The sequence below is a fragment of the Aotus nancymaae genome, unplaced genomic scaffold (genome assembly GCF_030222135.1).
Source record: "Aotus nancymaae isolate 86718 unplaced genomic scaffold, 86718_ANA_hifiasm-v0.15.2.pri h1tg000049l, whole genome shotgun sequence".
Lineage (NCBI taxonomy): Eukaryota > Metazoa > Chordata > Mammalia > Primates > Aotidae > Aotus > Aotus nancymaae.
The window spans coordinates 26,715,484-26,850,723 of NW_026988463.1; the positions used below are offsets into that span (position 1 = coordinate 26,715,484).

Here is a 135,240-nt window from a genome sequence, read left to right on the forward strand (position 1 = left end):
ATATGGTAGAGTTTGAATGCACAGACAGCAGAAATCAATCACAAAAGTGCTATGGGAAGGATGAAGTTGGGAAAATCCTAAGACCCTAAGGTAGATCATCAGTAATGGTAGCTATGACTATTATTGTCAGCATTAACTTTAGGGGATTCTAGTTAAAAAAATCACTTTTGGGGTTGGGCACGGTGGCTCATGCCTATAATCCCAGCACTTTGGGAGGCCGAGGCAGGAGGATCACTTCAGGACAGGAGTTTGAAACCAGCCTTGGCGTCATAGCGAGACCTTGTCTCTACAGCAAATTAAAAAAATTAGCCCAGGAGGTCAAGGTTGCAGTGATTGCACCACTGCACTTCAGCCTGCGTGACACAGCGAGACCCTGTCTCAAAAAAGATAAAACTCAGGGTGATTCCGAAATTTTAAAATGTACTACTCTACCTGTGAGATGGCCTTTGAGGAAGGGGAAGGTGGAAGAGAATCAGTTGTTTGCAAAACAGATAGACAATCCCATAGTGAGTTTCTCAGTTCTCTGCAAGGAGTCGGGAGTCTTGCGTCATAGAAGCCTGACAGGGCTGATTCTATAATCAACCTCTTTCCCGGGGTGGGAAAGAGGTCAGTGATTTCTCTAGTTCTCAGGGGGATCCCCCCAAAATGGGGAACCAGACATTGCATGCAACCAGAAGAAAAAGAAAGGGTTTAGGAAAGGGGATGGAGACAGAAGAGGAAGATTCTGGGCGGGATCCTTTCGTATCCAAAAATTCTGCAATTCCAAGAATTGCCTTCATTCTCGGAATAGCCACTTAAAGGCCTCCCAGGCAGAGGCTGTGCCAGGTGAAGGCGAGGCCAGGAAAGGCCAGTCAGAGGCCAGGAGTGAGAGGCAGTGTGTGAGGCCTCCTCCTGGCCCGTGTCAAAGGACCCAGCACGGGGAGTGGCCATTCCAGGGATACCGTGTTTCCCAGCCTCCCTTTTCTCTTTTGACAGAGGAGAGGCCAGTCTCATCATTTGACAGGTGAGGAAACCCAGGCTCAGAGGAGTAATTGACCAGAAATTGAGAGTCTAGGATTCCTCATTGTTAATACATGGTTTTTCCCAGGCATGTAGCAAATGGGAAAAAATCCAGGCTTTAAAATTCAGACAGACCTGAGTTCACAATTCCAGTCCCTACAGGTTGTGGTTGTGTGACTTTGGGCAAATTACTTAACCTCTCTGAACCTCAGTTTTCCGGTCTGAAAAAAGAGGATCATTAATAATATGTCCTATTGGGTTGTTGTAAGGATTAAATGGAGCAAATCCTACAAAACACCTGTCACAGAATAGGAGCTCCAAACACAGGAGAGCTGTTGCTAGGATTTTCTGAAGCCGACACACCAGCTCTGTGCTGGGCTGAAGGCCAACTGCCTGGGATTGCTCCTGCCACTTGCTCCCTGGGTTCTAGAGCTGACGGTGTCCCTAGGCCTGGTTCCAGTCATATCAGGATTCCATTTACCCCTCTTGGCAGCCCAGGCCTTCAGCTGGGTTCTGGTAACTCAGTAGGCGTCCAATAAGCATTGATTGAGTTAATAAGTAATTTGTATGGAAAGAGAGAGTCGGAGGCAAAATCTGAAGGATTTCTAAGATGACTGTAAGATTCTGGGCCCAGTCTCCAGCGTGATTCCAGAGGAGGGGTCGGCCTGGGGTAGAGGTCAGGAGATGGGTGGAGGATTGCAATTCAAGGACAACTTTGTTTTTTGTTTTTTGTGGGTTTTTCTTCAGACAGGTCTTACTCTGATGCCCAGGCTGGAGTGCAGTGGTATGATCATGGCTCACTACAGCCACCACCTCCCAGGCTCAAGAGATCCTCTCACCTCAGTCTCCCAAGTAGGTGAGACCACAGGCACAAGCCACCACACCTGGCTAATTTAAATTTTTTTTATTTTTTTAGATAGAGTCTTGCTCTGTTGCCAGGCACCAGACTGGAGTGCAGTGGCACGATCTCGGCTCACTGCAACCTCTGCCTCCCGGGTTCAAGCAATTCTCCTGCCTCAGCCTCCCGAGTAGCTGGGACTACAGGCATTCACCACCACGCCCAGCTAATTTTTGTATTTTAGTAGAGAAAGGGTTTCACCATGTTGGCCAGGATGGTCTTGATCTCTTGACCTCGTGATCCGCATGCCTCGGCCTCCCAAAGTGCTGGGATTACAGACGTGAGCGACCGTGCCTGGCCTAATTTTTAATTTTTTATTGAGAGAGGGTCTTGCTATGTTGCCAGGCTGGCCTGGAACTCCTGGGCTCAAGGGATCCTCCCACCTTGGCCTCCCAAAGTGCTGGGATTGCAGGCATGAGCTTCTGCACCCAACCAATCAGGGAGGATTTTGAAGAAAAGGAGACACCTGAGCTGAGCCTCATGCGATGGGGTTGGGGGAGGAATTAAAGTCACCTCAGACAGAAAGGACCGGAAAAACAGAAGCTTGTTTAAGGGCAGGTATGAAAGACAGATTTCAGCCCACACAAAGGATCTGCCCTGAGATAGAATTAGGCAACCTTTGCCAGGCATGGTGGCAGGACTGTAATCCTAGCACTTTAGGAGGCTGAGGCAGGTGGATCACCTGAGGTCAGGAGTTCAAGACCAGCCTGGCCAACATGGTGAAACCCTGTCTCCACTAAAAACACAAAAATTAGCTAGGTGTGGTAGCGCATGCCTGTAATCCCAGCTTCTTGGGAGGCTGAAGCAGGAGAATGAACCCTGAAGGCAGAGGTTGCAGTGAGTTGAGATTGCACCACTGCACTCCAGCTTGGGCGAGAGAGTGAGACTCTGTCTCAAAAAAAAAAAAAAAAAAAAAGAGTCAGGCAACCTTGAAAGGTAGCCAGTTCCCCATCCGTAGTGGTATTCAAACAAGCAGAGGTGATCCCACTGTTAAGTGGGGGTAGAGTTGGGCCAGATATCCTTAAATGTCCTTCCCGGTCATGGATTCATGCTATTGCTGTGATTAGGCTGGACTCAAGGGAAGGGGATGGATACAGGTCCCCAAGGCTTCAAGCTGGTTGTAGTCTGATGTGCATCTGTTCCTGCTCTATCAGGTACCTTGGTCCTCTGTGGATGTCCTTGGGTCCCCAAGAACCACTGACTCCAAGTTCTGCAGTGTGGGGCTTGTATGAAAGGGACAGGAGAAAAGAAAACAGGCTCTGCCCAGGCCCCAATCTCAGAGTTTTCTCCCCCCACATCTGCCGATTCTGCATGTGGGCAATGTTTCCAGCTAGCTTCTTGCCCAGGTTTGGCTTCCACGTGGCTAAGCAGCTAAATGCTAATTTCCCAACTTCTCTTGTAGTTGGGTGTGGCCGTGTAACCACATTCCAAACAGATGCGATACGTTCTACTTTTAGGTTATGCCCTCAAATTAAAGAGGTGTCGGCTGGGCGCAGTGGCTCATGCCTATAATCATGTCAGCACTTTGAGAGGCTGAGGCGGGCGGATCACCTGAGGTCGGGAGTTTGAGACCAGCCTGACCAACATGGAGAAACCCTGTCTCTACTGAAAATACAAAATGCTGGGCATAGTGGTGGATGCCTGTAATTCCAGCTACTTGGGAGGCTGAGGCAGGAGAATCGCTTGAACCTGGGAAGTGGAGGTTGCAGTGAGCCGAGATTGCAATGTTGCACTCCAGCCTGGGCAACAAGAGCAAAATTCTGTCTCAAAAAAAAAAAACAAAAAAACCTGAAGATGTGTGGCCTCCTCTGTCTCTTCCACACTCTCTTTCCACAGGCTGAGATGCAGATTCGATGGCAGGTACTGAAGCAGCTATTTTAGGCCTCAAAGTGGAAGCCATGTTTTGAATGTGGCAAAACAATGCGTAAAAGTAGCTGGAATCCTTAATACAATGGAGCTGCCATTTGAACCAGGAGGACTTGGGGCTGAGTAAGAGAGGAATAACTTTCTATCTTGTTTTGTCTGATTCTTCAGAACAGCAACCCAAACCTGTATCTCAATCAATACTTTATCTCAGCTCCAAGCATACTTCTTGTTTGCCCCATATTCTTCAACTCTGGTCCTGAGACATAGCACTGGATAAGAATCTCCCTCCCCCATCCCACCTCCCAGAACTACAAGAGAAGCTGAAAACAGTAAGAGCCTTGAATATGAGCCCCGAGTGAGCTAGGGCAAATCCCTTAATAGTTCCCTCCCTCCCTCCCTCCCTGCCTCTGTCCCTCCCTCCCTTCCTTCTTGCTCTCTTTTCTTCCTTCCTTCCTTCCTTCCTTCCCTCCCTCCCTCCCTCCCTCCTTCCTTCCCTCCTTCCTTCCTTCCTTTCTTCTCTCTCTCTCTTTTTCAAGACATGTTTTCACTCTGTTGCTCATGCTGGAGTATAGTGGCACCATGAGGGGTCACTGCACCCACCAGCTCCTGGGTTCAAGGGATCCTCTCACTTCAGCCTCTGAGCTGCTAGGACTCCAGGCGTGAGCCACCACGCTTCGCTAATTTTTAAATTTTTTGTAGAAACAGGGTCTTGCTATGTTGCCCAGGCTGGTTTTGAATTCCTGGCCTCAAGCAATCCTCCCTCCTTGGCCTCCCAAAGGCTGGGAGGCTGAGGGGGACAGTTTGAGACCAGCCTGGACAACATGGTGAAACCCCGTTTCTACTAAAAATACGAAAATTAGCTGGGCGTGGTGGTGCTCACCTGTAGTCCCACCTACTCAGGGGGCTGAGGCACAAGAATCGCTTGAACCCAGGAGGCAGAGGTTGCAGTAAGCCAAGATGGCACCACTACACTTTAGCCTGGGCAACAGAGCGAGACTCTCTCTCTAAAAAAAAAAACTGATAGAGATGGGGTCTCACTATGATGCCCAAGCTGGTTTCGAACCTCCCACCTCAGCCTCCTAAAGTGCTGTGATTACAGGCATGAGCCACTGCTCCTGGCCTTTAATATTTTAAATCTCAGTTTTCTCCATCTTTTAGATGGCATCCATAAGTAGCATTCCCTTCAAAAGGTGGTTTTCTGTTTATTATTATGATGATTATTTCTTTCTCTCTAGAGTGTTCAGCAGGATATTATTATTATTATTATTTTGAGGCAGAGTTCACTCTTGTTGCCCAGGCTGGAGTGCAATGGCATGATCCCAGATCACCACAACCTCCACCTCCAGGGTTCAAGTAATTCTCCTGCCTCAGCCTCCCGAGTAGCTGGGATTACAGGCATGCACCAACACGTCCAGCTAATTTTGTATTTTTAGTAGAGACAGGGTTTCTCCATGTTGGTCAGGCTGATCTCAAACTCCCGACCTCAGAGGATCCGCCCTCCTTGGCCTCCCAAAGTGCTGGGATTACAGGCGTGAGCCACCGTGCCCGGCCTCAAAAAGTGTTTTTTTTTTGTTTTGTTTTAATTATTATTTTTTTCTTTTTTCTTTTTTTTTCCAGATTGAAAAAGATGGTTTTCTATGAACAGCACATAATCAACAAAAACAGATAGGTGCTGGGGAGAGCCATGTTTCATGGGCAGTATCGCAAAAAAGCAGAAGAAATTCTTTCCCATTATGTAGGAGCCCACAGAAATGTATGCGCTAAAAGATGTGCACGCGTAAACAAACCAAAAACCACACCCACAGCACAGGCTCCTCCAGAAGCAGGAACACTCCCTGCCCCAGATACATGCACCAAATACAAACACACATCCAAGAGGCTCTCCCGCGTTCGTGCATGTGCAGGCACAGGCAGGCATGCACGTGCCCGAGCAAAACACACACCCAAGCTGTGGCTGCTGTGCTCATCTATTTATTGTTGCTGCCACCCTGGAGGAGCCCCCGTTTCTTCTGTAGCTTTCTTTTTTGGGGGGTATCTTCCTGGCTCTGCCCCTCCATTCCCTGCCTCTCACTACCCTTCTTGCACTTTTGCTGGGGTTGGAGGTGCTTTCCTGGTAGCCCCTCAGAGACTCAGTCAGCGGGGTAAGTCCTAGGAGTGGGGTGTGTGGCAAGCCGGCCTGGATCCTGTCCCGGGTCCTCCTTCCTCCACAGTCCCGTCTCCGTTGCTGGGTGTAGTGTCCGTGGTCTGGCCTCATCTGGGGGGTGAGGAAAAGCAGGTGGTGAAAGGGACAGAGACCTGGGTTCTAATGCTGCCTCTTCCACTCAACGTGTGACTCCAGGGAAGGACCACCCTCTTTGGCCTTGGTTTCTGTCTCTGTAAATCAAATTTCCCTTCAATTGGAAAGGTTCTGTGTTCCCCTTTTGCTCTGGCCGCTAGGAAACTCACAGCTAAACGTATGTCTCATTTTATTCTGCATTGAGACAACAGTTGTCTGATCCCTCCTTCGCACCCAACTGCACACATTCTGGCCTGTCCATGGCAGAGGCACCGCCTTGGGCTCTCTGGGTCCCCGGACTCCTTACCTCTAGCTCTGTCTCAGCGCCGTGCCCCTCGCTTCTTCCTCTCTGAATTCTGCAGCTTGGTCACCAGCTTCCTCTCGTGCCCTCCAGGGCTTGGGCGGTTGGTGTTGGCAGCAGCTTCTCTCTTGGAGCGACCTTTCCGGCCTCCGCCTCCTGTCACCAAGGCAGGAGTCAGAGGAGAAATGGGCAGAGGCAGGATGAGAGGCCTCGGAGGAGAGGCAGGGATCCAGGGTTGCGGGGATGGAGCGAGCAGGGGGAAGCCTGTTGCTTCCCCTCTGTGAAATGTGGGACGTTGCTTCCCCAGACGGATGTGTGTGAGGTCCCGGGCTGAGTAAGACAGCACTCCGGGGATGAAGGACTAGAGAGGGGTGACCTGAGGATCAAAGGAACAGCTTGGCTAGAAAAGGGTGAGTGGGCTGGGCATGGTGGCTCACTCCTGTAATCTCAGCGTTTTGGGAGGCCAAGGCAGGAGAATTGCTTGAGCCTGGGAGTTCGAGATCAGCCTGGGCAACACAGTGAGACCCCATCTCCCCACTACAGGTGGTGCACAGCTGAAGTTCCAGGTACTTGGGAGATTGAAGCAGGAGGATCACATGAGTCCAGGAGTTTGAGGCTGCAGTGAGTTGTGATCACACCACTGCACTCCAGCCTGGGTGACAGAGTGACACTCTCAAAAAAAAGAAAGAGTGAGGAGATAGAGTGAGGAGAGAGAGAAAGAAGAAAGAAACAAAGAGGAAGAGAGGAAGGGGAAAGGGAGGTGGGAAGTCCATGGAGGGGTCCCGATTTCGGGAGAGGAGGAAGGACCGTGGAGATGGCCAAGTGGGCCTTACCCAGGTAGGAATGGGCCAGGCTGTAGAGGTCAGATTCATCCAGGCTGGGGTCCTCATCCTCTGGGGCTGGGGGCTGCTGGGGGGCGCTGGCTGCTGGCGGGAAGCTGGCCATCGTGCCTGGCTTGTCCTCCCTGCCTCTCTTCTCCTAATGCTTTGTCTGTCTCTGCTTTCCTGGGCCCGTGCCTCTCCACTCCCAGTCCACTCCCTCAGCTTATAAGGCTGTGTCTCCTCCTCAGGCCACAGTCTGGCTCCAGCCCATCAGGCCCTGTCTGATGCAATCTGGCCCCTTTCCAGAATCCAGCCAGTAAACACAGTCACGAGAGGGGAAGAGCTGGTCCCTGAGTCCAGCTCCACTCTGCCTCCTGCCTCCCAGGCTCGCCCAGCTGGATATTTTCCATAGAGGAGGTCCCGCCCCTCGGCGGGGAGCAGGGAAGAGGCAGGATCTGGGCTTAAACACTCCTTGGGATCGTGGCGTCATCTGATCGAGGGCTTCACCTGGGCCTGGGGTGATGCCTACACAGCTAACCCCAGCACCAGAATTCTTGCTGAGACACAAGAAGTGAGGAAGGATGGGGAGCACACCCTGTGCCGGGGCAAGCTGGCAGCTTCCATCCAGTCACACTCAACATCTTTTTTTCTTCTTCTTCTTCTTCTTTTTTTTTTTTTTTTTTTTTTTTTGAGACGAAGTCTGTTACCCAGACTGGAGTGCAGTGGTGCAATTTCGGCTCACTGCAACCTCCTCCTCCTGGGTTCAAGCGATTCTCCTGCATCAGCCTCCCGAGTAGCTGGGATTACAGGCACCTGCCACCACACCTGGCCAATTTTTGTATTTTTAGTAGAGATGGGGTATGTTGGCCAGGCTGGTCTCAAACTTCTGAGACCTCAAGTGATACACACACCTCGGCCTCCCAAAGTTCTGGGATTACAGGCGTGAGCCACACCCTCCCCTTTTTTTTTCTGAGAAACGTCTTGGAAAACCCCTTAATATCCTGAAACAGGGTCCCCAGTAATGTAATCTTCCTCACCTCAGAGGAGGGTGGCAGACAGTTGGAGAGTTCAGGGTCTGGAGCCAGATGCCCTCAATTCAAACCCCTGACCCACCACTTTCCATGTGATATTGGGTGAGTCCCTTCACCTCTCTGTGCCTTGGTTTCCAATTCTGTAAAACAAGAATGATAATAATTGTATCTTCTTCCTAGAGTTGGGGAGAGAGTCAAATGAGATAATGTTTGAAAGACACTTGCCACAGTGCCTGGTGACAGAGCGAGACCCTGTCTCAAAACAAATTATAATAAAATAATACGTATTTCAAAATATGGATATACTGAGACAGAAGACATAATGAGGCCGAGCGTGGTGGCTCATGCCTGTAGTCCGAGCACCAGCACTTTGGGAGGCCGAGGCAAATCCCTTCTCTACTAAAAATACAAAAATTAGCCAGGTGTGGTGGCAAGTGCCTGTAATCCCAGCTACTCGGGAGGCTGAGGTAGGAGAATCGCTTGAACTCAGGAGGCGGAGGCTGCAGTGAGCCAAGATTGAGCCACTGCACTCCAGCCTCAGTGACAGAACGAGACTGTGTCTCAAAACAAAAATAAAAACACAAGAAGCTGAACTTCTGCTTGTGTTTCTCCCTTGCCTGAGCCAGAATTGAATTTAGCCTTTGTTTTCCCAGATTTGGGTGATGGGTGAGTTCCTTAATACCCAGGAAATGAAAGTGAAGACAGGATATTGAATGAAAACAGAGTTGGGGTAATAATAACAGACCAGGTGATAAGAGAAAGAGGAAAATAATCTCAAATTAAGCAAAGATTGGCCTAGCACGGTAGCTCATGCCTGTGATTCCAGGGCTCTGGGAGGGTAAGGTGGGAGGATTGCTTGAGGCAGGAGTTTAAGACCAGCTTTGGCAATAGAGCAAGACCCTGGTGTTTTTTTTTTTTTTTTTTTTTTTTGAGATGGAGTCTCCCTCTGTCATACAGGCTAGAGTGCAGTGGTGTGATCTTGGCTTACTGCAACCTCCACCTCCCGGGATCAAGCGATTCTCCTGCCTCAGCCTCCCGAGTGGCATGCACCACCACACCAGCTAATTTTTGTATTTTTAGTAGAGACAGGGTTTCATCATCTTGGCCAGGTTGGTCTCGATCTTCTGACCTTGTGATCTGCCCGCCTCGGTCTCCAAAAGTGCTGGGATTACAGGCATGAGCCACTGTGCCCAGCCCGAAAGACCCTGTCTTAAAAAAAAAAAAAAATAGGGCCCAGCATGGCGGGTCGAGCCTATAATCCCAGCACTTTGGGAGGCTGAGATGGGCGGATCACCTGAGGTCAGGAGTTTGGTACCAGCCTGGTCAACATGGAGAAACCCCATCTCTACTAAAAGTACAAAATTAGCCAGGTGTGGTGGTGTGTGTCTATAATCCCAGCTACTCGGGAGACTGAGGCAGTGATTCTCCTAATCACTTAAACCCAGGAGGCAGAGGTTGCAGTGAGCTGAGATTGCACCATTGCGCTCCAGCCTGGGCAACAAGAGCAAAACTCCGTCTCAAAAAAAAAATTAAGAGGCCAGGTGTGGTCACTCATGCCTGTCATGCCAGTACTTTGGGAGGCCAAGGCAGGAGGATGGCCTCAACCCAGGAGGTCAAGGGTGCAGTGAGCCATGATCACACCCCACTGCATTTCAGCTTGGGCAACAGTGCGAGACGCATCTCTAAAATACATAAATACATAAATAAAAATGTATATTTAAAAAAAGCCAGGCTCAGTGGCTCATGCCCATAATCCCAGCACTTTGGGAGGCCAAGGCGGGTGGATCACCTGAGGTCAAGAATTCACAACCAGCCTGGCCAAAATGGTGAAACCCCATCTACTAAAAATACAAAAAATTAGCCGGGTGTGGGGGCGGGTGCCTGTAATCCCAGCTACCCAGGAGGCCGAGGCAGGAGAATCGCCTCAGCAGGGGAGGTGGAGGTTGTAGTGAGCCGAGATTGCAACACTGCCCTCCAGCCTTGGCGACAGAGCAAGGGTCCGTCTCAAAAATAAAAATAAAAAAAGAAGCCGGGCACTGTGGCTCACACCTGTAATCCCAGCACTTTGGGAGGCTGAGGTGGGCAGATCACCTGAGGTCAGGAATTCGAGACCAGCCTGACCACTATGGTGAAACCCCACCTTTTAAAAAAATATAATAATAAATAAATAATAAAGAAAGAAAGAAAGAAAAGGAAAAAGAAAGAGGGTGAGAGCACCCCATGTGTGGAAGGGCTCAGCCCAGAGTCAGGAGCTTGGCACATTGTTGTCTCCCCATTCTCCAAAGAAAGAAAATGAAGGCTCAATGAGTGCCTTGCTGGAGGTCATGCCACTAGTGAGTAGTGAAGGATTTCTCCCCGTGGCCTGTCCAGCTGATCCCAATCCCAGGGCTCATTCTAAGCACAGCTGGCCAAACACTGGCAAAGACTTGGCCACTCTGTGTGTGGGAGCACTTATCAACGATTCCTCCCTCCCTCCTCCTCCCTCCCTCCCTCTTTCCCTCTTCCCTCCTCTCTTCCTCCCTCTCTCCCTCCTCCCTCCTCACTCCTCCCTCCCTTCCCAAACAGTTATTAGTGCCTACTTTGGCCCAGGCCGAGTGTTGAGAACACAATCGCCTGCACTTTCTGGAAGGTCTGTGCAATGGAGGGGCTGGGTTTTCGGCAGGTCAGGTCAGTACACATCCTGTCCACAGCACCACCCACACACCACTACTTCTCCTTTATCCCATTGCCCTGATTTTATTTTACTTTCTTCATAGCATTCCCTAACCAAAAGTGTGTTTGTTTTTTGTTGTTTTTGGTTTTTTGAGACAGGGTCTCAGTCTGTCACCCAGGCTGGAGTGCAGTGGCGCAATCTCGGCTCACTGCAACCTCCACCTCCTGGGTTCAAGTGATTCTCCTGCCTCAGCCTCCTGAGTAGCTGGGATTACAGGCGCATGACACCAGGCTCAGCTAATTTTTATATTTTTAGTAGAGACAGGGTTTCACCACGCTAGCCAGGCTGGTCTCGAACTCCTGACCTCAAGTGATCTGCTCACCTCCTCGGCCTCCCAAAGTGCTGGGGTTACAGGCATGAGCCACTCAACCCAGCATCTTTTTTATTTGTTTACTTCTTCATTATTTGTCCCCATTGGCATGCAACCATTGGTTTAGTTTAGTTAATGGTTAAAGGAGTAGGCTCTGGAACTGGACTTCCTGAGTCTAAAGCTTCGCTCTAGCCGATGGTTAGCTGTGTGCCCTTAGACAAGCTTAGTCTGCATGTTTGTTTACTCATCTGTAAAATGGGGTTAATAATTGGTACCTAGGGGTCTGGGCATGGTGGCTCATGTCTGTAATCCCAGCACCTTGGGAAGCTGAGGCAGGCAGATCATGAGGTCAGAAGTTTGAGACCAGCCTGGCCAGCATGATGAAACCCTAAAAATTTTTTTTTAAATTAAAAAAAAAAAAATTAGCCGGGCATGGTGGCAGGTGCCTGTAATCCCAGCTACTCAGGAGGTTGAGGCAGGAGAATTGCTTGAATCCAGCAAGTTGAGGTTGCAGTGAGCCAAGATTGTACCACTGCACTCCAGCCTGGGTGACAAAGCAAGACTCCATCTCAAAAATAAATAAATAAATAAATAAATAAATAAATAAATAAATAAATAAAATGATACCTTGGCTGGGTAAGGTGAGGCACGCCTGCAATTCCACTGTTTTGGAGAGGCTGAGCTGGGAGGATCACTTGAGGCCAGGAGTTTGAGGCTGCAGCGAGCTATGATCATACCACTGCACTCTAAAAAGAAAAAGAGCCAGCACGGTGACTCACGCCTGTAATCCCAGCACTTTGGGAGGCTGAGAAGGGCAGATCACCTGAGGTCAGGAGTTTGAGACCAGCCTGGCCAACATGGTGAAACCCCATCTCATATAGGAAAAAAAAAAAAAAGAAAAAGGAAAGAACGCTGGGCTCAGTGGCTCACACCTGTAAGCCCAGCACTTTGGGAGGCTGAGAAGGGCAGATCACCTGAGGTCAGGAGTTTGAGACCAGCCTGGCCAACATGGTGAAACCCCATCTCATATAGGAAAAAAAAAAAAAAGAAAAAGGAAAGAACGCTGGGCTCAGTGGCTCACACCTGTAAGCCCAGCACTTTGGGAGGCCAAGGAGGGCAGCTTTCCTGAGCTCAGGAGTTTGAGACCAGCCTGGACAACACGGTGAAACCCCATCTCTACTAAAATACAAAAAATCAGCTGGGCGTGGCGGTGTGCGATTGTAGTCCCAGCTACCCAAAAGGCTGAGGCAAGAGAATTGATTGAACTTGGGAGGCGGAAGTTTCAGTGAGCCGAGATTGTGTCACTGCACCAGCCTGGGTGACAAAGTGAGACTTCTTCTCCAAAAAAGAAGAAAAAGAAAAGAAAAGAAGGCTGGGTCTGGGCTTGGTGGCTCACGCCTGTAATCCCAGGGAGATGCAATCGTCAGGTTGTGGAAAAGACATTTTTGGGGAGTTAGCTACTTGTGGGGTCCTTCACGTTGGTAGAGTCAGTCGCTTCACTGGCACGCAGGACCTAAAGAAATTTCTCAAAAGGAGCATTTAATGTTTCATAATGTTCAAGTTGCTATCTCTCGTGCAGTTAAGGGGAACTGTGATCTTGTAACCAGATCTACGTGATTCTAGGACAGCAGGCACCGGACGACGAAGAGGAAGCAGGTAGGGGGCAGCTGACCTCATGATCAGCGCTGGCTGTGCTGCAAGCCTGGCATGTTTCCATTTTTCCTCTCTGTTCTCTGATCAGTTGTGTAAGGTTTACAGGGACGGTTTCATTTTCCCATCCTCAAGCCTCCTGGTGCCTGTAAAATCCACCACAAGGAAGTTTATTTTCTTCCTGCTCAGGGTTATACCTTCATGGCATTGCTGAGCACACCTATGACAAGCCAGCACGATCAGCCTGGAGTAAACGCAGCAAAGGGCTGGGAGCTCCCAGGAGGGCACCTAACCTCGCTGGAGATAGGGAGATGAGGGCATGTGCTTCCTGAAGGAGGTGAAGCTTGTGTTTTAATTCTTTCATTTTTTAAATTTTTATTTATTTTTAATTTTTTTTTTTTTGAGATGGAGTTTCGCTCTGTTGTCCAGGCTGGAGTGCCATGATCTCGGGCTCACTGCAACCTCTGTGTCCCAGGTTCAAGCAATTCTCCTGTCTCAGTCTCCCGAGTAGCTGGGATCACAGACGCACACCACTGCGCCCAGATAATTTTTGTATTTTTAGTAGAGATAGGGTTTTACCATGTTGGCCTGGCTGATTTCGATCTCCTGACCTCAGTTGATCCGCCTGCCTTGGCCTCCCAAAGTGCTAGGATTATAGGTGTGAGCTACTGCACTCAGCCTATTTATTTTTGAGACAGGTTCTCACTGTTGCCCAGGCTGAGTGCAGTGGAGCAGTCTTGTTCACTGCAGCCTAGACCTCTAGGGCTCAAGGGATCCTGCCGCCTCAGCCTCCCAAGTAGCTGGGACTTTAGGCCTGCACCACCATGCCCAATTAATTTTATTTTTTGTAGAGGCAAGGTTTCCCTATGTTGCCGAGACTGATCCCAAACTTCTGGCCTAAAGTGATCCTCTCACCTTGGCCTCCCAAATTGCTGGGATTACAGGCGTAAGCCACCACACCAGGCCTGGTGGTAAAGTTTGAACAAGAATGACTGTGGGCCAAGTGCAAAGGCTCACACCTGTAATTCCAGCACTTTGGGAGGCGGAGGCAGAAGGATTGCTTGAGCCCAGGGATTTAAAACAAACCTGGGCAACAGAGCGAGATCTCATCTTTACAAAAATATCCAAAAATTAGCCAGGTGTGGTGGTGCGTGCCTGTAGCTCCAAGTACCCAGGAGGCTGAGGCAGGAGGATGACTTGAGCCCAGGAGGCTGAGGCTACAGTGAGCCGTGATCAAACCACTGCACTCCAGCCTGGGCAACAGAGCAAGACTTCGTCTCTGTTGGATAGCCTGTGGGATGTGGGAAGTCACTAGCTCAAAGAAACGGAAGCTTCCCAGGCTGAAGGCAAGATGTGTAATGAAGGTGGATGCAAGAAGTGTAACTGAGGTGAAACAAAATATATCCATATGATCTCACAACCCCATTCCAGATAAAATGTCAAATCTGGCAGCTGCATTTGGAATTTTTCTTGGCTGTGTGCTATCATCAGTTTAAATATCAACAGATGCTCTTTTTTTTTTCCCCTCCATCCCCTACACTCCTCTTTTTTTTTTTTTTTAAATGGAGTTTCACTCTTGTCGTCCAGGCTGGAGTGCAATGGCACAGTCTCAGCTCACTGCAACCTCCGCCTCCTGGGTTCAAGCGATTCTCCTGCCTCAGTCTCCCCAGTAGCTGGGATTACAGGCAGATGCCACGACGCCTAGATATTTTTTTTATTTTTAGTAGAGACAGGGTTTCACCATGTTGGTCACACTGGTTTTGAACTCCTGACCTCAGGTGATCCACCTTGGCCTCCCAAAGTGCTGGGATTACAGGCTTGATCCCTAGCGCCCGGCAGGATGCTGTCTTTAATTGGTGGTGTGACAACATTGATAAGATTTTGAAACGGTCATATCCCCCTGATATTGCAGTTCCACTGCAGGAGTCTCTCCTACAGAAATCTTCCCAGAGGTGAGTAAAGAGGCAGGTACTTGGGAGGCCGAGGCAGGTGGATCACGAGGTCAAGAGATTGAGACCATCCTGGTTAACGTGGTGAAACCCCGTCTCTACTAAAAATACAAAAAATTAGCTGGGCATGGTGGCGCGTGCCTGTAATCCCAGCTACTCAGGAAGCTGAGGCGGGAGAATTGCCTGAACCCAGGAGGCCGAGGTTGCGGCGAACCGAGATCGCTCCATTGCACTCCAGCCTGGGTAACAAGAGCGAAACTCCATCTCAAAAAAAAAAAAAAAAAAAGAGGCAGGTACAAGGCAGTTCACTTGTTTGTTGTCGTGACAAACAGAAACCCAGCCTGGGCAACATAGTGAGATCCCATCTCTACAAAACAAAACAAAAAGACTGGCATGGTGGTATGTAGTCCCAGCTACTCAGGAGGATGACGCAGGAGGATCCTTGAGCTATGATGGTGCCACTGCACTCCAGCCTGGGCGACAGAGCAAGACCCTGTCTCTTTAAAAACAAAAATAAAAAATGGAAAACAATCTAAATGTCCATCAGTAGGCGACTGATCAGTTTCCTTCTGTGAAATACTCTGTAGCCATTCCATAGTGTTAGAGATAATCTGTATCTCTATCTCTGATGAGAAAGATGTTCATAATACATTGTTAATGAAAGACACAGGTTGGAAAACATTATCTACACTACATTCTATTTTTACATTAAATGTATAGATAATATGAGTAATACACGGTTTTCAGCATAATAGAGATGTGACACTTTTCTCCTGATAACTAAAATAGTCAGCCAGATAAAACATAGTGGTAGAAAAATCTAGAATAAGGCCAGTTGTGGTGGCTCATGCCTGTAATGCCAACACTTTGGGAGGCTGAGGCGGGTGGATCACCTGAGGTCAGGAGTTCGAGACCAGCCTGACCAACACGGTGAAACCCCATCTCTACTAAAAATTAAAAAATTAGCCAGGCATGGTGGTGCATGTCTGTCATCTCAGCTACTCGGGAGGCTGAAGCAGGAGAATTGCTTGAGCTCAGGAGGTGGAGGATGCAGTCAGCCAAAATTGCACCATTGCACTCCAGCCTGGGCAACGAGAGCAAAACTTCATCTCAAAAAAAAAAAAAAAGAAAGAAAAATCTAGAATAATAAATGATATTACTGGATGTCTCCTGAGAGGTCAGCAAACCCAACCCTATTTAACACAAGATGAAAGTAAAGACCAGAAAGCCATGCATTCTCCAGTCTATAAATGTTTAGGATACTAACCATGTGCCAGGCACTTGCTCAGTGCTGGGGCTATAAAAGTAAACATGGGGCCAGGCACTGTGGCTCACACCTGTAATCCTAGCATTTTGGGAGGCTGAGGCAGGTGGATCACCTCTGCTGAACTCCACTGGCCACCTCTGCTTGAACTCCGCTGGTCAGGAGTTCAAGACCAGCCTGGCCAACACGGCGAAACCCTGTCTTTACTAAAAATATGAAAAGTTAGCCGAGTGTGTTAGCAGACATGTGTAATCCCAACTATTCCAGAGGCTGAGGCAGAAGAATCACTTGAACCCAGGAGGCGGAGGTTGCAATGAGCCGAGATGGTGCCATTGCACTCCAGCCTGGGCAACAAGAACACAACTCCATCTCAAAAAAATAAAATAAAATAAACATGGGCCAGGCGCAGTGTCTCTTACCTGTAATCTCAGAATTTGGGAGGCCGAAGGGGGAGGATTGCTTGAGGCCAGGAGTTTGAGACCAGCCTAGGCAACAAAGCAAGACTTTGTCTCAACAAAAAATAAGAAATAAATTATTAATAGCCGGGTGCAGTGATACGCTCCTATAGTTCCAGCTACTCTGGAGGCTAAGGTGGGAAGATGGCCTGAGCCCAGGAATTTGAGGCTACAGTGAGCCATGATTGCACCACTGCACTCCAGCCTGGGCATCAGAGTAAGACTCTATCTCTAAAAAATAAAAATAAAGTGCCGGGCACGGTGGCTCACGCCTGTAATCCCAGCACTTTGGGAGGCTGAGGAGGGTGGATCACAAGGTCAGGAGATAGAGACCATCTTGGCTAACACGGTGAAACCTTGTCTCTACTAAAAATACAAAAAAATTAGCCAGGCATGGTGGCACACACCTGTAATCCCAGCTACTCGGGAGGCTGAGGCAGGAGCATCGCTTGAACGCAGGAGGCGGAGGTTGCAGAGAGCCAAGATCGTGTCATTGCCCTCCAGCCTGGGCGATAGAGCAAGATGCCTTCTCAAACAAAACAAAACAAAACAAACGCCGGGCCCGGTGGCTCAAGCCTGTAATCCCAGCACTTTGGGAGGCCGAGGCGGGTGGATCACGAGGTCAAGAGATCAAGACCATCCTGGTCAACACGGTGAAACCCCGTCTCTACTAAAAATACAAAAATTAGCTGGGCACGGTGGCGCGTGCCTGTAATCCCAGCTACTCAGGAGGCTGAGGCAGGAGAATTGCTTGAACCCAGGAGGCGGAGGTTGCGGTGAGCCGAGATCGTGCCATTGCACTCCAGCCTGGGTAACAAGAGCGAAACTCCGTCTCAAAAAAAAACAAACAACAACAACAAAAAACAAAACAAAACAAAAAAAAAAACAAACAAAAAGAATAAAAATAAAGTAAACGAAACACAGTACCTATTCTCAAGGAGTTCACAGGAGAGCAGATGATAGTGTCCCACAGGCAGGACATTACCATGCAGCTTAATGAGTAATAACAAAAACACGTTCAGCTGCAATGAGAACCTAATCCAGGCAAGACCCTGTCTCAAAAACAAAACAAAACCCTGAGGTATCCATATTAGCCATTGATTCAGTTCATATCACTAGATATTCTCCATTCTTTTATAGACAGTTTGATTGATTAGTTAAGATCATACTTACAAAAAACCCCACAAAAATGACTACCTTCCTAAACTTATGATATTTAAGGTCCAGTGAAAATTCTCAAGTCTCAAATCTGTTTCCAGCCGGGGCCACTGACGTCTGATGTACAATGCCGTCACTTCTGGGTTTTCAGGGTCACCAGGGCCAGTCCTGGTCACCTTCTCCACTGGGCTGTCTGGCCCACGTCCCACGGGGTCAACGTGGAGAGGTCTTTAACGGCCAGGGGTATGTCGAAAAAACAGGGAGGGCAACATCGCACTGTAATTTTCGGTGAAGGCTTTTTGGTTAGGATACCAATTCAGGTTTCATCTGCTCTGGCTGACTTTCTGCCTGAGTGCCCCTGGATGGAGGCGCGCTCATCGTGCCCCCTGGTGGCTACCGGACTTCAAAGGGGGAGTTCTGCTGAAGGTCAAAAGGATCCCAGGGCTTGGTCAGGGGGACCTTGGAGCTCTGCTTGGCGGTTTGTCCAGCCTGCAGCACCAGTCCATCGTTTTAGCGAAGATGTATTCAAACAGTCTCTTGTAAGTCAAATGAGCCTTCCTGGCGTCCTGCCCCGCACGCGCTGGCTGGACTGGTGGGTGGAAACCTGGGCCGGCTCAGCTGGGGAACGTTGCGGTTGTAGCCCGGATGCCTCGCGACCAATGTGTTGTGCCCACCCCATCCACCCCTGAGCCACATACACCGTCCCCTACCCTCCCAACCTCGCGCCACGGGGCGGTGCCCCCGTACCCCATTTCCGAGCCCATGCGGAGGGAAGTGAGCCCAGACACCATTGTTGCCCCCAGCAACGGCGTGTCTATGCTCCTATTTGTGTAAGAAAAATTCTTTTTTTTTTCTTTGAAAGAGGGTCGTGCTCTCCCAGGCTGGATGGAGTGCAGTGACGCGATCTTGTCACTGCCTCCATCTCCCGGGTTCAAGCAATTCTCCTACCTCGGCCTCCCAAGTACTGAGTATCTGGGATACAGGCGTTCGCCGCCACCACCCCTAGCTCTATTTTTTTGTATTTTTAGTAGAGATGGGGTTTCACGGCCGGGCGCGGTGGCTCACGCCTGTAATCCCAGCACTTTGGGAGGCGGGTGGATCACGAGGTCAAGAGATTGAGACCATAGTGGTCAACATGGTGAAACCCTGTCTCTACTAAAAATACGAAAAAATTAACTGGGCGTGGTGGCGCACGCCTGTAGTCCCAGCTACTTGGGAGGCTGAGGCAGGAAAATTGCCTGAACCCAGGAGGCGGAGGTTGCAGTGAGCCGAGATCACGCCATTGCACTCCAGCCTGGGTAACAAGAGCGAAACCCCATCTCAAAAAAAAAGAAAAAAAAAAAAAAGAGATGGGGTTTCACTATGTTGGCCAGGCTGGTCTCGAACTCCCGACCTCAGGTGACCCACCCACCTCGGCCTCCCAAAGTGCTGAGATTACAGGCATGAGCCACCTTGCCTGGCCAGAAAAATTATTTTCATTATTGAAAACAAAAGTGGGTGGGGGGAATTGACATGTGAACCAAACTCTCCATAGTGCTTATATCCTAGACTGGGGTTCTGGAGAATTTTTACTTTCTCCATTATAGACTCTAGATCTCTGTAGTGTTGGGCTTTTGCACAATGTACAGCTATTTTATGATCAGAAAAAAGGCAACATTTAAGAGTTAATGTATTTCATCGCCTTTCTCCCCTTGGATTGCATGCACACTATACCACCTTCTGGTCGTGATATGCAGCAGGGACAAAAACCATTAAATCGTGAATAGTTACAATTTCCTCCTTGTGAGAGCTCTGTGTGTGTGTGTGTGTGTGTGTGGAGACAGGGTCTCACTCCGTCGCCCAGGTTGGAGTGCAGTGCAGTGGCGCAATCACAGTTCACTGCAGCCTCAACCTCTTGGGCTCAAGTGATCCTCCTGCCCCACCTCCCTGCACCCCCACCATACCTGGCTGATATTTTTGTTTTCTTTGAGACAGAGTCTTGCCCTGTCACCCTGGCTGGAATGCAGTGGTGCAATCTCAGTTCACTGTAACCTCCGCCTCTCGGGTTCAAGCAATCCTCCCACCTCAGCCTCCCTAGTAGCTGGGACTACAGGTGAGCAACACCATGCCCGGCTAATTTTTTTTTTTTTTTTTTTAGGCTGGAGTATGGTGGCGCCATCTCAACTCACTTTGACCTCCGCCTCCTGGTTTCAAGTGATTCTCCTGCCTCAGCCTCATCAAATAGCTGGGATCACAGGCGTGCGCCACCACGCCCAGCTAATTTTTGTATTTTTAGTAGAGACAGGGTTTCACCATGTTGGCCAGGCTGGTCTCAAACTCCTGACTTCAGGTGATCCACCTGCCTTGGTCTCCCAAAGTGCTGGGATTACAGGTATGAGCCACCCCACCTAGCCTGAGTTTTAAATTTTTTTTGTAGAGATGAAATCTCACTCTGTTACCCAGACTGGTCTTGAACTTCTGGGCTCAAGCAATCCTCCTGCCTCAATCTTCCTAGTAGCTGGGACTACAGGTGCATGCCACCATGCCTGGCTAATTAAAAAAAAATTCTTTTTGGCTGGGCGTCGTGGCTCACGCTTGTAATCCAAGCACTTTGGAGGCCAAGGCGGGCAGATCACCTGAGGTTGGGAGTTCAAGACCAGCCTGACCAACACAGTGAAACCCCATCTTTAAAAAAAAAAAAATTTTTTTTTTTTTTTGTGGAGACATAGTCTTGCTATGTTTCCCAGGCTGGAGTACAGTGGCACGATCATAGCTCACTGTAGCCTTGAACTGCTGGCCTCAGGTGATCCTCTTCCCTGAGCCTCCCAAAGCAGTGGGATTGTAGGCATGTGCCACTCTGGCCAGAATGGATGAGGGGAGATCATTTAAGAGGGCATTGCTTAGTTTCATTAGTGGGCACACATCCCAGAGTAATCTTCACATAGCCCACAAGGGAATCAGCATGAAGTTGTTCACTGTGGCATTGTTTGTGGTAGCCAGTAGGCAACTTACAGGCCCATCATAAGTAAAATGTGGGTGCCCACTTTGAAATATTGCATGGTTGCTGTAAGTCATAGGTGATGTGTGCACATGACGACAGGTCTTGAAAGCACAGGGCTGAGGCCGGGCATGGTGGCTCACGCCTGTAATCCCAGCACTTTGGGAGGCTGAGGTAGGTGGATCACCTGAGATCAGGAGTTTGAGACCAGCCTGGCAACATGGTGAAAACCTGTCTCCACTAAAAATACAAAAAATTAGCCTGGCATGGTGGCATGCACCTGTAATCTCAGCTACTTGGGAGGCTGAGGCAGGAGAAATTCTTGAACCCAGAAAGCAGAGGTTGGCATGAGCCGAGATTGCGTCATTGCACTCCAGCTTGGGAGACAAGAGTGAGAATCCATCTCAGAGAAAAAAAAAAAAAAAGAGGCCGGGTGCGGTGGCTCACGCCTGTAATCCCAGCACTTTGGAGGCTGAGGTGGGTGGATCGCAAGGTCAAGAGATCGAGACCATCCTGGTCGACATGGTGAAACTCCGTCTCTACTAAAAATACAAAAAATTAGCTGGGCATGGTGGCGCGTGCCTGTAATCCCAGCTACTCAGGAGGCTGAGGCAGGAGAATTGCCTGAACCCAGGAGGCGGAGGTTGCGGTGAGCCAAGATCGCGCCATTGCACTCCAGCCTGGGTAACAACAGCGAAACTCCGTCTAAAAAAAAAAAGCAAGCACAAGGCTGAGTAGAAAAACAAATACAATGAGGTTGATAGCACAATACCATTAAATTGAAAATACACATACACACTAAACAACTCATGTTTTACTAGGACATTCCCATACATTTGGCCAAGGCAGGAGGAGAGGAGGAAAGGGTTAAAAGGGCATAAATATACAAAACAATGCTGGGCGAGGTGACTCACACCTGAAATTCCAGCACCTTGGGAGGCCAAGGTGGGAGGATCACTTGAGGTCAGGAGTTTAAGACCAACCTGGCCAACATGGTGAAACCCCATATCTACTAAAAATTCAAAAATTAGCCAGGCCTGGTGGTGCTTGCCTGTAATCCTAGCTACTCAGGAGGCTGAGGCACAAGAATTGCTTGAACCCGGGAGGCAGAGGTAGCAGTAAGCTGAAATCGCACCACTGTACTCCAGCCTGAGTGACAGCGTGAGACTCTGTCTCAAAAAATTTTAAAAATGATAAATAAATAGGGAGGCCATGCAGAGCCCAATGACGAAGCACGTCATTAAGTAGAAATAAATAATTCAACCTTGGCAACAGCAATTAAAAAACAGAAAGCCGGCCGGGCGTGATGGCTCACCCCTGTAATCCCAGCACTTTGGGAGGCTGAGGTGGGCAGATCACCTGAGGTCAGGAGTTCGAAACCAGTCTGGCCAACGTGGCAAAACCCCATCTCTACTAAAAATACAAAAATTAGCTGGGTGCGGTGGTGGACGCCTGTAATCCCAGCTACTCAGGAGACTGAGGCAGGAGAATAACTTGAACCCAGGAGGCAGAGGTTGCAGTGAAGCGAGATGGCGCTATTGCACTCCAGCCTGGGGAACAAGAGCAAGACTTTGTCTCTCTCTCTCTCTCTCACACACACACAGACACACACACACACACACACAGCCACCAGAAAGCCTTGGCTGGGCGTGGTGGCTCACGCCTGTAATCTCAGCACTTTGGGAGGCCAAGGCAGGCGGATCATGAGGTCAAGAGACAGAGACCATCCTAGCCGGTCTCGTGCCACTGCACTCCAACCTGTTTGACAGAACGAGACTGGGTCTCAAAACATAATAAAAACAAAAACCCAGAAAGCCTTTGCAGTTGTTTAGGCAAGGTGTCTCTCTCTTGGCCTAGGGTGGATATGGTGGAGATGAAAACTAGATGGATTGTGTTATATGAATGAATATGCGTCAAAGATTTTGAACAGTGCCTGGTGCATAGCAAGTATCCAGTAAATGTGTTTCTATATTGCAGACGTGTGGTGGACTGAATGAGGGAGGAAGGGAAAGGGTGATGTCAGGCATAACCCCCAGGTGCTGGCTCTGGACACTGTATGAGTAGGAGGTGAGAAATGAAAACTGAGTCTGAGCAAGATGGAGCTCAGAGCAGATGGGGCTTAGAGCAGTAAAAAAAAAAAAAAAGAAAACTGAGTCTAGATCATTCTTTTGAGAAATGAGGATGTGAGGAAGACACAGCAATTCCTTACATGTGGACATCACTCTAAAACACATTGTAAAAAATTAATAAATACGTGTTTATTGTAGAAAAATCAGATATTAACATAAATTTTTAAAACAGGGCAGAGTGAAAAAAATTTAAAAAACAATCGTGAGCCCGAAATCTCTCCTGATCGGTGACTAGAGTTGTTTTATTTATTTATTTTTTTTTTTGAGACGGAGTCTTGCTCTATCCCTAGGCTGGAGTGAACCTCCGCCTCCCGGGTTGAAGCAATTTTCCTGCCTCAGCCTCCCGAGTAGCTGGGACTACAGGCATGCACCAACATGCCCAGCTAATTTTTGTACTTTTTTTTAGTAGAGATGGGGTTTCACCATGTTGACCGGGATGGTCTCAATCTCCTGACCTCGTGATCCACCTGCCTCGGCCTCCCAGAGTGTTGGGATTACAGGTGTGAGCCAATGTGCCTGGTTGGAGTTTCGCTCTTTGTTGCCCAGGCTGGAGTCCAGTGGTGTGATCTTGGCTCACTGCAACTTCTGCCTCCTGGGTTCAAGCAAATCCCCTGGCTCAGCCTCCCGAGTAGCTGGGACTACAGGCGCCCACCACTGCACCCAGCTAATTTTTGTATTTTTAGTAGGGACGGGGTTTCACCATGCTGGCGGGGCTAATCTCGAATTCCTGACCTCAGGTGATCTGCCCACCTCACCCTCCCAAAGTGCTGGGATTACAGGTGTGAGCCACCATGCCCGGCATAGGGTTAATTTTTTTAAAATTTATTTTATTTTTTGAGACAGAGTCTTGCTCTGTCACCCAGACTGGAGTGCAGTGCCACAATATTGTGTCACTGCAACCTCAGCCTCCCAGTTCGGGTGATTCTCCTGCCTCAGCCTCCTGAGTAGCTGGGATTATAGGTATGCACCACTACACCTGGCTAATTTTTGTTTTTTGTGGTTTTTTTTTTTGAGACAGAATCTTGCCCTGTCGCCCAGGTTGAAGTTCAGTGGCAGGATGTCGGCTCACTGCAAACTTCGCCTCCTGGGTTCAAGCAATTCTTCTCCTTCAGCCTCCCGAGTAGTTGGACTACAGGCAAGCGCCACCATGCCCAGCTAATTTTTGTATTTTTAGTGAAGACAGGGTTTCACCATATTGGCCAGGCTGGTCTCCAACTGCTGGCCTTGTGATCTACCCGCTTCGGCCTCCCAAAGTGCTGGGATTACAGGCGTGAGCCGCTGCAGCCGGCCTACGCCTGATATTTAACAATCAGGAGAAAGAGCTCCTGAGATCTTTACAAATGCAAAAATTGTGAAATCCCTCAAAGCCTAACTTTCATAAAATGCAGTAAGTCGAACTGAAGCTGGGTGGATGGACATGTTATTCACTGACCTAGAACACACAGAAAGAAATGCCAAGTGTGATGGAAGAAAATGACGCATTAATTTTGGGGTTAAAATAGTTCCAGTGCTAACGCCTGAGATTCTCTAATAAACAGAAAAATACTGACGGGGCTGAGTCCAGTGGCTCACGCCTGTAATCCCAGCACTTTGGGAGGTGAGGCAGGAGGATCACTTGAGCCCAGGAACTCAAGAACAGCCTAGGCAACATAGCAAGACCCTCATCTCTACAAAAAATTTTTTAAAAATTAGCAGAATGTGCTGGTGTGCGCTTGTAGTCCTAGCTACTCAGGAGCCCTGGTGGCACCACTGCACTCCAACCTGGACAACAGAGCGAGACCCTGTCTCAAAGAGAAAAAAAGAAAAAAACATGCTGATGTCCAGGCACTGTGCTAGGTCCTAAGAATACCCAGGTGAACAAAAGATGATCCCAATCTCATAGGACTTGCAAGTCCGTCAAATAATCAACAAATAAATATATAATTACAGACTTTTGAAGCGTTAAGAAATTCTATGAGCCGGGCGCGGTGGCTCACGCCTGTAATCCCAGCACTTTGGGAGGCCGAGGCGGGTGGATCACGAGGTCAAGAGATTGAGACCATCCCGGTCAACATGGTGAAACCCCGTCTCTACTAAAAATACAAAAAAGTAGCTGGGCATGGTGGTGCGTGCCTGTAATCCCAGCTACTCAGGAGGCTGAGGCAGGAGATTTGCCTGAACCCAGGAGGCGGAGGTTGCGGTGAGCCGAGATCGCGCCATTGCACTCCAGCCTGGGTAACAAGAGCGAAACTCCGTCTCAAAAAAAAAAAAAAAAAGAAAGAAATTGTATGATACTATGATGGCCTTCGATAGATACCATTAAGGCTACACGTCCATTGCACTTCCATATCCTTAATACTTTTCTAAGAAGACTCCCTAAAATTTCGATTTCTTAGAGATCTACTTGTTTTTAATTAATTTTTTAACAACAGATTTTATTTTTTAGGGCAGTTTTAGGTTCGCAGCAAAATTTAGCAGAAATACAGTTTCCATATTACCATATTTCCTGCGCCCACCGTCCTCCAGCAAGCAACAATCTGCTCGCTTTCAAGCTGTTTTTGTTTTATATTTTTGCATTTTGTTTAAAACAGAGTCTGGAGGAATGGGAGAAAACGCTGAAAACGCACCTGCACTCTGGTTGGTTGAATTAGGGTTCCGCCAAGAGCCAGGAGAGGTATGTCAAGTAAAAACTACATTTCCCAAGGGGCAGAGCGTCACGTCACAGAGGAACGACTGCGCATGCGTACAGGGTCCTCGCGCGACTACGCTCATAAAAGGAAAAAAAAGCGTATGCGGTTCTCGATGTGCCGCGAATCTTCGAACGGAGGTCCGTGACCATCCGCAGACTCCGAAAAAGCGTTCGACGGACGCGCCTGCTCCCCACGTCGGTTTCCAGCCCGACGAGCTTGGTCCGAGACTCGGTAGGTGGGGACGGGCCGTGACCTGAGCCCTCCGGGGAAGCGCGGCAGCGAAGGGCTGAATCCTCCGTTTGCGCTGTGATTCCCGGCCTCCCTGAGGCGGCGCTCGAGGGGCGGTGCGCACGCTCTCTGGGTGGGAGGGGCGGGCCCTGCGCCCGGCCGTTCGAGGTCTGCGCGTGCGCGCTTCCATCCCGGGTGAGGGTGGGAAACTGCGGCACGCCGGGCTTGACAGGGACCCGGCCCCCAGGTGGCATACTCGGCCCCGGGTCGCGAAGATGCGGACAGAGGCTGGGCCTCGAACTCCAGCACTTATTATTTGCACAAAAAAATCTTTTTTTGTGTTCTTAAAGATGCACAGCTCGTCATTTGCTCAGGCTGGTCTCTAACTCGTGGGCTCAGCCTCCTGCCTCGCCCTCCCAAAGTGTGGGGAGTATAGGCGTGAGTCCCCGCGCCCGGACAAAAAAATGCCCGTCTTAAGAACAGCAAAACAACCTCCTTCACTCTCCCTATCTTCCAGTTACCTTCTCAGCTCGGGTTTGCAGCCAGAGGCCTCAGTCTGCCTTCACTAGTGGCTTTCCTCCTCCAAGTCTTGAACCCTTGAGCCTATAGTCAGGCTTTGGTCTCCACCACTCCACTATAACAGTTCCTTGTCGCCGGGAGCGGTGGCTCACGCCTGTAATCCCAGCACTTTGGGAGGCTGAGGTGGGTGGATCACCTGAGGTCAGGAGTTTGAGTCCAGCCGGGCAAAACCCCATTTCTACTAAAAATACAAAAATTAGCCGGGCATGGTGGTGTGTGCCTATAATCCCAGCTACTTGGGAGGCTGAGGCACGAGAATCGCTTGAAGCCGAGAGGTGGAGGTTGCGGTGAGCTAAGATGGTGCCATTGCATTCCAGCCTGGGTGACAGACTCCGTTTAAAAACAAAAACAAAAACAGCTCTTTGTCAGAGCCACTGGTGATCTATAGGTGGCCAAATTCATTATTAAGTTAGGTCTCAGTCCTGTAGCAGCATTTGATGCTGTTGATCACTGCCCCTTCTTGAAATGCTGTCTTCATTTGGCTTGCTGAACATTCTCTTCCTTTGCCTCTGGCTTCTCGCCTGCTGATTCTTCCCTAGGCATTATCAATCTCACTTTTTTTTTTCCTTAGAGACAGGTTCTCTATTGCTCAGACTGGAGAGCAGTGGTGGTGTCACAGCTCACTGCAGCCTCTTGCAGCCTTGAACTTCTGGGTTTAAGCAGTCCTCCTAACCAAAGCCTCCCCAAATGCTGGAATTACAGGTGTGAGCCACCACAGCCGGTCCCAGTTTCACATTTTAAATGTAAATACTGGCCAGGTGCGGTGGCACATGCCTGTAATCCTAGCACTTTGGGAGGCTGAGGCGGGCAGATTGCCTGAGGTCAGGGGTTTGAGACCAACCTGGTCAACGTGGTGAAATCCAGTCTCTTCTAAAAATACAATAACAGCAAAAATTTGCCGGGCATGGTGGTGTGTGCCTGTAATCCCAGCTACTCGGGAGGCTGAGGCACAAGAATCGCTTGAACTCAGGAGGTGGAGGCTATAGTGAGCCAAAATTGTGCCACTGCACTCCAGTCTGGGTGACAGAGCAAGACCCTGTCTCAAAAGAGTCCTAGAGGTGGAAGAAAATCCACGTATAAGTGGACCTGCACAATTAAAACCTATATTGTTCAAGGGTCAACTGTATAGATGTATTGAACTGTATAGATGTATTGAGATTTATTATGATGGATTGGGTCATACAATTATAGAGGCTGAAAAGTCCCAAGATTTGCCATCTGCAAGCTGGAAGCCCAGGAAAGCAAACCCTCTGGAACTCACAGACACACTGAGAAGTGTTACCACCAGCTATCTGGGCATCCTCTAGCCCAATCAGGTTGACACATAAAGTTAACCATCACATTTCCCTAACGTTTTTCAGTTGCCCCAATCATCATTTTACTGGTGATACTTTGACAAGTGTTATAATAATAGCTAATGGTGGATTGGCAGTTTACAAGAGACCAAAAGCTTCCACTTCCATGATCTTTTACTATTGAATATGGTGAATTCGTAACAAAACTTGGAATTCAGAGGAGGAGCATAGGTTTTAGAATTTGCAGCCTTGTAGCCCCAGCTCAACTATTTTTCCTGAGTTCCCTGCATAACCTATCTGAACTGCAGTTTCCCCACTTTACTTACCATTCTGATATCTATTTTTTTTTTTGTTTTTTGTTTTTTGTTTTTTTTAACACTGCTCCTTCTGTACTGATACCTATTTTATAGGATTGCTGTAAGGTTTACATGAGAAACACTGGCATAAGTTGCAATACAGAGGCATGGAGGAAAAAAATCGTCGTCTTAATGTCCCTTTAACTAATTGATGAATATAGATTCTATTTATTTGTTTTTGAGATGGAGTTTTGCTCTTGTTGCCCAGGCTGGAGTGCAGTGGCACAATCTTGGCTCACTGCAACCTCCGCCTCCTGGGTTCAAACAATTCTCCTGCCTCAGCCTCCTGAGTAGCTGGGATTACAAGCATGCATCACCATGCTTGGCTAATTTTTGTATTTTCAGTAGAGATGGGGTTTCACCATATTGGCCAGGCTGGTCTCGAACTCCTGACTTCAAGCAATCTGCCCACCTCGTCCTCCCAAAGAGCTGGGATTACAGGTGTGAGTCACCATGCCTGGCCTCTATTTATTTATATATTTTTAGAAACAAAGTCTTACTCTGTCACTCAGGCTGGAGTGTAGTGGTGCAGTAATAGCTCACTGTATTCTCAAACTCCTGGGCTCAAGCGATCCTCCTGTCACAACCTCCTGAGTAGCTAGGACTATACATGTGCACCACCATGCCGGGCTAATTATTTTATTTTGTTTTTGTAGAGACAGGGCCTCCCTATGTTGCCCAGGCTAGTCCCAAACTCCTGACCTCAAGTGGTCCTCCCATTTTGGCCACCCAAAGTGCTGGGATTATAGGCATGAACTACTGTACCCAGTTTGCAGATTCTCATTGCCAGTTACTGGTTTGAGAGTGTGAGATCTGAGCGTAGGGTATTAGGTTCCTCTTTCCCTTTGAGCCAGAACCTTAATCCTCTGTAGGATTAATCTTAGAGTGGCTTACGTATAGGATATTTGGATTTGTTTGAGGCCTTGGATGCTATTATAGTAAAAGGGCCAGCAATTTTAGGTGGGGTATTAGTGGTTAACATATGCTTCTACCCTGCAGCCTTTGTCCCTCAGTTTGAGCTCTCTCTCCTGATCATCCTTAATTAAAGTTCTTCTTATTAATCAAGCTACTCAGTTGTAGCAGATAACAGAAAGCTAACCCCGACTAGCCTAAGCATGACAGGGGTGTTTGTTGACTCTGTGATATTGTCAATATATATCTGGTCTGTGTCCCAGTTTGGAATGCTTATGGAGCTTCCTGGAGGATGGTCTGCCCAGGGAGGACATGAAAGCTCCTCGCTTCTTCCTGTGTGCTTTGCCTTGTGTGCCTCTTCCTTCATTTGTATCCACTGTAACGTCTTTTATAATAAACCGGTAAACCTAAGTGTTTCCCTGAGTGCTGAGAGCTGCTCCTGTAAATTCATGGAACCCAAGGAGGGAGTCGTGGAAACCCTGATCTATAAAAGTCAGTTGGTCAGAAGCATAATTAAAGTAACCAGGGCTTGTGACTGGCATCGAGAGTTGGGGGGACATGCTTGTGGAACTGAGCCCCCAGCCTGTGGGGTTTGACACCCTGTCTGGGTGGATAGTGTTGAAAATAAACTGAATTAGAGGATATCCAGCATATATCCACTCTAGACTCGATGGATTGTTGTTGGGGAGAAATCCCTACACATTTGGCCACAGAAATCTTAGATGTTGATTGATTGCACATTGTGACAGCAGAGGAGAAACCATTTGTTTTTTTTCTCACAGACTCCAGCTGAAGAGGCTTGGAGTAAACCAGCTTCAGATGGGACTCTATCCAGAAGCCTAAATTATGTCACCAGTATTTTTTTTTTTTTTTTTTTTTTTGTAGAGACAGAGTCTTGAACTCCCGGCCTCAAGAGATCCTCTTGTCTCAGCCTCCTGAAAGCTGGGACTGCAGGAGCCCACCACCACACCTGGGTACTTTTTATTTTTGGTAGAGATAGAGCCTTGCTGTGGTGACCAGGCTGGTCTCAAACTCCTGGGCTCAAGCAGTCCTCTGTCCTCAGCCTCCCAAGGTGTTGGGATTACAGGCATGAGACACTGTGACCCGCCTGTTTATTGGTTTTGTTAAATGCCTCGAGAGGTGTTAAAAAGCCCATCATGGAAAGAAGATAGCCCCAGAGGAGGGTTTCCAAATTCTTCATGTAAAATTCTTCCCCAAATGCTCAAATGTCCATCAACAGGTGAATGGATTAAAAAACTGAAATCTATCCATACAATGGAAAGTTATTTAACCATAAAAAGGAATGAAGTAGGCCAGGCACGGTGGCTCATACCTGTAATCACAGCACTTTGTGAGGCTGAGGTGGGCGGATCACGAAGTCAGGAGTTCGAGACCAGTGTAACCAACATGGAGAAACCCATGTCTACTAAAAATAGAAAAATTAGCTGGGCGTGGTGATGTGTGCCTGTAATCCCAGCCACTCGGGAGGCTGGGGCAGGAGGATCGACTGAGCTGAGGAAGTCAAGGCTGCAGTGAGCTGTGATTGTACCACTTCTCTCCAGCCTGGGCTATAGGGGTGAGACCCTGTCTCAGATAGATAGATACACAGAAACATAGATAAATACATTGATAGGATATTGTATGTCATTCGAATTATTTCCATTAAGCTGTTTTTGTTGTTTTTTTGTCACCCAGACTGGAGTGCAGTGATGCGATCTTGGTTCACTTCAACCTCCACCTCCCAGATTCAAACGATTCTCATGCCTCAGCCTGCCAAGTAGCTGGGATTACAGGTGTGTACCACCATGCCCGCTAATCTTTGTATTTTTTTAAAAAAGAGACAGTGTTTCACCATGTTGGCCAGGCTGGTCTCAAACTCCTGGCCTCAAGTGATTCACCCTCCCAAAGTGCTGGGATTATAGATGTGAGCCACTGCACCCTGCCCATTAAGCTGTTATTTTAAAAAGTCTGCCTAAACCTCTGAACTAGACAAACATGGGGCACATTCCAAGCAACTTAGTTAAGTTTAAAAGATCAGTACAGATTTCCGCTCCCTCAGGGAAACTAGATTTGGAGTTTGAGTTCAGCTGTGATTAACTGCTTGCTAACAAAACACCAAACTCTCACGAACATAACAGAATCCAAAGCCTATAACATTTCATCCATAATGTCCATGATACAATCCAAAATTATTAGACACAAAAAATGGGCCGGGTGTGGTTGCTCAGGCCTGTAATCCCAGTACAGCACTTTGAGAGGCAGAGGCAGGTGGATCACTTGAGAAAGGAGTTTGAGACCAGCCTGGCCAATGTAGCAAAACCCTGTCTCTACTAAAAATACAAAAAAATTAGCCAGCCTTGGTGGTACACGGGAGGCTCAGGAGGCTGAGGCTCGACAATTATGTGAACCCAGGTAGCAGAGGTTGCAGTGAGCTGAGATGGCACCACCACTCCAGTCTGGGCAACAGAGCAAGACTCTGTCTCAAAAAAAAAAAAAAAAAAAGGGAAGAAAAAGACATTTTAAAAATATATTTTTTAAAAAAACAGGAAAATATAACTTGTATTCACAAAAAAAGGCAATAAATGAAGATCAACCCCAAGAGGCCCAGGTGCTGGTACCAACTGACAAGAATTCTAAAGGAGAATCAAAATAATTAATCAGTTAAAATAAAGAAAAAAAAATTTTTAAATTTAAAGCAATTATTAAAACTTTGTCAGGCCCTGTGGTGGCTCACACCTTGTAATCCCAGCAATTTGGGAGGCTGAATTGGGAGGATCGCTTGAGCCTAGGAGTTCAAGACCAACCTGGGCAACATAGTGAGACCTCGTCTCTACAAAAAGTTTAAAAATTAGCTGGAGGCCAGGCATGGTGGCTCACGCCTGTAATCCCAGCACTTTGGGAGGTCAAAGCAGGCAGATCACTTGATGTCAGGAGTTGAGAGACCAGCGTAGCCAACATGGTGAAACCCCGTCTCTACTAAAAATACAAAAATTAGCTGGGGGTGGTAGCTGGCACCTGTAATTCCAGCTACTCGGGACGCTGAGGCAGGAGAATTGCTGCACCTGGGAGGTGAGATTGCAGTGAGCCGAGATCACGCCCACTGCACTCCAGCCTGGGCAACAGAGCAAGACTCTGTCTCAACAATGAAAAATGAAAATTAGCTTGGCCTGGTGGCATGTGCCTGTAGTCCCAGTTACTCGGGACGCTGAACTGAAAGAATTACTTGAGTCTGGGAGTCAAGGCTAGAGTGAACTGTGATTGCACCACTGCTCTCCAGCCCAGGAGACAGAAACGAGACTGTCTCTAAAAAATAATAAAAGAATAGTACTCCTCGGCCGGGCACGGTGGCTCAAGCCTGTAATCCCAGCACTTTGGGAGGCCGAGGCGGGTGGATCACGAGGTCAAGAGATCGAGACCATCCTGGTCAACATGGTGAAACCCCGTCTCTACTAAAAATACAAAAAATTAGTTGGGCATGGTGGCGCGTGCCTGTAATCCCAGCTACTCAGGAGGCTGAGGCAGGATAATTGCCTGAACCCAGGAGGCGGAGGTTGCGGTGAGCCGAGATCGCGCCATTACACTCCAGCCTGGGTAACAAGAGCGAAACTCCGTCTCAAAAAAAAAAAAAGAATAGTACCCCTAAACTGATTATTACCAAAGTGCCATCAAAAGAGAACTGGCTAAACTAGTGTGTTGTTCATGTGATAGCGTGCTCCTCAGCAATGAAAAGGAGCAAAACAGCTGGGTGCAGTGGTTCAGGCCTAGCACTGGGAGGCTGAGGCAGGCGGATCATGAGGTCAGGAGTTCGAGACCAGCCAGGCCAATATAGTGAAACCCCGCCTCTACTAAGAATACAAAAATTAGTTGGGCATGGTGGTGGGCGCCTGTAATCCCAACTACTTGGGAGGCTGAGGTACGATAATTACTTGAACCTGGGAGGCAGAGGTTGCAGTGAGCCAAGATTGTGCCATTGCACTCCAGTCTCGGCGACAGAGCGAGACTTTGTCTCAAAAAAAAAAAAAAGGAAAGGAACAAACCACTTGTGGGTAACCCCCCATATAGGCACTGAGGAATGAGAGCCAAGCAGAACCCTGGCACAGTTAGGGCTTGAGGAATATCTCACTTTATAGTGTTACTACTCAGCTATTTCCTTTTATATAATCCTTTATACAATTATATATTAGTTTATAGAATTAGGGCTTGAAGAATCCCTTTATATAATCCTCTATATATAATCATATAATAGTTGATAGTATGAGTGATGAGTGCCTAAAGAATATTTCCCTACATATATATATATATAATTATATCTTAGTTCATAATCGGAGGAATGCCTAGAGTGGACACAGTACAGAGCATGAATTAAGGAATAAGCAGCTTATAATCGGAGGGGTGCCTAGAGCAGACACAGTGCAGAGCATGATTTAAGGGAAAAACAGTTACACCAGGACAAGAATCCATGGCCCAGGCGGCAGCATTCAGTATCGTAAAGATACCCAATGTATGGCAGGCTTGGGGCAAGAGCCACTCCTGATAAAGGAGTTGTAGGACCTTGCTCCAGTTCTTGTGGAGGGCTGCCCTCAGACCGGCAATCCACCTTGGTGACTGTGAACTTTATCAGCTCTTGCTGCTATGTTGCTCAAAAAGCATCTTCCCATAGAACTCTTTGGAAGCTGCCAGAAGGTGGCGGTAACCTTGACAGCTCTGTCACTGCTATGTGACTTAAAGCATCCTCCTATAAATCTTAGAAGTAGTTTGCCCATAGATAGAAGTATTGCACACTGTACCCTATTCACTGTACACGGCCCACCTTCAAGCCTCGGTGACCTAATGGGGGTGGACCCCTTACTGCACATGGCCCTTAACTTCATGGGAACGGGCCCCTTGCTGCGCACTGTCCACCTCCTGGCCTAGGTGACCTAATGGGGGTGGACCCCATGTTTTATTGCTCACAACCCTATCACTATCCTTAAAAATGATTTCACTCACTGCCCTGCCCCCTAACCTATACACAATAAATACTCATGCTTCTGGACATTCGGGGCCTCACCTGACTCCGCTTATAGGTGGCGTGGCCCCCTGAGCCCAGCTGCATTTTCCTTGTACTTTTGTGTCCTGTCTCTTTATTTCTCAGATCCTGAGCCTCAGCACAGCATAAGGCTCACCCCACGACCCTGTGGGCCCTCAGCCCTACACTACTGATACAATATAGATGAATTTCAAAAACATGTTGGGTGAGAGAATCCTGGCCCCAAAGAATACATATTGCGTGATTACATTTATATGAAGTTCTTGAACAGGCATAAGTAAACTATAGTGTGAAATGTCAGCACAGTGTGTGTATCTCTGTGTGTAGAGATAAAGGTGTGACCTTCTAAGTCAGTGGGAAAACAAGCATGCTAGGAGCCAAAGAGTTTAGGGTGCTGGGCGTTGCCTTAGCATTCCTAAGAATGCTTGAAAGCTTGCAGGAATTGCTGAGTCTCTTGGGGTTTGAGACAGTTTTGTTTACATGATGAAATTGTGATAAGATTAGCTGGCACTCTTGGACTCTGATAAAACCGGCAACTTGGCCTGGAAGCGCAGTGTCCTCCCATCTGGCCTTCTAATTAGTTATGGTTCCAGCCCCCAGGGCCGCATTCCCACTTGCTTTGCACCAGCAGGCTTGGCATTTGTTCTCAGAGAGTCGCAGAAACCTTTGCTTCTGCTTAGAACACGTTTCCTGGGGAAGTTTAGGTTTATAACTGACCAGATCCAGAGATAGCAGTACTTTGTTGTAAAATCATAAGAAGAGCTTGTTCTCTCAGACAAGCCACTGCCCAGTAGGCCAATCTCAAACAAAAGAGCCCCTAAATAGTGTGGTCTTTGGCCCGGCCATCATTGAGGGTTTATTCCCAGGTTTGGCAAGCGTCAGCATTTCTTTTGCTTGTGCGATTGGCTTTCATAATCAATGTAACAGCAGACCCCTGGCCTCCAGATGAGAAGGGCCACGATCATTCACTAAGTGCATGCTCTGGGCCAGCCACTGCCTAGGACCTTTCTTAGGTATTTGATCATCAAGTAAGTGCTCTTGTTTTGATTTTATTGAGACCTAGAAAGGTTAAGTAATTAATCCAAGGCGAGTGTGAGGCTTTATGAGAACTTAACAGTTGTTCTCTCCCTTCCCCCTTCTCGGACTGTTCCTAAAACATGAAGATCAGTTCCTTTCCCTGATGGCTGTATGGCAGGTGGTGTACGTCGTTTCTTTGTAGGGCTTTTACTTGTATTGGTGCTGGACGTGCTGTTCACCTCTTCCAGTGTTTTCCTGAGTAGGGTCTGACAGACGGGTGGCCAAGCCCTCCTGGATTTCAGGCTTTATTTGGGGCACCAAGATGCAAAGATAATCCACTAAGACTTAGTTCTTGGCCACATGTCATGGCTCATGCCTGTCATCCCAGCACTTTAGGAGGCTGAGGCAGGAGGATTGCTTGTGCCCAGGAGTTTGAAGTCATCTTGGGCAACAAGGCAAGACCCCATCTCTACAAAAAAAAATTTAAAAATTAGCTGGGTGTGATGGTACATGGCTATAATCTCAGCTACGTGGGAGGGTGAGGTGGGAGGATCACTTGAGCCTGGGAGGTGGAGGCTACAATGAGCCGAGATTGTGCCACTGCATTCCAGCTTGGATGACAGTGAGACCCTGTCTCAAAAAAAAAAAAAAAAAAAACCAACTTAGTTATTCTACGTAAGGGGCTGGAAGTCTGAGAAGTAGACTCTTCCACACATAGAAAGCAGTTTTAAAAGGGCGTGTGTGCTCTGATTGTGGTTATTTAACATTTACAGAGGTGGATACAAAATGAAAATCACTTGAGGTTGTTGGGATTTGCTTTAAAACATGCTTTCATGTTGTACTTTTCTTTTTTCAAGACGGAGTTTTGCTCTTGTTGCCCTGGCTGGAGTGCAATGGCGTGATCTCAGCTCACTGCAGCTTCCACCTCTGGAGTTCAAGCGATTCTCCTGCCTCAGCCTCTTAATTAGCTGGGATTACAGGCATGCACAACCACGCCCAGCTAATTTTGTATTTTTAGTAGAGGCAGAGTTTCTCCATGTTGGTCAGGCTGGTCTCGAACTCTTAACCTCAAGTGATCCACCCTCCTCAGCCTCCCAAAGTACTGGGATTACAGGTGTGAGCCACTGTGCCCAGCTAATGTTGTACTTTTCTTTTACTTTAATTAGAGAAAAAAGGCAGATAGTTGGAAACAGAGGGGTGACCAGAGTGCTCTGGGGAGGCAGAGGTACTATAATAACTGTTGGTAGCCAGGGAGGCCCCAAATTAGAGAGGGCATTTGCATAGTAAGAGTGTGTTGCCATTTGCCAGCTATGTGCCGGGGGAAGGGGCGTCAAGGCAGTGGGCACAGTTGGATGGTCTGCTTTGAGAGTTCATGGCCAATGGGATCCAGGGACAGCAATAGCTTATTATAAAATGAGGTGATTCTGCCAGGCAAGGCACTACCCAGTAGGCACAGTGATCTTTCAGACCATATGGTCAGCTCTGTCTCTGAAAATTTCAATCTCAGTTTCACGAGTGAGTGAGAATGTGTGTGTGTGTGTGTGTGTGTGTGTGTGTGTGTGTGTCTTTGCAAAAGCTTTTATCAGCTACACACCGTTTTTTCTTGTTATATGCTCATGGGATATCTTTGAAGGAATACCCAAGAAAGAACTAGTTGCCCATAGAGATAGGAGATTTCACTATATTGCTAGGGTAGTCTGAGTTTTTTTACTAAGTGCATATATTGTTTACTCAAACTTTTGTGTGTGTACGTGTTTCTAGAGAGAAACAGTTTTATTAACTACCACGTGAGACAGTGATGGGTGATGAGGGGCTAAACTAAAACAATGACAAGTGTGGCAGGAGAGAGGGGGCTGGGTTTCCAGCTTGGGAAACCAGCTGTGCCCTGATGCCGTTAAGCAGCATCTAGAAGGCAGCGCCCGCAGGACAGAAGTGTGAGTGTCTGCGGGGCATCTCGGTGGGGCTATTCAGGAGGCAGTTGGAAGTCTGAGTTGGGAGCCTTGGAAAGAGGTCAGGGTTGATGGCACCAATTTGGAAGTTTAGCCTGAAGCTGATGAGAATGCTTAGGGAGTGTGCAGAGAATGAGAAGAGGATCCCAGAGCGATCTTCCACTGGGGTAGAGGAGGAGGCAGCAAGAAACCAGAATGGTGGTTAGAGGCTGGGGAGCATGGAGCCTGGTGTGTTCGTCAGCATTCTCCAGAGGGACAGAACCAATAGCATATATATACACACACATAGGAGTTTATTAGGGAGAATTGCCTCACACAATTACAAGGTGAAATCCCCCGATAGTCCATCGGCAAGCTGGGGAAAGAGAGAAGCTGGTAGCAGGGTTCCGTCCAAGTCCGCCAGCCTTAAAGCCAGGGAAACCGACAGTGCAGTCCAAGGCCAAAGGCCTGAGAGCCCCTGGGAGGTGCAAGCCTCAGAGTCTAAAGGCCAAAGAACCTGGAGTCTGATGTCCAAGGGCAGGAGATAAGAAGTTATGTGGGGCTGGGTGTGGCAGCTCACACCTGTAATTCCAACACTTTTCAAGGCTGAGGCGGGCGAATCACTTTGGGCTCAGGATTTTAAGACCAGCCTGGGCAACATGGTGAAACCTTGTCTCTACAAAAAATACAAAAACTACCTGGGCGTGATGGTGCACACCTGTAATCTCAGCTACTCAGGAGGCTGAGCCTGGAGAGACAATTGCTTGAACCCAGGAAGCAGAGGTTGCAGTGAACTAAGATTGCACCACTGCATACTAGCCTCGGCAACAGAGTGAGACCCCATCTCAATAAAAAGAGAGAGAGAGTGATGGGGCAAGGTGAGGAGGAAAGGAAATTACATGGTGTGTAGTCAGAGCAGAGCAGTTCAGTGTCAGTATTGATGGAACATAAAATGTGGGATAAAGAGTAATAACAGGTGTTGGGGATAGTGACAGATGGAAGCCGCCTCTTCATGGAGACCTTGTGTCCCGTGTTAAAGGCATGATGTATCCTAGAGGCAGAGGGTTGAAAGCCTGTGGTAGGGCAATGATAGGGTAACACATGTCTTTTAGTTGGATGGTTCTAGGGAGGGGTAGAGGCCAGATGTGTTGGCGATTAAAATATAGGCATAAAGGCATTTGTCCAGGAAGCTGCTGTGTATATTACAGTGAAACGAACCTGTTATGTCCTGAACCAGTGAGTGAAGGATAAAGAGGAATGGATAGAGTCCAGAAATATTGAGGCAGTAAATTAATAATGAGAGTGTTGATTGATTGGACATGGAAATTGAGGGAAAAAGGGGAGTTGAAGATAACTCAGTTCCCAGCATAGGTAGCTGAATGAGTTTTGAAAACAACAGAGAAGGGGCATGCTACCACCGAGGATTTTTGAGAGGAGGGGTGGGTAGGGAGGTGATGACTTTGCCTTTGGACAGATTGATTTTTTTTTTTTTTTTTTTTTTGAGACAGAGTTTTGTTCTTGTTGCCCCGGCTGGAGAGCAATGGCACAATCTTGGCTCACTGCAACCTCCGCCTGCTGGGTTCAAGTGATTCTCCTGCCTCAGCCTCCCGAGTTGCTGGAATTACAGGAGCCTGCAACGACGCCTGGCTGATTTTGTATTTTTAGTAGAGATGGAGTTTCCTCCATGTTGGTCAGGCTGGTCTTGAACTCCCGACCTCAGGTGATCAAAGTGCTGGGAATACAGGTATGAGCCACCATAACCGGGCCAATTTTTAAACCATTATATTGGTGTAATACTCATACCATACAGTTTGCCCATTTAAAGTTCGTTGGCTTTTTTTTTTTTCCCCCAAGATGGAGTTTTTGCTCTTGTTGCCCAGGCTGGAGTACAGTGGCATGATCTTGGCTCACTGCAACCTCTGTCTCCCGGGTTCAAGCAATTCTCCTGCCTCAGCCTCCCAAGTAGCTGGGATTACAGGTGTGCACCACCACGCCTGGATAATTTTTTTGTATTTTTACCAGAGATGGGGTTTCACCATGTTGGCCAGGTCTGGAACTCCTGACCTTGTGATCCGTCCACCTCAGCCTCCCAAAATGTTGGGATTACAGGTGTGACCCATTGCGCCTGGCCACTTCATTGGCTTTTAAAGTATGTTCAATTATAAAGTCATTGCCATAATCCAATTTTAGAATATTTTCTGGACGCAGTAATTTTTTATATTTTTTTAAGGCTTCAACTTCTGTATGATTTTTAAAATATTATTTTTATTATGGAAATTTCTAGCCATACAGAAGTAGGACTGTATAAGGAATATCTGTGTTGAACATAGTAATATGGGGTCTCCTCTGGGTAGAGATGTTCAACCCATGAGTATCTTAGTTCATTTGGATTGCTGTAGCAAAATACCTTAGTCTGGATATTTATAAACAACGGAAACGTATTGCTCACAGTTCTGGAAGTGTCATCCTTGAAACACAGAGCAAGCCCTCACCAGATGCTGAATCTGCTGGCACCATGATCGTGGACTTCCTAGCCTCTAGAGCAGTGCATTTCTGTTGTTTATACATTATCTAGTCTAAAGTATTTTGTTATAGCAGTCAAATGAATTAATACAAATTGGTACCAGAAGTGGGGTGCTGCTATAACAAATACCTGAAGATGTGGAAGTGGCTTTGGAACTAGGTAGCGGGTAGGGGCTTTAAGAGTTTTGATGTTCATACTAGAAAAAGTCTACATTGTCAAGAACAGCATTAAGCACAGATCTGGTTAGGGCACAGGAGGAGAGCTGTGGAGAAAGCCTCAATCTTCTTCTCAGAGATACCCTAAGAGGGCATGCCCAGAATGTTGGTAGAAATATGGATGGCAAAGGCCATCCTGATGAGGTCTCAGATAGAAATGAGGAACATGTTAATGGAAACTGGGGAAAAAGTGATCTTTGTTATAAAGTGGCAAAGAACTTGGCTGATTTGGGTTTGTGTCTGTTGACCTAAAGGGTCAAGCCTAGGCAAAATTAATGTAGAGTTTATTTTGGCCAAGGTTGAGGACTGCAACCTGGGACACACTCAAAGGTTGCCTTGGGAGTGCTCTGTTTGGCCTTTGTGACAAGCAGATTTTTAAAGACAAAAGGGAATGAGGAGTGGGCTCTTACGTAGTTGTTTGACGGGCTGGGCGTGGTGGCTTATACCTGTAACCCCATCACTTTGGGAGGCTGAGGCAAGTGAATCACCTGAGATCAGGTTCGAGACCAGCCTGACCAACATGGTGAAACCCCATCTCTAATAAAAATGCAAAAATTAGCCATGCGTGGTAGCGGGCGCCTCTAAACTCAGCTCCTCAGGAGGCTGAGGCAGGAGAATCGCTTGAACCCAGGAGGTGGAGGTTGCAGTGAGCCGAGATTGTGCTATTTAAGCCTGGGCAACAAGAGCGAAACTCCATCTCAAAAAAAAAAAAAAAAAGTCATTTGACAGGAATTCTCACTGGTTTACAGAGATAACATGAATTAGTGACTGGTTATACACTGTTGAACTATAGGATATGAGAAATTATGGAAAATGCCAATGAATGGCATTTTATGGCTACTTTAGAGTTAGTCAGTCTAGAGCTCACATAGCAAGTGACTTCGTGAGTTAATTATTTAGCTTAAGTGAGCAGTGAGACATGACTACTGTTGCATTTCAGTGCTTCTTTGGGCCTGACAATTAAGGGGGGTGCTCACATTCTTCAGATTAAAAGTTTCTTTTATTTCTCATGTCCTAGTGTTTTGTGGGAGAACTTAAGAGTGATGAAATCAGATATTTGGTGGATGAAGTCTCTAAGCAAAGTGGTGAGGGGGCAGCATGGTTTCTCTTGATGGCTCATAGTAAAATGTAAGAAGAAAGAAACAAATAAAGAAAACCAAAAGGGAAACAGAACTTAAGCATTTGGAAGATTTCAGCATGGCCATGTTGTAAAGAATGAAAAAGTAGGCTGGGCACAATGGCTTACACCTGTAATCCTAGCATTTTGGGAGATCGAGGCAGGCGGATCATTTGAGCTCAGGAGTTCAAGACCAGCCTGGACAACATGGTGCAACCCCGTCTCTACAAAACATTAGCCGGGCATGGTGGCATATGCTTGTGGTCCCAGCTTCTCAGGAGGCGGAGGTGGGAGGATCACTTGAACCTGGGAGATTGAGGCTGCAGTGAGCTGAAATTGCACCAGTGTACTCTAGCCTGGGTGACAGAGTGAGACCCTGTCTCAAAAAAAAGAAAAGGAATAAATGTATTCAGAGAGAATATGAGGGGTGTGGCCAAGCCATCCTTTGATAAGGAGACTAGTATGGATGTGGAAGCCAGGCACTACTCATGTAGACAATGGAAGGACGACCCCCGAAGGCATGTGGGGGCTGTCACCCCCATTACAGACGAGAGCGCAACTGCTCTACTCAGAAACCCACTAAAAATAAGGAAAATAATGATGGAAGGAATCAATGACTCTCCACCTCTAACTTTGAGAACGGGATAGAAAAATGATCCTCAGGCTCCACTCTCAGGAATGGGGTTAGCGCCCTTATGAAAGAGGTCTGAGAGACGTGTGTTGCCCCTTCTGCCATGTTGAGAACTCAGTGAGAAGGTACCATCTTTGAGGCAGAGAGCGACACCGGATATACTGGGGCCTTGATCTTGTATTTCCCAGCCTCCAGAACTGTGAGCAATACATTTCTGTTGTTGGCCAGGTGCCATGGCTCACACTTATAATCTCAGCACTTTGGGAGGCTGAGAAGGGCGGATCACAAGGTCAAGAGATTGAGACCATCCTGGCCAAGATGGTGAAACCCCGTCTCTATTAAAAATACAAAAATTAGTCGGACATGGTGGCATGTGCCTGTAGTCCCAGCTACTCAGGAGGCTGAGGCAGGAGAATCGCTTGAACCAAGAGGCGGAGGTTGTAGTAGGCCAAGATCACACCACTGCATTCCAGCCTAGCAGCAGAGCGAGACTCTGTCTCATAAATAAACAAAATAAAATTATTTTAAATATAAAATTAGCCAGGTGTGGTGGCACACACCTGTGATCCCAGCTACTTGGAAGGCTGAAGCAGGAGAATCGCTTGAACCGGTAGGCAGAGGTTGCAGTGAGCCAAGATCCCGCCATTGCACTCCAGCCTGGACAACGAGAGTGAAACTTCATCTAAAAAAAAAAAGTAAATAAATAAATTTCTGTTGTTTGTAAATTTCCAAGTCTGTGGTATTTTGTTATAGCAGCCTGAACTAAGACAATGACGATAGAAAATTCTGAATCTTTGAGAAGCCCTCTGGGCTGGGGATCGATTTGGAAGTCGGTACCATGTAGTTCATAGTTGATGCGGTAGTTTGCAGAAGTCAAGGAAAGCCTATACTTTAAGAAAAAGGTTTGGAAGAGTCAATGTAAGGAAATTCAAAGTGGCCCTAACTGTGGAGTTGGGAGTCAGAGAAGAAGGGAGCTAGGGTGAGAAGTAGTCAAAATTAGAAAAGTTTCTTCTAAGCCCCTGACGCTACTGAGTGGTGATTGATTATTGATGACAGCAGAGATTTCCGTTCTTGCCCGAATTGCTGCTAGTGTGTTGGGGAAGAAAGATACACCAACAGCAGCTGACTAGAATGTCAGTTTCTTCTTTTTTTATTTTTATTTTTTGAGACAGAGTTTCGCTTTTGTCGCCCAGGCTGGAGCACGGTGGCGTGATCTCGGCTCACGGTAACCTCCGCCTCTAGGGTTCAAACAATTCCCCTGCCTCAGCCGCCCAAGTAGCTGGGATTACAGGCAACCATCATCACGCCTGGCTAATTTTTGTTTTTTTGGGGTTTTTTTGGGGGGTGGGGATGGAGTCTCACTCTTTCACCTAGGCTGAAGTGCAATGGCGTGGTCTAGGCTCACTGCAACCTCCGCCTCCTGGGTTCAAGCAATTCTCATGCCTCAGGCTCCCGAGTAGCTGGGATTACAGGCATGCACCACAGGTCTGGCTAATTTTCGCATTTTTAGTAGAGATGGGGTTTCATCGTATTGGTCAGGCTAGTCTTGAACTCCTGACCTCAGGTGATCCACCCACCTTGGCTTCCCAAAGTGCTGAGATTACAGGCATGAGCCACCGCGCCCAGCCTTATTTTTGTATTCTTATTAGAGTCAGGGTTTCACCATGTTGACCAGGCTCGTCTCTAACTCCTGACCTCAGGTGATCCACCTGCCTCAGCCTCCCAAAGTGCTGGGATTACAAGCGTGAGGCACTGCGCCCAGTAGAAGGCTAGTTTCTAAATGTATGTTGCAGAGTCCGTGTCGGTTCCAGGAAGAGTCAAGCAAGAGAAAAGTGTGGCTTCTTTAGGACTAGTAGGTAAGTGCAGCCTTGAGCCAGAAGGGAAAGGGCTTTGCAGGTAGTAGCGGGCAGGCAGCAAGTTCACGTATCTGAGATAGTATCGAGGGGACAGGCCAGAAGGAATGTCAGCTGAGCTGGAGAGACATCGCTGGGTATGATCCAGCGCTACAGCCTCTCTCTCACTGTGCCTGCCTCCTCTCACACAGCCCCCTCTTCTGTCCTGTCTTCTCAGCATGAAAATCCCCCAGCCACATCATGCTCACGTTCCTTCATGTCACTTTCCTCCATTCAGCACCCCCGACACCCTCCACCACTTGATGTCCTCCCAACCCTACTCCCAGACACAGTAACCTACATTTACTTTCTACACCCCCTTCTGTGTGTTACCTTCTGTCTCTTCCACCGAAAGTGTTTTCCCCAAGGTCCTCAGTGACTTCCTCAGCTTCGGGAGACCCCTCGGAGTCCTCTTCTGTGGCATTTGGTGCTGCTAATCATCCCTTCTGTGACTTTTCTTTGGTGGACATACAGATTGGGAGATGGCACCACACAGCGGGGAAGTGGGGGTGAGGACCTGGGGTGTGTGGGAGGTGGCCAGGCTCCAGCCTGGAGGGGGAGCTGGAGGCGAGTGGCCCTCGAACTGCGAGGAGGGAGGCCCTGAAACCAGAGGAGATTGGGACGTCAAGAGGCTGCGTCAGAAGAAGCAGAGAAGGCACTCACGCTTCCCCTGCAGAGGCTGTTGGCTCTCTTGATGAGAGGCTGGTGAGGACAGAGCTCGAGAAGTGGGTTGGAAAGTGAAGTGGGGACAAGGAAGCAGCAGCGCATCCCTGCACAATTTAGGGAAGAAGTTCTGCCGGAAAGAGAAACAGAGGTGGGGGACCTTTGGAGGGGTTCGGAAGCTCTTGTGTTTTTTCAAGATGCGCTCTCCTAAAGTAAGCTTGTTCACTGGTAGAGGAGAAAGGATGATCCGACAGTCAGAGGGGAGATGGGGTTCAGAACACAAATGAGTGACCATTTTTTGCCCCCTTAGGGCGAAGGCAGAGATGACAGGCATTGCTTTACAGAGCTTGTAGTTTTGATGGTGGGAATAAAGTCTCTGGCTTCCCTTGCGAGTGAACTAGGAATCTCAGATATCAGCTAATAGGACCCAGGCCTGGGTCTAAGGGCAGCAGCAAGGAGGAGGAGCGGGAAGGTTTGAAGTATGCTAAGGGGAGGCTGCCGTGTGACCTGGCCGCGTGGTTGCAGCGCCTCTCGCTGTCTGTGACAGGACCATGTAAAGTAAAACCCCCTGTCCAGTGGTGGGGCTGTTAATGGGGCTCAGGTGCAGGCATGTGGAAGGCGGGCCACTGATTTTGTTATGAGTGGAAGGTATCTGGGTTACCAGCAGCAGATCTGAACGAGTTTGCAGCAGCCACACTTCTTGCCTGTTAATAATTTGACTGAGTGGCACAAGGCAGAAAAAGAGGCCGAGGCAAGTTTCAGATCAGGAGTGGAAGTTCATTAAGAAGCTTTGGAACAGGAAAGAAAGGAGACCCAAGTGGGCACTGAGGTCCAGTGCGGTGTTTAACCTTGATTGTAGGCCATCCTAGGACATTCTAGGGTCAAAGCTGGCCCCTTGCCCGTGATTCTTCCCTTAGGGTGAGCTGCCTGCATGCACAGTGCACTCCTTACCCTTGGGAGGTGAGCACGCATAGTGTGTGTAGGAAGTTGTACGGGTGCCCTTCTAAGGCTTTCTTCCCTGTTCTGGTGATGTGCCCCCGGGAGGTCATGCGCTGCCATTTGGTCTCTTAATGTGCATGCCCAGGAAGTGGCATCTCCCTGGTGTCTGCATTCATTGAACACTTTAGTGCATCAGGTGTGGACCATCAGGAAATGGCCTCTCTCTGGTACCGGCTGCCAATTTATCACTTTTAGAGAGGCAATGTGATAATTGCCAAACCATCACCCAACTTTCCTAGTGGGTAGGGGAGAGCCCTCTCCTGCCCCGCTCATGCCTGTCTAACTCCCTTATAACAGTTTCAGCCAAGATTCCTGCTTTGGCAGGAGAGAATAACCCTTTCTGTGCCAATCGACACCTTCCTTATCTCTCTACTGAGCTTGAATCTTCTGTCCACACCTTCGCTTTCTTTGTTCTGGCTCACTGGGGTTCTTTCCCTTTTCCTCACTTAGCAGATAATCTCTAGCCTCATCAGTTCCCAAGACTTTAGCAACAACCTTCGTGCTGATCATTCTCAGATTTATCCACTCCCAATCTTTGATCTAAACTCCAGTTTTATTCTTTTGTGTGGTTTTAGCTAATGCAGCTAGGGAGGCTAAAGCAACATCATCCTGGATGCTAATGCATCGTGTTGACTTCTGATTAATTCCAGTTCTGGGAAGGACTCCCAAGGTTTCCAGTTTGTCTCTTGTTCCTTGTGGTCAATAGATCTTTACCGTAAATCCTGCCTGGGGTCATACAGCCTTGATGTTATCGTACTTCAGTTGTCCGGTGTGTCCCTTCCGAACCACCCCTTCCCTATGGTATACAGGCCCTGAGGGTAGTGGCACCAGGATCCACCATCTGCTCTCACCGCCACGTCGAGACACAGATGTAGCTTCTGTTCCTAGGTCTCTAAATGTTTCTAAGGGAATATGTTCTTCTCTAGATGACAGTGCGTTATGTAAAGCTGTGGTGGTATAAGTGTCGTACATGTGAGACAACATAGATCGATATCACAAGCAACCAAAAGAAAAAGAAATTGGACTTGATAAAAATTAAAACCATTTGCTTCTAAGGACACAACTCAATAATAAGACAACTGGCCGGACGCGGTAGCTCACACCTATAATCCCGGCACTTTGGGAGGCCGAGGTGGGCAGATCACCTGAGGTCAGGAGTTTGAGACCAGCCTGGCCAACATGGTGAAGCCCTATCTCTACTAAAAAAAAAAAAAAATACAAAGAAAACATGCCCATACAAAAACTTGCACATGACGCTCATAGCAGCATGATTCATAATAGCCAAAAAAATGGACATAACCTGATGTCCGTCAGTTCATGAATTGATATATAAAATGTGTTATAGCAAAACAATGGAATATTAGTTGGTAATAAAAAGCAAGTGTAGGCCTGGCATGGTGGCTCATGCCTGTAATCCCAGCACTTTGGGAGGCCAAGATGGGTGGATCACCCAAGGTCAGGAGTTCAAGACCAGCCTGGCTAACATGGCAAAACGCGGTCTCTACTGAAAATACAAAAATTAGCCGGGCGGCGCACACGTGTAGTCCCAGCTACTCAGGAGGTTGAGACAGGAGAAGGACTTGAAGCCGAGAGCCAGAGGTGGCCGTGAGCTGAGATCGTGCCACTGCACTCCAGCCTGGGCGACAGACCGAGACTCCGTCTCATTAAAAAAAAATAAAGTGCAGACTATGCAAATTGAAAGAGACAGAAAGTAAATAATATTTGCCTGGGGATGGGGTGGCCATGTACCATGTATTTAAAGTGTGCAACTCATTGGTTTTTAGTATATTCAGAATTGTGCAACCATCGGCACAATTTTAGAACATTTTCATCACCTGGCCAAAAAAAAAAAAACAAAACCATACCCATTAACTGTCACTGTCTTTTCCCCTAACCCTTCCCACCCAGCTTCCAATGGATTTGGCTATTCTGGATATTTCATGTAAATGGAAACATACAATATGTGGTTCCATGACTGCAGCTTCTTTCACTTAGCATAATGTTTTCAACGTTCATTCATGTCATAGCATGTCTCACTACTTCTTTTCTTTTTATTAGCAAGTAATATTCCACTCTGGATATCACACTTTATGCATTCATACAGTTTCTCTACATCCTTCCCAACTCTTGTCTCTTTTTTATTGTAGGTGTGAAGTGGTGTCTTCGGTGGTTTTGACTTGCATTTCCCAATGGCTAAGGATACGGAGCATCTTGTCATGTGCTTGGTGGTCATTTGTATGTCTTTTTTGGAGAACTGTGCATTCAGATCATTTTTGTATGTGGGCTGAGGTAGGGAACCAGATGCGTTCTTTTACATGTGGATATTCAGTTGTCCCAGTAATATTTGTCGAAAAGATTATTCTTTTCCCACTAATTCGTCTTGACCCCCTTGTTGAAAATTATTCGGCCATTTTTGGTCTCTCAGTTCTGTTCCATTGAACTAGATGTCTGTCTTTATGCCAGTACCACGCCATCTTGATTACTGTAGCCTTTTTTTTTTTAAGTCAAAACATTTACAAAGTGGAAGTGGGGCCTCGCTGTGTTGCCCAGGCTTGTCTGGACCTCTGGCTGCAAGCGATCCTTCTGCCTCAGCCTCCCAAAGTGCTGGGATTAGACACATGAGCCTCTGGGCCTGGCCACAATTGATTTTTGTTTATTGATCTTGTATCCTGCAACTTTGCAATTAGATCTAACCTTGTTCTTAGTGCTAATAGTTGTTTAGTGGATTCCTTAGGGTTTTCTGTATACAAGGTCATGTCACTTGCAAATAGAAATAGCTGTACTTCTTCCTTTCCAATCTGGATGCCTTTTAGTTCATCTTACTGCCTCATCGCCTTGGCTAGTGCCTCCAGGACAGTGTTGACTAGAAATGACAAGCACCTGTGCTCGTCTTTCCTGACTTAGGAGAAAGCTTTTAGTCTTTCACCTTTAAGCCTGATGTTAGTTGTGTGTTTTTCATAGATGCCCTTCATCAAGTTGAGGAAGTTCCCCTCTATTCCTAGTTTGCATGTTATTATACTTTCAGCAGCAGAGCCTATAAGAAGATACAAATAAATACATGGGGAGAGGTTCACAGTTTGTTAAGTGAGGGGAAGAGTTTACTCCAGTGTGAATCTGATCTCTGTGGGTAGGAGGATGTGTTAGTTGAACAGTTTTTTTTTTTTTTTGAGATGGAGTCATGCTCTGTCACCCAGGCTGGAGTACAGTGACATGATCTCGGCTCACTGCAACCTCCGCCTCCCGGGTTCAAGCAATTCTCCTCAGCCTCAGCCTCCCAAGTAGCTGGGACTACGCGCCACCACGCCCAGCTAATTTTTGTATTTTTAGTAGAGACGGGGTTTCACCATGTTGGCCAGGATGGTCTCGATCTCTTGACCTCGTGACCCACCCACCTTGGCCTCCCAAAGTGCTGGGATTACAGGCATGTGTCTCTCCCAGCTGGTTAGGTGGATGCCAGCAGTACTTGGGATCCCTTGGCTTTCAGCAGTCCAAGTCCCATCTCTGCCTCTGTCCCCACCTGGCTGTGTGTCTGGATTAAGGGCACACCCTATTCTATGACCTTATCTTAGTGACATCTTAAATACTTCTGTAAAGATCCTAATTCCCAGCGAGGTTACATTCCAGGTACCTCGGTTAGGACTACAGTGTATCTTATTATTATTATTATTGTTTAAAGAGTTAGGGTGTCACTCTGTCATGCAGGCTGGAGTGCAATAGCTCACTGCAGCCTCAACCTCCTAGGCCCTAGTGATCCACTCACCTCAGCTTCTCAGATAGCTGGGACTACAGGTCCCACCTTGCTGGGCTACGTTTTTAATTTTTTTTTTTTTTTTTTTTTTTTTTGTAAATACGGGATCTCACTATGTTGCCCAGGGTGGTCTTGAACTCCTGGCCCCAAGCAGTCTGCCCGCCTTGGCCTCCCAAAGTTCTGGGATTACAGGTGTGAGCCTCCCAGCCAAATGTATCTTTTGAGAGGGCACAGTTCAGCCCACAGCAGCCACTAACAGAGTTCTCTTCTGTCCTCACTCCCCCACCAGGCACCCCTGTAGACAATGGCCCTCGTGTCTGCCGATTCCCGAATTGCAGAACTTCTTACAGAACTCCATCAGCTGATCAAGCAAACCCAGGTAAAAAGTCACCACCCTCCACTCTCAGATGGGAAAACAGGCTTTGATGCACTGAGCTGTGAAGTGGGGTGGCATTTGTGTTCAGAGAGATTGGACACGCAGGAACCAAGATGATGTCATAAAGATGAGAGGAGGGGAATTTGGGGTATGGCTGCAATTCCTCTTGGATTTTCTCCATATACAGGATTTCATGATTGATTTTAACAGCTATCCTGAGATAGAGTTCACATGCCATACGATGCATCCATTTAAAATGTATAATCCAGTGGTTTTTCGCAACTCACAGAGCTGTGCAATCATTACCATGATCAATTTCAGAACATTTTTAGCACCCAACAAAAATGCCCCATATCTTTTCCTTCCACCCCATTAATCCAGGCAAACAAAAACACATTTTTTTTTTCAGACAGAATCTCACTGTGTCATCCAGGCTGGAGTGCAGTGGCACGATCTTGGCTCACTGCACCCTCTGCCTCCTGGGTTTAAGCGATTCTCCTGCATCAGCCTCCCGAGTAGCTGGGCTTACAGGCACACACCACCATGTCCAGCTAATTGTTTTTGTGTTTTTAGTAGAGACGGGGTTTTACCATGTTGGCTATCTCTACTAAAAATACAAAAATTAGCCGGGTATGGTGGCTGGTGCCTGTAATCCCAGCCACTCAGGAGGCTGAGACAGGAGAATGACTTGAACCTGGGAGACAGAGGTTGCAGTGAGCCAAGATCGTACCTGGGCAACAAGAGTGAAACTCTGTCTCAAAGATCTAGCCTGGGCGACAAGAGTGAAACTCTGTCTCAAAAAATGAATGAATAGGCAGCGCAGATCACGGCGCCGAGGGCGGGGGGCTGGCGTAGTGGCGCCGGGAGTTGCAGGCTCGTGCGGGCCGTGAGTGTGCGCTTTTGAGAGCCGCGGTGGAAGGTGCTCGGCCGCCCCCCCGCCGGCATGAGCTACGACCGCGCCATCACCGTCTTCTCGCCCGACGGCCACCTCTTCCAAGTGGAGTACGCGCAGGAGGCCGTCAAAAAGGGTTCGACCGCGGTTGGTGTTCGAGGAAGAGACATTGTTGTTCTTGGTGTGGAGAAGAAGTCAGTGGCCAAACTGCAGGATGAAAGAACAGTGCGGAAGATCTGCGCTTTGGATGACAATGTCTGCATGGCCTTTGCAGGCCTCACCGCCGATGCGAGGATAGTCATCAATAGGGCCCGGGTGGAGTGCCAGAGCCACCGGCTGACCGTGGAGGACCCGGTCACTGTGGAGTACATCACCCGCTACATCGCCAGTCTGAAGCAGCGTTACACACAGAGCAATGAGCGCAGGCCGTTTGGCATCTCTGCCCTCATTGTGGGTTTCGACTTTGATGGCACTCCTAGACTCTATCAGACTGACCCCTCGGGCACATACCATGCCTGGAAGGCCAATGCCATAGGCAGAGGCGCCAAGTCAGTGCGTGAGTTCCTGGAGAAGAACTATACTGATGAAGCCATTGAAACAGACGATCTGACCATTAAGCTGGTGATCAAGGCACTCCTGGAAGTGGTTCAGTCAGGTGGCAAAAACATTGAACTTGCTGTCATGAGGCGAGATCAACCCCTCAGGATTTTAAATCCTGAAGAAATTGAGAAATATGTTGCTGAAATTGAAAAAGAAAAAGAAGAAAACGAAAAGAAGAAACAAAAGAAAGCATCGTGATGAATAAAATGTCTTTGCTTGTAATAATTTTTAAATTCAAATCAATCATGGATGAGTCTCAATGATGTGTTCCATTCCATTTATTCACACTGAGTGTCCTGCAATAAACTTCTGTATTTAAAAAAAAAAAAATGAATGAATAAATAAATGAAAAAAAAGATACTGGCAGATTATGCGTTCCATTCAGTCATCCACAGTTAGACCTGTTTATCATCATCCCGTATAACCAGGGTATCCCTCAGACGACTGCCGCTGGGTTCCCAGACTCCCATCTCACCTGTCAACTTCTGAAAGCAGGCATGGTCCTGCCAGATGCATGGCTTCGCCCTTTCTGGCATCCATGTAACTGATCTAAGAGATGGCATTCTCTTACTCTGAGCCTCTCTTGAGGTCTGAATACAATACTGTATTTCCCTCATTGCATAACCCATTTAATTTGTTCTGTTAAGTTGGCTACTATTTCTCCTCTCCATTTGTGATTGGTTTTCACCCAAACTTTTCCACCTTTGGAAGGGATGTTAGCGCCAGGTGCGGTGGTGTGTGCCTGTAGTCCCAGCTACTCGGGAGGCTGAGGTGGGAGGATCGCTTGAGCCCAGGAGTTCTGGGCTGTACTGCTTAATGCCCATTGGGTGTCTGCACTAAGTTTGGCATCAATATGATGACCTCCCGGGAGTGGGGGGCCACCAGGTTGCCTAAGGAGAGGTGAACTGGTCCAGGTTGGAAACGGAGCAGGTCAAAACTCCCGTGCAAATCAGTAGTGGGATCGTGCCTGTGAATAGCCATTGCACTGCAGCCTGGGCAACTGAGCAAGACCCCGTCTCTTTAAAAAAAAAAAAAAAAAAGGAAGGGACGTTAGCTTGGGCCACTGTGCTGGTCCAGATTGCAGCGGTAGCAGTACTAGTCTAGCAAGTGTCCCCCCAACCCCAGTCCATTCCTGTTCATATAGGGTGGGATCACATGGGTACACACTATCAGCTGTCTCGAGCACTAGGCAGCCATGTTCACTGTTAACCCTATTTTGCAGGTTGAGGTAAAGGCACAACCCACCTGTTAGGCACTTAAAAATTCTCACATAAAGGCTACAAAGCATAGTCATAATTTTTTGCTTAGGAACCATCCTGATTTCAAGCATCTGCAGTTGCAGCTCTGGTCCCAAGACCACTGATACGGTAGGAATTGCAGCAGCGTTCTTCCCTACCTTTTCTTCCCCACATCAATTGATCATACCTGTATATGTCAGTTTCTGGACTCTGGAACCTGTTCTATTTATGTATATGCCAGTACCACACCATCGTGATTACTGTAGCTTTGCAGTAAATTTTGAAAATGGGAAGTGTGAGTTCTCCAACTTTTTTTTTTTTTTCTCAAGATTGCTTGGGTATAATCTGGGTCCCTTGAATTTCCATATGAATTTTAGAATGAAGTTGTCAATTTCTGCAAAGAAGTCAACTAGAATTTTCATGGGGATTGCACTGACTGTATAGATTGATTTGTCTCTTTGATAAAGGACTATCATTAAAGATATCACTTAAGATGAAACTTTAATGCCTTTTTTTTTTTTTTGAGACAGTCTTGCTTTGTCGCCAGGCGCCAGACTGGAGTGCAGTGGCGCAATCTTGGCTCACTGCAACCTCCACCTCCCAGGTTCAAGCAATTCTCCTGCCTCAACTTCCCGAGTAGCTGGGACTACAGGCGCATACCACCACGCCCAGCTAATTTTTGTATTTTTAGTAGAGATGGGGTTTCACCATGTTGGCCAGGATGGTCTTGAACTCCTAACCTGAAAGTGATTTGCCCACTTTGGCCTATCAAAGTGCTGAGATTATATGCATGAGCCACTGCACCGGGCCCTTTAATGCCTTTTGTAATGCTTTTGCATTAGTCAAAGGAGAAAATCATCTTGAACTTCTACTGGGATTTAGGAAATAAGGGTCATGTTTTGGGATGGGGCCTCTGGCCTGGCTCGTAGGGTGCCGCGGCAGCAGGGAGGGCCTCCGTCATGTCCTGCTGCTCTCCTCCTTACAGGAAGAGCGTTCACGGAGCGAACACAACTTAGTGAACATCCAGAAGACCCACGAGCGGATGCAGACAGAGAACAAGAGTGAGTAGCTGGGCTCAGGAGAGAAAGGGGATGACATGGGGGCGGGGTGGGTGGGTGTGGCCAAGGCTGGGAATTAGGTGGATATTGTATTCAAAGTGGGTTTGCATGTATCTGCATATTCAGAAATGCACTGCTCCTGAGGCAGGAGGGACAGCTTTCCCTTATTCTGGGTGACCTGAAGAACTAAAATCCCTCCACTCTGAGGACTGGAAAGGCAGTGCAATGAGACTGTGTCCAGGGAAAGTTCCCCTTAGAGCGTATAAGCACCCTAGTTTGCTGGTGTTTTCTAGAACAGAGCTTCCTTCCCAAGCGGCTTCTCCATGTGCCCTGAGGCCCCTTAGGAGGTCAGATCCTGGGGCTGGGGCCTTCCTACTCTGGATAACTCTGAGAATTGTGGTTTCCTGTGTCTTAACAAATGTTTTCTGTGTGTGTCATGATGGGGAGAGGGTAAGACAGTCCTCTCGCAGATGTAGTGATGGCATTTGTACCATATGGAAATGTGGACTCTTGGAGCCTGGGGTATCCGCCTCGGGAGCACTCCTGAGCCAGCAGAGCTCTGACTGTGGCCACAGCCTCTCTATGCCTCCGCAAGTGTGATTCCGGTGCACGGAAGCAGTGCTACACTACTGCGCCTACCCTGGCCCTGCCTCCTTATTCCTCTATTTCCTCTGCAGTTTCTCCCTATTACCGGACAAAGCTGCGTGGCCTCTATACAACCGCCAAGGCCGATGCAGAGGCTGAGTGCAAGTGAGTGCACCCACCCCACCGCTGCTTCCTCCTCACCTGGGCACTGGGCTGCAGGTGCATTTGGACCAAGCCCCCAGCCGGCTTTCCTCCCATGGATAAGCCGATTCATACTCCCAGCCTCTCCCTTAGGTCCCGCCTTCCCTGGAGCCGACTGCTAGGCCCACTCTTTTTGTTACCTCTGCTGCCAACGCCTTTACAGAAGGCAGCAAGGCGTGAGTCAGCGCTGCCATTTACTGGTTCTGTGACCTTGGCAGTCACTTTGGCTGAGACTCAGTCATTAAAATAGGGATATCAGGGGCTAGGTATCTCAAATCTGTAATCACAGCATTACAGAGGTGATTGGGAGGCCGAGGTTAGAGGATCACTTGAGTCCAGGTGTTCAAGACCAGCCTGGGCAACAAAGTGAGACTTTGTCTCTACAAAAAATTTTAAAATTAGCTGAGCATAGTGGCATTTGTCTGTAAGATTGGCTGGAAGGTCAACTCAGATGACCTGAAGGTTTTATGGTTCTAAGATGGAGAAGTTTCACTTCCAGAAAACTGCTGCTTTTAAAATGATCTTAAGGCCAGGCGCAGTGACTCATGCCTGCAATCTTGAGGTGGGCAGATCACCTGAGGTCGGGGGTTCAAGACCGGCCTGGCCGACATGGCTAAACCACGTCTCTACTAAAAATACAAAAATTAGCCAGGTGTGGTGGCACATGCCTGTAATCCCAGCCACTCGGGAGGCTGAGGCAGGAGAACTGCTTGAACCCAGGAGTTGGAGGTTGCAGTGAGCCAAGATCGTGCCACTGCACTCCACCTGGGCGACAGAGCAAGACTCCATCTCAAAAAATAAAAATAAAAAATAAAATGATCTAAAAACATTGTGTTCTTGAATCTCTATAGTGCAACGGCTGTAACTTTAGGAACTTGAACATTACATTCCTCTCCTTGGAGAACACAGTGGTTCTCAAGTCTACCTGTACCAGAGGCTCTGTTTATTTGGGGTGGAGCTCCAACACTGGTATTAGCTGTCTGACATTTCCTCACTAGTAGGATTCAGGGTTTACACTTTTGGCACAGAAGAAATGTCCTTGGTGAGTTATATTAGACAGCAGAAGATACCACCTTTTCCGCTGGTTAAAGTGGTCTTTTCCATGTTTCTCCTGTATCAGATTGCTGCTATTTTCCCTTGTGTGATTGATGGATTGATTAAGACAGTGTCTCACTCTGTTGTCCAGGCTGGAGTGGAGTGGCATGATCATGGCTCACTGCAGCCTCAAACTCCTGGGCTCAAGTGATCCTCCTGCCTCAACCCCCTGAGTAGCTGGGATTACAGGCAAAACACACCACGCCCAGCTAATTTTTTTGTTTTTTGTAGAGATAGAGTTTCGCCATGTTGGCCAGGCTTGGTCTCCAACTCCTGATCTCAAGTGATCCACCTGCCTCCACCTCCCAAAGTGCTGGGATTACAGGCATAAGCCACCGCACCCAGGCCTGCTATGGAAATATTCTTTGGGAATCTGAGATTTAGGAGAAAGAAGCCTGCCTCCAGCAAAGCTCTGTGTTTGCTGCTTCTGCTGGGTTCCTTGAGTTCCTGCCACCCTGGAACCCCCATAAACTAACTTCACAGAAGGCTTCCTGGGGCTGTAAGGCCATGCAGGGGTGCATCCTTTCAGAAAGGAAGAGTTCCTTCCACCCAGCCCTGCTCTGAGTCAGCACCTCTCCCCAGAGTCTCCCCTCCTTTTTCGTGACCCTCGGGCAGACCTGAGGCCCTTGTCCTCCTCATCTCAGGAGGTTGGGGAGAGGCTGCCAGAACAGGGCAGCCCTTCTGCAGGTTTGCCGAAGGCCACTCGCCTGTATCCCTTCCTCTCTGGGACCCTGCGTTCTGTTAGTTTTTGGCCAGCTGCTTCCTATAGTCTTGTTTTTTACGCTTTTAAGACTAAAAAACACATACTGAAGATTTCTAGTTTTCTTTTTGTTTGTTTGTTTTTGAGATGGAGTTTTGTTCTTGTTGCCCAGACTGGAGTGCAATGACGCGATCTCAGCTCACTGCAACCTCTGCCTCCTGGGTTCAAGGGATTCTCCTGCCTCAGCCTCCAGAGTAGGTGGAATTATAGGTGCCTGCCAGCACACCCTGCTAATTTTTGTATTTTTAGTAGAGATGGGGTTTTGCCATGTTGCTCAGGCTGGTCTTGAACTCCTTACTTGAGGTGATCACCCACCTCGGCCTCCCAAAGTGCTGGGATTACAGTCATGAGCCACCGCGCCTGGCTGGATTTCTAGCGTTCACCAGTGGGGTTGATCCAAATAACCCAGCCCTCCTTGACCAGAACAGGAAGCTGCATACACCTGTATTTGACCTGTGCAGGAGGCTCCTGGGGGGACCGCTAGAGACCTGGACTAGCCAGGGCCATGTAGCGAGACCCAAAACAGAAAAAAATGGAAAAGAAGTCTATGCTACGTGCTTCAATCAAACCCTCTTTCTCCCTTCTCCCTGCCCTCAGCATCCTTCGGAAAGCTCTGGACAAGATTGCGGAAATCAAGTCTCTATTGGAGGAGAGGCGGATTGGTGAGTGGGAGAGGACGTGCTGGGAGGTCCTTGGCTAGGAGGAGGGAGGCCCTTCAGGCAGCGGTCACCCTCCCGTGGAGGCCTGCAGCCACCACCTGCTAGGATCCTTCCATGGAGGCTCTGGCAGACTGGCTCTGCCCCTGAGAAGGGACAGGAGATCATTCTTAGTGCTCAGAGGCAGGGGTTTCCCAGTTCTCCCTCAGCAGCCAGAGGTCATCCTGTGCTCGCCCCTCGTCTCCTGCCCCTTCTGCGGCCTAGGCCAGTGGCCTGCTCCTTCCTGCCACAGCCCATGCCCATCTCTTGCCCTGGCTGGTTTCTGCAGAACCACACACTGTGTCTTAAAGCCTGCCTTCCAGACCCCTTCAGCCTGCATTTCTTTGGCCCTCCTACTGTTATGCCCTCCCAGCAAACCCACGGTGGGCAGACTCTTGGCACGTCAGTGTCCCCATGTGGCCATCCTGGTTCTGTGTGAAGTTGAGGTGTGCAGCCGTGTCTGAAGAAGTCCAAGATGCACACTTAATATATTTTTTTAACTTTCTGTTGAGTTACAGCATATATTAATAGAAGAAAAGTACACATAAGTGCAGAGTTCCATGAAATATTCACTAACTGAACACTCCTGTAACCACCATTCAGATCAGCAGACAGCCTGCCCAGCAGCTCAGAACCCCACATTCTTCTTGGTTTCTCCCACTGGGTGCCTGCTGTGCTGCCATCTCACCCATCTGTAGTTGAGCGCAGCAGTCCCTATGAGTATTGACACCTGGCTGATGGAGTGAGAGTCCTGCTGCGCCCTCGGGCTCACTCAGGAGCTGGGGCTCCCAGTGACTTCTCCAACAGCTGTGTGTAGGGCACTAGAGGGGGTTAAAGCCAGCACCTGTCCCTGTGACCTCAGGACTTCCTTCCTTCCCACAGCGGCCAAGATCGCGGGTCTCTACAATGACTCGGAGCCGCCCCGGAAGACCATGCGCAGAGGGGTGCTGATGACCCTGCTGCAGCAGTCGGCCATGACCCTGCCCCTGTGGATCGGGAAGCCTGGTGACAAGTGAGGCAGCAGCTGTGAGGGAGGGGCTGGTGCCCAGGGGCTAGGGCTGATCCTTTGTTCCACTCACAGGCCCCCACCCCTCTGTGGGGCCATCCCTGCCTCAGGAGACTACGTGGCCAGACCTGGAGACAAGGTGGCTGCCCGGGTGAAGGCTGTGGATGGGGACGAGCAGTGGATCCTGGCCGAGGTGGTCAGTTACAGCCACGCCACCAACAAGTGAGTGACACCAGACCCAGGGCCGCTCACTTGTCCCAGTACCTGCCTGGGCTGCCCCTACCCTCCTCACTCCCCGACAGGGACCACGACCCTGGCTGCATCCAGCGTTTTCTTCCTTTTGTCCACAGGTATGAGGTAGATGACATCGATGAAGAAGGCAAAGAGTGAGTGTCCAGGCCAGGGCAGGGCACAGAGCCTCGGGGGCAGCATAACAGCCGGGAAGGAGCTTCCCCACCTGGCCACAGGTTGACACTAGTCTCTCTACCCCCAGGAGACACACCCTGAGCCGGCGCCGGGTCATCCCGCTGCCCCAGTGGAAGGCCAACCCTGAGACAGACCCCGAGGCCTTGTTCCAGAAGGAGCAGCTCGTGCTGGCCCTGTATCCCCAGACCACCTGCTTCTACCGCGCCCTGATCCACGCGCCCCCACAGCGGGTAAAGCAACCTCCAGTGGAGAGGCCATGAGTGATGTCAGAATCAGGCTGATCAGACAGGCTGGGGGTCCTATCCCTGCTCCCTCCCCACTGTCTTCATCTCACAGCCCCCAAGCTGACAGGACCCACCAGCTGCCCTCCCTCTTCCACTCCAGCCCCAAAGGCGACTGTCCCCTTGCCAGCTCTGGCAGCCTTGGCAAGCCCCGAATCAGTGGCTTCCCTTCAGCAACCCCAGGAGAAGCAGCTGCGAGATGGGAAGCTCCCGCCCTGAGCCCCAGTCTCCTGCGCCCTCGTGCTCCTGGTAACATGGGACACAAGCCACCTGAGGCCAGGATCCCTGCCTGCCACCCTCTGGGTTTCCTTCAGTCCTCTGAACAGAGTCCCCAAAAGGCAGCAGACTCTCCAGCTATGGCCTCACTGGGAAGGGAGTGAGTTTCCTTCCTCTCCCCGCCTGTTCCCTGCCCTGGGCCTCCCGCCACTGAGAAAAGAGCTCTGTAGCAGCAGGGACTGGGCTGAGACTTCTTGACCCCAGAGTGAACAATGACAAAATTGGCTGAGAGTCCAGGGCCCAGAGGCTCCTGTGGTCTAGGCTGGGGGGAGGGGTCCTGGCCTGGGGGTCTCTGAGCAGCCCCTCCTGTCTGCCTGCCCCACAGCCCCAGGATGACTACTCGGTCCTGTTTGAAGACACCTCCTATGCAGACGGCTATTCCCCTCCCCTCAATGTGGCCCAGAGGTACGTGGTGGCTTGTAAGGAGCCCAAGAAAAAGTGAAGCTGTCCAGTGTACTCGCCATCCCCCGACGACACAGGGCAGGGCAGCAGAGGATGTGCTGGGATTAAACAGACATTCCCCTCCACGCGTGTCCTGGGTTTTACTTCTCCAGACCCTCTCCCCTCTCCAAACAGGGCAGCTGAGGAGCTGGAGCGGGGCGGTGGCCGTACCTGGCCCAGTGGGCGATCACTCTTTCAGCTCAGAGTTTTTTTTCCAACACAGGCTCTGCATTGAACACAAATCACGCTTTATTCCTGAGCCCCGTGGTCAGGCTTGACTCGCACACTCCCTCTGCAGTGACCCCGGGAGCCCCCGTCACAGCTGGGAGCGGAAGCTGAGGCTGCAGCCTGCCATCTTCTCCGCGTAGTCCTCATCGAAGCGCTCATTCTGCGCCACGGTGAAGGTGGTTTTCCAGTCCCCAGCCATGCCTGGGAGAGGAAGGCAGGGAGCAAAGCTGGAGTCTCATCCCAGGGGAGGCCCCGAGTGCCTATGGGGAGGCTCCAGCTGCTGCTCCCACCTGCCCCAAACCCCCGTGCTGGCCGGTGCCCACCTCTCCTCATGAAGGGGGAGATGCTGTGGTCCATGAACTCCTTGGGGAGGGTGGAGTAGTTAGTCATGGGGTTCTTCTTCATCTCCTTGAATGACGTGTGCTGAACGATGAAGTCCAGGGTGTTCTCTGGCAGGGAACGCCCCACAAACTCCAGGATCTTCCGAATCTCCCTTTTGGGGTTCTGAGCAGCAGAGGGCTCCTCAGTGGAGGCCGGGATTACTAATTCGGGAAAGTAAAAGGGATCCCCTTCTCTAACCTCAGAGGGGATCTGGCCACTTCCACTAGAAAACCCGCAGAGCAAGCTCCTGGACCCTTGGGGCCCTGTCCCTGGGGTAAAATGAATTGCTGTCTGCCCTGTGATCCCTTGATGAGCTGGGCTTGGCTCCTATGGGTGAGGACCGGGATGGTTTTCTATGACTGTGGCTCTGGGTGGGCCACCCTCTGGCAGGGAGAAGCAATAGGAATAAATAGTTGATCCATGGCGGGGGCCATGGCTCAGGCCTGTTATCCCAGCACTGTGGGAGCTGCGATGGGCAGCTGAGCTCAGGAGTTCGAGACCAGCCTGGCTAACATGGCAAAAACTCCTCTTTACTAAAAAGACAAAAACTAGTCAGGCGTGGTCGCGTGCACCTGTAATCTCAGCTAGTGGGGAGGCTGAGGCAGGAGAATCATTTGAACCTGGCAGGAGGAGGTTAGAGTGAGCCGAGTTAACACCACGGCATGCCAACCTGGGCAACGGAACAAGACTCTCTCAAAAAAAGTATCTGATCCGTGGCCACCTGTGGAGCTGACTCAGGTGCGGGAGATGAGAGCTGTGCCAGGCCTGCTGCCAGATGGGGCTGCAGCTGGGAGGCCTGGGCCAGGGAGGCAGGATGGGGAATCCAGGCCTGCTGTGGGGCTGCCTGGAGAGGGGACTGGACAGCCTTGGCGGGTCCCTGTGAGGTGCCTGCCCCCAGGTGTCACATGGAGGGCAGCAGCACAGGCGGTCTCACCTCCTTCATGTCTTCATAGAAGAGGTAGAGAACAGGGTGTGTGCGGCTCAGCTCCCACCACTCCTGCACGTGCTGGTACCAGGACCCGTAAGACACTGGAGAAGCGGGCGGGGGGCACCGACACAGGGTTGCTGTGTGTTGTAACCACCACCCCTCAGCTCCACACCCTCCTTCCTCCAGTCAACCCACCTTCTCCAGCCATGAACTTCTCCAGGAAGCTGTCCCAGGTCCCAGGGTCAGGGAGCACCTTGGTCATGCGGTAGAAGTGGTAGTAGGAGACGACCACGTCCTTTGCGTTGCGGGCAACATAGACCACCTGCAGGGGCAGAGGACCCGGCCCAGCGCCATCACATGGCCTGCCTCAGGCCAGCTCATCTCTTAGTTTGGCAGAGGAGGAAACTGAGGCTTAGAGGCTAACTTGCTTGAGATCTCACGGCACAGGTAGGTCTAAGCGGGGATCTGAACCCTGCTCAGATGTCAAAGTCCAGCCTGGTCCCTGGATCCATATTCTATACTAATATAAACTGCATCAATGCCGTCACACCCCAATTTAGAGCAAGGCATGCTCCACCAGACGTGTTCCTACCAGCTCCAAATTCCCAAGTTTTGTGGGCCAGTGAAGACCCACCCACTATCTTTCTGTTTTTGGTTTGTTTGTTTTTTGAAACCGAGTCTCACTCTGTTGCCCAGCCTGGAGTGCAGTGGCACGATCTTGGCTCTCTGCAACTCTGCCTCCCGGGTTCAAGTGATTCTCCTACCCAGCTCTCCGAGTAGCTGGGATTGCAGGCGTTCACCGTCATGCACAACTAATTTTTGTACTTTTAGTAGAGACAGGGTTTCCATGCTGGTCAGGCTGGTCTCGAACTCCTGTCCTCATGTTCTGCCCACCTCAGCCTCCCAAAGTGCTGGGATTACAGACATGAACTACTGTACCTGGCCCCCTCTTCCTTTCTTAGGTTTACACTGAAGAGTCTTATGTTCTGGGTCATCAGAGCAAGAGGCAGACAGGTTCCCCACTGAAGATGAGACAAGGCTGGAGGAAGTAATACGACTTTCCCAGAAGAACAGGACCAGGCTGGGCCGACTGGGGGCCTCCTTCCCTGAATTCACATGCCCCAACCTGGACCTTTTCCCTTTTCTTTTTCTTTTTATACTGGAGTTTTTGTTTTATTTTGTTTTTTGAGACAGAGAGTCTCAAATATCAAAACAAAACAAAAAAGACCTTGGCCCACTGACCTTGACCTCTCAAAGTGCTGGCCTTACAGGAGTGAGCCACCATAGGTGACAAATCTTTTTTTAATCTTTATTTATTTATTTATTTAGTTGGAAACGGAGTCTTGTTCAATCTGAAAACGGAGTCTTGTTCAATCTCCCAGGCTGGAGTGCAATGGCGCGATCTTGGCTCACTGCAACCACCGCTTTCCAGGTTCAAGAGATTCTCTTGCCTCAACCTCCCAAGTAGTTGGAATTGTAGGTGCCTGCCCCCATGCCCGTCCAATTTTTTTGTATTTTTAGTAAAGATAGGGTTTCACCATGTTGGCCAGGCTGTTCCAACTCCTGACCTCAGGTGATCTGCCTGCCTCAACCTCCCAAAGTGCTGGGATTACAGGCATGAGCCACTGTGCCCAGCCTCACCTTGACCTTCTGATCCAACAGGGTCTGGGGGACCAGAGCCAGGGGCAGGTGCGTCTTTAGGAGCCGTGGGGCCGGTGTGTCTTTCAGAGTCTCCAGCCCTGAGCAGTGGGTCAGGGAAGGTCTGGTGAGCTGAAGCCCCAGCCCTGTCTTCCTCCACTCCCCTTGCCCCCAGGACCCAGTCACACACCTGAGGGAACCCCTGGGCCTTTGAACTCAAGGAAGGGTACCCGTATGTAGATGGGAGCCCGGTGACACTTGTCCAGGTCGCCGTCCTGGTAGATCATGTCCAGTATCTGGCTCACCCAGGTGGTTCCTGGAGAGGGAGGGAGATGGGAGGTGAGCAGGCTGAGGGTGCGACCTGGCTGGCAAAGGTGGGGGCTGCCGCGTGGGAGAGGGTGGGTGGCCCTCCTCACCTACCAGACTTGGGGTAGGTGCTGATGAGCAGGTCATCAGGCCGGGCCCGGAAGCTCTCCAGGGGCCCCAGTGTCTCCGCAAAGTACTTGATGAGCGGGACCCCCTTCACATACTCCAGAGGTGGGCGGAGGGTGTCCTGGATCAGCTCCATGTTCCTGCGTCAGGGGCCAGAGCCAGGCCCACACCCTTAACACCATCACAACACCGTGTGCAGAATTCTCACTTTCAGGGAAGTCACTGAGGCCTAGGGAGGCTGAGTGACTTGCCTGAGCTCACAAAGCCAGTCAGTGGCGGGGCTGGGGCTGAAAACCAGGTCTGCGTCTAGTACGGTGGTTCCCCAGCCTGGCCGCACCTTTCATTCACCTGCAGAGCTGTGCAAAATCCCAGGGCCTGGGCCATGGTGCAGACCAGTGAAAGTGTCCTCACGGGGTGGAGCCCAGGTATCAGGGTGTGTGAAGGTCTCCAGGAGACTCCAGCTGCCCTGAGGAAGTTCTAGGCCTGCTTGTGCTTTCTCCCTGCCAGCCAGCGCCCTTTGTCTCACCGTTTCCTGCTGAGACCCCAGCTTCCACCCAGTGGGCTCCTCTCCCCGATGCTCCTCTCCTTGACCCCCTCAGGGCCCCTCACATTTGGAAACCTCCCAGGCCGGCCAGGCCTGTGATCCATTTGCCCAGCCACAGTCCATCAGGGTTCCAAGACAAACATGGCCCATTGAGCAACTAGCTGGTATTGGGGACCAGAGCCTGGTGTGGGAACGAACAAAACTGATGACTCAGTAGGAGGAGGGTCCTGGGCAGGGTGACTCCCGCCTGTAGTCCCAGACCCTAGGAGGCCAGGAGTTGGAGACCAACCTGGGCAGCATGGCAAGACCCTGTCTCTAAAAATCTTTATATACGTATATTATATATATATATATATATTTTTTTTTTTTTTTTTTTTGAGACTAAGTCTTGCTCTATCGCCCAGGCTGGAGTGCAATGGCATGATATCAGCTCACCACAACTTCCACTTCCTAGGTTCAAGCAATTCTACTACCTCAGCCTCCAGAATAGCTGGGATTACAGGAGCTGGCCACCACACCTGGCTAATTTTTTGTGTTTTTAGTAGAGATGGAGTTTCACCATGTTGGCCAGGCTGGTCTCAAACTCCTGACCTCCTGATCCACTTGCCTTGGCCTCCCAACATGCTGGGATTTATAGGCATGAGTCACCAAGTCCGGCCTTTTAAAAATATTTTGAAAAATTATCCAGGAAGGATGGCGAGGCCCTGTAGTCCCAGCTACTCCAGAGACTGAGACAGGAGAATTGATTGAACCCAGGAATTCAAAGCTGCAGTGACCAGAATCCTGCTGTACTCCAGTCTGAGTGACAGCAAGACCTGGCCTCCCCGAGGGAAAAAAAAGGAAGGGAGTGGGATTCACGCCTGGCTGGGATTGTCTGATTGAAATGGAATATCCATGGGGAAAGAGCGGGAATGGCAAAAACTTCGGCTTCTGGAATGTTGGAGCCAGAAGCTGAGCAGGGTGAGGGTGACCTGGGCCATTCCACAATGTCACTCACCTGAGCTTTCGGGAGCCTGGCCCTCCTCACCCGCAGTGGCTGAGTGTGGGTGCAGTGTGGGGAATGCAGGGCTGTTATCTGTGCTGACGGTTTCCTAAGTCCAGTGTGGGAGGGATCTGGAGCCAGGCCAGAGTTAGTTTTGCTCCCGGGAGGAAGAGGTGGGGTTGGGAGTTGGGGAGCTTCTCCATTACCCTCCTTAGTCCACCAGCTGGAGACAAGCTTGGAGTGCAAAGCCAAGACTGGGTTTGATGTGTAGAAACCAGAAGAATGGCCGGGCTCAGTGGTTCACACCTGTAATCCCAGCACCTTGGGAGGCTGAGGTGGGCGGATAACCTGAGTTCGGAAGTTCAAGACCATCCTGACCAACATGGAGAAACCCTATCTCTACTCCAGGCATAGTGGCGCATGCCTATAATCCCATCTACTCGGGAGGTTGAGGCAGGAGAAACTCTTGAACATGGGAGGCCGAGGTTGCTGTGAGCCCAGATCCAGCCATTGCACTTTAGCCTGAGCAACAAGAGTAAAACTCTAGCTCAGAATAATAATAATAATAACAAGAATGACAGGGGAAAGGGCCCAATGGTGCGTTTGGTTTTCTTTTTGTTTTTTTTGAGCTGTCCCAGGGCTCCTGACCTACCCCTGGACTCCGCCCCACCAGGCAGGCCAATAGACAAGCTTTCTCTAATTGACCCAGAGAAGAAGTGGGAGGGGTTGCAGGAGAAGGCTGAGATTGGCAGGCCTGGGAAAGGTCACCTAACTGCTGGCTCCAGGCCATGCTTGAAGGCGCCAGGGGTTCTGGTCTAGTGCAGCCCACAGGCCCTCAACAGCGCAGGCATTCCAGGCTCGGACCACAAGGCCAGCCTGGAGTGATGTGTGTGAGCAGAGTGAAGTGGCAGGGGTGGAGCAGAGCATGGATGCACAGAAGAAGAAAGAACAAGGACATTGGAGTCCCATTGCCCTGGGAGACAGCCCCAGCTTCATGGCTACCAGGGGACCTCACAGAGCATCAATAGAAGATACTAGAAGAACAGCAGCCCCTGCAGGTGCTTTTCTTTCCCTGGGTTTGAAGGAGGCTCCGCAGACAGAGGGTGGGGGAGGTTGGGGCTTGGAGACCATGGGGTCCTGTGGAAGGAGGGCATCCCCCCATCCTCCTCATTCTTTGTCCTCACTATTGAAAGTCCAAGGTTGCCGGGCACAGTGGCTCACGCCTGTAATCCCAACACTTTGGGAGGCCGAGGCGGGTGGATCACGAGGTCAAGAGATCAAGACCATCCTGGTCAATATGGTGAAACCCCGTCTCTACTAAAAATACAAAAAATTAGCTGGGCATGGTGGCGCGTGCCTGTAATCCCAGCTACTCAGGAGGCTGAGGCAGGAGAATTGCCTGAACCCAGGAGGCGGAGGTTGCGGTAAGCCGAGATCACGCCATTGCACTCCAGCCTGGGTAACAAGAGCGAAACTCCGTCTAAAAAAAAAAAAAAAAGAAAGTCCAAGGTCAAGCTGGTTGTGAGACAGGTAACCAACTGAGTAAAGGTGAGTCTCCCAAGCCTTCCAAGAATTCCATGAACTCGGAGGCAAGCAGGGGAAAGCTGAGGCATGGGGTTTCCAGGCAGAGGAGAGACTGCTCACCTGTTAGGGCCACCGTCCCTCCTCCCTCCTCTGTGATCCTGACTGACAGGTCCTCAGGCCACTAGCTCCACCTCTGCCTTCAGGAAGCACCCTTAGCTCAGACTTTGTGTTGCACTCCGGTAAAAACCAGCCGGACCGGCTCCAAATGGCATAGAAAATAGGCAAGACTGTGAGATTAATACAGGGTGGTAGCTGCAGACTAGAAAATCCTAGGCTGCAGTTTCACATAACCAGAAGAAGGAAACTTGAAACAGCTGCATGTGCTAAGGGCCAATAAGTCCCTGAAAAATAGGATGAGGACCAAACTGGCTACAACAAACCAGACCCAGCATGGCGCTGCATTTGATGGAGGTTTCACCTAGGATCTCATTATATGATCAGTAAGATGTTAAATCATACACCGACCAGTGCCAAGACAGCTCCAGGAACACCTGTATTTGGATGTAAATTGTGGCACCACGGTTTTGAGAAATCTTTACCTTTTCCTGGAATCTTCATGAATATACCATCTTTAAAGAAGCCCATAAAGGTCAGCCCCAAACCTCCTAGGGCATGAGACACTCTCTTGATGACCTCCACATTCCCCTTCTTGAGTGTATACTTTTGCTCTGCAAGAAATCTCCCTACATTCATGCCTTCTAACTTGTCCTTAAATTCCTTCTGGCAAAGGTGTCAATAGCCTGGAGACTGACTGAGGTGGACGTCCCACCAGCCTTTGAGGACCTCCCCTAGGCCACTGGTATATCTGGAGGGGGTTAGGGACGCCGAGGATCAGGTCCCCAGCAGGGCTGTCCAGTGTGTCTGTAGAGGCAAGAAGGTTGGTGACAGACAGCCCAGGGCAGGGAGTGGGGTGGCGAGGCCAGGGCCAAAGCCCACTCAACATCTTCTAATTCTGAGTCTTCTACTACTTCCTCTGTGCCCATCTGCACAGCCAGATCAGGTCACCCAAAGCAGTGACATCTCACAGCTACCAAGGCATGGGGCCAGAGAGATACATTCAGGCATCACAAGCTCCCTCTAAGCTGGGCCCTGAATATGAAGATGAGGACTCAGCTGCCCAGGCCTGGCTTATACAACTGGGCACCCTCTTCCCAGAGCTGGACCAGGCTGGCACCAGTGGACTGCACTCACCTAGGCATCGGCCCTCTATGGGCAGAAGCTGCCCTGGTTCTTCCCAAAGGAACTCCTCTGCCAGGCAGATCACGCGGGCCCTTGGCGGGCAGTCAGGGTCAGGGCAACACAAAGGCTCGTGTTGATCCAGTCCCAGGCAGCAGGCAGGTAAGAGGCAAGGAGGGAGAGGGAGCTGGCAGCGAGCCCCTCTGTGCAGCAGGCACTGTTCCGGGCATTACACAGCTCTGTCATGTGAGGCAGGGGGGACTCTTATTTGCATCTTACAGATAAGGAAACAGAGGTCGGGGGTTAAAATCCTTGCCGTCTGGGACTAAGCTGGTGAAGGTCCCGTGAGCATCAGCAGTGACTGACTGAGTCACAGCCTGGACACTGCAGCCAGACTTGAACTTCGTGACAGCTCAGCAACCGCCAGCAGGTCACTGAATCTCTGCAGGGCTAGTCCTCCACTCACTCACAATTATCAGCTCAGTAGAAGCTGGCCCATCATCCATTATTTTATTAACTATTTATTGGCCATCAGCTCTGTGCAGGACTTTGTTCTCCAGCAGTGACAAGAGCTGCCCTTGGGCAGTTTAGTACAAAGGTTGGGATGGGAGAGACTAATGAGATCAATAAAACACCTAGCATGTCAGATAATAAGTATTCAGGAAAAGGAGTGGATGGATGGTGAAGTACACAAGACATGCAATTTTAGTTTATCTTGTTAGAGACAGAGTCTTGCTCTTTCGCCCAGGCTGGAGTGCAATGGAGCAATCAGAGCTCACTGCAGCCTCCAACTCCTGGGCTCAAGCAATCCTCCCACCTCAGACTCCCCAGTAGTTGGCACTACAGGCATGTGCCACCGTGCCTGGCTTCTCAGAGCTGCAATTTTAAATCGGGAGACAGGGAAGACCTCTCTGCGGAGGTGGCAGGTTATCAAGACAGATGGTGTAGAGAAGAACCTTCCAGTCAAAGGGAAAAGGCAGGTCCTGCTGTGCTCAGGAATGGCCAGAAGTACTGTCATTCCCATCTTAGAGACCGGGACAGGGCCGCAAAAGTGTCAGGGCGTTTCCTGGTTCCTCAACAAACAGCTGGATCCGAAGTCGTCGGGACGATCCATCTCCCTTGCCTGGGGCGAACCTCCCCTGAAGCGCGCGGGCGCACAGGGCGCACAGGCCTCTGGGGTCCCGGGTCCGGCTCAGGCTCAGCCTCGGCGTCGGCAAACGGACCTGCGCCGCTCCCTGGGGCGGGGGAGGCCCGAAGTCCAGCCGACCTAGCGGCGAGGCCGGCAGAGGTCCAGGCGGAGGTCGCCAAGCAGCTGAATCGGGAGGCGCGCCCAGGTCGGGGAAGCCAGACCCACTCCAACTGCTGCAGGGTACAGGTGGCGTCAGGGCGGCGTCGCGCAGGGGTCGGACCCTAAACCCAAGCCACACGCCGCCGCGCGGTCTCCTTCCTACCAGAAGGGCGGCCACGGCGGACGGGAAGCCGTGCACAATGAGCACCATCTCCCTGGGGAGAACAGGAGTGTCCCTGTGAGCCCCGCCGCGCCTCACCGCAGGTCCCTTCAATCCCACCCGAGAGCGGGGTCCTCACTCCGGGCTTCTGCGGAACCCCAGGCCCCGCCCCTGCCTGAAGGCACGCCCCCTGCACCTCCCAATCTCAGGCCCCGCCTCCAGCCCAGGTACCCACCTGTCACCCCTGCTCTCCTCCTGCGCCCCACCCCAGCGTGCCCACCAAGACCCCTACACTGGACCCCATCCTGGATCATCACCCCGGTCCCAGCCAGCTCCTCCCGGAGTTCCACCGCCGAGATTCCCAGGGTACCACCTCCTCTTCACTCTTCTCCCCTGGGACAGGCCCCATCCCCGCACTGGACGCCTCGCCCATATCACAGGCCTGGCCGGTCCCCCGCTCATCAGGCCTGTGCCCCACGGGGTCCGCCTCCTCCAGGAAGCCTTCCTTCTGGCACAGAAGCCCTCCCTGTCTGACCAGGAATGCAATGGCGCGATTCGACTCACTGAAACCTCCGCCCCGCACCGGGTACAAGCAATTCTCCTGCCTCAGCCTCCTGACTAGCTGGAATTACAGGCGCCCCCGATTACACTGGCTAATTTTGTGTGTTTTTAGTAGACACAGGGGTGTCTCCGTGTTGGCCAGGCTGGTCTCCAACTCCAGACCTCAAGTGATCCGACCGCTTGGGCCTCCCAAAGTGCTGGGATGACAAAATGATGGGATTGCAGGTGTGATCCACCGCACCCGGTCTGGGCCCTGCCTTTTGTGCCGTCCCCATTGTGCTGCTGGACCCGAGGAGCAGGGTTGACTGTGAACCCCAGGTGGAGGTGGCCCTGGTGCCAGGGATTCAGGCGGTAGAGCAGGTGGACAACGAAAAAGCACTTTGGCCTCGCCGCCACCCCCGTGGGACCCTTCGAATTTTAGGAAATTTTAACGAAACACACTTCTGTGTCAGCACCGGCATCAAGAAAAGAACCTGACCAGCACCTCGGAACCCGCTTTGTCCCTCCTTGGTTCCTCCCCCTGGGTGCCCGCTGTGCTGCCATCTCACCCATCTGTAGTTGAGCGCAGCAGCCCCTGTAGGACACCTGGCAGATGGGGCCACAGTCCTACTGGGCCCTCGGGTTTACTCTAGAGCAGGGGCTCCTCCAACAGCTCAGTGCAGCAGGCTAGGGGGGTTAAAGCCGGCACCTGTTCCTGGGGCCTCAGCGTTCCCTTCCGTCCCACAGCAGCCAAGATCATAGGTCTCTACAATGACTCGGAGCCGACACGGAAGACCATGCGCGGAGGGGTGCTGGTGACCTTGCCGTAGCAGTCAGCCATGACTCTGCCCTGTGGATCAGGAAGCCTGGTGACAAGTAAGGCAGCAGCTTCATGGGAGGGATTGGTGCCCAGGGGCTGAGACTGACCCTTCGTTCCACTCACAGGCCCCCACTCCTCTGTGGGACCATCCCTGCCTCAGGGGACAAGGTGGCTACCCGGGTGATGGCCATGCATGGGGACAAGGATTGGATGGAAACTGGCCAAGGTGGTCAGTTACAGCCACACCACCAAGTGAGTGACACCAGCCCCAGGGCTACTCTCTGTCACTCCACCTGCCTGGGCATTGGCTCTGCTTCCTGTCTGCACAGTGGGAGAAAAGCTCCCCAGAGGGTTCTGTGGGTAGGGCGTGCTATGCAGGGAGCACTGGGTCCCTGTGCCGTCCCCATCCTCTTCACTCCCCGACAGGGACCACGACCCTGGCTGCATCCAGCGTTTTCTTCCTTTTGTCCACAGGTATGAGGTAGATGACATCGATGAAGAGGGCAAAGAGTGAGTGTCCAGGCCAGGGCAGGGCACAGAGCCTCGGGGGCAGCATAACAGCCAGGAAGGAGCTTCCCCACCTGGCCACGTGTTGACACAAGCCCCTCTACCCCCAGGAGACACACCCTGAGCCGGCGCCGGGTCATCCCGCTGCCCCAGTGGAAGGCCAACCCTGAGACAGACCCCGAGGCCTTGTTCCAGAAGGAGCAGCTCATGCTGGCCCTGTATCCCCAGACCACCTGCTTCTACCGCGCCCTGATCCACGCGCCCCCACAGCGGGTAAAGCAGCCTCCAGTGGAGAGACCACGGGTGATGTCAGAAACAGGCTGATCAGACAGGCTGGGTGTAGTGGGAAGATCCCATAAGCGCTGAGGCAGGAGCAAAAGGCCTCAGCCTATTTCCATATAAATAATGAAGAAGAAAGTAACTAGAAATATAACCGTAGTATTTATTAGTTATTCACATGTGATCTTGGGTATTCATAGGTGATCTTAATTCCTTAACTAATGCCTATCAGGTCGGGAATGTGAACCTGGGGTGACATTGTGAAATGAATGACACTAAGGCAAGATGCTCTAAGCCCTCTGTCACGCCCGCTTGAGGGCTGCTGGAGGGCGCCTCGGCTGTGCGGCAGTGCCAGCGCTGTGAAAGCGCCTCCTATTTAGCCAGCTAGGGGAGGAGATGTCCAAAATGGCCGAGACATCTCCTTCCTGGAGAAGTTTGGAGGGAACTCCGCCTCTCCAAGCTCTTGTGGTAAGGCCTGGTGGTGTCAGGTAGGCCCACAGACATCCGGGGGCTTAACTGTCTCTGTGTGATGCTGTGCTTCAGTGGTCACCTTCATGTCCACTCTTAACGTTCTACATCTGCACCTGGTTCCTTTTGTCTTAGAAAAGATAATCAGTAATAGTACTATAAATCTTAATGTTGTAGTTCTTTCTTGGTAAGTATGGAAAAGGTGCTGATGCATTATGCTCCTTACCTCACTTCGGGTGCCAGAAATTCCTAAGCCCCTACGTGAATGACACGTGATGTACTTGACCCTACCACTGCCACGCCCTATCTACCCTGCCCCCAGTCTCCAACCACCAAGGCCACGCCCTACCTACCCTGCCCCAGATTTGCAACTCAATCAAAGTGAGAGCGTCCCTGCATTCCGGCCACTGCTGGTCTCCGAGATCTGTGTAGCAGTGGACCCCTGGGCCCAAACTCTATTTCTCTATCTGTGTCTTGTGTCTTTTATTTCTACAATTTCTCGTCTCCACATCAGCTGGGAGCGGCTCACAGAACCCTGTAGAGCTGGACCCTAGAGCTGGGGGTCCTCTCCCCATTCCCTCCACCTTCTCTTCATCTCACAGCCTCCAAGCTAACAGGACCCACCAGCTGCCTTCCTTTTTCCACTCCATCCCAAAGACCACTCTTTTTTTTTTTTCTTTTTGAGACAGAGTTTCGCTCTCGTTACCAAGGCTGGAGTGCAATGGCGCAATCTCAGCTCACCACAACCTCCGCCTCCTGGGTTCAAGCAATTCTCCTGCCTCAGCCTCCCGACTAGTTGGGACTACAGGCATGCGCCACCATGCCCAGCTAATTGTTTTTGTATTTTTAGTAGAGATGGGGTTTCACCATGTTGACCAGGATAGTCTCAATCTCTTGACCTCGTGATACACCCATCTCGGCCTCCCAAAGTGCTGGGATTGTAGGCGTGAGCCACCGTGCCTGGCCCCGTTTTTTTTTTTAAAGATGGGGTTTCACCATGATGACCAGGCTGGTCTTGAACTCCTGACCTCAGGTGATACACCCACTTCAGCCTCCCAAAGTGCTAGGATTACAGGCATGAGCCACTGCGCCCGGCCCAAAGACCACTCTCTCCATACCAGCCCTGGCAGCCTTGGCAAGCTCTGAGTCAGCGGCTTCCCTTCTGCATCCCCAGGAGAATCAGCTGTGAGATGTGAAGCTCCTGCCCTGAGCCCCGGACTCCTGTCCCCTCATGCTCCTGGTGATATGGGACACGAGCCACCTGAGGTCAGGATCCCTGCTTGCCGCCCTCTGGTTTGCCTTTGGTCCTCTGAACAGAGTCCCCAAAAGGCAGCAGACCCTCCAGCTATGGCCCCACTGGGAAGGGAGTGAGTTTCCTTCCTCTCCCCGCCTGTTCCCTGCCCTAGGCCTCCCGCCACTGAGAAAAGAGCTCTGTAGCAGCAGGGACTGGGCTGAGACTTCTTGACCCCAGAGTGAACAATGACAAGATTGGCTGAGAGTCCAGGGCCCAGAGGCTCCTGTGGTCTAGGCTGGGGGAAGGGGTCCCGGCCTGGGGGTCTCTGAGCAGCCCCTCCTGTCTGCCTGCCCCACAGCCCCAGGATGACTACTCGGTCCTGTTTGAAGACACCTCCTATGCAGACGGCTATTCCCCTCCCCTCAATGTGGCCCAGAGGTACGTGGTGGCTTGTAAGGAGCCCAAGAAAAAGTGAAGCTGTCCAGTGTACTCACCATCCCCCGACGACACAGGGCAGGACAGCAGAGGATGTGCTGGGATTAAACGGACATTCCCCTCCACGCGTGTCCTGGGTTTTACTTCTCCAGACCCTCTCCCCTCTCCAAACAGGCAGCTGAGGAGCTGGAGCGGGGCGGTGGCTGTACCTGGCCCAGTGGGCGATCACTGTTTCAGCTCAGGGTTTTATGGCTTCCAACACAGGCTCTGCATTGAACACAAATCACGCTTTATTCCTGAGCCCCGTGGTCAGGCTTGACTCGCACACTCCCTCTGCAGTGACCCCGGGAGCCCCCGTCACAGCTGGGAGCGGAAGCTGAGGCTGCAGCCTGCCATCTTCTCCGCGTAGTCCTCATCGAAGCGCTCATTCTGCGCCACGGTGAAGGTGGTTTTCCAGTCCCCAGCCGTGCCTGGGGGAGGAAGGCAGGGAGCAAAGCTGGAGTCTCATCCCAGGGGAGGCCCCGAGTGCCTATGGGGAGGCTCCAGCTGCTGCTCCCACCTGCCCCAAACTCTCGTGCTGGCCGGCACCCACCTCTCCTCATGAAGGGGGAGATGCTGTGGTCCATGACCTCCTGGGGGATGGTGGTGTAGTTAGTCATGGGGTTCTTCTTCATCTCCTTGAATGACGTGTGCTGAACGATGAAGTCCAGGGTGTCCTCCGGCAGGGAGCGCCCCACAAACTCCAGGATCTTCCGAATCTCCCTTTTGGGGTTCTGAGCAGCAGAGGGCTCCTCAGTGGAGGCTGGGATTGCTGATTCGGGAAGGTAAAAGGGGTCCCCTTCTCTAACCTCAGAGGGGATCTGGCCACTTCCACTAGAAAACCCACAGAGCCAGCTCCTGGACCCTTGGGGCCCTGTCCCTGGGGTAAAATGAATTGCTCTCTGCCCTGTGATCCCTTGATGAGCTGGGCTTGGCTCCTGTGGGTGAGGACCGGGATGGTTTTCCATGACTGTGGCTCTGGGTGGGCCACCCTCTGGCAGGGAGAAGCAATAGGAATAAATAGTTGATCCGTGGCGGGGGTCATGGCTCTGGCCTGTTATCCCAGCACTGTGGGAGCTGAGACAGGAGGATCACCTGAGCTCAGGAATTCGAGACCAGCCTGGCCAACATGGCAAAAACTCCTTTCTACTAAAAATATAAAAATTAGCCAGGCATGGTCATGTGCACCTGTAACCTCAGCTAGTGGGGAGGCTGAGGCAGGAGAATCATTTGAACCTGGCAGAGGAGGTTACAGTAGCCAAGATAATGCTACAGCACACCAGCATGGGCAACAGTGGGAGACTCTGTCTCAAAACAAATATCTGATCTGTGGCTACCCGTGTAGCTGACTCAGGGAGATGAGAGCTGTGCCAGGCGTGCTGCCAGATGGGGCTGCAGCTGGGAGGCCTGGGCCAGGGAGGCAGGATGGGAAATCCGGGCCTGCTGTGGGGCTGCCTGGAGAGGGGACTGGACAGCCTTGGCGGGTCCCTGTGAGGTGCCTGCCCCCAGGTGTCACATGGAGGGCAGCAACACAGGCGGTCTCACCTCCTTCATGTCTTCATAGAAGAGGTAGAGAACAGGGTGTGTGCGGCTCAGCTCCCACCACTCCCGCACGTGCTGGTACCAGGACCCGTAGGACACTGGAGAAGCGGGCGGGGGGCACCGACACAGGGTTGCTGTGTGTTGTAACCACCACCCCTCAGCTCCACACCCTCCTTCCTCCAGTCAACCCACCTTCTCCAGCCATGAACTTCTCCAGGAAGCTGTCCCAGGTCCCAGGGTCAGGGTGCACCTTGGCCATCTGGTAGAAGTGGTAGTAGGAGACGGCCACGTCCTTTGCGTTGCGGGCAAGGTAGACCACCTGCAGGGGCAGAGGACCCGGCCCAGCGCCATCACATGGCCCACCCCAGGCCAGCTCATCTCTTAGTTTGGCAAAGGAGGAACCTGAGGCTTAGACGCTGACTTGCTTGAGATCTCACGGCACAGGTAGGTCCGGGCGGGGATCTGAACCTCCTCAGATGTCAAAGTCTGGCCTGGTCTCTGGATCCGTATTCTATACTAGTGTAATCTGCATAAATGTCTACACCCCCCAATTTAGAGCAAGGCAGGCATGTTCCCACCAGCCTCAAATTCCCCAAGTTGTGGGCCTGTGAGAACCCACCCTCTACATTTCTTAAGTCTACACTGAAGAGTCTCAGGTTCTTGGTCATCAGAGCAAGAGGCAGACAGTCTCCCCCCTGAAGATGTGACAAGGCTGGAGGCAGTGAGGTGACTCCCCCAGAAAACAGGACCAGGCTGAGCTAAGCTGGGGCCTCCTTCCCTGGATTCACATGCTCCACACCTGGATCTTTTCTTTTTCCTTTGTTCTGGAAATTTTTATTTTTTTATTTTTTGACAGAGAGTGTCAAAAAGAAAAGACCTTGGTCTTTCTTTTTTCCTGTTGCCCAGGTTGGAGTGCACTGGAGTGATAATAGTTCACTGCAACCTTGACCTCTCACACTCGAGCAATCGTCCAACCTCAGACTTTCGAGTAGCTGGGACTACAGCACCAAGCCACCACGCCCTGGGGATGTTTTGCATTCTTTATAGAAATGGAGTCTCCGCATGTTTCCCATGCTGGTCTGTGACTCCTGAGCTCAAGTGATCCACCCACCTTGGCCTCCCAAAGTGCTGGCATAAGGAGTGAGCCAACACAGGTGGCAAACCGCTTTTTAATCTTTATTTATTTATTTTGTTTGTTTGTTTGAAACAGAGTTTCCCTCTGTCTTCCAGGCTAGAGTGCAGTGGCACGATCTCGGCACACTGTAACCACCGCCTCCTAAGTTCAAGTGATTTTCCTGCCTCAGCCTCCTGAGTAGCTAGGATTACAGGCGCTTGCCCCCACGCCTGGCTAATTTTTGTATTTCTAGTAGAATATGGGGTTTCCCCATGTTGGTCAGCCTGGTCTTGAACTCCTGACATCAGGTGATCTGCCCACCTCGACCTCCCAAAATGGTGGGATTACAGGCATAAGCCACCACGTGCCTGGCCTTTTTATTTTATTTATTTATTTATTTATTTATTTATTTATTTATTTATTTATTTTTGAGAATGAGTTTCACTACTGTTGCCCAGGCTGGGGTGCAATGGTGTGGTCTCAGCTCACTGCAACCTATGCCTCCTAGGTTGAAGTGATTCTCTGCCTCAACTTCCCAAGTAGCCAAGATTACAGGTGCCCACCACCAGGCCAGGCTATTTTTTTTTGTTTTGTTTTGTATTTTTAGTAAAGATGAGGTTTCGCCACGTTGGCCAGGATGGTCTCGAACTCCTAACTTCAGGTATCTGCTGGCCTTGGCCTCCCAAGTGCTGGAAATACAGGTGTTAGCTACCACGCCTGCCGGCCCCTCTTTTTATTCTTCATCTTTTTTTGAGACAGGGTTTCTCTATCACCCAGTCTGGAGTGCAGTGGTGTGATCATACCTCACTGCAGTCTTGAACTCCCAGGCTCAGGTGATCCTTCCACCTCAGCCTCTTGAGTAGTTGGTATTACAGGCACACAACATTATGCTCAGCTAATTTTTTTTTTTTTTTTTTTAAGAGACTGATCTGGAAATTCTGGCTTCAAGGGGTCTTCCCACCTCAGCCTCCCAAAGTGCTGGGATTGTGGGTGTGAATCACTGTGCCCAGCCTCACCTTGACCTTCTGATCCAACAGGGTCTCGGGGACCAGAGCCAGGGGCAGGTGCGTCTTTAGGAGCCGTGGGGCCGGTGTGTCTTTCAGAGTCTCCAGCCCTGAGCAGTGGGTCAGGGAAGGTCTGGTGAGCTGAAGCCCCAGCCCTGTCTTCCTCCATTCCCTTTCCCCCCAGGTCCCAGTCACACACCTGAGGGAACCCCTGGGGCTTTGAACTCAAGGAAGGGCACCCGCATGAAGATGGGAGCCCGGCGACACTTGTCCAGGTCGCCGTCCTGGTAGATCATGTCCAGTATCTGGCTCACCCAGGTGGTTCCTGGAGAGGGAGGGAGATGGGAGGTGAAAAGGCTGAAGGTACGACCTGGCTGGCCAAGGCGGGGGCTGCCGCATGGGAGAGGGTGGGTGGCCCTCCTCACCTACCGGACTTGGGGTAGGTGCTGATGAGCAGGTCATCGGGCCGGGCCCGGAAGCTCTCCAGGGGCCCCAGTGCCTCCGCAAAGTACTTGATGAGCGGGACCCCCTTCACATACTCCAGAGGCAGGCGGAGGGTGTCCTGGATCAGCTCCATGTTCCTGCATCAGGGGCCAGAGCCAGGCCCACACCCTTAACACCATCACAACACCGTGTGCAGAATTCTCACTTTCAGGGAAGTCACTGAGGCCTAGGGAGTTTGAGTGACTTGCCCGAGCTCATAAAGCCAGTCAGTGGCGGGGCTGGGGCTGAAAACCAGGTCTGCGTCTAGTACGGTGGTTCCCCAGCCTGGCTGCACCTTTCATTCACCTGCAGAGCTGTGCAAAATCCCAGGGCCTGGGCCATGGTGCAGACCAGTGAAAGTGTCCTCACGGGGTGGGGCCCGGGTATCAGGGTGTGTGAAGGTCTCCAGGAGACTCCAGCTGCCCTGAGGAAGCTCTAGGCCTGCCTGTGCTGTCTCCCTGCCAGCCAGCGCCCTTTGTCTCACCATTTCCCCAGCCTCCACCCAGTGGGCTCCTCTCCCCGATGCTTCCCTCCTTCTGGGCTCCTCACATGTGGAAACCTCCCAGCTCAGCCAGGCCTATGATCCACTTGCCCAGCCACAGTCCATCTGGGCTCCAAGACAAACAAGGCCCATTGAGCAACTAGCTGGTACTGGGGACCAGAGCCTGGTGTGGAAATGAGCAAGACCCATGACTCAGCAGAAAGAGAGTCCTGGGCAGGGTGACTCCCACCTGTAATCCCAAAGCCTAGGAGGCCAGGAGCTGGAGACCAACCTGGGCAGCATGGCAAGCCCCATGTCTAAAAATCTTTTAAAAATAGTTTTTAGATTAATCAGGCAGGATGACGAGGGCCTGTAGTCCCAGCTACTCCAGAGGCTGAGGCAGGAGAATCGCTTGAGCCCAGGAATTCAAGGCCACAGTGGCCAGAATCCTACTGTACTCCAGCCTGGGTGACAGCAAGACCTGGCCTCCCCAGGGACAAAAAAGGAAGGGAGGGGGATTCACGCCTGGCTGGGGTTGTCTGATTGAAATGGGATATCCATGGGGAAAGAGCTGGAATGGCAGAGGCCTCAGCTTCTGGAATGTTGGAGCCAGAAGCTGAGCAGGGTAAGGGTGACCTGGGCCATTCCACCATGTCACTCACCTGAGCTTTCAGGAGCCTGGCCCTCCTTGCCAGCAGTGGCCGAGTGTGGGTGCCGTGTGGGGAATGCAGGGCTGTTGTCTGCACTGAGCGTTTCCTAAGTCCAGTGTGGGAGGGATCTGCAGCCAGGGCCGGACTTAGTTTTGCTCCCCGGAGGAAGGGGTGGGGTTGGGAGCTGGGGAGCTTCTCCATTACCCTCCTTAGTTCACCAGCTGGAGACAAGCTTAGCGTGATCTGCAAAGCCAAGACTGGTTTGGTTTGTAGAAAACAGAAGAATGAAAGAACAAAGGGCCCAATGGTGGGTTTTGTTTTCTTTTTTCTTTTTGAGCTGTCATGGGGCTCCTGACCTGCCCCTGAACTCCACCCTGCCAGGCAGGCCAACAGACAAGCTTTCTCTAATTAACCCAGAGAAGAAAGGGGAGGGATTGGAGGAGAAAGATGGGATAGGCCGGCCCGGGAAAGACCAGCCCCAGCTTCATGGCTCCTAGGGGACCTCACAGAGCATCAGTAGAAGACTCTAGAAGAACAGCAGTCCCTGGCGGGTGCTTTTCTTTCTCTCGGTTTGAAGGAGGCTCCACAGACAGAGGCCAGAGGAGGTTGGGGCTTGCAAGCCACGGGCCCCCATGGAAGAAGGGCATCCCCCATCATCCTCGTTCCTTGTCCTCACTATTGAAAGTCCAGGGTCAAGCTGGGTACGAGACAGGTAACCATCTGAGTAAAGGTGAGTCTCCCAGGCCTTCCAAGAATTCCGTGAACTCAGAGGCAAGCAGGGGAAAGCTGAGGCATGGGGTTTCCAGGCAGAGGAGAGACTGCTCACTTGCTGGGGTCACGGCCCCTCCTCCTTCCTCTGTGCCTTGAGGAAACCCCTTGACTGGCGGGTCCTCGGGCTACTAGTTCCACCCTTATATGCCCGTAGCCAACCATCAGGAGGCGTCCGTGACGCAGACTTTGTATTGCACTCCAGGAAAAACTGGCTGGACCGCTTGGAGTGGCACAGAGAAGAGGCAAGAATGTGAGATTAATACACGGTGGTAGAAGGAGAATAGAAAATCCCAGGCAGCAGTTTCACATGACCTGAAGAAGGAAACTTGAAATAGCTGCATGTACCCAGGCGCGGAGGCTCACGCCTGTAATCCCAGCACTTTGCAAGAATGTGGCAGGTGGAGAATGAGGTCTGGAGTTCGAGACCAGCCTGACCAACAAGGTGAAACCCCATCTCTACTAAACATACAAAAATTAGCTGAGTGTGGTGGTGCGCACCTGTAATCCTGGCTACTCAGGAGGCCGAGGCAGGAGAATCTCTTGAACCCAGGAGGCGGAGGTTGCAGTGAGCTGAGATCACACCATTGCACTCCAGCCTGGGCAGCAGAGCGAGACTCTGTCTCAGAAAAGAAAAGAAACAGCTGCATGTGCTAAGGGCCAATAAGTCCCTGAAAAATAGGATGAGGACCAAGCTGACTAAAACCAACCAGACCCAGCATGGCGCTGCATTTGATGTAGGTTTCACCTAGGATCTCATTATATGATCAGTAAGATGTTAACTCATACACCCACCAGTGCCAACACAGCTCCGGGAACACCTGTATTTGGATGTAAATTGTGGCACCACGGTTTTGAGAAATCTTTACCTTTTGCTGGAATCTTCATGAATATACTGTCTTTAAAGAAGCCCATAAAGGTCAGCCCCAAACCTCCTAGGGCATGAGACACTCTCTTGACGACCCCACATTCCCCTTCTCGAGTGTATACTTTTGCTCTGCAAGAAATCTCCCTACATTTGTGACTTTCTGACTTGTCTTAAATTCCTTCTGGCAAAGGTGTCAAGAGCCTGGAGACTGACTGAGGTGGATGTCCCACCGGCCTTTGAGGACCTCCCCTAGGCCACCGGTATATCTGGAGGGGGTTAGGGATGCTGAGGATCAGGTCCCTAGCAGGGCCGTCCAGTGTGTCTGTAGAGGCAATGTTATACCCGAGTGGGTTAAGGAATGCGCCACACTCTGAGATTGAATTGTGAGTCCTTTATTTTAGCCGGTAACCGAGAGATGGCTAACGCCCAAAATTCTCTTGGCCCCGAAGAAAGTCTGGGGGTTTTTTATACCCCAGTTTGAAAAGGGAGCGGGGAACCCAGCTGAAGCAAGTTTTTTCACAGAAGCAGAGTGAGCAAAAAGTTAAAAGTTAAACTAGTACATGAGAAATAAAACAGAACCAGGTGCAAGGGCTAGAGCTGTCATAAAAAGACATACGACTTATAGATACGGGGGCTCTGGGTACTCGACAGCACCTGCATTCCCAGGCTCTGCTGGTGCCGCTTAACTCAGCCTCTTATCAGCAAATGCAGTCCTGGATGCGCCTGGTGTCACCTGCCCCAGCTACATACTACAGTTGCATACTTAATGAGGGGAATAGCTAAAATGAAGAAGCTAAGATGGAGTCTGTCCAGCTCAAGAAGCTAACATGAGGCCTGAACAGCTCTTAGCTAGGAAAGAGAGAGTCAGTTTAAGCCAACAAAAAGCAGGTTATCACGGCAAGGTTGGTGACAGACAGCCCAGGGCAGGGAGTGGGGTGGCGAGGCCGGGGCCAAAGCCCACTCACGTCTTCTAATTCTGAGTCTTCTACTACTTCCTCTGTGCCCATCCACACAGCCAGATCAGGTCACCCAAAGCAGTGACATCTCACAGCTACCCAGGCATGGGGCTAGAGAGATACATTCAGGCATCACAAGCTCCCTCTAAGCTGGGCCCTGAATATGAAGATGAGGACTCGGCTGCCCAGGCCTGGCTTATACAACTGGGCACCCTCTTCCCAGAGCTGGACCAGGCTGGCACCAGTGGACTGCACTCACCTAGGCATCGGCCCTCTATGGGCAGAAGCTGCCCTGGTTCTTCCCAAAGGAACTCCTCTGCCAGGCAGATCACGCGGGCCCTTGGCGGGCAGTCAGGGTCAGGGCAACACAAAGGCCCCTGTTGATCCAGTCCCAGGCAGCAGGCAGGTAAGAGGCAAGGAGGGAGAGGGAGCTGGCAGCGAGCCCCTCTGTGCAGCAGGCACTGTTCCGGGCATTACACAGCTCTGTCACGTGAGGCAGGGGGGACTCTTATTTGCATCTTACAGATAAGGAAACAGAGGTCGGGGGTTAAAATCCTTGCCGTCTGGGACTAAGCTGGTGAAGGTCCCGTGAGCATCAGCAGTGACTGACTGAGTCACAGCCTGGACACTGCAGCCAGACTTGAACTTCGTGACAGCTCAGCAACCGCCAGGAGGTCACTGAATCTCTGCAGGGCTAGTCCTCCACTCACTCACAATTATCAGCTCAGTAGAAGCTGGCCCATCATCCATTATTTTATTAACTATTTATTGGCCATCAGCTCTGTGCAGGACTTTGTTCTCCAGCAGTGACAAGAGCTGCCCTTGGGCAGTTTAGTACAAAGGTTGGAGTGGGAGAGACTAATGAGATCAATAAAACACCTAGCATGTCAGATAATAAGTATTCAGGAAAAGGAGTGGATGGATGGTGAAGTACACAAGACATGCAATTTTAGTTTATCTTGTTAGAGACAGAGTCTTGCTCTTTCGCCCAGGCTGGAGTGCAATGGAGCAATCAGAGCTCACTGCAGCCTCCAACTCCTGGGCTCAAGCAATCCTCCCACCTCAGACTCCCCAGTAGTTGGCACTACAGGCATGTGCCACCGTGCCTGGCTTCTCGGAGCTGCAATTTTAAATCGGGAGACAGGGACGACCTCTCTGTGGAGGTGGCAGGTTATCAAGGCAGATGGTGTAGAGAAGAACCTTCCAGTCAAATGGAAAAGGCAGGTCCTGCTGTGCTCAGGAATGGCCAGAAGTACTGTCATCCCCATCTTAGAGACTGGGACAGGGCCGCAAAAGTGTCAGGGCGTTTCCTGGTTCCTCAACAAACAGCTGGATCCGAAGTCGTCGGGACGATCCATCTCCCTTGCTTGGGGAGAACCTCCCCTGAAGCGCGCGGGCGCGCAGGGCGCACAGGCCTCTGGGTTCCCGGGTCCTGCTCAGGCTCAGGCTCAGCCTCGGCGTCAGCAAAGGGACCTGCGCGGCGCCCTGGGGCGGGGGAGGCCCGAAGGCCAGTACTGCACAGCCGTCAGAGCTCCCGGCGGAGGTCTGGGCGCTGCGGGAGCGGCAGGCGCGCCCAGGGCGGGGGAGACGGGTCCACTACAACCCCGGCGGGGTGCGGGGCCGCCAGGACTGCGTCGGGTAGGGGTAGGACCCCAAACCCCGGACACTTGCCGCCATGCGGTCTCCTTCCTTGCCGGAATGGCGGCCACGGCGGATGGGAAACCGTGCAGAATATGCACCATCTCCCTGGGGAGGAGAACGTGGGTGTCCCTTTGAGCCCCGCTGCGCGCCACCACGAGTCCCCTCCAATTCTACCCGAGAGCAGGGTCCTCACTCCCGGCTTCAGCTGAGCCCCAGGCCCCGCCCCTGCCTGTAGCAGCGCCCCCTCCGCCTGCCAATCTCAGCCCCCGCCTCCAGCCTAGGTACTCGTCTGTCACCCCTGCTCTCCTCCTGCGCCCCACCCGACCCTAGCGTGCCCACCAGGACCCCTACGCTGGACCCCAGCCTGCATCATCATCCCCGCCCCAGCCAGCTCCCGCCAGAGTTCCACCATCAAGATTCCCAGGGCACCGACTCCCCCGTCACGCTCCTCCCCTGGAACAGGCCCGGTCCCAGCCCTGGAAGCCCCACTCACTTCACAGGCCTAGCAGGTCCCTCTCATCAGACCTGTGCCCAGCGCGGTCCGCCTACTCCAGGAAGCCTTCCTCCCGGCACAGAGACCCTCCCCGTCTCACCAGGAGTGCAATGGCGCTATTGCGCTCACTGCAACCTCCGACGTGCCCCCGCACTCCTCCTCCTCCCCATGCTTCCACCCCTGCTTATTCTCCTGCCTCAGCCTCTTGAGTAGCTGGAATTACAGGTACGTGCCACCATGCTTGGTTAATTTTTACATTTTTAGTAGAGACGGGGTTTCACTATGTTTGCCAGGCTGATCTCGAACTTCTGATCTCAAGTGATCAGACCGCTTCGGCCTCCCAAAGTACTGGGATTACCGATGTAAGCCACTGCGCCCGGCCTGGGTCCTGCCTTCTGTGCAGCCCCCATTATGTTGCTGGAGCCGACAAGCAGGGTGGACAGTGAACCCCACGTAGACTCCATCCTGGTGCGGAGGGGTTCAGGCAGTAGAGCTGGTAGAGGTGGAAGAAGCGCCTCGGCCTCACCACAACTACCGCGGGACCCTTCGAATTTTAGGAAATTTTTATTAAACACGCTTCTGTGTCAGCACCGACATCAAGAAGAGAACCTGACCTGCATCTCCGAACCCGCTTTGTCCCCCCCGGTTCCTCCCCCTGGGTGCCCGCTGTGGTGCCGCCTCACCCATTTGTTGAGCGCAGCAGCCCCTGTAGGACACCTGGCAGATGGGGCCACAGTCTGCTGGGCCCTTGAGCTTACTCGGGAGCTAGGGCTCTCAGGGATTCCTCCAACAGCTCAGTGCAGCAGGCTAGGTGGGGTTGGGGCTGGCACCTGCCCCTCTGGCGTCAGGGCTTCCTTCCTTCCCACGGAGGCCAAGATCCTGAGTCTCTACAATGACTCAGAGCCGCCCCGGAAGACCATGCACAGAGGGGTGCTGGTGACCCTGCTGCAGCAGTTGGCCATGACCCTGCCCCTGTGGATCGGGAAGCCTGGTGACAAGTGAGGGCAGCAGCTTCGAGGGAGGGGCTGGTGCCCAGGGGCTGGGACTGACCCTTTGTTCCATTCACAGGCCCCCACCCCTCTGTGGGGCCATCCCTGCCTCAGGAGACTACGTGGCCAGACCTGGAGACAAGGTGGCTGCCCGGGTGAAGGCTGTGGATGGGGATGAGCAGTGGATCCTGGCCGAGGTGGTCAGTTACAGCCACGCCACCAACAGGCAAGTGACACCAGCCCCAGGAATGCTCTCTGGTCACCGCACCTGCCTGGGCTTTGGCTCTGCAGCAGGAGAAAAGCTCCCCAGAGGGTGCTGTGGGTGGGACCTGCTGTGCAGGGAGCACCCAGTTCTTGACCTGTCCCTGTCCTCTTCACTTCCCAACAGGGACCGCGACCCTGGCTGCATCCAGCGTTTTCTTCCTTTTGTCTGCAGGCATGAGGTAGATGACATCGATGAAGAAGGAAAAGAGTGAGTGTCCAGGCCAGGGCAGGACACAGAGCCTGGGGGGCAGCATAACAGCCGGGAAGGAGCTTCCCCACCTGGCCACGTGTTGACACAAGCCCCTGTACCCCCAGGAGACACACCCTGAGCTGGTGTGGGTCATCCCGCTGCCCCAGTGGAAGGCCAACCCCGAGACGGACTCCAAGAGCTTGTTTGGGCCAGGGCAGGGCATGGAGCCCGGGTGAGGCAGGATAGGCCGTGAAGGAGGCAACGACGTTCTGGGGATGCTGCCACCCTGGTGACCGCATAGCCAACATAGTAGGCCTTAGCAATCACCTGGTCACTGAGCTCATTCAAGCAAAGCTGTCTCCAGTAGAACTTCCCCTTTTGAGAACATGTGCGTTTGGATTTGACCCATCCTCAAACTGACCCTTTGCTCATTTTAATAGTAAAAACCACACCTCTGGGCGGAGACCTAAAATGCTAATGAGACATTCATCCTAGGAACAAGCATGCATAGCAAATGCCCATGCGCACCCAGAGCCACCCAGAATATACTTACTAGTGACTCCTCTTCCCACGCTTATGAACAATTGTGTAAGACTCCCAACAAGGGGGGTTTTCCTGCAGTAATCAACACTGTCTCACCCCGACGAGCAGCCTGTTCTGAACTCTCCAAGGTATATTGCCCATTTTGTACTTTCAAAATACTGTTTGTCTCTTGCAATAAGTTACTCTATGCTACACTTCTTTTGCTGTGTGTCTCTTGTTTAAACAATTTTATTTTTTCATTTATTTTGAGATGGAGTCTTGCTCTGTCGCCCAGGCTTGAGTGCAGTGGCATGATCTCGACTCACTGCAACCTCCACCTCCCGGGTTCAAGTGATTTTCATGCCTCAGCCTCCCAAGTAGCTGGGATTACAGGCGTGCACCACCAAGCCTGGCTAATTTTGTATTTTTAGTAGTGACGGGGTTTTGCCATGTTGGCCAGGCTGGTCAGGAATCATAATTGCATTTTATTTATTTCTCAGGCAGGATTTGCTCTGTCCCCCAGGCTTGAGTGGATTGGCTTAATCACCGCTCACTGCGGCCACAACCTCCCTGGCTCAGGGGATCCTCCTGCCTTAATTTGCCAAGTACCTGGGACTACAGGTGCTCACCACCACCTGAGGATAATTTTCTCAAATTTGTAGGGATGGCGTCTTGTAACGCTGACCAGGCTGGTCCCAAACTCCTGTCCTCCAGTGATCCTCTGACCTCAACTTCTCAAATTGCCAGGATTACAGGCATGAGCCACCCTGCCTGACCCACAAATCATATTTTATTCTCTTTTTAAAAATTGGTTTTATTTTATTACTTTTTGCAACAGAATCTCACTATGTTGCCCAGGTTGGTCTTGAACTCATGGGCTCAAGTGATCCTCCTACCTCAGCCTCCCAAATCGCTGGGATTACAGACATGATCTACTGTCCCTGGCCCACAATTCATATTTTATTCCTGAGCCCCGTGGTCAGGCTTGACTCGCACACTCCCTCTGCAGTGACCCCAGGAGCCCCTGTCACAGCTGGGAGCGGAAGCTGAGGCTGCAGCCTGCCATCTTCTCCACATAGTCCGCGTCGAAGCGCTCATTCTGCGCCACAGTGAAGGTGGTTTTCCAATCCCCAGCTATGCCTGGGGGAGGAAGGCAGGGAGCAAAGATGGAGTCTCATTCCAGGGGAGGCCCCGAGCCAAGTAACTATGGGGAGGCTCCAGCTGCTGCTCCCACCTGCCCCAAACCCCTGTGCTGGCCGGCGCCCACCTCTCCTCATGAAGGGGGAGATGCTGTGGTCCATGACCTCCTGGGGAACGACAGTGTAATTGGTCATGGGGTTCTTCTTCATCTCCTCAAACGATGTCTGCTGAACCATGAGGTCCAGGGTCTCCTCCGGCAGGGAGCGCCCCACAAACTCCAGGATCTTCTGAATCTCCCTTTTGGGGTTCTGAGCAGCAGAGGGCTCCTCAGTGGAGGCTGGGATTACTAATTCGGGAAAGTAAAAGGGGTCCCCTTCTCTAACCTCAGAGGGGATCTGGCCACTTCCACTAGAAAACCCGCAGAGCCAGCTCCTGGACCCTGGGGCCCTTTTCCCTGGGGTAAAATGAATTGCTTTCTGCCCTGTGATCCCGTAATGAGCTGGGCTTGGCTCCTATGGGTGACAATAGGGACGGTCTTCTTTCATGAGTGTGGCTCCGGGCTGGCACACCCTTTGGCAGGGAGAAGCAAGAGGACTAAGTATCTGATCCGTGGCCACCTGTGCAGCTGACTCAGGCACAGGAGATAAGTGGTGTGCCGGGCCTGCTGCGCCGGGCCTCCTGCCAGGTGGAGCTGAGGCAGGTTAGTTTTGAACTCCTCGGCTCAAGTGATCCTCCGACCTCAGCCTCTGGGGTTGGGGAATCTGGGCCTACTGTGGGGCTGCCTGGAGAGGGGACTGGGTGGCCTAGGTGGGTCCCTCTGAGGTGCCTGCCCCCAGGTGTCACATGGAGGGCAGCAGCACAGGCGGTCTCACCTCCTTCATGTCTTCAAAGAAGAGGTAGAGAACAGGGTGTGTGCGGCTCAGCTCCCACCACTCCTGCACGTGCTGGTACCAGGACCCGTAGGACACTGGAGAAGTGGGCGGGGGGCACCGACACAGGGTTGCTGTGTGTTATAGCCACCACCTCTCAGCTCCACACCCTCCTTCCTCCAGTCAACCCACCTTCTCCAGCCATGAACTTCTCCAGGAAGCTGTCCCAGGTCCCAGGGTCAGGGTGCACCTTGGCCATCTGGTAGAAGTGGTAGTAGGAGACGGCCACGTCCTTTGCGTTGCGGGCAACATAGACCACCTGCAGGGGCAGAGGACCCGGCCCAGTGCCATCACACGGCCCGCCTCAGGCCAGCTCATCTCTTAGTTTGGCAAAGGAGGAACCTTAGGCTTAGACGCTGACTTGCTTGAGATCTCACGGCACAGGTAGGTCCAGCCAGGGATCTGAACCTCCTCAGATGTCAAAGTCTGGCCTGGTCCCTGGATCCATATTCTATACTAATATAAATTGCATCAATGCCGTCACACCCCAATCTGGAGCAAGGCGTGCCTGGTCCCCCCCAGCCCCCTCCTCTGCTGGCCTGTGAGCACCCATACGCTGCCTTTCTGAGGCAGACACTGAAGAGTCTCATGTTTCTGGCCAGCAGACCCTTGCCAGAGCAAGAGACAGACGGTATCCCCGCTGCAGATGAGACAAGACTGAAGGATGTGGGGCAACCTTCCCAGAAGAACAAAATCAAAGCTGTGCTGTGTGGATATCCTTCCCTGGATTGCCCCATGCCCCGCATCTGGACCTTTTTTATTCTTTTCTTTTAGTCTTTTTTCTTTCTTTGAGTTGGTGTCTCTCTCTGTCACACAGGCTGGAGTGCAGTGGTGTGATCATGGCTCACTGCAGCCTCAAACTTCTCGGCTCTAGTGATCCTCCCACATCAGTCTCCCTGGAAGCTGATACCACAGGCACATGCTACCACACCTGGCTTTTCTTTTTCTTAATCGAAAAAGACTGTGTCCCTATGTTGCCCATGCTGTCTTCCAACTTCTGTTTGCAAGTGAGCCTCCTGCCTTGGACTCCCAAGTGCTGGGCTGACAGGTATAAGCCACTGTGCCCGGCCTCACCTTGACCTTCTGATCCAACAGGGTCTGGGGGACCAGAGCCAGGGGCAGGTGCGTCTTTAGGAGCCGTGGGGCCGGTGTGTCTTTCAGAGTCTCCAGCCCTGAGCAGTGGGTCAGGGAAGGTCTGGTGAGCTGAAGCCCCAGCCCTGTCTTCCTCCACTCCCTTTCCCCCCAGGTCCCAGCCACACACCTGAGGGAAACCCTGGGACTTTGAACTCAAGGAAGGGCACTCGCGTGAAGATGGGAGCCCGGTGACACTTGTCCAGGTCGCCGTCCTGGTAGATCATGTCCAGTATCTGGCTCACCCAGGTGGTTCCTGGAGAGGGAGGGAGATGGGAGGTGAAAAGGCTGAGGGTACGACCTGGCTGGCCAAGGCGGGGGCTGCAGAGTGGGAGAGGGTGGGTGGCCCTCCTCACCTACCGGACTTGGGGTAGGTGCTGATGAGCAGGTCATCGGGCCGGGCCCGGAAGCTCTCCAGGGGCCCCAGTGCCTCCACAAAGTACTTGATGAGCGGGACCCCCTTCACATACTCCAGTCGCTGACGGAGGCCATCCTGGATCAGCTCCATGTTCCTGTGTCAGGGGCCAGAGCCAGGCCCACACCCTTAACACCATCACAACACCGTGTGCAGAATTCTCACTTTCAGGGAAGTCACTGAGGCCTAGGGAGGCTGAGTGACTTGCCGGCGCTCACAAAGCCAGTCAGTGGCGGGGCTGGAGCTGAAAACCAGGTCTGCGTCTAGTACGGTGGTTCTCCAGCCTGGCCGCACCTTTCATTCACCTGCAGAGCTGTGCAAAATCCCAGGGCCTGGGCCATGGTGCAGACCAGTGAAAGTACCCTTGCAGGGTGGGGCCAGGTATCAGGGTGTGTGAAGGTCTCCAGGAAACTCCAGCTGCCCTGAGGAAGCTCTAGGCCTGCCTGTGCTGTCTCCCTGCCAGCCAGCACCCTTTGTCTCACCGTTTCCTGCTGAGACCCCAGCTTCCACCCAGTGGGCTCCTCTCCCCGATGCTCCCCTGCTTGAGCCCCTCAAGGCCCCTCACGTGTGGAAACCTCCCAGGACGGCCAGGCCTGTGATCCATTTGCCCAGCCACAGTCCATCAGAGTTCTAAGACAAACACGGCCCATTGAGCAACTAGCTGGTATTGGGTGCCAGAGCCTGGTGTGGGAATAAACAAAACTTGGATGACTCAACAGAAGGAAGATGGGACAGGGTGGCTTATGCTTATAAGCCCAGAGCTCTGGGAGCCCAAGGAGGAAGGATCACTTGAGCCTTGGACTTTGAGACCAACCTGGGCAATATAGCAAGACCCTGTCTCTAGAAAAATATATATTTAAAAATTAGCTGGGCAAGCTGGGCACAGTGGCTCACGACTGTAATGCTAGCACTTTGGGAGGCCGAGGAGGGTGGATCACCTGAGGTCAGGAGTTTGAGACCAGCCTGACCAATATGGAGAAACCCCGTCTGTACTAAAAACACAAAATTAGGTGGGAGTTGTGGCCAGCGCCTGTCCTGTAATCCCAGCTACTCGGGAGGCTGAGGCAGGAGAATCGCTTTAACCCGGGAGGTGGAGGTTGTGGTGAGCCAAGATTGCAACATTGCACTCCAGCCTGGGCAACAAGAGGAAAACTCAGCCTCAAAAAAAAAAAAAAAAAAAAAAAATTAACTGGGCCCGGTTGCTCTCTCCTGTACACTTAGGTACTTGGGAGGTTGAGGCATGATGATCAGGTGAGCCCAGGATTTTGAGGCTGCAGTGAGCTACAATTTGACCACTGTACTCCATTCTGGGTGTCAGAGCCAAGATCCATCTCAAAAAAACAAAAATAAAAAAGAAGGAAGGGCAGCCAGGCTGGAGTTCCCCTAGTGAAACTGGATATCCATGGGGAGACGGCCAGTATGGCAGAGAGGCCTCGGCTTCTGGAATGTTGGAGCCAGAAGCTGAGCAGGGTGACGGCGTCCTGGGCCATTCCACTCTGGTACTCACCGGAGTTCTCCAGACCCTGGCTTCCTGCCCTTCTTGCCCGCAGCAGCTGAGTGTGGGGAGTGGAGAGCTGCTGTTTTCGAGAGTGTTGTAGGTCTAATGTGGGAGGGATCTGGAGTCAGGGCCAGAGTTGGGTTTGCTCCCGGAAGGAAGGGGTGGGGTTGAGGGTGGGGGGAGCTTCTCCATTACCCTCCCTAGCACCACAGCCGCAGTCAAGCTTAGAGAGATCTCCAAAGCCAAGATGTGAGTTTAGTGTTTAGTTGTGATTAGGAAACAGAAGAATGAAAGGCAAAAGAACTGAATATATAGATTTATTTTATTTTATTCTATTTTTATTTTTTTTGAGATGGAGTCTTGCTCTGTTGCCCAGGCTGTGGTATAGTGGTGCGATCTTGGCTCACTGCAACCTCTGCCTCCCAGGTTCAAGCAATTCTCCTACCTCACTCTCCTGAGTGGCTGAGATTACAACTACATGCCACCATGCCTGGCTAATTTTTGTTTTGTAGATGGGGTTTCACCATGTTGGTCAGGCTGGTGTCCAGCTCCTAACCTCAGGTGATTTGCCTGCCTCAGCCTCCCAAACTGCTGGGATTACAGGTGTGAGCCAGTGCGCCTGGCCTTTTTAAAATTTTTTTACCTGTCACGGGGCTCCTGACCTGCCCGCTGAACACAACCCTGCAGGGCAGGCCAACAGACGAGCTTTTTCTAATTGACCCAGGCAATGGAAGTGAGCCTGTGAGTGGGGAAAAATGGGTACTAGCTAGGCAGAAAAAGGGCAGGTCATGTTTTCCAGGGAAACCTTGAAGGCACCAATGCTTCTAGTCTGGTGCAGCCCACACACAAGCCCTCAGCAGCCCAGGCACTCCAGGCTCTGAACACAAGGCCAGTCTGGAGTAATGTGTGTGCACAGAGTCAAGGGGCAGGGGTGGAGCACAGCATGGACTCATAGATCAAGAAAGAAGGACACTTGCCCTGGAAGCGAGTCCCAGCTACATGGCTCTCAGGGGAACTTACAGAGCATCAGTAGCATATCCTAGAACAGCAGCCCCTGGCAGGTGCTTTTCTTTTCCTGGGTTTGAAGGAGGCTCCGCAGACAGAGGCCAGAGGAGGCTGAGGCTTGGAAGCCATGGGGCCCTGTGGAAGAAGGGCATCCCCCATCCTCCTCCTTCTTTGTCCTCACTATTTAAAATCCAAGGTCAAGCTGGGTACGAGACAGGTAATCATCTGAGTAGAGGTGAGTCTCCCAAGCCTTCCAAGAATTGCGTGAGTTCAGAGGCAAGCAGGCAGGAGGGAGTGGGGGAAAACTGAGGCATGGGACTTTCAGGCAGAGGAGAGGCTGCTCACAAGCTAGGGCCAGGGACCCCTTCTCCCTCCTCTGGAAGCCCCTTGACTGGCAGGTCCACAGGCTACTAGCTCCGCCTCCACCCTCAGCAACCACCAGAAGGCATCCTAGATTCAGACTTTGTATTGCACTCCAGTAAAAAGCCCCGAACTCGCAGCGGGTGGCACAGAAAGGAGGTGGGAGGAGGGTTCCACAGCTCGATCCTATGAGGCAGGGGTGACTATTATTCACATCTTAGAGATGAAGAAATGGAGATGGGAGGTTAAAATCCTTGCCCTCAGAGACTAAGTTGGCCAATGTCCTGCAAGCATCAGCGGTGACTGATTGAGTCACAGCCTCACTACTGCAGCCAGAGCTGAACTTCCTCACACCCCGGCAGGTTACTGAATCTGCAGGGCTTGTCCTCTACTCACTCACATCTTCTGAGAGCTCAGCAAATCCAGGACCATCATCTGTTAGAAAGAGCTGCAATGCTATTGTATTTTTATTTATGTTTTTAAATTTATTTATTTAAAAAAATTTTTTTAGGGACGAAGTTTCTCTATGTTGCTCAGGCTGGTCTCGGACTCCAGACCTCAGGTGATCGGCCCGCTTCCACCTCCCAAAGTGCTGAGATTACAGGTGTGAGCCACTGTGCCCGGCTTGTATTTTATTTTTTTAGAGACAGGGTCTTGCTCTTTCACCCAGACTGAAGTGCAATGGAGCAATCATAGCTCACATCAGCCTCCAACTCCTGGGCTCAAGCGATCCTCCCATCCCAGCCTCCCCCGTAGCTGGGACTACAGGCATATGCCACCATGCCGGGCTTCTCAGAGCTGCAATTTTAAATTGGGAGACAGGGACGACCTCTCTGTGGAGGTGGCAGGTTATCAAGACAGATAGTGTAGAGAAGAACCTTCCAGTCAAAGGGAAAAGGCAGGTCCTGCTGTGCTCAGGAATGGCCAGAAGTACTGTCAACCCCATCTTAGAGACGGGGACAGGGCCGCAAAAGTGTCAGGGCGTTTCCTGGTTCCTCAACAAACAACTGGATCCGAAGTCGTCGGGACGATCCAGCCCCCTTGCCTGGAGCGAACCTCCCCTGGAGCGCGCGGGCGCGCAGGGCGCACAGGGCGCACAGGGCGCACAGGCCTCTGGGGTCCCGGGTCCGGCTTAGGCTCAGGCTCGGCGTCAGCAAAGGGACCTGCGCGGCGCCCTGGGGCGGGGGAGGCCCGAAGGCCAGTACTGCACAGCCGTCAGAGCTCCCGGCGGAGGTCTGGGCGCTGCGGGAGCGGCAGGCGCGCCCAGGGCGGGGGAGACGGGTCCACTACAACCGCGCCGGGGTACGGGGCCGTCAGGGCGGCGTCGGGCAGGGGTCCTATCCCAAATCCCGACCACACGCCGCCGCGCGGTCTCCTTCCTACCAGAAAGGCGGCCACGGCGGACGGGAAGCCGTGCACAAGGAGCACCATCTCTCTAGGGAGGAGAACGGGGGTGTCCCCGTTAGTCCCGCCGCTTCCCACCACGAGTCCCCTCCAATCTCACACGAGAGCAGGGTCCCCACTCCAGGCTTCAGACTAGCCCCAGGCCCCGCCCCTGACTGAAGGCACGCCCCCCTGCACCTCCCAATCTCAGTCCCCGCCCCTGCCTGAAGACACGCCCCCTGCACGTGCCAATTTCAGGCCCCGTCCCTGCTTGAGTGCACGCCCCTTCACCTGCCAATCTCAGGCCCCGCCTCCATCCCAAGTACCCACTTGTCCCCCCTGCTTCGCTCCTGCGCTCCACCAGACCCCAGCGTGCCCACCAAGACCCCTACTCTGGACCCCAGCCTGGATCATCACCCCCGCCCCAGCCAGCTCCTCCCGGAGTTCCACTGCCGACATTCCCAGGGCACCGCCTCCCCGTCACGCTCCTCCCCTGCACAGTCTCCGTCCCCGCTCTGGACGCCCCGCCTACTTCACAGGCCTGTCTGGTCCCTCTCAGCAGGCCTGTGCCGCGCGGAGTCGGTCTCCTCCAGGAAGCCTTCCTCCCGGCACAGAAGCCCTCCCCGTCTCACCAGGGCCCTCGCCCGCTGGTCTACCAAGCCCTGCCTTTTTTGCGGCCCCCATTGTGCTGCTGGACCGGACGAGCAGGGTTGACAGTCAACACCACGTAGACGCGACCCCAGTGCCAGGGGTTCAGGCAGTAGAGCACGTAGACGCCGAAGAAGCGCCCCGAACTCACCGCGATTCCCACGGGACCCTTCGAATTTTAGGAAATTATCACTAATGAAGCATACTTCTGTGTCAGCACCGACATCAAGAAGAAAACCTGACCAGCACCTCCAAACCCGCTTTGTCCCTCCCTGGTTCCTCCCCCTGGGTGCCCGCTGTGGTGCCATCCCACCCATCTGTAGTTGAATGCAGCAGCCCCTGTAGGACACCTGGCAGATGGGGTCACAGTCCTGCTGGGCTCTCGGGCTCACTCTGGAGCTGGGGGCTCCTCCAGCAACTCAGTGCAGCAGGGGGTGGGGGCTGTCACCTGTCCCTGGGGCCTCAGGGCTCCCTTCCTTCCCACAGCGGCCAAGATCACAGGTCTCTACAATGACTCGGAGCTGCCCCAGAAGATCTTGTGCAGAGGGGTGCTGATGACCCTGCCCTGTGGATCGGGAAGCCTGGTGACAAGTGAGGGCAGCAGCTGCAAGGGAGGGGCTGGTGCCCAGGGGCTGGGACTGATTCTTAGTTTCACTCACAGGCCCCCACCCCTCTGTGGGGCCATCCCTGCCTCAGGGAACTATGTGGCCAGACCTGGAGACAAGGTGGCTGCCTGGGTGAAGGTGGTGGGTGGGAACAAGCAGTGGATACTGGCCAAGGTGGTCAGTTACAGCCACACCACCACCAAGTGAGTGACACCAGCCCCAGGGCTGCTCTCAGCCCCTCCTGCCCCCAGCCCCAGGATGACTACTCCACCCTATCTGAAGATACCTCCTATGCAGACAGCTTCTCCCCTCACCTCAGTGTGGCCCAGAGGTACCTGGTGGCTTCTAAAGAGCCCAAGAAAAAGTGACGCCGGCTGGCGGATTCAACATCCTCCACCGTCTTGGGGCAGGATAGCAGAAGATGTGCTGGGATTAAACAGACATCCCTCCTCCACAGGTCTCCTGAGTTTTACTTCTCCAGATCTCTCTCCCCTCCCAAGATATTGGTGACCTGGGGAACTGGAGGCTGGGGAAGAGGTGACCGTATTTGGCCCCACTGGATATTCACTCTTTCAGCTCAGAATTTCTCTTCCTTTTCTTTTTTTTTTTTTTTTTTTTTTTGAGATGGAGTTTCGCTGTTGTTACCTGGACTGGAGTGCAATGGCGCGATCTTGGCTCACCGCAACCTCCGCCTCCTGGGTTCAGGCAATTCTCCTGCCTCAGCCTCCTGAGTAGCTGGGATTACAGGCACGCGCCACCATGCCCAGCTAATTTTTTGTATTTTTAGTAGAGACGGGGTTTCACCATGTTGACCAGGATGGTCTCGATCTCTTGACCTCGTGATCCACCCACCTCGGCCTCCCAAAGTGCTGGGATTACAGGCTTGAGCCACCGGGCCCGGCCGAGTTTCTCTTCCTTTCCAATACAGGCTCTACATTGAACACAAATCACATTTTATTTTAATTAAACTTTATTTTCTTTGGAGGGAGGATCTTGCTCTGTCATCCAGGCTGTAGTGAATGGGCATAATCATAACTCACTCTATCCACAACCTCCTGAGCTGAAATGATCCTCCAGCCTCCGCTTCCCAAGTAGCTGGGACTACAGGTGAGTGCCAGCACACGGGGCTAATTTTTTTTTACATCTTTGTGAGATGAGGTCTCACTATTTTACCAGGCTGGTCTCAAACTTGTGGACTACTGTGATCCTCCCAGCTCAGCCTCCCAAACTGCTGGGATTGCAGACATGAGCCACTGTGCTTGGCCCAAAAATCATACTTTATTCTTGAGCCCCTTGGTCAGGCAGGCTTGACTCGCACACTCCCTCTGCAGTGACCCCGGGAGCCCCTGTCACAGCTGGGAGCGGAAGCTGAGGCTGCAGCCTGCCATCTTCTCTGCATAGTCTGCGTCGAAGCGCTCATTCTGCGCCACAGTGAAGGTGGTTTTCCAGTCTCCAGCCATGCCTGGGGGAGGAAGGCAGGGAGCAAAGCTGGAGTCTCATTCCAGGGGAGGCCCCGAGCCAAGTAACTATGGGGAGGCTCCAGCTGCTGCTCCCACCTGCCCCAAACCCCCGTGCTGGCCAGCGCCCACCTCTCCTCATGAAGGGGGAGATGCTGTGGTCCATGAACTCCTGGGGGATGGTGGTGTAGTTAGTCATGGGGTTCTTCTTCATCTCCTTGAATGACGTGTGCTGAACAATGAAGTCCAGGGTGTCCTCCGGCAGGGAGCGCCCCACAAACTCCAGAATCTTCCGAATCTCCCTTTTGGGGTTCTGAGCAGCAGAGGGCTCCTCAGTGGAGCAAAACAAAAGGGGTCCCCTTCTCTAACCTCAGAGGGCATCTGGCCACTTCCCCTAGAAACCCGGAAGAGCCTTGACCCTCAGGGCCACAGTCCCCTGGGTAAAATGAATTGCTGTCTGCCCTGTGATCCCGTGATAAGCTGGGCTTGGCTCCTACAAACGAGTGATGATAGGGATGGTCTTCTTTCATGACTGTGACTCCGGGCTGGAACACTCTTTTGCAGGGAGAAGCAAGAGGACTAAGTATCTGATCCGTGGCCACCTGTGCAGCTGACTCAGCCATGGGAGATGAGAACTGTGCAGGGCCTGCTGCCAGGTGGGGCTGCAGCTGCGAGGCCTGGGCCAGGGAGGCAGCATGGGGAATCCGGGCCTGCTGTGGGGCTGCCTGGAGAGGGGACTGGACAGCCTTGGCGGGTCCCTGTGAGGTGCCTGCCCCCAGGTGTCACATGGAGGGCAGCAACACAGGCGGTCTCACCTCCTTCATGTCTTCATAGAAGAGGTAGAGAACAGGGTGTGTGCGGCTCAGCTCCCACCACTCCTGCACGTGCTGGTACCAGGACCCGTAGGACACTGGAGAAGCGGGCGGGGGGCACCGACACAGGGTTGCTGTGTGTTGTAACCACCACCCCTCAGCTCCACACCCTCCTTCCTCCAGTCAACCCACCTTCTCCAGTCATGAACTTCTCCAGGAAGCTGTCCCAGGTCCCAGGGTCAGGATGTGTCTTTTCCATTCGGTGGAAGTGGTAGTAGGAGACGGCCACGTCCTTTGCGTTGCGGGCAACATAGACCACCTGCAGGGGCAGAGGACCCGGCCCAGCTCCATCACACGGCCTGCCTCAGGCCAGCTCATCTCTTAGTTTGGCAGAGGAGGAAATAGGCTTAGACGCTGACTTGCTTGAGATCTCACGGCACGGGTAGGTCCAGCCGGGGATCTGAACCTGCTCAGATGTCAAAGTCCAGCCTGGTCCCTGGATCCATATTCTATATTAATGTAATCTGCATCAACGCCATGACACCCGGATCTGGAGCAAGGCATGCCCAGTTCCCACCAGCCCCTCCTTTTCCGGCCTGTTAGCACCCACATGCTGCCTTTCTCAAGTGTGCATTGTAGAGACTCACTATCCTGGCATTGGACCCCCTTCAGAGCAAGAGGGCAGACCATATCCTCTGTCAAGATGTGATGAAGGCTGGGCACAGTGGCTCATGCCTTTAATCCCAGCACTTTGGGAGGCCAAGGTGGGCAGATTACCTGAGGTCAGGAGTTCAAGACCAGTCTGACCAACATGGCGAAACCCCATCTTAACTACAAATTCAAAATTAGCTGAGGGTGATGATGGGTGCCTGTAATCCCGGCTCCTTTTGAGGCTGAGGCAGGATAATCGCTTGAACGTGGAAGGCGGAAGTTGCAGTGAGCTGAGATCAAGCCACTGCACTCTAGCGTGGGCAATAAAAGTGAAATTCTGTCTAAAAAAAAAAAATGATGTGATGAGCCTGGCGGAAGCAAGGCGGCCTTTCCAGAAGAACAGAAACATGGCTGGGAGGGTGCCCAAGCCTCCCTTTCTGGCCTTCCCTGCCACTCAGCAGGAACTTTTTTTTTTGTAGAGATGGTTTTACTCTGTTGCCCAGGCTGGAGTGCAGCAGCAGGCAGGGCTCACTGCAGCCTCCAATTCACATAAACAATCCTCCCCACTAAGCCTCCTAAGTAACTGGGAACAGTCTGTGCCACCACACCAGGTTTTTAAATTTTTTTGTAAAGACGGGACATCATCTCTACAGCAGTGTTGCCCAGGCTGGTCTCCATCTCTCGCCTTCAAGGGATCCTCACACCTCAGCCTCATCTGGGATGACAGGTGTGAACCAGCGTGCCCAGCCTCACCTTGATCTTCTGATCCAACAGAGTCTGGGGGAGCAGGGCCAGGGGTAGGTGTGACTTGATGAGGCGTGGGGACGGTGTGACTTTCAAAGTCTCCAGCCCTGAGTAGTGGGTCAGGGAAGGTCTGGTGAGCTGAAGCCCCAGCCCTGTCTTCCTCCACTCCCCTTCCCCCCAGGACCCAGCCACACACCTGAGGGATCCCCTGGATCATTGAGCTCAAGGAAGGGCACCCGTATGTAGATGGGAGCCCGGTTACACTTCTCTAGGTCACCTCCCTGGTAGATCATGTCCAGTATTTGGCTCACCCAGGTAGTGCCTGGAGGGGGAGGGAGATGGGAGATGAACTGACCAAGGTGGAGGCTGCCGCCTGGGAGAGGGTGGGTGACCCTCCTCACCTACCAGACTTGGGGTAGGTGTTGATGAGCAGGTCATCAGGTAGGGCTTGGAAGCTCTCCAGGGGCTCCAGTGCGTCTGCGAAGTACTTGATGAGCGGGACCCCCTTCACGTACTCCAGAGGCCGGCGGGTGGTGTCCTGGTTCAACTCCATGTTCCTATGTCAGGGGCCAGAGCCAAGCCCACATCCCTTAACACCATCACAGCAACACCGTGTGCAGAATTCTTTTTTCTTTTTTTTTGAGACGGATTCTCACTCTGCCACCCAAGCTGGAGTGCAGTGGTAGAATCTCAGCTTACTGCAACCTCAATTTCTTGGGTTCAAGCAAGCCTCTCCCCTTGGTCTCCCAAGTAGCTGGGATGACAAGCATGTGCAACCACACCCAGCTAATTTTTTTTTTTTTTTTAGTGGAAGTAGAGATGGGGTTTTACCATGTTGGCCAGGCTGGTCTTAAATTGGCCTCAAGTGATTCGCCCGCCTCAGCCTCCCAATGGGCTGGGATTACAGGTGTGAGAGAGCGCCCAGCTGCTCCTTTGCAGAGTTTTTGCTTTCAGGGAAGTCACTGAGGCCTATGGAGGTTGAGTGACTTGCCGGTGCTCACAAAGCCAGTCAGTGGCGGGGCTGGGGTTGAAAACCAGGTCTGCGTCTAGTACGGTGGTTCCCCAGCCTGGCCGCACCTTTCATTCACCTGCAGAGCTGTGCAAAATCCCAGGGCCTGGGCCATGGTGCAGACCAGTGAAAGTGTCCTCACGGGGTGGGGCCCGGGTATCAGGGTGTATGAAGGTCTCCAGGAGACTCCAGCTGCCCTGAGGAAGCTCTAGGCCTGCCTGAGCTATCTCCCTGCCAGCCAGCGCCCTTGTCTCACCATTTCCTGCTGAGACCCCAGCCTCCGCCCAGTGGGCTCCTCTCCCCGATGCTCCCCTCCTTCTGGGCTCCTCACATGTGGAAACCTCCCAGGTCAGCCAGGCCTGTGATCCACTTGCCTGGTCACAGTCCACTTGGGCTCCAAGACAAACACGGCACATTGAGCAACTGAGCTGGTATTGGGGGCCAGAGGCTGGTGTGGGAATGAGCAAAACTAATGACTCAGCAGAAGGAGAAGCCCAGGCAGGGTGACTCCCGCCTGTAATCCCAGAGCCTTGGGACATCAATAGGGAAGGATCCCTTGAGCCCAGGAGTTTGAGACCAACCTGGGCAACGAAGCAAGACCCCTCTACAAAAAGTACTTTAAAAAATTAGCCGGCGGTAGCTCACGCCTGTAATCCCAGCACTTTGGGAGGCTGAGGCAGGTGGATCACGAGGTCAAGAGATCGAGACCATCCTGGTCAACAAGGTGAAACCCCGTCTCTACTAAAAAATACAAAAATTAGCTGGGCACGGTGGCACGTGCCTGTAATCCCAGCTATTCAGGAGGCTGAGGCAGAAGAATTGCCTGAACCCAGGAGGCGGAGGTTGCGGTGAGCCGAGATCGCGCCATTGCACTCCAGCCTGGGTAACAAGAGCGAAATTCCGTCTCAAAAAAAAAAAAAAAAAAAATTAGCCGAGTGCGGTGGCTTGCTGTTGTAACCCCAGCTATTCAGGAGGTTGAGGCGGGAGGATGGCCTCAGCCTAGGATTTTTGAGGCTGTAGTGGGCCAGGATCCTACTACACTCCAGCCTGGGTGACAGAGCAACACCCTGTCTCAAAAATACACAAAGGAAAAGAAAGGAGGGAGGGGGATTCCGGCCAGGCTGGGTTGTCCTACTGAAATGGGACATCCACGGGGAAAGAGCAGGGATGGCAGAGGCCCAGGCTTCTGGAATGTTGGAGCCAGAAGCTGTGCAGTGTGAGGACAACCTGGGCCACTCCACTCTGGAACTCACCTGAGCTCTCTGGAACCTGGCCTTGTGCTCTCCTGGCCTGCAGGGCCTTAGTGTGGTTGCGGTGTGGGGAGTGCAGGGCCGCGGTGTGGGGAGTGCAGGGCTGCGCTCTGCACTGAAAGTTTTGAATGTTCAATGTGGGAGGGATCTGGAGTCAGGGCTGGGACTTGGTTCAGCTCCAGGAAGGAAGGGGTGGGGTTGAGGGTGGGGACCTCAGCTGCAGCACAGCTGAGATCCATCTACAAACCTAAGATGTGAGTTTAGTGTGTAGAAAACACAAGAATGAAAGGCAAAAGGGGCCTTTGGTATTTGGAGTTTTTTTGTGAGCTGTCACTGGGCTCCTGACCTTCTCTCTGATGACCTTCTCTCTGAACTCCACCCGGCAGGGCAGGCCAACAAAGTTTTCTTTTTTCTGTTTTTCGTAAGACAGAGTCTTGCTCTGTTATGCAGGCTGGAGTGCAGTGGCGCAATCTTGGTACACTGCAACCTCCGCCTCCTGAGTTGAAGGTGAAACCCCGTCTCTACTAAAAATACAAAAACTAGCTGGGCGTGGTGGCGGGTGCCTGTAATCCCAGCTACTTGGGAGGCTGAGGGAGAATTGCTTGAACCTGGGAGGCAGAGGTTTCAGTAAGCCGAGATCACACCAGTCTGGGCAACAGAGTAAGACTCCGTCCCCTCCTCCGCAAAAAAAAAAAAAAAAAAAAAAAAGAACAAGGAAACAAGGACACAATGGAGTCCCATTGCCCTGGAAGCCAGCTTCAGCTTCATGGCTCCCAGGGCACCTCACAGAGCATCAGTAGAAGATCCTAGAAGAACAACAACCCTGCAGGTGCTTTTCTTTCCCTGGGTTTGAAGGAGGCTCCACAGACAGAGGCTAGAGGAGGTTCGGGCTTGGAAGCCACAGGGCCCTATGGAAAGAGAGCATCCCCCATCCTCCTTGGTCTTTGTCCTCACTATTTGCATTTAATTCCAAGGTGAGTATCCCAAGTCTTCCAATAACTGCATGAGCTCAGAGGTAAGCAGGGGCAAGCTGAGGCATGGGGTTTCCAGGCAGAGCAGATGCTGCTCACACGCTAGGGCCACAGGCTTCTCCTCCCTCCTCTGTGCCCATAAGGAAGCCCCGAGACGGCAGGACCTTGGACTACTAGCTCCACCCACCCCCTCAACAATGACCATAAAGCACCCTTGACTCAGACTTTTTTTTATTGTATTCAAGTAAAAACCCGCCATATCTGGATCCATGGCAGGTGGCACAGAAAAGAGGTAGGAGGGGGATAGGGACACCAAGGATCAGGTCTCCAGCAGGTCTGTCCAGTGTGCCTGCAGAGGCAAGAAAGGTCACAGGCAGCCCAGGGCAGGGAGTGGGGTAGGGAGCCCGCAGCCAAAGCCCACTCACCTCTTCTAATTCCAAGTCTTCTACTTCTTTCTCAGTGTTCATCTGGCACAGGCAGATCAGGTCTCCCCACAGCAGTGACTTCTCACAGCTACCAAGGGGAGGGGAGGGTAGGAGATACAGAGTCAGACTCCACAAGCCCCTTCCAGGCTCAGCCCTGGAGGCTGACATGAGGACTCAGCTGTCCGGGGCCTGGACTGCACAACTGGGAACCCTCTTCCCAGAGCTGGACCAGGCTGGGGCTAGGGGACTGCACTCACCTAGGGCATTGGCCCTCTAGGGGCAGAAGCTGCCCCGGTTCTTCCTGAAGGAACTCCTCTGCCAGGCAGATCATGTGGGCCCTTAGGAGGCAGCCAGGGTGGGGGCAACACAAGGGTCCCTGTTCATCCTGTCCTAGGCAGCAGGCAGGTAGGACACAAGGAGAGAGAGGGAGCTGGCAGCGAGTCCCTCTGTGCAGCAGGCACTGTTCTGGGCATTACACAGCTCCATCCCCAGAGGCAGCAGCGACTTATTTGCATCTTACAGATGAAGAAACTGAGGTGGGGAGTTAAAATCCTTGCCCCCTGGGGCTAAGCTGGTAAATGTCCTGTGAGCATCAGCAGTCACAGCCTGATTGAGTCACAGCCTCGCCACCGCAGCCAGACCTGAACTTCCTAACAGCTCAGCAACTCCCCACAGGACACTGAATCTCTGCAGGGCAAGCCCTCTACTCACTCACAATTACCAGGAGCTCAGTAGAAGGTGCCCATCGTCCATTATTTTATTAAATATTTAGGCTGGGTGCAGTGGCTCAAGTCTGTAATCCCAGCATTTTAGGAGGCTGAAGTGGGTGAGATCATGTGGGATCACCTGAGGTCAGGAATTTGAGAGCAGCCTGGCCAACATGGTTGAAACCCCATCTCTACTAAAAATACAAAAGTTAGCCAGATGTGGTGGCGCAGGCCTGTAATCCCATCTGCTTGGGAGGCTGCAGCAGGTGAATTGCTTTATTTATTTTTTATTTATTTATTTTTTTTGAGACGGAGTTTCGCTCTTGTTACCCAGGCTGGAGTGCAATGGCGTGATCTCGGCTCACCGCAACCTCCGCCTCCTGGGTTCAGGCAATTCTCCTGCCTCAGCCTCCTGAGTAGCTGGGATTACAGGCACGCGCCACCATGCCCAGCTAATTTTTTGTATTTTTAGTAGAGACGGGGTTTCACCATGTTGACCAGGATGGTCTCGATCTCTTGACCTCGTGATCCACCCACCTCGGCCTCCCAAAGTGCTGGGATTACAGGCGTGAGCCAACGCGCCCGGCCGTGAATCGCTTTAAACTGGGAGGCAGAGGTTGCAGTGAGCCGAGATTATACCACTGCACTCCAGCCTGAGTGACAGAGCGAGACTACATCTCAAAAAAAAAAAAAAAAATTTCTTGGCCATCGGCTCTGTGCAGGACTTTGTTCTATAGCAGTGATAAAAGCTGCCCTCTGAGAGTACAGTATAGCAGTTGGGGTGGCAGAGACTAATGAGATTAATAAAACACTTAGCATGCCAGACGATATCAAGTGTTAAGGAAAAAGGGAGTGGCAGGGAAGTGCACAAGAATGAGCTCAATTAATTTCATTGTTTTAGAGACAGGGTCATGTCCAGTCATGGTGGCTCACGCCTATAATCCCAGTACTCTGGGAGGCTGAGGCAGAAGGATCACCTGAGGTCAGGAATTTGTGACCAGCCTGGCCAACATGGCGAAACCTCATCTCTACTAAAAACACAAAAATTTGCCAGGTGTGCTGGCCCATGCCTGTAATCCCAGCTACTTGGGAGGTTGAGACAAGAGAATTGCTTGAACCGGGGAGGCAGAGGTTCCAGTGAGCTAAGATCACTGCACTTCAGCCTGTGCAACAGAGCAAGTCTCCGCCTAAAAAAAAAAAGAGAGAGAGAGTAGCGGAGCGATCATAACTCACTGCAGCCTTGAATTCCTGGGCTTGAGTGATCCTCCCATCACAGCCTCCCCAGTAGCTCAGATTACAGTCTCGTGCATGCCACCATGGCCGTCTACTCAGAGCTGCGATTATAAATCGGGGGCCAGAGAAGACCTCACTGAGAAGGTGGTAGGTTATCAAGACAGATGGCCTTGGGAAGAACCTTTTCGTCAAAGGGAAATGGTGAAGGCCCTGAGCAGGTCCTGCTTTGCTCAGGAATGGCCGTAAGTACTATAGCATCTGCATCTTAGAGATGGGGATAGGGTGGCCAAAGCGTGTCAGTGGGTTCCCTCAAGAAAGAGCTGGATCCGAAGTCGTCTGGACCCTAGAGCCACCTGTGCCTAGGGTAGACCTCACCTGGATGGTCCGGGCGCACAGGACGCAGCAGGCCCCTGCATCCCCTTGGTCTGGCTCAGGCTTGGCGTCATCAAAGGGGCCTGCGCGGCGCCTTAGGGTCGGGGCCTGGGGCGGTGGAGGCCCGAAGGCCAGGGGCACGTGCGGCGGCGGCGGCAGGCAGAGGTCCTGGCGGAGGTCAGGGCGCAGCCAGCGCAGCGTGAGCGGGAGGCGTGCCCAGGGCGGTGCGCGCAGCATGTGTGCCAGCACGCGCAAGTGGAACGTGAAGGCCGTCTCTCCACGCAGGCGCGGCCCCACGTGCGCTAGGCGGCGCGAGGCGTGCGGGTGCTGCCAGGCCCACTCGAACTGTGGGCGGGGTACGGGGCGTCAGGGTGGCTCGGAGCAGGAGGCGGACCCCAAGCCCTCCCCGGCCCGCAGCCGCCCAGTCTCCTTCCTTACCCGAAGGGCAGCCACGGCGGATGGGAAGCCGTGCACAACGAGCACCATCTCCCTGGGGAGGAGAACGGGGGTGTCCCTCTGAGCCCCACCGCGGATCCAGCCCAGCACCCTCGCCGTGGGTCCCTGCCAATCCCACCCGAGATCGGGGTCCTCACTCCCGGCTTCAGCCAAGCCCCAGGCCCCGCCCCTGCCTGAAGGCATGCCCTTTGTGCCTGCCCACCTCAGGCCACGCCTCCAGCCCAGGTACCCATCTGTCCCCACTCCTCTCTCTCCTGCGCTCCACCCGACCCCAGCGTGCCCACCAAACCCCCTACGCTGGACCCCAGCCTGGATCATCACCCCCGCCCCAGCCAGCTCCTCCCAGAGTTCCACCACGTAGATGCCCCGGGCACCGCCTCCCCATCACGCTCCTCCCCTGCGACAGGCCCCGCCCCCGCCCTGGACGCCCCACCCATGTTACATCAGACGGGTCCCTCTCCTCAGGCCTGTGCCCCGCGGGGTCGGCCTCCTCCAGGAAGCCTTCCTCCGGGCACAGAAGCCCAACCCTTCTCACCAGGGCCCTCGCCCGCTAGTCCTCCAGGCCCCTCCTTTTTTGCGACCCCCGTTGTGCTGCTGAACCCGACGAGCAGGATTGACAGTGAACCCCACGTAGACGCGGCCCCGGTGCCGGGGGTTCAGGCAGTAAAGCAGGTAGACGCCGAAGAAGCGCCTCGGCCTCGCTGCGACCCCCGCGGGACCCATCGGGCCTCGGGGTTAGGGGACAGCAGTAGGGGGCTGACTGCCGTGACCTAAGGCCCAGGGGAGGGCTGGATCGCTAGGGCTGCAGGGTGCTTGCTTCGGAACAAGCTCTCAGGGACTATCCCGCGGCTGCCCGGAGGCCGCAGAGGTGCGGGTTCATGCCCCTCTCTGGTCTGGAGGCTGGTGTAGAAGTCCGACCGCGGAAGCCAGGCTGCTGTGCAGGCGGCGAGCACCTACCAATCAGCATCGGCTCCGCCCGAGTCCCACCTTCTGAGGACTCTGATTGGCTGACGGATGGCAGGCGCGAAAAGCCCAGACCGTTGGAAAGCCCGACTGCTTGAGGGCGGATGTACTGCGTCGACGTACGCCTTAGTAAGGGCGGAAGTGGCTTCCCCAGCGGAAGTGGCTCCTGTAAGGGCGCAAAGCAGCGTGGCCGGGGTCCTAGCTGGGGTTCTATCCCCTCTGGGCTTCCGCCCCGGCTGGCATACCGCCATGGAACTCAGCGCCGAATACCTTCGGGAGAAGCTGCAGCGGGACCTGGAGGCCGAGCATGTGGTGAGTTGAATCGCCCGAAGAGGGGAAAAGAGCTCTGCGGGCGGGTTCGGCACCATTCATATTCTTCCGCTCGGTAGGAGGTGGAGGACACGACCCTCAACCGTTGTGCCTGTAGTTTCCGAGTTCTGGTGGTGTCGGCCAAATTCGAGGGGAAACCGCTGCTTCAGAGACACCGGTGAGGCCTTGGGAACACCTTGCCCAGCGCAGTGTCAGCTCCTGCACCACAACCCCAGCCACTCCCCTTTCCCCTGCAACCTAACTCCCGCACTCCCGCGGGTGTGACTCAGGGACCTTGAGGATCCCGCCTTCGTGGTCCCTGCTTCGAGTATTTCGATGTAGACACTCGCCACGTACGTGTTCCCACGGCCCGGGGACTACAAACTTGGGGACACCTCAGTCTCTTGGGTCACCCCAGCCTCGGGTGTGCGATCCCGGCCTGCTGTTTCCTAACCTCATCTCTCGTCCCAGGCTGGTGAACGCGTGCCTAGCAGAAGAGCTCCCGCACATCCATGCCTTTGAACAGAAAACCCTGACCCCAGAGCAGTGGGCCCGTGAGCGGCAGAAATGAGGGACTAGGACCTGCATAGCCATTAAATTATAAATCGACCAGCTTCTGTGTCGGTGTGTGTGTGGGAGGGGTACTGAGGCCGAGTCTAGGACCTAGTCTCTCTCCCTGCCCTGCCTCCATCCGTTGTTTTACCTTGGACAAGTCCCTTTCCCCATGTAGGCTCTGTCCCTGCTTCTAAAATGAAAGTTCTATCGTGAAAGTCCCTTCCAGGGTCTGCCTAGGAAGCCTCCTGTCTGTAATTCCTTGTAGACATCTAGGAGTCTGTACTGCCACCACCCACCCAACTCCCAGAGAGCTCAGGACTCCTGCTCTCTGCCAGCCTTCAAGATGCAGAGATGAGAAAGTGCTCCGGGTTTCAGGGCCGTGACCAGTTGAAAAAACCTCTTGCTCTCCTCGACATCACCGCAGTGTCAGAGGCATAATACAGAATTCCATATATTCCCTGCAGGTTCCCTCAGGCCTTGTCACACCCAAGAGGGAGTGGTACCCAAGTAAGAGGTCATCACCACCTGAAATGCTGATGTTTTCAGACCCACTGGAGAAAGTCCAGTGGCCTCATAGCCCTAGGCTTGATGTGGCTACAGCTGCCCCCTGGAGGACCATGGAGGTTTTAGGAATAGTAGATGTGGGAAGGGGATAGGGGTGAGATTAGAGCAGGAATATAAGGCTGACCAAGTCAGAAAATTGGGATAGGTGATGTCCCTGTATCAGTCTTCACCACAGGTTAGTAGGGTTACTAGCACCTTGTTTTTATTTGTTTGTTTTTGGTTTGTTTGTTTGAGACAGGGTCTTGCTCTGTTGCCCAGGCTGGAGTGCAGTGGTGCCATCTCAGCTCACTGCAACCTCCACCTCCCAGGTTCAAAAGATTCTCATACCTCGCTGGGCGCGGTGGCTCACGCCTGTAATCCCAGCACTTTGGGAGGCCGAGGCGGGTGGATCACGAGGTCAAGAGATCGAGACCATCCTAGTCAACATGGTGAAACCCTGTCTCTACTAAAAATACAAAAAATTTGCTGGGCATGGTGGTGCGCGCCTGTAATCCCAGCTACTCAGGAGGCTGAGGCAGGAGAATTGCCTGAACCTGGGAGGTGGAGGTTGCGGTGAGCTGAGATCGCGCCATTGCACTCCAGCCTGGGTAACAAGAGCGAAACTCTGTCTCAAAAAAAAAAAAAAAAAGATTCTCGTACCTCAGCCTCCTGAGTAGCTGGAATTACAGATGTGCACCACCATGCCCGGCTAATTTTTGTACTTTTAGTAGCAACGGGGTTTCACCATGCTGGCCAGGCCGGTCTCAAACTCCTGGCCTCAAGTGATCTGCCCACCTCAGCTTCCCAAAGTGCTAGGATGACAGGATCACTTGAGGCCAGGAGTTTGAGACCAGTCTGGCCAACATGGTGAGACCCCATCTCTACTGAAAACACAAAAGTTAGCTGGACGTGGTGGCATGCGCCTGTGGCCCCTGCTACTTGGGAGGCCGAGGCACGAGAATCACTTGAACCTGGGAGGCCGAGGTTGTGGTGAGCCGAGATTGCGCCATTGTACTCCATTCTGGGCACCAGGAATGAAACTCTGCCTCAGAAAAAAATAAACAAATAAATAAAAAAGCAGAGACTTAGGCTCTGACATGGGATCTGCCTTCAGTGATCTGGGCTTCTGCTTTCAGCCTTACTTTCTTTTGTAAACTAGGGTCAGCCTGTTGCTAGTTCTGTCTTTTCCTTACAAAACGTTTCCTTGTTGTTTATTTATATTTTTAAGACAGGGTCTTGCTCTGTCACCCAGGCTGCAGTGCAGTGGTGTGATAGTAGCTCATTGCAGCATTGATCTCGTGGGTTCAAGGGATCCTCCTGCCTCAGCCTCCTGAGTAGCTGGAACTACAGGTGCACACCACCACGCCATGTTAATATTTTTTTGTAGAGACGGTGTCTCTCGCCACGTTGCTCACGCAGATCTCAAACCCCTGGGCTCAAGTGATCCTCTCACCTTGGCCTCCCAGAGTGCTGGGATTACAGGCGTGAGCCCCCTTGCCTGGCCTCCCTTGTTAGTTTTATCTTTGGACCTGCAGTTTAAAAGATGTCAGCCGGGTATGGGGGCTCACACCTGTAGTCCCAGCACTTTGGGAGGCCGAGGTGGGCGGATCACAAGGTCAAGAGATCAAGACTACTAAAAATACAAAAATTAGCTGGGCATGGGGGTGGTATGTGCCTGTAATCCCAGCTACTTGGGAGGCTGAGGCAGGTGAATCACTTGAGGAGAGGTGAATCACTACCTGGGAGGCAGAGGTTGCAGTGAGCCGAGATTGCACCACAGCACTCCAGCCTGGCGACAGAGCAAGACTCTGTCTCAAAAAAAAAAAAAAAAAAAAAAAATCCACCCCTTAAGTGATAGTTCATTTCCTTACAAACAACTACTAGCAGAGTCACGTGCAACCTGATGCTTTGGTTGACTAGGAAAGGCAGATTTGGGGTAAATATGGGAATTTTTGAGGTCCCAGGCTGGGGCCTTAAATAGCTCAGCTGTGTCAGCTCTGAGAAGGAGCTGGGAATCGGAGAGCAGTCTCCTGGCCCACATCAGCGTGGCTGGTTTCTACCCTCGAAGGCCCTGTTCCCATGCTGTAGGATGTTAGGGGGCATCCCGCATCCTTTACCGTGGGTTAGTCCCCTCAGTGCGGTAGAGGGGAAGGAAGCTCAAGGGCTGGTCAGTTCAGCAAACCCCGCGTCTAGGGGACCAGTCATTAGAGTCTGGGAGATACAAGAAAATAAAGCCATTTTATTATGATTTTTTTTCTCTGCCATGTGGCTGGGAGTCAGGAAGGAGTGGACGGGTGTGAATGGCTGACCCTGCTGAAGGTCCTGCGGGGCTCTACTTGGCCTGGACCGTCTCCTCCAGCCTGTCCAAGCGCTTCTGTAGCTCCTGCACCATGGCCTGGAGCTTCCGCATCTCCTCCTCCAGCCGGGAGACAGCATCCTGGGGACCCCGTGCTGCGTTAGGCCCAGCTCCTTCTGGGCTCCCCTTGCCCTGGCATCTCCTGAGCCCCATCCCAACAGCCCCCCAGACCTCAGGCCCTTCTGTCGCTCAGCCAGTTGCTGCCTGGAGACCTGCAGGCCTATCAATCTGAAACCTGTTTTCTGAGGCCTCAGGATTACCCACTCCCAGCCCCACAAAGATTCCCAATGTTGGGATTTTCAGCTGCCCCAAATGCCAGGCCCACCCCACCCTCCCTGCCTTATTCCCTGGCTCCCTAGCCCTCTCACCGAGCTGGGAGTGCCACTGGCCTCTGGTGCTGCCCTCCTGCGCCCGGTGTCCAGGCCCCGGTTGACCCTCAGCTCCCGGCTTTTCGGGGGCACATAGCCATCCTTGAGGGAGATGAGGAGGGGCCCAGCATCCCGACCCCCCAGCCACTCCTCAGCTGTGAGGGCAGGATCGGGCCCTGCAGTGGGTGGATACAGGTCCTCCTGGAACAGGTCCGACTGTGGGCAAGGCCAGGGCTGGTGAGGAAAGCGCTTATGCCAGGACACCCCCCCAGCAAGGCCGCAAAGTCAGTGCCCAGCCCAGAGCCCAGGGCAGGGCGGGGAAGCATCACCTTTCGAGGCACTGTCATGGCGATGGGCTCACACCTCCGCTCGTGCAGCTTGTAGAACCTGTGGGAAGGGGGAGGTGAGCGGGGCCCACAGCCCGGCTGGGCGGGCTTAGGACTGCCTGAGGAGCGTGCTGCGGTCAGGACCGAGGGTCAGTCACCTGGCGATCTCACACTTGTTCACCTCCAGGCCACGTTTGGGCATGTAGCCCATGCCCCGCTGGGACTCCTTGGAACTGAACATGGAGAGATAGTGCAGGAATGGGGCCTCGGAAGTGATCTCGAAGTACCGGATCGAGCTGTCACCCTGCAGGTGGCAGGTGTGGAAGGAGGGTCAACACCAGTGGATGACCCCTCTCCAGGCCCTTCCTACCCACCTCCCACCCCCACCCCGCCTGATGAGGCCACCTTGCCACAGAGGTAGACGATGTTGGTGTCAGGGTCAAAGAAGGGCAGCAGGACACCGCTACTGGTGTCCAGCTCCTGCAGGGACAGCGGCTCCTCCAGGTGCTTCTGTAGACACAGGTGAGAGGTAACATGCCAGGCCCTGGGATGGTGACTTTCCCTGGGCAGTGACCTGTGAGGGCCCTCCCGACCAACCAGTGGGAACACCCATCTCACTCCTGGGTAAACTGAGGCCCATGGCCATCCTGCAAGGCAAGTGGCAGAGCAGGGATGAAACCTCCAGTCTTGATTCCCAGCCCCGGGGCCCTCGGGTTCCTGCCCCGGCACTCACTGTGTCCCACAGCGCCACCTGCCGCTCACTCATGCGGCTGAAGCCCGTGGTCAGGATCTTCCCCTCCGAAACGAACACAGCACGCACTGGCCGGGTCCCCTCGTGGGGACGATCCTTCTCCTGCAAGGAAAGGAAGGTGGTAGGTCGGGCACCCATACATACCCTATGGGGCCAGTCCCAGCTGGAGGTGAGGGAGGGCAGCATCCAAGGGCCTGGTTGATGGTGGATAAGAAGGATCCAGGCTGTAGGGTCAAGGGTCAGGGTGCATGGCGACTCACAGCTACGACAGTGCCTTTGCGGGGCTCGATGATTCGCACGCGCTTGTCGCGGCAGGAGGTACAGATGAGGCCTCCGTCTCGGCTCCAATCCACACTGTAGATCGTGTCCGGGTGCACATCTGGGCCCAGCGTCAGCACGGCTGCCCCAGTGCCCACATCCCACACCATGATCACGTTGTCACAACCTGCACATTCCCCACAGTGTCAGAAGCCACGAGCCTCCTGCCCTCACCCAGGGCAGGTCACCAGCCGCCCCCAGCCCCTCCCGCAGCACCTGCACTGAGCAGCACGTTCTGGGCTGTGGGGTGCCAGGCCACAATGCCCACACGCTTGGTGTGGCCCTCCAGGGTGACGACAGGCTCCCGCAGGGGCAGTGTCAGGCCCCCATCCGGGATCTCCCACACCTACAGAGGGGAGGCTGGTGAGTCTTTGGGGCTCCAAATGTCAGATCCCATCCTAGCCCCCCTCCCAGCCCCTGGGTCCCCACCACCACTCACCATGACGGTGCAGTCCTCAGAGCCACTGGCAATGACATTGTCATTGTGCGGGCACCAGGCGATGTCTAGCACAGGGGCTGTGTGGCCACAGACCGTGGGCACGTTCTTGTCCACACGTCCAGTCTAAAGGCACAGCAGGGCCTTGGATGGAGTTGCTTTTGCCCCTCAAACCCAATCCAACCTCCCCACACCTCCTTCAGAGAGGCCCAGAGAGGAAGACTGTGGGGTCCCTGGGAGCTGGACCAGGCCCTGGGGTGGGAAGGGTTTGTTCTCTCGTCCTAGTCCCAAAACGGCCTAGGCAAACCCCAGGAGGGCTGGCCACACATGGCAGAGGATGTGGGCCATGCGAGACCCTGGCGGAGTTCCCGCCAGTCTCTGTCTCAGTCTGTCTCTGCCCTTAGGGTTTGCACCCCCACCCCAGCTTCCCTGAGCGAGACTTCCATGGGCCCAACTGGCCCTAGAGCCAGAACAGGTGTATGGGGACTAGGGGGGCACGGTTGGCTCCCCAGAGAGCGAGTGTGAGTGGTGGGGCTGCAGGGTTGGGTCCTCCTCAAAGGAGAGGGGCCAGGGAGCCTGTCATAACTGGCCCCAGGCAAGAGCAGAGGTTTGGAAATGGTGTCTTCCGGGGGCAGCTGCTTCAGCAGGGCTTCCTGTGTGATGGCAGTGCGGGGCTCGGGCCAAGCTCTCACCCCGACAACCACTTCCTCTTCTCTTTGCTTCCATCGGCCCTTTTAAGGTAACAACTTGGGGCCCATCTCTCCTTCCTGTCTCACCCCCCAAAAGAGCACAGGAGCGTGCTGGGGGTGCAGGGAAGCAGGCAGCCGGTGGAGGGGACAGCAGCCTTCAGGGGAGGGCAGGGCTGGGGGAGGGGAGAGCGCCTCTTGCATCATCTCTGCCTGTGAGCTGGGGGTCAGAGTTGCTAGGTCCTCAGGCAGGCCCAGAGCCAGAGTCCCTCCCAACCCTGAGAATGCTGCCGGGGCCCCCAGACCCTATCCCAGCCCTCTAGGTGTTTCCATCGGGAGAAAGCCCCAGGCCGAGGCTCGGGAGGGTGGGTTGTGGGTCTGCAGGACTGTCTGCAGTCCTGGTCAGTGGTGTGACCCATCTTGTGTCGGCTCCTTCTGAGCGTCAGTTTCCACACAGCCACAGCACAGAGGAGCTGGAGGAAGCATGAGGCTCCTGGGGCCCAGCTTAGTTTTCCAGATGGCAACACAGGCCCCAGAAGGCTAGGCGACAGTCACCTAATCAGGACCTCCACAGAGCCATGGGTCGGGTGGAGAAGCTGCTCCCCACAGGGCCCCAGGGGCTCACCTTGGCCAGGGGCAGCACCAGGAAGGCCCCTCCCCCACTGGCCTCACAGATCAGGGCCACGAACTTAGGGTTGACGGCACAGAAACCACTGTCCCAGGTGGTCTGTGAGACACGAACATCCTCATAGCACTGGTCGGCCTTGGCCGGCTGTCCAAACACGTGGCGGAACTTGCTGGAGCGGACCACCTGCCGGCTCATTCTGGGGGCACACAGGTTAAGAGCGTTTCTCTCTTCAGGTCAATTGCTGATCTTCCAGTGGCCCCTACCTCCCCTAGGACACCCCTCACTCTGGCTTTTGAGGTCCCAGCATCATCTCCAGAGGCTCCCTACTGTGGCTGATGCCTGCTCCCCTTTGCCGGCCTCTCCTCCTGTCTAACCTGCAAGCTCCTTTCTCCCTGGCCCCCGGCCACTCTGAGCCAGCCTCTCAATCTGTACCCTCAGCCTCTGCAGCAGAGCCCGGCGTGGTGTTGCCCCCACTGCATGTTTGTTGACTGACTGGCTGACGGATGCAGAGCCCGTCCTTCCTAATGGTTCAGACTCAGGCGTCATCAGCCCAGATGGCTCTGAGGGTGGGTTCTCTCTTAGTTACCATGTCCAGAGCCCACCTCCCTCACACCCACACAGAGTACCTCCTAAAGGCAGGGGCAGGGGCTGGCCTTCCTTGCCTGCTGGCACAGGGCTGGATACGGGAGGAAGTGGCGTGGGGGCTGCCGGAGCAAAGTGAGGCGGCAGGATGGCTTCCCCAGCAGGTCTCTGGGCACCAGAAGCCATCAATGGCTCAGGTCCCAGTATCTCCTCCTCCCCATACCTCTGCCTCTCGCCTCTGCTCAGAAAAGCAGTTGCCCTTAAGAGCCATCTCCACCCCCATGTGAACTACACGCAGGAAGGGAGAGGCCACTCCGACTTCTCTGATGTCCAGCTAGGATGATTTCCCCCAGTGTCTGGGTGGGGAGCCAACAACTCCAGGGGCGACCCTGTGCCAACCGCATCACCTTCTTGCTCAGGGAAGGGATCTTTGCTGCCACTCGGAGGGTGCCGTGCCCAGAGCCTCTGCCCCTAGCCTCAGCTTCGCCTGCTCACTGGGGGCTCCAGCACCCCCGGCCACCCCAGGATTCCCGAGGAGGCTGCTAGGTCGGCCTGCCCAGAGAGCAGTGAGGAGCATACGTGAAGAGCCCTAGTCTTGAGGGGCAGACTGGGTCTAGAGAGAGGGGAGCCCCAGACCAGAGGTGGGGGGCAGGAAGCCATCGCCCCACCCTGCCTCCTCCCCCGCCGCAGGTACCAGACCCGGAAACCACGGAAAGGGGAACTTGGGCTTTTCTTGTTTTGCTCTCAACCCCTTCCTGTCTCCAAGGCTAGGGCAGCTGCCCCACTCACCCCACCCTGCCCCCGTCCCCACCCTCCTCGAGACTCAATTCCGGGGGGAGTCGGGGCCTCGCCACTGTGCTGACCCCCGGCCACCCACCTCCATCTTGGCCACGGTGGTCCCTCGCCCTCGCCTCCGCAAAGCGCTCTGGAGCCCCGGCGGCCCCCACTCCAGGCAGCGTCCCCCCGCGGGCTGCTGCGCCCGCTCCCTGGCCCCGGCGCCGGCCGGGTCGCGGTGACAGCCGCGCGCCCCCGCAGCCGCGGCTCCCACGCGCGCGCCGCCCCACAGGTGGCCCTCGCCCCGGCCCACCCGCGCCTCCCAGGCCCAGCCTCACCTGCTGCCGAGAGAGGACAGTGACCCCCAAAAGCCGGAGGTGGAGGAGGAGGAGGAGGAAGGAGCTGGAGGAGCCGGGGACTCGCCCGCTGAGGATGCTCTTGTCAAGACAATGAATGAGAAGCAGCCGTGCGCCCGCCTCCGGGGTGGCCGCGCCCCTTGGGGCGGAGCTCTTCCAGGCCCGCCCTGCGCTCCCCCGGCCCCCGCGGCGGCCGCCTCCCTCCCCGGCCCCCAGCCCGCGCCCCACGCGGGTCCCCCGCCGAAGCAGAGGCTGCCCGTCCGCCGCCGGGAAGCGAATCTGCACTTCTTTTTAACATGTCAAAACGCAAAAATACCCCGTTGCTTCTTTCCTTCCTGCGTCCGCCCCCAGCCTCCTCGCCAGCCTTTCCCTGGCAGGCACGAAAGCGCCCCAGGCCAGCCCGCCAGGCCTCGGTGCCCGGCCCGGCCCGGCTGCGCCGCCGCCTCCTCCCAGCCCTGCAGACGCGAGCTCCGGGAGCGCGGGGAGCGCGGGCGAGAACGAGCCCCGAGCGCGCCCCTGGACCCAGGGGACCTGACTCTTGCCTGGCTCTAAGATCTACGCATGGGTGGCCCCAGGAGTCGCTTTGCCTCCCTGGGTCTCCTGTCTTCATTGGGAGCACCCCTGCCCTCCTGCTGAAATAACTGGGCATCACGCGCACCTACTTTGTGCCAGGGGCTATAGAGGCGAGCAAGCCAGGCAGGCTTCCGCCCCTGAAGAGCCAGCCTGGGGGAAGGAGGAGGAGCCCTCAGCCGCTCCTAGCCCAGGCTTCGACCGGGCTCGAGGGCAAGGAGGGGTAGGTAGTTCCCACCCTTGGAATCAGAGGGGCTCCTGGAGGCAGCAACAGAGGGCAGGAAAGGCCCGCTCTAGAGTCAGACTCTGTCGTAAGTGTGACCGCAATCTGTCACCTGCTGACTGACGTGAGGCTGCTACCTAGCTTTTCTCAGCCTTGGTTTCTCCCTCTGTAACAGTCATACCTGCCACATAAGAGGTATGGGGATGATTACCTAAAATAACTCAAGGAAGTTAGTAAGCACCTCATCTAGAAAGTAGCAGGTGCTTAATAAATGTTAGTTCTGGGGCAGTCACTGTGGCTCATGCCTGTAATCCCAGCAATTTGGAAGCCAAGACTGGCTGATCACCTGAGGTCAGGAGTTTGAGACCAGCCTGGCCAACGCGGTGAAATTGCATCTCTACTAAAAATACAAACATTAACCTGTTGTGGTGGCACACACCTGTAATCCTAGCTCCTCAGGAGGCTGAGGCTTGAGAATAGCTTGAACCCAGGAGGCAGAGGCTGCAGTGAGCCAAGATCGCACCACTACACTCCAGCCTTGAGACAGAGCAAGACTCTGTCTCATTAAAAAAGAAAAGAAAAGGTTAACTCTCATCATTCTTGTTTACAGAGTATCTGGGCTGGGCCTGAAAGGATGAGGAAGAGCCAACAGGCAAGGCTAGAGGGGTGTCCTGTAGGCTGAGGAACAGCCCAGTCATGTGGAAAGGTTCAAGGAACAGCAAAGGATGGGTTCAAGTCCCACCCCTGCCATTGATTGACTGTGCTATCTTGGCCAAGAAGCCTAATCTCTCTGAACCTCATTTTCTCACTGGTAAATGGGGAATTAATAAGATTTGTCCTGCCCACCTCACAAAGTTATGAGGCTCCGGCCGGGTGTGATGGCTTATGCCTGTAATCCCAACATTTTGGAAGGTCAAGGCAGGCAGACCTGAGGTCAGGAGTTGAAGACCAGCCTGGGCAACATAACAAGACCTCATCTCTACAAAAAAAATCGAAATTAGCCAGCTGTGATGGCATGCACCTGTGCTCCCAGGTACTTAGGAGGCTGAGGTGGGAGGATTGGTTGAGCCCAGGAGTTCCAGGTTAACAGTGGGCTGTGATTGCACCATTGCACTCCACCCTGGATGACAGAGGGAGACCCAGTCTCAATTCAAAGAAAAGAAAGGGGGGACCTTTGCCTCTCTTGTTCCTGCTGGTGTAGCCTCTTATCATTGCCTCTCTCTCTCTTTTTTTTAGACAGGGTCTTGCTTTGTTGCTCAGGCTGGGGTGCATTGGCATGATCACAGCTCACTGTAGCCTCAATCTCCCATGCTCAAACGATCCTCCCATCCATCCTTGGAGTCTCCCTAGTAGCCGGGACCACAGACACATGCCCACCATATCTAGCTAATTTTTTTCTTTTTGAGATGGAGTCTCACTCTGTCACCCAGACTGGAGTGCGATGGTGTGATCTCGGCTCACTGCAACTTCCACCTCCTAGGTTCAAGCTATTCTCCTGCCTTAGCCTCCCAAGTAGCTGGGACTATAGATGCATGCCACCATGTCTGGCTAATGTTTTTTTTAGTAGAGATGAGGTTTCAACGTGTTCACCAGGATGGTTGTGATCTCCTGACCTCGTGATCTGCCCACCTCGACCTCCCAAAGTACTGGGATTACAAGCGTGAGCCACCGTGGCCAGCCTAATTTTTAAATTTTGGTAGAGACGGGATCTCACTATGTGGCGTAGGTGAGTCTCAACCTCCTGGGCTCCAGCAATCCTCCTGCCTCAGCCTCCCAAAGTGCTGCAATTACAGGCATGAACCACTGTGCCTGGCCCCAGCGCCCCTTCATTGGATTTTCTTTTGGGGAACCAACTCTTCCTCACAGGCAGTCCATGAGGTTCAGGAGGGGACCTAGCATAGTCACATGGCCTGTGCTTTCGAGGCAAAGCAATCTGTTTTCATTGGCACAGGGATGGGCACTTGATGATTCATCTTGTGCCCGACTCATCTTGGAGCTGCTGTGAAAAAGATGCCCTCTTTCCCCTGGGGGTTAGGAAACTGATGGGATGTAAGCCCAGCACTGCTGGTGACATCTTGTTGGCATGCAGGAAAAGCTGGCCAGAGCTGGGTATGGTGACTCACACCTGTAATCCCAGCACTTTGGGAGGCCAAGGCAGGTGGATCACCTGAGGCCAGGAATTTGAGACCAGGCTGGCCAACATGGTGAAACCCCATCTCCACTAAAAATACAAAAATTAGCCAGGCATGGTGGTGTGCACCTGTAGTCCCAGTTGCTTGGAAGACTGAGGCATGAGAATCACTTGAACCTGGGAGGCAGAGGTTTTGGTAAGCCAAGATCACACCACTGTACTCCAGCCTGGATGACAACACAAGACTCCATCAGAAAAAAAAAAAAAAAGCTGGCCAGAATGAGTCTACACAGAGGTCTGCAGAGGCAAGATATGCAGACAGACATATTCTTGAGATCGTTCGAGTATCTAGATCAAGCTGTGCCTGAAATCCTTAACTTTTGTGTTGTGTAAGGCAATGCAGTCCTTTTTCACGTAAGCCAATAAATTTGAGTTGGATTTCTGGCACTTGCAGCTGAAAAGGTTCTGATTACACCTACTCAGTAGGGAGACAGAACCGGAGACCTTTCCAAGGAGCCAGATACCTACAGTAGAAGTGGACTGTAGTGTTGGGATAAAGTCCAGACTATTTTTTTTTTTGAGGCAGTCTCGCTCTGTCACCCAGGCTTGAGTACAGTGGTACCATCTCTGCTCACTGCAACGTGCGCCTCCCAGGTTCGAGCGATTCTCCTGACTCAGCCTCCGAAGTAGCTGGGATTATGGGTGCATGCCACCTTGCCTGGCAAATTTTTGTATTTTTAGTAGAGAGGGGGTTTCACCATGTTGGTCAGGCTGGTCTCAAACTCCTGAGCTCAGGTGATCCACCAGCCTTGACCTCCCAAAGTGTTGGGATTGTAGGTGTGAGCCACCATTCCCAGCCAAAGTCCAGAGTCTTTATAGCAAGGTTCACAGAGCTTCCCTGGTCTGTCCCACCCAAAGGAGGCTGTGGGGCACGGTGGGGTGGGGAATCCCTGAGAACCCTGGTTTCAGCATCTCCTTGCTGTCCCTGACCAGGTGCGGTTTCCTCATCTAGGACAGGTGCACAGTGGCCCTTACTTTACAGAGGATGAGGACTAATGGAAACTGTATATAAATGCTGGGCACAGCACCAGGAACCAGGCTGGAGTGTGCTGGCAAATTTCCCCATCCCCTCTGCCTTCTCCATGGAGAAGTGTGGCCCTAGAATGACACAAGTAACATGTTGTCTTTGGGAAGTCACTTCCTCTTGGAGTTTCTGCCCTTCTCTTGGTAGCATGCTTTATATGCACATCAAAGGGACTCTTTTTCTTTTTTTTTTTTTTTTTGAAACAGAGTCTTACTCTGTTGCCCAGGCTGGAGTGCAGTGGCCCGATCTTGGTTCACTGTAACCTCCGCCTCCCAGGTTCAAGCGAGTCTCCTGCCTCAGCCTCCTGAATAGCTGGGATTACAGGAACTCGCCACCATGCCCGGCTAATTTTTTGTAATTTTAGTAGACACAGGGTTTCACCATGTTGGCCAGGCTGGTCTCGAACTCCTGATCTCAGGTGATCTACATGCCTTGGCCTCCCAAAGTGCTGAAATTACAGGCGTGAGCCACCACACCTGGTCCTTTTTCTTATTTTTAATTTAATTTAATTAACTTATCTATTTTTGAGACAGGGTCTCACTCTGTGGCCCAGGCTGGAGTGCAGTGGCACAAACACAGCTCGCTGCAGCCTTCACCTCCCAGGTTCAAGTGAGCAATCTTCCCACCTCAGCCTCTCAAGTCGCTGGGACTACAGGCACATGCCATAATACCCAGCTAACTTTTAAATTTTTTGTAGAGATGGGGGTTTTGCTCTATTGCCCAGGCTGGTCCTGAACTCCTGAACGCAAGCAATTCTCCTGCCTCAGCTTTTCCCAAAGTGCTGGGATTATAGGCGTGAGCCACGTCACCCAGCCCTCTTTTAAATTTGTTAGAGACAGGGTCTCACTGTGTTGCTTATTTGCCATCCTGGGCACCACCATGCCCAGCTATTTTTTTATTTTTTAGTAGAGATGGGGTTTCACTATATTGGTCAGGCTGGTTTGGAACTCCGGACCTCAAGTGATCCACCCACCTCAGCCTCCCAAAGTGCTAATTCCAGGCTGTTAATTGGAACTTTCTGTTGGATAACTCACATTATAGGATAGAGGTCTAAGAAATGCTGGTAGTCATCTCACCATCTGAAGCAGGACTGCCTGAGAACAGAACCAACCTAGAGGACAGTAAAGTCAAGAAAGGGAGAAAGCAAGACAGCCTAGACTCCTGGAGTCCTGGATCCAGCTGCACCTGAAGCTTGATTTTTCTAGCTATTTTTTTTTTCTTACAAATGTGAACTAGGTTTCTTTCTTTCTTTTTAACTTGTGACGGTAATAAGGTTTTATTTATCTCTCTTTTTTTTTTTAATTATTTTTTTGAGATGGCGTTTCACTCTGTTGTTCAGGCTAGAGTGCAATGCGTGATCTTGGCTCACTGGAACCTCTGCCTCCCAGGTTCAGGCGATTCTCCTGCCTCAGCCACCTGAGTAGCTGGGATTACAGACGTTCACCACCACAATCTGGCTAATTTTTTTTTTTGTATTTTTAGTAGAGACGGGGTTTCACCATGTTGGCCAGGCTGGTCTCCAACACCTGACCACAGGTGATCCACCTGCTTTGGCCTCCCAAAGTGCTGGGATTACAGGTGTGAGCCACTGCTCCTGGCCTATTTTATCTCTTTAAAAACATTTTTTAAGCTTTTTGGTTTTTTGTTTGTTTGAATCAGGGTCTCAGTCTATCACTCGGGCTGGAGTGCAGTGGCTTGATTAGAGCTCACTGTGGCCTCAATCTCCTAGGCTCAAGCAATCCTCTACCTTGGTCTCCTAAAGTGCTGGGACTACCAGCAGGAGCCACCGCATGCAACCATTCACACTTTTAAACTTTTATTGTAGATTTTTTTTTTTCTGAGATGGAATCTCACACTGTTGCTCAGGCTGGAGTGCAGTGGTGCAATCTCAACTTACTGCAAACTTCACCTCCTTGGTTCAAGCGATTCTCCTGCTTCAGCCTCCCAAGTAGCTGGGATTACAGGTGCACGCCACCACGCCTAGCTAATTTTGTATTTTTAGTAGAGATGGGGTTTCACCATGTTGGCCAGGCTGGTCTCAAATTCCTGACCTCACGTGATCTGCCCACGTCGGCCCCGCAAAGTGCTGGGATTACAGGTGTGAGCCACCACGTCTGGCCTGTAGACATTTTCAAATACAGAAAATGGGAATAATGATATAATAAACTCTCTTGTACCCATCATCCGGCTTTGACAATGGTCAACATATATTGGCAATATTTGATTCAAATATGGCAATATTAACAAACATTGATTCATTTCTTCTTCCACACTATTTTCTTAGAATATATTAAAACAAATCTCAGACATCCTAGCATTTCAACTTAAATACTTCAGTATTTACCTCTAGCACACAGGGACTTTAAAAACTCTCTTTAATCTGGCCAGATGCAGTGGTTTACACCAGTAATCCCAGCACTTCGGGAGATCAAGGCGGGCAGATCACCTGAGGCCAGAAGTTCGAGACGAGTCTGGCCAACATCACAAAACCCTTTCTCTATAAAAATACAAAAATTATCTGGGCGTGGTGGTATGTGCCTGTAATCCCAGTGCAGTGGTGTAATCTCAGCCCACTGCAACCTCTGCCTCCTGTGTTCAAGTGAGTCTCCTGCCTCAGCCTGCCGAGTAGCTGGAATAGGTGCACACCACCACACCTGGCTAATTTTTGCGTGTTTTGTAGACATAGAGTTTCACCATGTTGCCTAGGCTGGTCTTGATTTCTTGGGCTCAAGCGATCCTCCCACCTTGGCCTCCCAAAATGCTGAGATTACAGGTGTGCACCACCATGCCTGGCAGATTCTTTTTATTCTACTTGTAACTTTATTTTTTTCTTTTTAAAACCATCTGTATTTACATACAGCAAAATACACTTTAATTTTCATACAATAAAACACATTCATTTTAAGTGCATGTCAGTTTTGACAAATATAAATACCCATGTAATTACCACCATAATCAAAATATAAAATACTCCCATCACCCTTAAAAGTTCCTTCCACAATCAATCCCCAGCCTCAGTCCCAGACAACCACTGATCCATTTGCTGTCATTATAAACTAATTTTGCCTGTTCTAGAATGTTCCACACAAATGAAATATACAGTATGGGTCTGGTTTTTTCACTCTTTATGATGTTTTAAGATTCATAACGTTATTGTATGTCAGATTAGGATTATTTTACCTAAACACAACAATAATTAATTATGTAATACATAATTAATTACGCCTTAAAAATTTAGCAATAATTTTTTTGAAAATGTACTAAAATTTAATCATCCATAAAAGTTTTTTTTTTTGTTTGTTTGTTTGTTTGTTTTTCCAAAAAAGGTCTTGCTCTGTCACCCAGGCTGGAGTGCACTGGCACAATCTCAATTTACTACAGCCTCCACTTCCTGGGTTCAAGCAATTCTCATGCTTCAGCCTCCCAAGTATCAGGGACTATGGGAATGCACCACCCCTCCTGGCTAATTTTTGTATTTTTAGTGGAGATGGGGTTTCGCCATGTTCGTCAGGCTGGTCTCGAACTCCTGGCCTCAAGTGATCTGCCCACCTTGGCCTCCCAAAGTGCTGGGCTTACAGGCATGAGCCACCACACCCAGCCTAGAGATATAATTTAACAGTAAAGCATAATAAGCTATGTTAGAGTTGGTTTAGTATAACCTCGTGCAACCCGTGGCCCAGGATGGCTTTGAATGCAGCCCAACACAAATTTGTAAACTTTCTTAAAACATTATGAGTTTTTTTTTTTTTAAGCTCATCAGCTATCGTTATTGTTAGTGTATTTTATGTGTGGCCCAAGACAATTCTTCTTCTTCCATTGTGCTCCAGGGAAATCAAAAGATTGGATACCCTGGTTTAGCATATTATATATTTTATCTTTGAAAGCCATAGAAATCATTTGTCCCACTTTTTTTCTATAAAAGATCCATTTTCCCAAAGCCTTCTGCACAAATTTTAATTATAATGCAATGACAGATATCTCATAATTTTAAAAATATAACATGAAGTCAATGGCTCAAAAAGTTATCTGCTGCAAGAATTTGAGGGCAAGTTTCATAACGTATGTCATTGCAGATATAATGATTCGACTTTTCAGTGCTTGGCAGAGAGGAATCATGATTAAAAGGTCTATATGAAATCATTTGAGGCTGAGTGTAGTGACTCATGCCTGTAATCCTAGCACTTCGGAAAACCAGAGTGGGAGGACTGCTTGAGCCCAGGAGTTCAAGACCAGCCTGGGCAACATAGTAGGACCTTGTCTCTACTAAAAATTTAAAAGGAAAAAACAGGCCGGGCGCGGTGGCTCACGCCTGTAATCCAAGCACTTTGGGAGGCCGAGGCGGGTGGATCACGAGGTCAAGAGATTGAGACCATCCTGGTCAACATGGTGAAACCCTGTCTCTACTAAAAATACAAAAAATTAGCTGGGCATGGTGGTGCGTGCCTGTAATCCCAGCTACTCAGGAGGCTGAGGCAGGAGAATTGCCTGAACCCAGGAGGCGGAGGTTGCGGTGAGCCGAGATCGTGCCATTGCACTCCAGCCTGGGTAACAAGAGCGAAACTCCGTCTCAAAAAAAAAAAAAGGAAAAAACAAATAACTGGGCATGGTGGCGCATGCCTGCAGTCTTAGCTACTCGGGTGGTGGCTGAGGTGGGAGGACTGCTTAGACCCAGAAGGTTGAGGTTACAGTGAACCAAGATTGTGTCACTGCACTCCAGCCTCAGTGACAGAAAGAGATCCTGTCTCAAAAAAAAAAAAAAAGAGAGAGAGAGCGAGAGAAAGAAGGAAGGAAAACATTTGATAATAGGCCAGGCCGCAGTGGCTCATGCCTGTAATCCTAGCACTTTGGGAGGCCAAGGCAGGCAGATCACATGAGGTCAGGAGTTTGAGACCAACCTGGACAACATGGCAAAACCCTGTTTATACTAAAAATACAAAAATTAGCCAGGTGTAGTGGCACACACCTGCAGTCCCAGCTACTCAGGAGGCTGAGGCAAGAGAATCACTTGAACCTGGGAGGCGGAGGTTACAGTGAGCCAAGATTGTGCCACTGCACTCTAACCTGGGTGAGAGAGTGAGACTCTGTCAAAAGAAAGAAAGAAAGAAGGAAGGAAGGAAAGAAGGAAGGAAGGAAAGAGAGAGAGAGAAAGAAAAACAAAGAAAGGAAGGAATGATTTGATAGTAGTTGCAGTATCTAACATTTGAAATGCATCCATGCTCTTCTGTATGATCACATTAAAATTGAGTGTATTTATTTTCACATCTGTTAAAGCTGCCTTTGCAAAGGATAAATACTATTGCCTTATAGTCCAAGAGATATACACAGAGCAATTTTTTTTCTGCAGGGAATTTGTGCAAACCAACATAAGATCTAAATTCTCCATGTAATATATAAAGCAGGAGAAGGCTCATCAGATTTCTTTTTTGAATTCTGGGATGCTGGCACTTTCCAATTAAGCAACAGTTCTTCATCCTGCAGTTGGCTCAGAGCTGCAGCTGACTGTGGGCCTGCCGCAGCAGACATGAGTTCTTTTTTTTTTTTTTCTGAGACGGAGTTTTTTGCTGTTTCGCCTTTCGCCCAGGCTGCAGTGGAGTGGCACTATGTTGGCTCACTGCAACCTCTGCCCCCAGGTTGAAGCGATTCTCCTGCCTCTGCCTCTGGAGTAGCTGGGATTATAGGCGCCCACCACCACACCCTGCTAATTTTTGTATTTTTAGTAGAGATGGGGTTTTACCATGTTAGCCAGGTTGGTCTCGAACTCCTGACCTCAGTTGATCTGCCCACCTCCATCTCCCAAAGTGCTGGGATTGCAGGCGTGAGCCATCACACCTGTCTAATATTTCTATTTTTTGTAGAGACGGGGTTTCATCATGTTGGCCAGGCTGGTCTTGAACTCCTGACCTCAGGTGATCTGTCTGCCTCAGCCTCCCAAAGTGCTGGGATTACAGGTGTGCGCCACCACGCCCGGCCTGAACTAGATCTTGAATAGGAGTTTGCCAAGCAAAGAAGAGAGGCAAGAGGGAGAAGAGCCATTCAGATCAAGGCAGGAAAAGATCATGACATTTTAGGGAATGGAGAGCTGTTCCCCAAGACTGGGGCCTCATGTACTTGGGGTGATAGGAAAGATCAGAACACTGGGAAGGTCTATTGGTGGGGGAGTGTGGGGGACATCATACAGGGCCTTCTCAAGGAGTTTTCTCTAGTGTAGCAAGGAGCCCACACAAGTTTCCAAGTAAAGAAGTAGCAAAGTCTCACTGGCAAGAGATTGCTCTGGTAGCCTGGCACCTCCTGGTGTGGCCTTGATCTTCCATCCACCTGCAGGCTCAGCGCTGACTCACATTCTGAAAGCGCTCCTGCCCAGGCACAGTGGCTCATGCCTGGAGTGCCAGCGCTTTGGGAGGACAAGGCAGGAGGATCACTTGAGGCCAGGAGTTTGAGACAAGCCTGGACAACATAGTGAGACTTCATTTCTACAAAATATAAAATATGGGCTGTGCGCGGTGGCTCACACCTGTAATCTCAGCACTTTGGGGGGCCAAGGCGGTCAGATCACCTGAGGTCAGGAGTTCGAGATCAGCCTGACCAACATGGTGAAAATCCATCTCTACTAAATACAAAAAAGTAGCCAGACATGGTAGTGTATGCCTGTAATCCCAGCTACTCGGGAGTCTGAGGCAGGAGGATCACTTAAACTCAGGAGGCAGAGGTTGGAGTGAGCTGAGATGGCACCACTGCACTCCAGCCTGGGCAACAAGAGTGAAACTCTGACTCAAAAAAATTAAAAATTAAATTAAATTAGATTAAATATTAGCCAGGTGTGGTGGCGTGTGCCTGTAGTCCTAACTACTCGAGAGGCTGAAGCAGGAGGATCCCTTGAGCCCAGGAGCTGGAGGCTGCAGTGAGCTCTGATCATGCCACTGCACTCCAGCCTGGATGACAGAGGGAGACCTGTCTCTAAAAAATTTATTTTAAAGTAATGGTTCTCACTGGGCCCAAGGAAAATCCCCCTTGGGACATATTCCTCCCATTTCTTCCGTGACCTCACTCCATAGTTTCACCCTTTTCTCCTCTACTGCCAGGCCTCTCTCTGCAGACCCTCTTTTTTCAGGATATAAAATACGCCCAGGTTCCTGTGTGCAGGAGGAGCCTCTGTCAACTTGGCAACCTCAAACCACTTCCCTGTTTCACTCCTATTGTTCACACATGAGTTTCTTGAGAGAGCGGTGGACACTCACTGTCTCCACTTCCTCATTTCCTACTTTTCCACCTACTTGAGTCTGGCTTCCGCCCTCATCATTCCACATAGATTTGCCCTTCCGGGGCCACCAGTAACCTCCTGGTCATCAAATCAGACAAACACGTTTTGGGGATCATCAGATGCTACTGACTACGCCTCCCTCTTGAATAGGTTCCTTTGACATCTGCGACACACCCTCCACTCTCTCCTCTGTAGCTTTGTCTGTCAGTACCCTGCGGGGTGTCTCTTCCTTTGCTTTACCCATTATATGCAGAGTCCTCCCAGGACTCCATCTCTTAGTTACTTACTTAGAGACAGGGTCTTGCTCTGTCACCCAGGCTGGAGTGCAGAAGCACAATCACAGCTCACTGCAGCCTCGAAGTCCTGGGCTCAAGCGATCCTCCTGCCTCGGCCTCCCAAAGTGCTGGGACTACAGGTGTGCAACACCATGCCTGGCTCATATTTGTGTTTTTTTTTTAGAGGTTGGGGGGGGGTCCCACAGTGTTGCCCAGGCTGGTCTTGAACTCCTGGCCCTAAGCAATTCACCCATCTCAGCCTCCCGAAGTGCTGAGATTACAGGCATGAGCCCCTCCCCTCCATCTCTTCTCGTTGCACTCAAACTCCTCACACTATCTCATTCACATCAGCAGCTTCAACTGGAAACTCTGATGACTCCTAGCCTGTCTCTAAGGTGCGAAGCTGTCCCTGTATTCCCTGGTTCTGACCTGCATGTCCCATTAGCACCCCAGGGAGGGCCTTCTGGAGGGGGGAGTCTTGAGTCTTGACCTTGAATCCTCCCCTTTCTCTCCATTACCACCGACACTAACTGAGTTGAGTTGCTTCTATCATCGCCCAAATCCCCTAACTAACCTACGGGCAATCTTGCCTTCCTCTGATCCATCTTTTATTTATTTATTTTTATCTTTTAAAAAAAATTACGGCCGGACATGGTGGCTCACGTCTGTAATCCCAGCACTTTGGGAGGCTGAGGCGGGTGGATCATGAGGTCAAGAGATCAAGACCATCCTGGTCAACATGGTGAAACCCTGTCTCTACTAAAAATACAAAAAATTAGGTGGGCATGGTGGCGTGTGCCTGTAATCCCAGCTACTCAGGAGGCTGAGGCAGGAGAATTGCCTGAACCCAGGAGGCGGAGGTTGCGGTGAGCCAATATCGCACCATTGCACTCCAGCCTGGGTAACGAGCGAAACTCCGTCTCAAAAAAAAAAAAAAAATTAAAAAATTTTTTTAATTATTATTTTTTGTCTTTTTTCTCTTTTTTTTCCCTCTAACATGGATCATAGGAAATAATAAATTGTTATTGTATTTATTTATTTATTTCTGAGATGGATCTTGCTCTGTGGCCCAGGCTGGAGTGCAATAGCGCAGTCTCAGTTCACTGCAACCTCCATTTCCTGGGTTGAAGCAATTCTCCTGCCTTAGCCTCCTGAGTACCTTGGATTACAGGCCCGCACCACCAAACCCAGCTAATTTTTGTATGTTTAGTAGAGACAGGGTTTCACCACGGTGGCCAGGCTGGTCTTGAACTCCTGACCTTATGATCCGCTCGCCTCGGCCTCCCACAGTGCTGGGATTACAGGCCTGAGCCACCATGCCCGGCCTATTTATTTATTTATTTAAGAAGCAGTCTTGCTCTGTTGCTCTGGGTGGAGTGCAGGGGCATGATCTCAGCTCACTGTACCCTCCACCTCCTGGTTTCAAGCGATTCTCAGGCCTCAGCCTCCCGAGTAGCTGGGATTACAGGTGTCTACCACCACACCTGGCTAGTTTTTATATTTCTAGTAGAGACAGGGTTTCACCATGTTGGCCAGGCTGGTCTCGAACTCCTGATCTCAGGTGATCTGCCCACCTCGGCCGCCCAAAGTGCTGGGATTACAGGCGTGAGTCCCCGGCCCGACCTGATCCATCTTTTATTATGTTGCTAGAATCATTTGCCTAAAAGGCAAACATGATCATAATATGCCTACCTGAAAACACCCTACCAGCAACTCTGCACCTCTAGAAAAAGCCAAAATTCCCCAGCATGGCATGCGAAGCCTTTCACCATCCTCCCCATCCACCTGCCCAACCTGCTCATCATTACCCAAGCTCAGTGCACGTCCTCATTCCTCTGGTGCAGCGACTGAGCCCTCAGATGTCCACAAGGGAAGGGCTGGAGGTGGGTGTTCTGTTCTGGGTACTTGTTGTGGAGTAACAGATCATCTCAAAACTGTATGACTTAAATTGACAACTTTTTTTTTTTTTTTTGAGATGAGGTCTTTCTCTGTCACCCAGGCTAGAGTGCAGTAGTGCAATCATAACTCACTGCAGCCTCTAACTCCTGGGCTGAAGCAATCCTCCCACCTCAGCTTTCAGTTGCTGGGACTACAAGCGTGCACCACCACACCTGGCTAATTTTTTTTTTTTTTGAGACGGAGTTTTGCTCTTGTTACCCAGGCTGGAGTGCAGTGGTGTGATCTCGGCTCACCGCAACCTTCGCCTCCCAGGTACAACCAATTCTGCCTCAGCCTCCTGAGTAGCTGGGATTACAGGCATGCGCCACTACGCCCCGCTAATTTTGTATTTTTAGTAGAGACAGGGTTTCAGCATACTGGCCGGGTTGGTCTCTAACTTCCGACCTCAAGTGATCCACCCACCTCGGTCTCCCAAAGTGCCGGGATTACAGGCGTGAGCCACTGCGCCCGGCCCTGGCTAATATTTTATATTATTTGTTGAGTGAGGATCTCCCTGTGTTGCCCAGGCTGGTCTTGAACTCCTGGGCTCAAGGGATCCTACTGCCTTGGCCCCCCAAAGTGCTGGGATTACAGATGTGAGCCACCACACTGGGGCTATGATTTATTATTATTTTGTTTTTTTGTTTGTTTTGAGACATGGTCTCACTCCGTTGCCCAGGTTGCAGTACAGCAGTGTGACCTCAGCTCACTGCAGCCTCTGCCTCCTCGGTTCAAGCAATCCTCCCACCTCAGCCTCCTGAGTAGCTGGGACCACAGGCGTATGCCCAGCTAATTTTTTATATTTTTTGTAGACACGAGGTTACACCATGTTGCCCAGGCAGGTCTTGAACTCCTGAGCTCAAGTGATCCACCCGCCTTGGCCTCCCAAAGTGCTATGATTATAGGCATGAGCCACTGCGCCTGGCCAAATTGACAACCATTTTGTTACTTCTCATTATTCTAGGGTTTTGAGAGGAAGCATCCCAAGAAGGGAAGCAAAAGATGCCAGTCGACTGAAAGGATAGGCCTGTAATCATCACGGCATGACTTCTACCACATGCTATCGGTTAAACAGTCATGGGAACTGGGTGTGGTGGCTCACACCTGTAATCTCAGTGCTTTGGGAGGCCAAGGCAGGAGGATTGCTTAGGGCCAGGAGTTCAAGACCAGCCTGGGCAGCAAAGTGAGACCCTTGTATCTACAAAAAATTTAAAAATTAGTTGGACTAATAGGTGGCATGTGCCTATAGTTCCAGCTGCTTGAGAGGCTGAGGTGGGAGGATCGCTTGAGGTCAAGTCTGCAGTGAGCTATGATCACACCACTGTACTCCAACCTGGGTAATAGAGTGAGACCCTGTCTATACACAGATAAATAAATAAACAAACAAACCACTCTTTTTGGAGACAGATGGGGTTTCACCATGTTGGTGAGGCTGGTCTTGAACCCCTGAGCTAAGGTGATCCACCCGCCTCGGCCTCCCAAAGTGCTAGGATTATAGGTGTGAGCCACCGCACCTGGCCAACTCCTCCTTTTGATGTGGAAATTTACAAAGGATTGGCAGCATGTTTCAGGACTGTGTAGGTAACGTGAGCATCTGAGGCAGGGGGCGTGCACCAGAACAGGGAGTGGAGGGGCCGTGGCGGTGCCAGCCACTTGTCACCATGGAGAAATGCTGGCCCTGTGTAGCCAAACTTGGCTTTTCAAGATAAAGTGGAGATATGGATTTTTATGTGAAAGCTCTAGATCTTTCAATGTTGGCAACTAATTCAAAAATTTCTAAAAATGTTGTGTGAGCAAAACTAAATATGTCTTTGGTTTGGATGTGGTTTTTCTGGACAGTTTTTTTTTTTTTTATTTTAAAGAAGTAGAAACAGGGATTTGCTATGTTGCCCAGGCTGGTTGGAAACTCCTGGCCTCAAGTGATGCTCCCACCTCAGCCTACCAAAGTGCTGAGATTATAGGCATGAGTCACCAGGCCCTGCCCTGCCGGCAATTTTTTTTTTTTTTTTTGACTCTGTTCTTTGCCCTTGACATGGGCCTGAAATCTCTTCATTAATATTAATTAATTTATTTGTTTTTGAGACAGAGTCTCGCTCTGTTGCCCAGGCTGGAGTGCTGTGGCACCATCTCAGCTAACTGCGACCTCCACCTCCTGGGTTAAAGCAATTCTCCTGCCTCAGCCTCCCAAGTAGCTGAGACTCCAAGTGTGCACCACCACGCCTGGCTAATTTTTGTATTTTTTGGTAGAGACAGAATTTCACCATGTTGGGCATGCTGGTGTCAACCTCCTAACCTCAAGTGATCCACTCACCTTGGCCTCCCTAAGTGTTGGGATTACAGGCGTGAGCCACCGTGCCCGGCCTAAATTTACTTTTAATTTATGTATTTTTTAGAGAGGGGAATCTCGCCATATTGCCCAGGCTTGTCTCAAACTCCTAGACTCAAGCCATCTGCCTGCCTCAGCCTCCCGAAGAGCTGGGATTACAGGTGTGAGCCAGCCTGGGCCTGAAATCTCTCACTCTTTGTTTCATGTACCCTACTTAACGCTTAAAACTTGGCAAGGTGCAGGCCAGGTGCGATGACTCTCGCCTGTAATCCCAGCACTTTGGGAGGCCAAGGCAGGCGGATCACAAGGTCAGGAGTTCAAGACCAGCTTGGCCAACATGGTGAAACCCGCATCTTAACTAAATGTACAAAAATTAGCCAGGCATAGTGGCGCACGCCTGTAGTCCCAGCTACTCAGGAGGCTGAGGCAAGAGAATTGCTTGAACCCGGGAGGCAGAGGTTACAGTGGCTGAGATCTCGCCACTCCAGCCTGGGTTACAGAGCGAGACTCTGGCAAAAAAAACAAAAAACAAAAAACAAAAAACCAACTTGGCAAGTTGCAGTGGCTCACGCCTGTAATCCCAGCACTTTGGGAGTCCCAGGTAGGCAGATCACTTGAGGTCAGGAGTTCAATACCAGCCTGGTCAACATAGTGAAACCCCCATCTCTACTAAATACACAAAAATTAGCTGAGCTTGATGGTGTGTGCCTATTGTCCCAGCTACTCGAGAGGCTGAGGCAGAAGGAGCGCTTGAACCCCGGAGGCAGAGGCTGCAGTGAGCTGAGATGTCACCCACTCTAGCTGGGTGACGGAGTGAGACTCTGTCTGAAAAATATAAAAATTAAAATAAATAACTAAAACTGAAGTCAAGATTTCCTTCTCTGGGAACTGCCTCTCCCCTGACCCGCAGCCATTGCCCAGATGCCTTTCTTTCTCCTTTGTGTTAGCGGCCCTTGCTGTATCCCTCCATCATTGCACATTGTACCTTGGATAGCCACTGTTTATACGTCCACCTCTTCCACCAGACTGTTGTCTGTTTCTTTGAAACGGGATCTTGCTCTGTCACCTAGGCTGGGGTGGAGTGGCGTGATTACGGCTCACTGCAGTCTCGACTTCCCAGGTTCAAGCAATCCTTCTGCCTCAGTCTCCCCAGGAGGTGGGCCCACAGGCACGCGCCACCATGCCTGGCTAATTTTTCATTTTTTGCAGGGATGAGATCTCAGTGTGTCACCCAGGATGGTCTTAAACTCCTGGCCTCAAGTGATCCTCATGCCTCAGCCTCCCAGAGTGCTGGGGTTACAAGCATGAGCCACCGTGTCTGGCCCTTAAAGTGAGCTATATTTGCCCAGCACAGGGCCCAACACATGCAACACATGTCTGGCATTCAATAGATAAACTCCTCTTTCTTCCCCAACATTGCTAAGCAACCAGCTCTTGCATAGTCTGCCTCCACACATTATTTTCTGGCCAGTTCATCCTCTGTCCCCACTGCCATTACCCTGGCCAAGCAGCGCATACCTTACCTCCCCTTCCCCATGGTGGTTAGTTTACAGAAGAATTTAAGCCCCACTATAGACCAAAATTAGATTCTTCCCAAGGGCTATCGCAGCAACCTTTGGGAATGAGATTTCTTTTGACTCGGGTTGACAAAATGGTAGGAGGAAGAGGCTGCCTGAAAATGAAGCTAACAGCCAGGTGCGGTGGTTTGCACCTGTAATTCCAGCACTTTGGGAGGCCAAGGGAGAATCACTTGAGTCCAGGATTTCGAGGCCAGCCGGGGCAACATAGCAAGATCCCATCCCTACAAAAATTTTAAAAATTAGCTGGACGTAGTGGCGCACACCTGTAGCCCCAGCTACTTTAGAGGTTGAGGCAGGAGAATCGCTTGAGCCTGGGAGATTGAGGCTGTAATGAACTATGATTGCACCACTGCATACCAGTATAGGCAACAGAGGGAGATCCCGTTTAAAAAAAAAAATTAGACAGGCGTGGTTGTGCATGCCTACAGTCTCAGTCACTCGGGAGGCTGGGGCAGGAGGAATGCCTGAGGCTAGGACTTTGAGGTTATAATGAGCTATGATTGTACCACTGGCCCCAGCTCTGGGCAACACAGTGAAACTCTGTCTCTTTAAAAAAAAAATTTTTTTTTTTTGAGATGGAGTCTTCACTCTTGTAGCCCAGACTGGAGTGCAATGGCATGATCTCAGCTCACTGCAACCTCCACTTCCCAAGTTCAAGTGATTCTCCTGCTTCAGCCTCCCGAGTACCTGGGATTACAGGCCTGTGCCACCATGCCCGGCTAATTTTTGTATTTTGAGTAGAGACGGGGTTTCACCATGTTGGCCAGGCTAGTCTCAAACGCCTGACCTCAGGTGATCCGCCCGCCTTGGCCTCCCAAAGTGCTGGGATTACAGGTGTGAGCTACCATGTCTGGCCCCAAAAAAAGTTTGTTAATTAAAGCTAACACAGGTAACAGATTGGTGAGACAAGTTCCTGATGACAGTATTTGAACACCTATTCAGGCTTTCCTGAAGCCAGCTATACACAGGAATTTTCATTTATATCAGTCAAAAAATTTATTCCTGGCCGGGCACTATGGCTCACACCTATAATCCCAGCACTTTAGGAGGCCGAGGCGAGTGGATCACTTGAGGTCAGGAGTTTGAGACCAGCCTGGTCAACATGGTGAAACCCCATCTCTAATAAAAATCCAAAAATATTAGCCGTATGTGGTGGCACATGCTTATAATCGCAACTTCTGGGGAGGCTGAGGCAGGAGAATCACTTGAGCCCAGGAGGCGGAGACTGCAGTGAGCCAAGATTGCACCACTGCACTCCAGCCTGGGCGACAGAGCGAGACTATCTCAAAAAAAAGAAAAAAATAGAGGGGAGTTTTGCTTCTGTAAGAGAAGATTAGCAGCGTCAGGCGTGGTGGCTCACAGCTGTATTCCCAGTACTTTGGGAGGCTGAGGGAGGCAGCCTCAGAAATTCCTGAGGTCAGAAGTTTAAGACCAGCCTGGCCAACATAGTGAAACCCTGTCTCTACTACAAATACAAAAATTAGCCAGGCATGGTGTCTGGTGTCTGTAATATCAGCTACTCATGAGGCTGAGACAGGAGAATTGTTTGAACCTGGGAGGTGGAGCCAAGATCGAGTCACTGCTCTCCAGCCTGGGTGACAGAGCAAGACTCTGCCAAAAAAAAAAAAAAAAGGAAGAAGATAGCAGCACAGATTTCACGAGCAACCTATATATAGCTATTTCAGAATCACAGAATGCAGTCATCCTTCTAAATCACAGCCTTAATGTTACTCTCCTGCTTTGTAAACTGGAAGAACTTCCTGGAACTCTCCTGTTAAATCCACATTCTTCCTTATAACCTCTATTCAGAGCTATGTCCCTTCCAATAGAATTGCCTGATTTTAAGAGCTTGGAGATATTTGTATTTATTACTTTACATTTCTTTTTTCCTTTCTTCTTTTTTCAAGATGAAGTCTTGCTCTGTCTTCCAGGCTGGAGTGCACTGGTGCGATCTCGGCTCACTGCGACCTCCACCTCCGGGGTTCAAGTGATTCTCCTGCCTCAGCCTTCCAAGTAGCTAAGATTACAGGCACGTGCCACCACGCTCGGCTAATTTTTGTAATTTTAGTAGAGGCAGGGTTTCACCACACTGGCCAGGCTGGTCTTGAACTCCCGACCTCAGGTGATTTGCCCGCCTTGGCCTCCAAAGTGCTGGGATTTCAGACATGAGCCACTGCACCCAGCACTATGTTACATTTCTACCAGCAGTTTATGAGGAGTCTGACGTCTCCCATCCACGCCAACACTTACTACTGTCTAGCTTTTTGGTTCTAGCCACCCTGGTGGATGGAATTGGAATTGCTATCTCTTTGTACTTTTTATTTGCGTTTCCTTAATGACTAAAGATGTTGAGCATCTTTTTATGTGCTTACTGGCCACTGGCACATTTTTGTAGAAATGTCTATTCAACCCTTTTTCCATTTTTTATCGCGTTGTCTTTTTGTTATTGAAGTGTAAAGTTATTTATATATTTTGGATACAAGTCCTGTATCAGATACATGACTTGCAAATATTTTCTCTTATTCTGGGGATTGTTTTTTCACTTTCTTGATGGTGTCCTTTGAATAATAGAAGTTTCACTTTGTTGCTGTTGTTTTGCTTTTTTTTTTTTTTTTTTTTTTTGAGACGGAGTTTCGCTCTTATTACCCAGGCTGGAGTGCAACGGCGCGATCTCGGCTCACCACAACTTCCGCCTCCTGGGTTCAAGCAATTCTCCTGCCTCAGCCTCCCAAGTAGCTGGGACTACAGGCGTGCACCACCACGCCCAGCTAATTTTTTTGTATTTTTAGTAGAGACGGGCTTTCACCATGTTGACCAGTATGATCTCGATCTCTTGACCTCGTGATCCACCGGCCTCGGCCTCCCAAAGTGCTGGGATTACAGGCGTGAGCCACCGCACCTGGCCTTGTTTTGTTTTTTGGGATGGAGTCTTGCTCTGTCACCAGGCTGGAGTGCAGTGGCGCGATCTCGGCTCACTGCAACCTCCTCCAACTCCCTGATTCAAGCTATTCTCCTGCCTCAGCCTCCCGAGTAGCTGGGATTACAGGTGCCTGCCACTGTGCCCAGCTAATTTTCGTATTTTAGTAGAGACGGGGTTTCACCATGTTGGCCAGGATGGTCTCAATCTCCTGACCTCATGATCCACCCACCTCGGCCTCCCAAAGTGTGCGGATTATGGGCGTGAGCCACTGTGCCCATCCCACTTTGTTGTTTTAAATTATTTTTTTCTCTTCTTTTCTTTCTTTCTTTTTTTTTTTTTTTGAGGCAGGGTCTTGGTCTATTGCCAGGCTGTAGTGCAGTGGTGTGATGTCAGCTCACTGCAACCTCCACCTCCCGGGTTCAAGCGATTCTCCTGCCTCAGCCTCCTAAGTATAATAGAGATGGAGTTTTACCATGTTGGCCAAGTTGATCTCAATCTCTTGATCCGGTGATCCACCTGCCTCGGTCTCCCAAAGTGCTGGGATTACAGGTGTGAGCCACCGTGCCCGGCCTGTTTTAAATTCTTTTATACTTATTATGATTGTTGATTATTTTCTATGTTTTATTTTAAGTTCCAGGATACATGTGCAGGATGTGCAGGTTTGTTACATAGGTAAACATATGACATGGTGGTTTGCTGCACAGATCAACCCATCACCTAGGTATTAAGCCCCAAATGCATTAGCTATTTATCCTGATGCACTTGCTCCCCCAACCCCCGACAGGCCCCAGTGTGTGTTGTAAGTTTCACATTTTGATGAAGCCCAATTTATCTGTTTTCATTGTTGTTGCTTTTTTATTGATATGTCTAAGAAGACACTGCCAAATTCGAAACTACAAAGACTTATCCCTATGTTTTCTTCTAAGAGTTTTACAGTTTTAGCTTTTGCATTTAAAAAAACTATTTTGAGTTAATTTTTGTATATGGTGTGAAGTAGGATTTTCACATTCCTTATTTATTTATTATTTTTTGAAACGGGATCTTACTCTGCTGCCCAGGCTGGAATGCAGTGGTGTGATCACGACTCACTGCAGCCTTGAACTCTTGGACTCAGATGATTCTCCCACCTCAGCCTCCTAAGTAGTTGGGACTACAGGTGCATGCCACCATGCCTGGCTAATCTTTTTGTATTTTTTTTTTTTTTTTGAGACGGAGTTTTGCTCTTGTTACCCAGGCTGGAGTGCAATGGCGTGATCTCAGCTCACCACAACCTCCACCTCCTGGGTTCAAGCAATTCTCCTTCCTCAGCCTCCCAAGTAGCTGGGACTACAGGCCTGTGCCACCACGCCCAGCTAATTTTTTTGTATTTTTAGTAGAGACGGGGGGTTTCACCGTGTTGACCAGTATGGTCTCAATCTCTTGACCTCCTGATCCACCCGCCTCGGCCTCCCAAAGTGCTGGGATTATAGGTGTGAGCCACCGCGCCCGGCCTGTTTTTGTATTTTTTGTAGGACAAGAGTTTCACTATGTTGTTCAAGCTGGTCTCGAACACCTGGGCTCAAGTAATCCACCCACCTCAGCCTCCCAAAGTGCTGGGATTACAGGAATGAACAACTGCGCCCAGTCA

At 51.6% G+C, this 135,240-nt stretch overlaps 10 protein-coding genes, 1 long non-coding RNA gene and 2 pseudogenes across 28 annotated transcripts; 5 read left to right on the forward strand and 8 right to left on the reverse strand.

Moving 5' to 3' along the window:
• Window positions 1-5,718: 5,718 nt before the first annotated feature.
• NUPR1 (nuclear protein 1, transcriptional regulator) lies at window positions 5,719-7,819 on the reverse strand. The gene is made up of 3 exons (XM_012464575.3): window positions 7,173-7,819; window positions 6,346-6,495; window positions 5,719-6,017 (listed from the first exon to the last, which is right to left on the reverse strand). Exons 1-2 carry the CDS (start codon window positions 7,282-7,284, stop codon window positions 6,359-6,361), a joined length of 249 nt encoding a protein of 82 aa, XP_012319998.1. The 5' UTR covers window positions 7,285-7,819; the 3' UTR covers window positions 5,719-6,017; window positions 6,346-6,358.
• Window positions 7,820-25,507: 17,688 nt separating this feature from the next.
• On the forward strand, window positions 25,508-61,930 carry SGF29 (SAGA complex associated factor 29). Of its 10 annotated transcripts, none has more exons than XR_010337383.1 (15): window positions 25,508-25,696; window positions 46,998-47,085; window positions 48,888-48,977; window positions 51,775-51,833; window positions 52,690-52,765; window positions 53,440-53,512; window positions 56,001-56,065; window positions 56,981-57,110; window positions 57,180-57,326; window positions 57,455-57,490; window positions 57,598-57,760; window positions 58,413-58,492; window positions 58,752-61,352; window positions 61,448-61,541; window positions 61,728-61,930. XR_010337383.1 is itself a non-coding variant. In XM_064362612.1 (12 exons), exons 2-12 carry the CDS (start codon window positions 47,040-47,042, stop codon window positions 58,527-58,529), a joined length of 1,002 nt encoding a protein of 333 aa, XP_064218682.1. In that variant the 5' UTR covers window positions 25,508-25,696; window positions 46,998-47,039; the 3' UTR covers window positions 58,530-58,612. The 10 variants fall into 10 exon arrangements, 2 of the variants coding, with proteins under 2 accessions (XP_064218682.1, XP_021528018.1); XR_010337384.1 differs by having other exon boundaries at window positions 61,448-61,497; XR_010337381.1 differs by having other exon boundaries at window positions 58,752-61,541.
• LOC105710935 (proteasome subunit alpha type-7-like) lies at window positions 49,840-50,796 on the forward strand. The gene has a single exon (XM_064362617.1). The coding sequence runs from the start codon at window positions 49,918-49,920 to the stop codon at window positions 50,662-50,664; it is 747 nt and encodes a 248-aa protein (XP_064218687.1). The 5' UTR covers window positions 49,840-49,917; the 3' UTR covers window positions 50,665-50,796.
• On the reverse strand, window positions 58,760-63,837 carry LOC105725420 (sulfotransferase 1A1-like). 3 transcript variants are annotated; one of them, XM_064362613.1, is made up of 8 exons: window positions 63,677-63,832; window positions 62,124-62,275; window positions 61,894-62,019; window positions 61,707-61,804; window positions 60,261-60,387; window positions 60,072-60,166; window positions 59,080-59,260; window positions 58,760-58,957 (listed from the first exon to the last, which is right to left on the reverse strand). In XM_064362613.1, exons 2-8 carry the CDS (start codon window positions 62,269-62,271, stop codon window positions 58,845-58,847), a joined length of 888 nt encoding a protein of 295 aa, XP_064218683.1. In that variant the 5' UTR covers window positions 62,272-62,275; window positions 63,677-63,832; the 3' UTR covers window positions 58,760-58,844. The 3 variants fall into 3 exon arrangements, with proteins under 3 accessions (XP_064218683.1, XP_064218685.1, XP_064218684.1); XM_064362615.1 differs by lacking the exon at window positions 61,707-61,804 and having other exon boundaries at window positions 61,934-62,019; window positions 63,677-63,837; XM_064362614.1 differs by lacking the exon at window positions 63,677-63,832 and having other exon boundaries at window positions 62,124-62,310.
• Window positions 61,952-72,275, forward strand: LOC105725507 (SAGA-associated factor 29-like; annotated as a pseudogene).
• Window positions 72,276-72,424: 149 nt separating this feature from the next.
• LOC105725511 (sulfotransferase 1A1) lies at window positions 72,425-77,639 on the reverse strand. The gene is made up of 8 exons (XM_064362616.1): window positions 77,478-77,639; window positions 76,281-76,432; window positions 76,051-76,176; window positions 75,864-75,961; window positions 73,926-74,052; window positions 73,737-73,831; window positions 72,745-72,925; window positions 72,425-72,622 (listed from the first exon to the last, which is right to left on the reverse strand). Exons 2-8 carry the CDS (start codon window positions 76,426-76,428, stop codon window positions 72,510-72,512), a joined length of 888 nt encoding a protein of 295 aa, XP_064218686.1. The 5' UTR covers window positions 76,429-76,432; window positions 77,478-77,639; the 3' UTR covers window positions 72,425-72,509.
• Window positions 77,640-79,442: 1,803 nt separating this feature from the next.
• On the reverse strand, window positions 79,443-92,891 carry LOC105725418 (structure-specific endonuclease subunit SLX1-like; annotated as a pseudogene).
• Window positions 83,215-84,371, forward strand: LOC105725502 (uncharacterized). The gene is made up of 2 exons (XR_010337390.1): window positions 83,215-83,406; window positions 83,569-84,371. It is a non-coding gene; the product is annotated as an uncharacterized LOC105725502 (long non-coding RNA).
• On the reverse strand, window positions 84,589-89,383 carry LOC105725504 (sulfotransferase 1A1). The gene is made up of 8 exons (XM_012464565.3): window positions 89,279-89,383; window positions 87,717-87,868; window positions 87,487-87,612; window positions 87,300-87,397; window positions 86,358-86,484; window positions 86,169-86,263; window positions 85,424-85,604; window positions 84,589-85,296 (listed from the first exon to the last, which is right to left on the reverse strand). The coding sequence occupies exons 2-8, from the start codon at window positions 87,862-87,864 to the stop codon at window positions 85,184-85,186; spliced, it is 888 nt and encodes a 295-aa protein (XP_012319988.2). The 5' UTR covers window positions 87,865-87,868; window positions 89,279-89,383; the 3' UTR covers window positions 84,589-85,183.
• Window positions 92,892-94,228: 1,337 nt separating the features above from the next.
• On the reverse strand, window positions 94,229-100,674 carry LOC105725505 (sulfotransferase 1A3). Of its 3 annotated transcripts, none has more exons than XM_012464567.2 (8): window positions 100,590-100,674; window positions 97,340-97,491; window positions 97,131-97,256; window positions 96,944-97,041; window positions 95,732-95,858; window positions 95,543-95,637; window positions 94,860-95,040; window positions 94,229-94,732 (listed from the first exon to the last, which is right to left on the reverse strand). In XM_012464567.2, the coding sequence occupies exons 2-8, from the start codon at window positions 97,485-97,487 to the stop codon at window positions 94,620-94,622; spliced, it is 888 nt and encodes a 295-aa protein (XP_012319990.1). In that variant the 5' UTR covers window positions 97,488-97,491; window positions 100,590-100,674; the 3' UTR covers window positions 94,229-94,619. The 3 variants fall into 3 exon arrangements, with proteins under 3 accessions (XP_012319990.1, XP_064218690.1, XP_064218691.1); XM_064362620.1 differs by lacking the exon at window positions 100,590-100,674 and adding an exon at window positions 99,197-99,849; XM_064362621.1 differs by lacking the exon at window positions 100,590-100,674 and adding an exon at window positions 98,200-98,681.
• On the reverse strand, window positions 100,379-104,342 carry SLX1A (SLX1 homolog A, structure-specific endonuclease subunit). 4 transcript variants are annotated; one of them, XM_012464568.2, is made up of 6 exons: window positions 103,893-104,342; window positions 103,340-103,391; window positions 102,905-103,246; window positions 100,847-100,974; window positions 100,590-100,677; window positions 100,379-100,513 (listed from the first exon to the last, which is right to left on the reverse strand). In XM_012464568.2, the coding sequence occupies exons 1-6, from the start codon at window positions 104,078-104,080 to the stop codon at window positions 100,484-100,486; spliced, it is 828 nt and encodes a 275-aa protein (XP_012319991.1). In that variant the 5' UTR covers window positions 104,081-104,342; the 3' UTR covers window positions 100,379-100,483. The 4 variants fall into 4 exon arrangements, with proteins under 4 accessions (XP_012319991.1, XP_064218689.1, XP_012319992.1 ...); XM_064362619.1 differs by lacking the exon at window positions 103,893-104,342 and adding an exon at window positions 103,560-103,691; XM_012464569.2 differs by lacking the exon at window positions 102,905-103,246.
• On the forward strand, window positions 103,812-105,241 carry BOLA2B (bolA family member 2B). 2 transcript variants are annotated; one of them, XM_021672345.2, is made up of 3 exons: window positions 103,812-104,632; window positions 104,748-104,807; window positions 105,101-105,241. In XM_021672345.2, the coding sequence occupies exons 1-3, from the start codon at window positions 104,372-104,374 to the stop codon at window positions 105,149-105,151; spliced, it is 372 nt and encodes a 123-aa protein (XP_021528020.1). In that variant the 5' UTR covers window positions 103,812-104,371; the 3' UTR covers window positions 105,152-105,241. The 2 variants fall into 2 exon arrangements, with proteins under 2 accessions (XP_021528020.1, XP_012319993.1); XM_012464570.3 differs by having other exon boundaries at window positions 103,864-104,632; window positions 104,710-104,807.
• A 2,705-nt stretch (window positions 105,242-107,946) lies between these two features.
• CORO1A (coronin 1A) lies at window positions 107,947-113,427 on the reverse strand. Its single transcript, XM_012464562.2, has 11 exons — window positions 113,291-113,427; window positions 111,594-111,792; window positions 110,286-110,408; window positions 110,063-110,192; window positions 109,789-109,973; window positions 109,511-109,630; window positions 109,183-109,287; window positions 108,936-109,081; window positions 108,781-108,838; window positions 108,452-108,667; window positions 107,947-108,164 (listed from the first exon to the last, which is right to left on the reverse strand). Exons 2-11 carry the CDS (start codon window positions 111,789-111,791, stop codon window positions 108,060-108,062), a joined length of 1,386 nt encoding a protein of 461 aa, XP_012319985.1. The 5' UTR covers window position 111,792; window positions 113,291-113,427; the 3' UTR covers window positions 107,947-108,059.
• Between the last annotated feature and the right edge of the window lie 21,813 nt (window positions 113,428-135,240).

Coding starts and splice junctions, on each gene's coding strand:
- LOC105725504 (XM_012464565.3), bottom strand. CDS start 87,864: ATGGAGCTGATCCAGGATGGCCTCCGTCAGCGACTGGAGTATGTGAAG. Junction 87,398..87,486: donor AGTCCCAGGGTTTCCCTCAG/GTGTGTGGCTGG, acceptor CCCACTGCTCAG/GGCTGGAGACTCTGAAAGAC. Junction 85,605..86,168: donor TCTTTGAAGACATGAAGGAG/GTGAGACCGCCT, acceptor TCTGCTGCTCAG/AACCCCAAAAGGGAGATTCA.
- LOC105725505 (XM_012464567.2), bottom strand. CDS start 97,487: ATGGAGTTGAACCAGGACACCACCCGCCGGCCTCTGGAGTACGTGAAG. Junction 95,041..95,542: donor TCTATGAAGACATGAAGGAG/GTGAGACCGCCT, acceptor TCTGCTGCTCAG/AACCCCAAAAGGGAGATTCG. Junction 94,733..94,859: donor CTCCCCCTTCATGAGGAGAG/GTGGGCGCTGGC, acceptor TTCCTCCCCCAG/GCATGGCTGGAGACTGGAAA.
- LOC105710935 (XM_064362617.1), top strand. CDS start 49,918: ATGAGCTACGACCGCGCCATCACCGTCTTCTCGCCCGACGGCCACCTC.
- BOLA2B (XM_012464570.3), top strand. CDS start 104,372: ATGGCAGGCGCGAAAAGCCCAGACCGTTGGAAAGCCCGACTGCTTGAG. Junction 104,633..104,709: donor ACCTGGAGGCCGAGCATGTG/GTGAGTTGAATC, acceptor TCCGCTCGGTAG/GAGGTGGAGGACACGACCCT. Junction 104,808..105,100: donor CCGCTGCTTCAGAGACACCG/GTGAGGCCTTGG, acceptor CTCTCGTCCCAG/GCTGGTGAACGCGTGCCTAG.
- NUPR1 (XM_012464575.3), bottom strand. CDS start 7,284: ATGGCCAGCTTCCCGCCAGCAGCCAGCGCCCCCCAGCAGCCCCCAGCC. Junction 6,496..7,172: donor CCTGGCCCATTCCTACCTGG/GTAAGGCCCACT, acceptor CCTTGGTGACAG/GAGGCGGAGGCCGGAAAGGT.
- CORO1A (XM_012464562.2), bottom strand. CDS start 111,791: ATGAGCCGGCAGGTGGTCCGCTCCAGCAAGTTCCGCCACGTGTTTGGA. Junction 109,631..109,788: donor GCAAAGGCACTGTCGTAGCT/GTGAGTCGCCAT, acceptor CTTTCCTTGCAG/GAGAAGGATCGTCCCCACGA. Junction 108,165..108,451: donor CCAGTGGCACTCCCAGCTCG/GTGAGAGGGCTA, acceptor CGGGGTCCCCAG/GATGCTGTCTCCCGGCTGGA.
- LOC105725420 (XM_064362613.1), bottom strand. CDS start 62,271: ATGGAGCTGATCCAGGACACCCTCCGCCCACCTCTGGAGTATGTGAAG. Junction 61,805..61,893: donor AGGCCCAGGGGTTCCCTCAG/GTGTGTGACTGG, acceptor CCCACTGCTCAG/GGCTGGAGACTCTGAAAGAC. Junction 60,388..61,706: donor TGTTGGATCAGAAGGTCAAG/GTGAGGCTGGGC, acceptor CTGCCCCTGCAG/GTGGTCTATGTTGCCCGCAA.
- SLX1A (XM_064362618.1), bottom strand. CDS start 103,675: ATGATCCAGGCTGGGGTCCAGCGTAGGGGGTTTGGTGGGCACGCTGGG. Junction 103,247..103,339: donor CCGCCGTGGCTGCCCTTCGG/GTAAGGAAGGAG, acceptor CCCCGCCCACAG/TTCGAGTGGGCCTGGCAGCA. Junction 100,975..102,904: donor TGTGCGCCCGGACCATCCAG/GTGAGGTCTACC, acceptor TGCCTAGGACAG/GATGAACAGGGACCCTTGTG.
- LOC105725511 (XM_064362616.1), bottom strand. CDS start 76,428: ATGGAGCTGATCCAGGACACCCTCCGCCTGCCTCTGGAGTATGTGAAG. Junction 74,053..75,863: donor TGTTGGATCAGAAGGTCAAG/GTGAGGCTGGGC, acceptor CTGCCCCTGCAG/GTGGTCTACCTTGCCCGCAA. Junction 73,832..73,925: donor GAAGTTCATGGCTGGAGAAG/GTGGGTTGACTG, acceptor CCGCTTCTCCAG/TGTCCTACGGGTCCTGGTAC.
- SGF29 (XM_064362612.1), top strand. CDS start 47,040: ATGGCTAAGGATACGGAGCATCTTGTCATGTGCTTGGTGGTCATTT. Junction 53,513..56,000: donor GATGCAGAGGCTGAGTGCAA/GTGAGTGCACCC, acceptor CCCTGCCCTCAG/CATCCTTCGGAAAGCTCTGG. Junction 57,111..57,179: donor ATCGGGAAGCCTGGTGACAA/GTGAGGCAGCAG, acceptor TTCCACTCACAG/GCCCCCACCCCTCTGTGGGG.